General features: G+C 57.2%; 13 protein-coding genes, 4 long non-coding RNA genes, 1 other non-coding gene and 3 pseudogenes across 42 annotated transcripts; 12 read left to right on the forward strand and 9 right to left on the reverse strand.

Annotated features, from left to right (window-relative positions):
• Positions 1-11354: 11354 nt before the first annotated feature.
• LOC134738578 (uncharacterized) lies at positions 11355-13983 on the reverse strand. The gene is made up of 3 exons (XR_010124389.1): positions 13877-13983; positions 12510-12607; positions 11355-11610 (listed from the first exon to the last, which is right to left on the reverse strand). It is a non-coding gene; the product is annotated as an uncharacterized LOC134738578 (long non-coding RNA).
• A 592-nt stretch (positions 13984-14575) lies between these two features.
• Positions 14576-20580, forward strand: GREP1 (glycine rich extracellular protein 1). The gene is made up of 16 exons (XM_054454221.2): positions 14576-14632; positions 14717-14749; positions 15492-15527; positions 15669-15701; positions 16048-16080; positions 16799-16831; positions 17355-17387; positions 17477-17506; positions 17831-17962; positions 18898-18939; positions 19082-19114; positions 19288-19350; positions 19433-19462; positions 19550-19609; positions 19710-19823; positions 20555-20580. Exons 4-16 carry the CDS (start codon positions 15683-15685, stop codon positions 20578-20580), a joined length of 648 nt encoding a protein of 215 aa, XP_054310196.2. The 5' UTR covers positions 14576-14632; positions 14717-14749; positions 15492-15527; positions 15669-15682.
• Positions 20581-22155: 1575 nt separating this feature from the next.
• LOC134738599 (uncharacterized) lies at positions 22156-26200 on the forward strand. The gene is made up of 3 exons (XM_063655125.1): positions 22156-22198; positions 23120-23918; positions 25256-26200. The coding sequence occupies exons 1-2, from the start codon at positions 22156-22158 to the stop codon at positions 23896-23898; spliced, it is 822 nt and encodes a 273-aa protein (XP_063511195.1). The 3' UTR covers positions 23899-23918; positions 25256-26200.
• A 1972-nt stretch (positions 26201-28172) lies between these two features.
• On the forward strand, positions 28173-33464 carry CLDN9 (claudin 9). The gene has a single exon (XM_054454550.2). The coding sequence runs from the start codon at positions 32322-32324 to the stop codon at positions 32973-32975; it is 654 nt and encodes a 217-aa protein (XP_054310525.1). The 5' UTR covers positions 28173-32321; the 3' UTR covers positions 32976-33464.
• Positions 33465-33671: 207 nt separating this feature from the next.
• Positions 33672-37174, reverse strand: CLDN6 (claudin 6). Its single transcript, XM_054453603.2, has 2 exons — positions 37126-37174; positions 33672-35003 (listed from the first exon to the last, which is right to left on the reverse strand). Exon 2 carries the CDS (start codon positions 34980-34982, stop codon positions 34320-34322), a length of 663 nt encoding a protein of 220 aa, XP_054309578.1. The 5' UTR covers positions 34983-35003; positions 37126-37174; the 3' UTR covers positions 33672-34319.
• A 2100-nt stretch (positions 37175-39274) lies between these two features.
• On the forward strand, positions 39275-41334 carry TNFRSF12A (TNF receptor superfamily member 12A). The gene is made up of 4 exons (XM_054453611.2): positions 39275-39444; positions 40166-40270; positions 40506-40640; positions 40722-41334. The coding sequence occupies exons 1-4, from the start codon at positions 39351-39353 to the stop codon at positions 40775-40777; spliced, it is 390 nt and encodes a 129-aa protein (XP_054309586.1). The 5' UTR covers positions 39275-39350; the 3' UTR covers positions 40778-41334.
• Positions 41335-41575: 241 nt separating this feature from the next.
• HCFC1R1 (host cell factor C1 regulator 1) lies at positions 41576-42930 on the reverse strand. 4 transcript variants are annotated; one of them, XM_054453608.2, is made up of 4 exons: positions 42798-42930; positions 42425-42481; positions 42184-42312; positions 41576-41949 (listed from the first exon to the last, which is right to left on the reverse strand). In XM_054453608.2, exons 1-4 carry the CDS (start codon positions 42890-42892, stop codon positions 41814-41816), a joined length of 417 nt encoding a protein of 138 aa, XP_054309583.1. In that variant the 5' UTR covers positions 42893-42930; the 3' UTR covers positions 41576-41813. The 4 variants fall into 4 exon arrangements, with proteins under 4 accessions (XP_054309583.1, XP_063510638.1, XP_054309585.1 ...); XM_063654568.1 differs by lacking the exon at positions 42798-42930 and adding an exon at positions 42635-42718; XM_054453610.2 differs by lacking the exon at positions 42425-42481 and having other exon boundaries at positions 42798-42929.
• Positions 42931-42951: 21 nt separating this feature from the next.
• Positions 42952-46716, forward strand: THOC6 (THO complex subunit 6). The gene is made up of 13 exons (XM_054453607.2): positions 42952-43316; positions 44665-44780; positions 44882-44946; positions 45021-45124; positions 45209-45246; positions 45324-45372; positions 45475-45546; positions 45638-45740; positions 45826-45875; positions 45970-46032; positions 46129-46239; positions 46325-46459; positions 46536-46716. The coding sequence occupies exons 1-13, from the start codon at positions 43278-43280 to the stop codon at positions 46614-46616; spliced, it is 1026 nt and encodes a 341-aa protein (XP_054309582.1). The 5' UTR covers positions 42952-43277; the 3' UTR covers positions 46617-46716.
• An 88-nt stretch (positions 46717-46804) lies between these two features.
• BICDL2 (BICD family like cargo adaptor 2) lies at positions 46805-55901 on the reverse strand. Of its 2 annotated transcripts, none has more exons than XM_054453604.2 (10): positions 55814-55901; positions 54144-54455; positions 49914-50129; positions 49675-49791; positions 49427-49573; positions 48513-48707; positions 48248-48397; positions 47665-47795; positions 47314-47434; positions 46805-47239 (listed from the first exon to the last, which is right to left on the reverse strand). In XM_054453604.2, exons 2-10 carry the CDS (start codon positions 54423-54425, stop codon positions 47072-47074), a joined length of 1527 nt encoding a protein of 508 aa, XP_054309579.2. In that variant the 5' UTR covers positions 54426-54455; positions 55814-55901; the 3' UTR covers positions 46805-47071. The 2 variants fall into 2 exon arrangements, with proteins under 2 accessions (XP_054309579.2, XP_054309580.2); XM_054453605.2 differs by having other exon boundaries at positions 54144-54439; positions 55814-55897.
• LOC129015510 (putative uncharacterized protein FLJ46214) lies at positions 55055-55687 on the forward strand (annotated as a pseudogene).
• Positions 55902-56903: 1002 nt separating the features above from the next.
• Positions 56904-58002, reverse strand: LOC134738587 (uncharacterized). Its single transcript, XR_010124421.1, has 3 exons — positions 57898-58002; positions 57419-57555; positions 56904-57332 (listed from the first exon to the last, which is right to left on the reverse strand). It is a non-coding gene; the product is annotated as an uncharacterized LOC134738587 (long non-coding RNA).
• A 7109-nt stretch (positions 58003-65111) lies between these two features.
• On the forward strand, positions 65112-77111 carry MMP25 (matrix metallopeptidase 25). 2 transcript variants are annotated; one of them, XM_054453657.2, is made up of 10 exons: positions 65118-65839; positions 66238-66370; positions 68827-68962; positions 69072-69364; positions 75037-75213; positions 75313-75397; positions 75534-75616; positions 76185-76337; positions 76415-76672; positions 76840-77111. In XM_054453657.2, the coding sequence occupies exons 1-10, from the start codon at positions 65726-65728 to the stop codon at positions 77109-77111; spliced, it is 1704 nt and encodes a 567-aa protein (XP_054309632.2). In that variant the 5' UTR covers positions 65118-65725. The 2 variants fall into 2 exon arrangements, with proteins under 2 accessions (XP_063511069.1, XP_054309632.2); XM_063654999.1 differs by lacking the exon at positions 75037-75213 and having other exon boundaries at positions 65112-65839.
• LOC129015534 (uncharacterized) lies at positions 67616-77148 on the reverse strand. Of its 3 annotated transcripts, XR_010124419.1 has the most exons (6): positions 77009-77148; positions 76543-76705; positions 73504-73921; positions 72145-73009; positions 70427-72030; positions 67616-68109 (listed from the first exon to the last, which is right to left on the reverse strand). It is a non-coding gene; the product is annotated as an uncharacterized LOC129015534 (long non-coding RNA). The 3 variants fall into 3 exon arrangements; XR_010124418.1 differs by lacking the exon at positions 70427-72030 and having other exon boundaries at positions 72145-72307; XR_010124417.1 differs by lacking the exon at positions 70427-72030.
• A 2764-nt stretch (positions 77149-79912) lies between these two features.
• Positions 79913-79984, forward strand: TRNAA-AGC (transfer RNA alanine (anticodon AGC)). Its single transcript has one exon. It is a non-coding gene; the product is annotated as a tRNA-Ala (tRNA).
• A 2822-nt stretch (positions 79985-82806) lies between these two features.
• Positions 82807-86892, forward strand: LOC129015533 (interleukin-32-like). Of its 12 annotated transcripts, none has more exons than XM_063655003.1 (7): positions 82807-83198; positions 83291-83333; positions 84747-84785; positions 84924-84983; positions 85353-85379; positions 85549-85608; positions 86354-86892. In XM_063655003.1, the coding sequence occupies exons 2-7, from the start codon at positions 83319-83321 to the stop codon at positions 86645-86647; spliced, it is 495 nt and encodes a 164-aa protein (XP_063511073.1). In that variant the 5' UTR covers positions 82807-83198; positions 83291-83318; the 3' UTR covers positions 86648-86892. The 12 variants fall into 12 exon arrangements, with proteins under 12 accessions (XP_063511073.1, XP_063511071.1, XP_063511079.1 ...); XM_063655001.1 differs by having other exon boundaries at positions 82833-83026; XM_063655002.1 differs by having other exon boundaries at positions 82842-83026; positions 83288-83333.
• Positions 86893-86901: 9 nt separating this feature from the next.
• LOC134738586 (uncharacterized) lies at positions 86902-91785 on the reverse strand. Its single transcript, XR_010124420.1, has 3 exons — positions 91742-91785; positions 91570-91630; positions 86902-86996 (listed from the first exon to the last, which is right to left on the reverse strand). It is a non-coding gene; the product is annotated as an uncharacterized LOC134738586 (long non-coding RNA).
• Positions 91786-92687: 902 nt separating this feature from the next.
• Positions 92688-96499, forward strand: LOC129016052 (matrix metalloproteinase-25-like; annotated as a pseudogene).
• Positions 96500-100401: 3902 nt separating this feature from the next.
• On the forward strand, positions 100402-104903 carry IL32 (interleukin 32). Of its 6 annotated transcripts, XM_054453659.2 has the most exons (8): positions 100434-100704; positions 101085-101195; positions 101288-101330; positions 102745-102783; positions 102922-102981; positions 103352-103378; positions 103548-103607; positions 104355-104903. In XM_054453659.2, the coding sequence occupies exons 3-8, from the start codon at positions 101316-101318 to the stop codon at positions 104658-104660; spliced, it is 507 nt and encodes a 168-aa protein (XP_054309634.1). In that variant the 5' UTR covers positions 100434-100704; positions 101085-101195; positions 101288-101315; the 3' UTR covers positions 104661-104903. The 6 variants fall into 6 exon arrangements, with proteins under 6 accessions (XP_054309635.1, XP_054309638.1, XP_054309636.1 ...); XM_054453660.2 differs by lacking the exon at positions 101085-101195 and having other exon boundaries at positions 100402-101023; XM_054453661.2 differs by lacking the exon at positions 101085-101195 and having other exon boundaries at positions 100428-101023; positions 101285-101330.
• Positions 104904-108788: 3885 nt separating this feature from the next.
• Positions 108789-110595, reverse strand: LOC129016053 (guanine nucleotide exchange factor subunit RIC1). Its single transcript, XM_054454905.2, is given in 5 exon segments — positions 108789-108894; positions 108896-109035; positions 109037-109308; positions 109311-109550; positions 110589-110595. Coding segments are annotated over 5 exon segments (765 nt in total).
• A 1231-nt stretch (positions 110596-111826) lies between these two features.
• Positions 111827-112978, forward strand: LOC129016054 (interleukin-32-like; annotated as a pseudogene).
• A 7158-nt stretch (positions 112979-120136) lies between these two features.
• ZSCAN10 (zinc finger and SCAN domain containing 10) lies at positions 120137-130546 on the reverse strand. Of its 2 annotated transcripts, none has more exons than XM_063655337.1 (6): positions 130415-130546; positions 123776-124238; positions 123283-123550; positions 122998-123062; positions 122773-122830; positions 120137-121893 (listed from the first exon to the last, which is right to left on the reverse strand). In XM_063655337.1, the coding sequence occupies exons 2-6, from the start codon at positions 124169-124171 to the stop codon at positions 120338-120340; spliced, it is 2343 nt and encodes a 780-aa protein (XP_063511407.1). In that variant the 5' UTR covers positions 124172-124238; positions 130415-130546; the 3' UTR covers positions 120137-120337. The 2 variants fall into 2 exon arrangements, with proteins under 2 accessions (XP_063511407.1, XP_054310348.2); XM_054454373.2 differs by lacking the exon at positions 122773-122830 and adding an exon at positions 122462-122525 and having other exon boundaries at positions 120147-121893.
• Positions 130547-130684: the final 138 nt, after the last annotated feature.

Raw genomic sequence — 130684 nt, forward strand, 5'->3', positions numbered from 1 at the left:
CCTGACCTCGCCTGCCTGCAGCTTCCCTGCCAACAGGACTCAGCTACTTTTTTTTTTTTTTTTGAGACAGGGTCTTACTGTCACCAAGGCTGGAATGCAGTGGTGCAGTCGCCAGGTTCAGGCGGTTCTCCCACCTCAGCCTGCCGAGTATGTGAGATCACAGGCGCGCGGCACCGCACTCGGCTCATGTATTTTATTTTGAGACAGGGTCTCATTCTGTCGTCCAGGCTGGAGTGCAGTGGCGCGATCTCGGCTCACTGTAACCCGCCTCCCAGGCTCAGGCGTTCCTCCCACCTCAGCCTCCTGAGTAGCTGGGACCACAGGCGCGTGCCACCACACCCAACTAATTTTTGCATTTTTTTGTAGAGACGGTGTTTCACCATGTTGGCCAGGCTAGTCGCGAACTTCTGACCTCAAGCGATCCGCCCGCCTCGGCCTCCCAGAGGGCTGGGATTACAGGCGTGAGCCACCGCGACTGGCCGCAGGATCATAGTTCACTGCAGCCTCGAGCAGCCACTTCCGGGGCAGCTCCTCCATTCTCTTGAGTTTGAGACTTGCTCTCAGCTCAAATCCCTTCAGCGCCCTCCTGGCTGAACGACCTTGGGAATGCACTGAGCCTTTCTGAGCTTCGGATTAGTCTTCTCTCCTAAAAAAAAACAGCTGAGGACGCTGGGATGATCCCCTAAAGTGATTAGCAGGTGCCCTCGCCGAGCAAGCCGGGCTAGGGATTGTTCCTTCCCTCACCGAGGGGCTCTTTGTCTGTTTAACTGGGTGGGATGAGTACGCTTCCGGCCAACCCTCCCCCAAACGCTGTCCTCACCCACACCTCTCCTTCCGCCTTATTTTTGCTATTGCCCTGATCTCTGTCTGATGTTCTATCTTTTGTTTGTGAGTTTACTTGTTGACTACCTGCTCCTTCTAGCCCTGGCCTCCAGAACCACTCCCCCAAACCCTCCATCCCCCCTACAAGTCTCTGACAGGTCATGGACTGCAAAGCTTCCCACCCATTCAGTGCCTGCAACCTCTGTAAACATTCTGTGCATGGAGCAGCAGTGTGGGGAAGGATAGGCTGGGATCCTGGCTGGGGGCGGCAGTCCACCTGCCTGCACCTTTCCTTGTCCTTCGCATCTCTGGCAGCTGTGCCCCAGTGACTCAGGCAGGATCCTTGTTGATGACTCCAGACTGGCCCCCAGGAGGCCTGGGGCACACACAGGCCCCTCCCCAGCTGCCTAGGGCTACCTCTGCCAGCCCCATCTCCCCGACAGGTCCCCTTCCAACCGCCCATTTTTGAAAGTCTGATTCACAATGATAATTAAAAAAAAAGCATGGAAACACATGCTTCTGATGTAAATTTCACTGTATGAGGAAAGGCTGTAATATAAATATATGTAAATGGAAATAAGTAGAGGGAGCAGGTAAGTGCGTGGGCTGTGGTGTGAGGGAAACTAGGGCTGTGATCCTGCCTGCCCCAGTTTCTGCGTGTGTAAAATGGGGATAAAAATAATAGTTTTTTAGCCTAGGCAACATAGCAAGGCCCTGTCTCAAGAAAGAAAAAAGAAAGGAAAGGAAAGGAAGGGAAGAAAGGCAAAGAAAAAGAAAGGAAAGAAAAGGAAGGAAGGAAGGAAAGGGAGAGAAAAAAAGAAAAGAAGAAATAAAGCAGTGAGGCACAGTGGTACACACCTGGAGTCCCAGCTCCTCAGGAGGCTGGAGTAGGAGGATCACTTGATCCCTGGAGTTAAAGGCTGCAGTGAGGGCCGGGTGCAGTGGCTCATGCCTGTAACCCCAGCAGTTTGGGAGGCTGAGGCGGGTGGATCACTTGAGGTCAGGAGTTCGAGACCAGGCTGGCCAACATGGTGAAACCCCTTCTTTACTAAAAATACAAAAATTAGCTGGGTGTGGTGGCAGGCGCCTGTAATCCCAGCTACTCGGGAGGCTGAGGCAGGAGAATTGCTTGAACCTAGGAGGCAGAGGTTGCAGTGAGCCCAGATCGCACCACTGCACTCCAACCTGGGTGACAAGAGTGAGACTCCGTCTCAAAAAAAAAGGCTGCAGTGAGCCTGGGCAACAGAGTGAGACCCTGTAAAAAATATAAAGTGATAATAATAGTAGTTCCTCCTTCCTCGGGGAGTATGAGCACCAAATGAGAAAATGCCTGTGAAGTGCTTAGCACAGAGCCGAACACACAGTAGGGACTTACTCATTGTTTTAAGAATAACAGGCTGGGCGAGGTAGCTCATGCCTGTAATCCCAGCAATTTGGCAGGCTGAGGCGGGCAGGTCACTTGAGCTCAGAAGTTAGAGACCAGCCTGGGCAATATGGCAAAACCCCGTCTCTACAAAAAATTCAAAAATTAGCTGGGCATGGTGGTGTGTACCTGTGCTCCCAGCTAGTCAAGAGGGTGAGGTGGGAGGATCGCTTGAGCCCAGGAGGTGGATGTTGCAGTGAACCGAGATGGCGCCACTGCACTCCAGCCTGGGCGACAGAGCGAGACTCGGTCTCAATAATAATAATAATAATAAAAGAGTAAGACCCCCTCATCTGTACAGTCTGTTGCAGTTTTCAACGCTGCAGTCTGGGCCAAAAAGAGGCCCCAGGAGGAAAGAAGCCGGGACTCCTCTAACCACCTTGGGGTCACAGGGACCGAGGCACGGGCCCACAGGGTTCCGGACCAAAGCGCTTTGCCGACCTCCTTCCGGGAGGAATCCTCCCAGCCACCGCCCAGGCACGTAGTTCCCGCGAGTCCCACCCGCGCGACCAGGCGCGGGCCGCGCGCGCCCCCGTGTGTCCCGTCGCCGCCACAGCACCCGCGGCTCCGCCCAGACTCTCCCAGGAAGACTCACTCATCAGGTTTCGGCCACAAAAGGAAAGGCGAGGCCGGGCGCGGTGGCTCACGCCTGTAATCCTAGCACTTTGGGTGACCGAGTCGGGCGGATCACCTGAGGTCAGGAGTTTGAGACCAGCCTGGCCAACATGGTGAAACCCCGATTCTACTAAAAACACAAAAATTAGCCAGGCGTGGTGGCGGGCGCCTGTAATCCCAGTTACACAGGAGGCTGTTACACAGGAGGCTGTTACACAGAAGGCTGAGGCAGGAGAATCGCTTGAACCCGGGAGGCGGAGGTTGCAGTGAGCCGAGATCGCGCGACTGCACTCCAGCTTGGGCGACAAGAGCAAGACTCCGTCTCAAAAGAAAAAAAGCGAGGGAATGACGACCACAAGTGCAAACGTGGCTATCCTAATGGGAGGGAGGGGACTGTGATGGGTGCTTCTGCGGAACTGGCTATGTTCTATTTCTTGACCCAGGTGCTGGGTGCATAGGGGTTTGTCTCATAAGTACGATTGCTGCTCAGCACATTCACATCTCATGTGCGCTAATCTTTGCATGCTATGCTTCACACTTGAATAAGGTTTTTTATTTTATTTATTTATTTATTTTCAGACGGAGCCTTGCTCTGTTGCCAGGCCGGAGTACAGTGGCGCAATCTCGGCTCACTGCAACCTCCACCTCCCGGGTTAAGCGATTCTCCGGCCTCAGCCCCCCGAGTAGCTGGGATTACAGGCGCGCACCACCATGCCCAGCTGATTTTGGTATTTTTAGTAGAGGCAGAGTTTCACCATGTTGGCCAGGATGGTCTCAATCTCTTGACCTGGTGATCCGCCCGCCTGTCTCCCAAAGTGCTGGGATTACAGGCGTGAGCCACCGCGCCCGGCCTGTGTTTTGATTATTTTTGAGACAGGGTCTCACTCTGTCGCCCAGGCAATAGTATGATGACGATTCACTGCAGCCTCAACCTCCCAAGCTCAAGTGATTCTCCCACCTCAGCCTCCCAAGTAGCTGGAACCAGGGGGGTGCACCACCCAACCCTGGCTAATTTTTAATTTCTTGTAGAGAAGGGGGTCTCATTATGTTGCCCAGGCTGGTCTGGAGCTCCTGGGCTCAAACAATCCTCCTGCCTCAGCCTCCTGAAGTACTGGAATTATAGGCATGAGCACTGTGCCTGGCCACACTTGCATAAGGCTTTCATTTTTCTGACACTACACCAAAGGAATTGCATAAGGTTTGTTTTGTTTTGTTTTGTTTTAAGACGGAGTTTCACTCTTGTTACCCAGGCTGGAGTGCAGTGGTGCGATCTTGGCTCACCGCAACCTCCACCTCCCGGGTTCAAGCAATTCTCCTGTCTCAGCCTCCAGAGTAGCTGGGATTACAGGCATGTGCCACCACGCCCGGCTAATTTTGTATTTTTAGTAGAGACAGGGTTTCTCCATGTGGTCAGGCTGGTCTTGAACTACCGGCCTCAGGTGATCACCCCACCTTGGTCTCCCAAAGTGCTGGGATTACAGGCATGAGCCACTGCACCAGGCCTGCATAAGGTTTTAATAAACTGGCAGATGGGTGCGGAGAAGGAGTTTGTAGAGGCCAGCTTTGCTCGTGTGAGTTGCCTTGGGATGCCTAGGAAGGTATACTAGAGGCTCCGATGCTTGGGTTTGGGCTGAAGAGCTGCCAAGCAGAGTGGCCTGCAGGACGCTCAGCACGGCTGCGAGTGCAGAAGGTGTCTGCCCGGCTGGCGCCTGGCCACCGCTCCAGCTGTCCTCCCCAAATTCCTGCCCTCACGGGTGCCGCTGGTGTCAAGCAGCTGGCAGGGAGTCTCTTGCCATTTTAGGCAATGCACTTCCTGGGCCTGGGTCCTGCACTTCCAACACCCCTGTTCTCACCCTGCCCTTGGCCCTCAGCCCTAGCCCCTCACAGCTGCTCCTCTGTTCAGAGGCTGTGCTGCGTCCCCCTCAGGCCAGGGTGCCTAGGAGCAAAGGATAGCCCAGGTCAAGACTCCATCAGGGGCTCTCCCAGCCCACACGTAGTCTCTGTGCTGTCAGGCAGGCCCTGCCTGGATGGGTCTGGGGGTGAGCAGAGAGGACTGGCTGTGCTGGGAGTCGGAGTGGCGGCATTGCAGGGGCTGGGACACCCGACTGGGTCCAGCCTGGTCCTGAGTGGCTGTCAGGCTGGCCCGAGGCCCTGGGCTGGCTGGCATTTGCCAAGGCCATGCCAGCACCAGGCAGCCTGGCAGTGGTGGCAGGCACTGGTGTTCCCTCTGGCAGTGGCCAAGCAGGCGCCCATCCGTTACCTCCCACAGGGCGTCTCCTGGTTTCCCGCCTGCCTCCTGCTGGGCTATGCTTTCCCAGCGCCCTGCAGGGCAAGCCATGTGTCTGTGTAGGAGCTCTTAGCTGGCCCAGGTCTGAAGCAGACACCTCGTCCCATCTGGCATAACTGGGCTTACTGCCCACCTGTAAGCATGTAAGGTGCTTGAGAGCAGGGACAGCAGACGTGGGGACTGCCAGACTGCTGGGGTTCAGATCTCAGCCCCACTGCTCGGGAGTTGCACAATCTGAGCCAAGTCCCTTCCCCCTACCTCTGTTTCCCCATCTGCAAACGAGGATAAGCAGCAGTTCCTCCCAGTGGCCCCAACACAGAGTTGCTCTTATTGTCATTTGAGGGGAGAGTGAACACACTCAGGAAGGCCCCGAGCCACATGGAGTGGGTGTTTGCACCCTGTGTGAATCCAGCACCCAGCTGCTAGCCCCGGGGCTATTCGGCTGCCTTCCATGAATGTCCCCCCGTGTGGGGGACATGTGCCTGCTGCCATGGGCAGGGCAGGTGGCCTGGCAGGAAAGCCCCTCTCCGGGAGTCTGAATGGACCGTCCCAGTTACCTTGGGCACTCATAGGATGGATGAGGCCAGGGAGCATCCTTGAGCCCCTGTCAGCAGCCCACGAAGGTCCAGCCTCTGGGACCCCAACTCATGGCTGTCTGCCAGGCAGGACAGGAGGGGAGCGTTCAGGGCACTGTTCTGAGGCATTGGGCTGATGAGGCCTGCCGTGAGCAGACAGTCCTCGTGCAAAGGTGGGTCTGTGGTTGGGAGGTGGGCATCATAGTGTGCCTGTGGGTGTGAGCCCTGGGGGTGGCTTCATGTGTGGGGAGAGCAGCAGTGGGGCACAGCCTATGATGTGGGTGAGAGGGGAGGCAGAGAGGGAGGGGGCGCAGGGACCTCAGTGCTGGGCTGGCCTATGAGTCAGGGTACCTGGTGGTAATTAACCCTATAGTCTATTGGTGGCTGGACCTGGCCGCAGAGGTGTGGGCTCAGTAGCCTCTCTCAGAGAAGCCCCTGATGCCCCTTCCTCATTATAGCCCCTCTCCAGACCCCCAGCCTAGCTGGGCTGCCTGGCTTGGCAGGTTGGACTCCTTAGCCAGAGGTGCCAGGAGGGGCTGGCTGGGCCAGGGACAGGCCAGCAGACAGACAGGGTGTGGGGCCTTCTGGACCAGGGTGCAGGGGCTAGAGGTTGAGTCACTGCCGTCCCCAGCCAGCCTGGTGGGGTCTGCAGGCTCATTGGAGGGTGATGCCTGTTGTCCGGACCCCCATGCCCAGTGCCTCCCTGCCAGGCCCCCAGCACGGGGCCCCAGCTTCAAGTCCATCCACCCAGCCCCAGGCATGGAGAGCTGCTGGCAGCACCCCACGTCCTCTCCTCAGCCTCTCCTGCAGTCCTGCCCCCCAACCCTGTGTGGTGGCTCCGCTAGTATGTGACCCCAAGTTAGAGTCACTGCTGAGGCGGAGATGAGGAAGGGCTGGAAGGCCTCCAGGGACTCTCAGAGAGGCTGGGCACAGCTGGCCCTGCCCCTCATGGAAGAAGGAGGGAGGAAGAAGGGGTGGCTCTGAAGCTGGGGGCTCTGGCCCATTCTGGCAGGCCGAGCCTCCATGAGGACAAACGCCCCCTAGTGGGGTCTGTGTGGTCTCAAGACTAGACGGGACGACGCCTGGCTTTTGTTGGGAACACCACCCGCCTGTCAGACAGGGTCTGAGATGCTGTCACCTCCACCCCTGCTGTCTGCAACACTCCAAAGCCCTGGTTCCCGCCCTCTCCCCAGCTGTGTTTGGGCTGGGCCTAGGGTGCCTGCCTGCCCCTTGCTGGGGGGACATCTGAGCCCTCTGGGCCTGGCGCCAGGGCCTGAGTCGCTGACAGGGATAGAGAAGTCTAGGGGGCCTATCCTGCTGTCAAGCGCCCATGATGGATGAGGGGCCAGAGCTAGACTCCTGCCACAGGGGGAGGTGGGGGTGACCCCCCAGGGTCTGCAGGCACAGCCTCTGCCTCTCGCAGCTGGGGGGCCTGGGTGAGGGTCCCCACCCAGCCAGGGGTGTTTAAAGGCCCAAAGGGTATGGGCCCTCCCACTCTGCCTAGAGTCATAGGCGCCTGGGCCTTCCCTGCAGCCCTTTTCCTTCTCTGCCTGACTTCCGAGAGCCTGCAAGGCGGTGAGGGCAGCTTGGGGCTGGGGGTTGGAGAATGGGCATCTGTGATGGGAGCTGGGGGTCCAGGTGGAGCCCTGGCCAGATGCTGGGGTTCTGGAGACAAGGAGGGCTGGGGTGTGGAAAGCCTGGTCTGGGCAGAGAATTCAGACAGTGAGGGTTTTTGGGGGCTGGAGGATAGATGCCTGGGCCCTGCCCCATCTCAGCCTCTGGGGTCCCTAGCCTTGAGTCAGCACTGTCTTGCTCCCCCAGGGCTGCCCCTGCTGCCTCCTGGCCTGGGGAAAGGTAGGTGGCCCCTCTGGCACTGCGGTCAGGAAGAGTCTCCCATCTCTCCTGCCCTGGGGGTGTGGGAGCTCTCTGGGACTCCCGATGGAGGGCCCAGGAGAGCTCAGGGCCCTTGCTGTCTTCCGGGCAGGGAGTCTCATCAATTGTCCACTCAAGGGTGGGGAGCACAGACACCCTGCACTCTCAGAAGAGTCCGCCAGGGCAGAACATGCAGCCCTGAGGAGGGGCCTGGGCTGGCTGAGAAGGGTGGGCGGGTGTGACAGGAGGGGCGGACCTACCGGCAGGCCAAAGGGGCCCAGAGGGGGAGAGGAGGGAGGGGACAAGGAGAGCTGAGCCTGCTGAGGGGCAGGAGGCGGAGTGTCATGGAAGGGTCTTTACTTCAGGGACCTGGGGGGTCCTAAGGGTAGGAGGAGGGGCTGCCCCTGAGCCCTGATGCATCTGAGCTTCAGGAGAGAAAGATGCGGGGCAGAGGTGGTGAGAGGAAGAGGAGGAGATTTCCAGGAAGGGAGAGGAGCCCAGTACTGAGAATGGATGGGAGAGGAGAGGAAGAGGGTGGAGTGGGCTCTGCCCCACAACCCCCCCAGAGCCCTGGCTCAGACACCTTCCTCCAGGCCCAGGGGCCCTCTAGCCTCCACTGCCCTGGCCCTAGACTGCTCACCTGCTCTGCCCTCTACCCTCCTGTGACAGCAGGGAAACCGAGACCTGGAGAGGGAGGTGGCATCCAGATTTGGGCCCCTTTGCCCCCTTGTAAGTTCCCCTGCTTCTCCCTGAACCCCACAGGCTTAGGGAGCCCAAATGGCTACAGATCTGGTAAAGCTGGTGGCAGGGTGCTTGGGGAGGGTGGCACACTGGCTCCCAGCTGCTCCGGCACCCTGGGCTCAACATCTCACTTCTCCCACAGTCTATGGCCCCCACAGTGGCCTGGGAGCAGGTGAGGCCTGGCATAGGGAAGGGAGGTGTCCGAGGGCAAGGCACAGGGCAGCGGGGAGGCAGGGCAGGAGCAGAGAAAGCTGGGCGGGGAGCAGGTAAAGGGGGAAGCAGTCATCTCAGAAATATGTGGGGACAGAGCATAGCCCCAGAGTGTCCCCCAGGCACCTTGGCTGGGGAGAGGGGAAGGCAGGCAGGAAGAAACGGAGCGGGGAGGGAAGAAAGGAAAGAGAGCAGAAAGGAAGGAGAGAGGGAAGGAGGGAGGGAAGGAGGCTGAAAGCACCCATCTGTGCCCCACAGCCCTCCACCCTCATGGGAGGGGACTGAGGTCCCACAGGCCCACTGCTTGGATAGGCTGTGGGCCAGGTGTGGGGTTCTGTGGAGATCCTGGGGGAGGGGTGTCCCTCACCTCCCTGTCTCTCCAGGCTATGATGGGGGCGTGAAGCCACAGAAGCCAGGTGAGCCCTGCCCCCGCCCCAGCTCTTTGTCTCCCCCTCTTTCTCTCACACTCCTCACCTCACTTCATCTGTCTCTCCAGGATTCGTGGTCAGGCATGGGCTGGGAACCCAGCCAGGTGAGAGCTGTGGGGTCCCCTCCTTCCCTCCCTCCCAGGCCTCAGAGGGAAGGGGCAGGATTGGAGAGTGATTGTTGGGAGGAAGTGCAGGGAGCCTCTCAGGTTTGCTGGTGTCTGGCTTAGTCCAAGGAGGGGTTCAAGGGTCTTGTACCCCCACCTCAGCTGGGACCCCAAACCTCCTCAGCTCACCTCTCCCTCTCCCACGAGCCCTTCCACTCAGAATGGCTACAGAGCAGGTAAAGGTGGGAGTGGGGGAGCTGGAAGCCAGGATTCTAGGGGTATCCCTGGGATGGGGATTCCTGAGCCCCTCATCTGATCCCCCTCTCTTTCCCAGACACTGAAGGGGGCATGAAACCCCAAAACCTAGGTGAGGCTCGCCCAGCCCCTGCCTGCCTCCCTCTTCCTAACTCCCTCCTGCCTTCTCGCCCCAGGGTTCAGGATCTTCCCAGGTGCTGCAGCCCAGCCAGGTGAGGTTGGGGGAAGCGGGTAAGGAATGGGAGGGGCCTGGGGGTGCCTAATCTTTGCCTGATACTGTGGGGGAGGGAATGCAGCCAGATCAGCATTTCCAGGGTCTTCGCCAGGCTCCCCCAGGCCTCAGAGAGGGCAGAACAGGTGGGTGTCTCACGGGAGGTGGACAGGAGGGGACCGTGAGGAGTTCTGATGTCTGGCTTGGCAGGGCCTCACCCCTGCCTCAGCTCAGTGTGGCTGTGGAGCAGAGAGCCCAGGGTGGGGAGGTGGGGCCCCTTCATCTGCCCATCTCTCTTCCCAGGCTTTGGAGGGGCTGTGAAACCCCGGAAGCCAGAGGCAAGCCCGCCCCATACCTGTCCCAGTGTCCACTTCTCGCCCTCTGTCTCTGTCTCTGCTCGACGCCCCATTCCCCGCTTCTCATGTCCCTCTGGCTCTATCTCCCCAGGATATGGAAACGGGCTGGGAGCAGCGGCCTTCCCAGTGGCCGGAGCCCAGCCAGGTGAGGAAATGTCGGGTGGGGCAGGACCTGAGCTTCCAGGAGGGAGGGGGAAGGGGTAGAGCAGAGTCAGGGCAGCAGGAGCTGGGAGAGCTGGGCTCTGGAGGGAGGGCAGGGCTCAGCCACTCTGTCCCTTCCCAGGCCTGGGAGTGGGCCTGGAACCTCCAAAGCCAGGTGAGGCACAGCCCTGCCCCGCCTTGCCCACTTATATCCAGGCGCCTCTGTGTCCCTCAAGCCTGCCCACAGCACCTCTCATGGCCCTCACCAATGTCTCCCCAGGAGTGGGGAGCAGAAGTGGTTTGGGTGTTGGCACTCTTCCAGGGACAGGAACCCCACCAGGTGAGGGTGGCTGGGCAGGGGCCGCAGGGAGGTGCGGGCAGGAGGGTTTAGGGTCCCAACCCTCATTCTTAGGGGAGGAGCTCTTGGGGTCAATGTCAGCCTCTTTCTAGCTCTCCCCCGGCCTGGGGAAGAGGGAACCTCAGAAGCGGATGAAGGGAGGACCCTGCCCGCGTGCCACCCCCATGCCATGCTCACCATGTCCTGTTCCTCTCTGTCCCCCTCTCAGTCTGTGTTACCCTCCCCAGGCACTGGTCCCTCTGTGGCCTGCCAATGCCATTCCTGTGGGTGGGGACTCCTGTGGAGGCCTCTGAGCTGCTCCCTGGGCATGCGCCCTTAGTGAACTGTCAGGGCGTGGGGCACAGCGGCCCTGGGTGGTGTTTGGACCATGGACCCGCACTCCACATGGCCTAACTCCAGCCTCTGCCTCCCTCACCCCACAGGCCCAAAACCAGGTCAGGGAGGGTAGGGTGGAGCTGAGAGCCTGGGCTTGGGTCTGGGGGCTCCAGGGAGCTGCAGGCTCCTTTAACTGGTCTCTCTCTCTATTCCTGGCATGGGGCGGAGGGTGAAACCTCTGAAGACAGGTGTGCCTGCCCTTTCCTGTGTCCCTGTCCTCCACTCCCCACACACACACATCCAGCCCCACCTTTGCTTCCTCCTTCTACTCGGTCTCCCAAGATCTGGTGATGGGAATGGGATGGGAGCTGGGTCCTTCCCAGGAGCTGGAGCCCAGTCAGGTGAGGGCAGCTGGACCACACTGGGATTCTAGGAGACACAGGGAAGAACCAGGGGATGTCAGAGGTCCAGAAGGCAGAAAGTTTATTTCTGGGGCAGGACAGGGGATGGGTGGGGTCCGTGAGCCCCTGCTCTCCCCTCCCCCATCTTGACTGTTTCCCTGCATCTATGGCCTTGTCCCACCCTCACGCCCTCCCCAGACCCACCCCTCACACACTGCTTCTCCTCCCAGGACACAACAATGGAAACGGACCGGGAACCCAGCCAGGTCAGGGCCGAAGGGGCTGGGGTGGCTGGGGGAGAGGTCAGGGGCCCAGGGCCACACTCTGGGTCCCAACAGATGGGCTCTTGGGGGTTCATTCATTCACCCAATCTCCCCTGAGCACCCGTCCCAAGCCAGGCCTCTGCTGGCTACGGAGGACACCCAAGCTGGTCAGCGGTGGCCACGGTCTGGACTCCCAGGCCAAGAACCAAATCCAACTTCGACTGCAGTCAGGCCTGGGAGGGAATTCACACAAGACAGAAAGGGAGAGGGCAGGGGTCACGAGAGATAGAAAGGGAGAGGGCAGGGCTCCAGGCTGCAGCTCATTCCCACTGCACTACCATCCACACTCCTGTGTCTGCCCTCAAACAGGTCCTGCCGCTCAAAATGGCTTTGGACCAGGTAAAGAGGGTGGGGACGGAAGCGGGGAGCCTGGGGCTGAGATTCTGGGCACAGGCCCAGAGGAAAGGATCCCTCACCCTCTCATCTTCCCCCCAGGCTTTGGAGGGGGTGGAAAACCCCAGAAGCCAGGTGAGCCACACCCTGTCCCTGTCTCCCTGCCCATTTCCTATGCATCCGCCGCTGCTTCCCTAGAGTCCCTGATCTCCCCATTCTCTTTGGCTCTGTCTCCTGGGATTTGGGAATAGGAATGGGTGGGGAGTCGGGGCCTTCCTGGGAGCTGGAACCCAGGCAGGTGAGGCCCTGGAGTTCTGGGAGCATGGAGGTCTTGGGGGTTGGGGGTTACTGATGTGGGGGCCTGGTCCTGGTCCTGAGCAGAGAGGAAGGGATGGGTGGACTCACAGGAAGTCTTTCCCCTTCTCTTCCCAGGCCTGGGAGGGGAACTAAAGCCTCAGAGAGCAGGCGAGCCCCAACCTCTAGCCTCCCAACTTGGTCTCACACAACAAACCTCATTCAACAAACCAATCCAGGCCTGGAGCAGTGGCTAAGACCTGTAATCCCAACTGTTCGGGAGGCAGAGTTAGGTGGATAAATTGAGCCCAAGAGTTCAAGACCAGCCTGGGCAACATTCCCAAGCTGGTCTTGAACTCTTGGGCTCAAGCAATCCATCTACAAAAAAAAAAAAAAAAAAAAAAAAAAAAAAATACAAAACCTAGCCACTTGTGTTGGCACGTACCTGTAGTCCCAGCTACTCTGGAGGCTGAGAGGGGAGGATCACTTGAGCCCAGGAGGTCGAGGTAGTGGTGAGTGGAGATCTCGCCACTGTACTCCAGCCTGGGTGACAGAAGGAGATCCTGTTTAAAAAACAAACGGGCCGGGCACAGTGGCTCACGCCTGTAATCCCAGCACTTTGGGAGGCTGAGGCGGGTGGATCACAAGGTCAGGAGATCAAGACCATCCTGGCTAACACAGTGAAACGCCGTCTTTACTGAAAATACAAAAAAATTAGTCGGGCGTGGTAGTGGGCACCTGCAGTCCCAGCTACTCGGGAGGCTGAGGCAGGAGAATGGCGTGAATGCAGGAGGCAGAGCTTGCAGTGAGCCGAGATCGTGCCACTGCACTCCAGCCTGGGCGACAAAGCGAGACTCCGTCTCAAAAACAAACAAACAAACAACAAACAACCAAAGTAATCCGTGGACCACGCCTGTTCTGAGCCAACCAGGTGCTGGGGACAGGCCCTCCCCAACCAGGGCAACACTGGGGCACACAGTATGGGCTGAGGCTGCCCCAGAGCTGGGCTCTGGCCATTCTGGGTAGGAGGCAGTGGAGGCCAGGGAGGAGAGAGTGGCCCAACCCTCTGAGAAACTGAACCAAAAAGAGAGTTTTGAACAAAGAAGGTACAGGCTCCAGCAAGATCTCAGACCTGGCCGGGCGCGGTGGCTCATGCCTGTAATCCCAGCACTTCGGGAGGCCTAGGTGGGTGGATCACTTGAGGTCAGGAGTTCGAGACCAACCTGGCCAACATGGTGAAACTCCGTCTCTACTAAAAATACTAAAAATTAGCCAGGCGTGGTGGCAGGCACCTGTAATCCCAGCTACTCAGGAGCCTGAGGCAGGAGAATCGCTTGAACCCCGGAGGCGGAGGTTGCAGTGAGCCAAGATCACGCCATTGCTCTCCAGCCTGGGCAACAAGAGCGAGACTCCATCTCAAGAAAATAAAAAAAAGACCTCCGACCCAAGATGTGGCAGGAGCTGGAGCTTGACAGTTGGAGGCTGCTGAAGAAAGGAACCTGCCTTTCTGGCTGGTTGAAGTTGGGGGTAGGGACACCCCTGCCCGAGGTGGCTGGAGATGGCATCCAGGGCTCCGGAGGGCCTTAACCATTTCTCTCCTCCACAGGCCCCACCGCTCAAAATGACTATAGACCAGGTAGGGGCGGGGCTGGGGTTTGGGGAGGCCCAGAGCTGGGGCCCCAGGTTCCTCACCTGCTCCCTGTCTCTCCATCAGGCTATGGGGGGGCCATGAAACCCCAGAAGCCAGGTGAGCCCTGCCCCAGCCTGTCCCTCTGCCTCCCCAAACCCTGAGCTCCCTCCCCTCATTCATACCCCGCCTTGATCTATTCCCCCAGAATTCCAGTACAGGATTGGGCTGGGAGCCCAGCCAGGTGAAGGGGGTAGAGTCTGGGGTTCCGGGGTCTGCATCTGGGCGGCCTCTTCCTCCCAGGGGCGGGATTGGTGAACGATGGAGAGGGGTGACGGGGCGTCTCCAAGATCCTTGGCTTCTGGCTTGGCCCTGAAGGGGAACCATAGGCGCTGTGTCCCCAGCTTAGCTCAGCCCTCCCACCCCGACAAGCCCCCCACCTCAGAATGGCCCCGGAGCAGGTCCTGAGGGGATGAGAGGAGCTGGGGTCCAGATGCTGGGGTTCTGGGGTGGATCTGAGTTGGGGGCTCCTGGGTACCTCATCTGCTCCCCATTTTCCCAAAGGCTTTAGAGGGGACATGAAGGCACAGGGGCCAGGTGAGCCTGACTCTCCCCGGGCTTCTGTCTCCCCAACTTCAGAGCCCCCTTCCCCCTCTCATCCCCACCTCCATCCGTCCCCCAGGATTAGGGAATAAGAATGGGCTGGGTGCTCAGCCAGGTGAGAGAGATGGGGTCTGGGGGTCTACCCCTGGGGTGTTCTCTCCCTGCCTCCCTTCCCAGTCTCATGGGGGGCTGAGCTGGTGAATAACTGAAGGGCTGCTGGGAGGAAGCCTCCAGGATTCCCTCACCTCCACCTCAACCAAACCCCAAATCCCCACCCTACCCTCCTCTCCCCATAGTCTTGACAGCCCAGAACGGATTTGGATTTGGATTTGGAGCAGGTAGGAGCAGCGGTGGGGAGGGGCTGGGGGAGAACGTGGGTGGGGCCCCTCAGTCATTCACCAGCCCCCCTATATCTCCTCCAGGCCTTGGAGGGAATGTGAAGCCTCTGAAGCCAGGTGAGCCCCGCCCGGGTCTGCCTCTCTATGCACGAACCCCTGAAGCCATAAGCACTCTGCTCATGCTCCCTCCCTCTCCAGGATATGGGAAGAGGTTGAGAGCAGGGGCCTTCCCTGGTGCTGGAACCCAGCCAGGTGAGGACACCTGGGATAGGAGCCCAGGCTTTTTTTTTTTTTTTTTGAGATGGAGTCTCGGTCTGTCGCCCAGGCTGGAGTGCAGTGGCGCGATCTCGGTTCACTGCAACCTCCGCCTCCTGGGTTCAAACCATTCTCCTGCCTCCAAACCATTCTCCTGCCTCAGCCTCCGGAGTAGCTGGGATTACAGACACCCACTACCACACCTGGCTAATTTTTGTATTTTTAGTAGAGACAGGATTTCACCATGATGGTCAGGCTGGTCTCGAACTCCTGACCTCAGATGATCCACCCGCCTTGGCCTCCCAAAGTGCTAGGATGACAGGTGTGACCCACCGTGCCGGGCTGAGCCCAGGCTTCTTAGAGAGAAGGGGGAAGGCAGAGAGCAGGCCAGGGGGCCAGGAGGGCAGAGTGTGGGTCTGAATCCTGGGGAATTAAGTGCCACTGGCTGGCCGGGTGTGGCTCCGCCTCTGTGTCTTTCTGTAGGCCTGGGAGGGGGAGCCAGGTGGAGGAGGGCCCTGGCCCCCCGCCGTGTCTCTAGGGCTGCCTCCTCCTGACGCCCCCTCCGAATGCCGCTGTCTCACACCCACCCTGTCCCTCCCCCTAGAATATGGTCTTGGAAATGGACCGGGAGTCCAGCCAGGTGAGGGCAGCTGGGCCTGGCTCCCGAGGGGTTGGGAGGTGGGGTGGGAAGAGAGAAGCTGGGGCCACAGGGATGGAGAGCTGGGGTCTGGGGATCAGCAGCACTGGCTGGAGTTGATGTCAGCCTCTCTGCCTCTCCCAGGCCTAGGAGCAGGGATGAAGCCTCAGATGCCAGGTGAGGGGACTGCCTGTGTCTGTGGCCCCACCTCCCCTGATCCTGGTGTTCTAGCTGGGTCTGCGTGAGACTCCCAGGGGAGGGGTGACCCCTGCCTCGTGAGTGAGGGGAGGTCTGTAGGAGCACTGAGGACCGAGGGGAGAGGAGGTGGGGGAGAGACTGAGAGCCCCTTTACTGGCCCCTGCCTCCCTGTCCCCCAATGGGTCAGCCTTACCACGTTCCCTTTTTTGCCCCACAGGCCTGGGAGCTCCAAACGGCTATGGACCAGGTAGGGGCGGGGCTGGGGTTCCAGGAGGTCCAGAGCGGAGGCCTTGGGTCCCTCACTTGCTCCCTTTCTCTCCACCAGGCTATTTGGGGGTTGTGAAGGCCCAGAAGCCAGGTGAGCCCTGCCCGGCCTGTCCCTCTGCCTCCCCCAAACCCTGAGCTCCCTCCCTCATTCATACCCCACCTCAGCTCCGTCGGGATTCAGGAGGGGGCTGGGAGCCCAGCCAGTGAGGGGGTGTCAGGCTGCTGTCCCTGTCTCCCTCCCTGGCCTCCAGGGCAGGTGGGCACCAAAATGAGGGAGGAGAGGTGGCTCCAGGATCCCTGGTTTCTGACTTGACTCTGAAAGGGGATCCAAAGGCCCTTCGCCCTCTCCTTAGCTAGAATCCCAAACCCCCTGCTCACCCCTCCCTCCCCACAGGCCCCTCAGCCCAGAATGGCTACAGAGCAGGTACTGGGGGGCTGGAGTTGCTGGGAGTGCAGAAAGGAGGAAAGAGGTGGGGGCCTGGCTCTCCCCTGACCCTGTTCTGAGGGTTTTCTTGGGGGCTCCTGCAGCCTTAGACGGGGTAGAGTCTGGAGAGGAGGCGGCACAAGGTGGAGGGAGGTGCTGGGAGCTCCAGTTCCTAAATTGGGAGGAAAGGGGGGCCAGGCTCCAGCCCCCTTCTGTACCCCAACCTCTCCCTGTGCCGCCCCCACAGACCCTGCAGTTCCCACTGGTCATGGACCAGGTAAGGGAGGTTGGCATGGACACCGGGTGGGGGACAGTTGCCGGGTCTGGAAGAGGCCCCTCAGCGAGGAGTGGGCCATGGGTCCCTCACCTGCTCGCATCTCTCCAGGTGCTGGGGAGGGCATGAAACCTCAGAAGCCAGGTGAACCCTTCCCACTCCTCCTCACTCTCCCTACCTGCAGAAACTGCCTACCCCTCCACCCTTTTCCCCTCCCAAGCTGTACCCTGTCTCCCCAGGGTGCAAGAATGGGCTGGAGCTGGAGCCTTCCTGTGGGAAGGAGCCCAGCCAGGTGAGGGAGGTGGGTGGGACCTGGAGCAGACGGGAAGGAGGACAGGCTCCAAGGGACAGAGTTGGGTCTCAGTGGGGGAAAGGGTGGGGTGGGGTGGGCCTGTCCATTATTCTCCATGGGTCTCTGGGCTGGGAGGGAGCCAGAAACCTCCAAAGCTGAGTTCCTCTCTGTCCCTCTTCCTGCCTTCTCCAAGGTCCCCCACACCAACCCCGCCCTCATGCCCTGCTCTCCCTCCTAGGATACACACCAGGGACCTGGCTGGGGCTCCTGCCAGGTGAAAAGGCGGGGCTAGGGGGATCAGCAGGGGAGAGAGGGGTTCACTACACCCCTCGGGTGGGCTCATGTCTGAACTGGCCTCTTTCTGTCTCTTCCTAGGCCTGCGAGGGACCTTGAAGCCTCAGAAGTCAGGCGAGTGGGGGACCCCTGGCTCTGCCCCACACCTCCTTCTAGCCCCCGCCCCCAGTGTTGCCACACTCATCTCTGCTTTCCCTCTCCAGGATATGGCCATGAAAATGGGCCCTGGCCAGGTGAGGCCACTGGGACCAGGGGTGGGGGCCCAGGAGGAAGGGAGAGGGAGGCTGCTGGAAGACGGAGGGGCCTCCATCAGGAGCCCCATCCCTGCCAGATCCCTACGTCCCTCTATCCCCTGCCTGGATCCCCAGGCCCCCCCAGCAGAGTGTGGCCCAAGGGAGCTGGGCTTTTTCCAGCCTGGCTAATGTCCGCCTTAGGTGCTGGGTCTGCCCTAGAAGCCACTACAGGCCGGTGGCTTGGCCAGGCCAAGGCCTCCTGGGTGGCGTCGGCGAGGACTGGCCTGGAGCATAGCCCCACCCCTCCCTTCCTTCCCATCGTAGGTCCCTGCAATGCGAGGGTCGCTCCGATGCTCCTCCCCAGGCTTCCCACTCCCAGGGTCCCTTCGGACAAAGAGGGTGGCTGGGGCCTGAAATCCCAGCCCCCTTCCGCAGTGCAGAATGGCAAGTTACCAGGTCAGTGTGGAGTGGGGGTGCCTGGGGGGCACTGGGAAGCACTTGGCCCTACGAGGGTCAGGGCCTGGCTGCCATGTCCCACTCTGTCCTCGGATGCCAAGGCTCAGAGAGGGCAGTGACTTGTCACACAGTGATCTGCTGAGGAGAAGCCTGAACTCTGGCCCTGGGACCCCATGTGGTCCCCAGTATGGGAGTCCTTTCCATCCCTGCCCCATGGCATCTGCAGTCTCTCAAGCCCTGGGCTGGGCTCACTCCTGCCCCAACTTTCCTCCTAGCACCAATGCCTGCCATCCAGTGGGGACTGAAACCTCAGAAAGCAGGTGTGAGTCTGTCTGCCCCCAGGCCCTACATCCCAGAGGGACAAACTCTCAGCTAGGTCTATCCTCTCTGTCCCCACCCCAGATCAGGGTCACCCCTCCATCACCCTTTTTCCCTAGGCTGCCTCAGCTATTCAGGCACCCTAAGGCCAGGAAGTCCCTCCCCGAGTCTACCCTCTTCTACTCTCTTGCTCTTTTTTTTTTTTTTTTTTTTTTTTTTTGAGACAGTCTCGCTCTGTCACCCAGGCTGGAGTGCAGTGGTGCAATGTTGACTCACTGCAGAATAAGCCTCCCAAATAGTTGGCATTACAGGCCTGCACCACCATACCTAGCTAATCTTTGTATTTTTGTAGAGATGGGGTTTTGTCACATTGGACAGTCTGGTCTCGAACTCCTGGCTTCAAGTGATCAGCCCACCTCAGCCTCCCAAAGTGCTGGGATTACAGGCGTGAGCCACTGCGCCCAGTCTCTTGCTGCTCTCTAAGTTTCTTCTGGTTCCATTCCCTGTGGACAGGAAAAGTCTCTGCTTCCCCTTCAGAGTCCCTAAGGTCGATCTTTGGCCCCCAAGGAGTCAGGGGAGGCCTGGGTCCTCCACACTGACTTCCTTTCTCCTCACAGGGCACCAGCCTCCAAATGGCTATGGACCAGGAGCAGAACCAGGTGAGGAGGCCCTTCCTGGAGTTCCTCCCCTCCCTTCCCCTCCTCTTCCCTCCTCTTCCTTCTGCCATCCCAGGAAGAGGGGAGGCCAGGACTGTGGCTCTCGCTGACCCCCATCTCTGAGTCGCAGTTTTCTCTCCCCCAGGTTTTAATGGTGGCCTCGAGCCACAGCAAATTGGTGAGTCCTCCTGGGCCCCCCACCCATGTAGGGCAGAAGCTGGCCTCTCCCTCATGCCTGAGTCAGTCTGTCTGTCCGCATCCCCCTGTCTATGAGCTGGTCACCTGGCCATCCTGATGCCGTCCCTGTTCCACTAGCCTGTCCCTAGCTCCTCTCCAATCTCTGTCCTGCAGGTTTAGGTTATGGGAATGGTGTCCTGGGAGCCAGGGTCTTCCCCGAGGCCCACCCACAGCCAGGTGCCTGGGGAGCAGGGGTGGGGGTGGGAGAGTTGGGTTCAGGGCCCCAGCCCGGCCTCTGATACCCTCTTTCCTTCTCCAGGGTTCCATGGGGCCAATAGTTTTAGGAATGGTGAGTCAGACCCAGGGGACAAAGTGCAGTGGAGTGGGGGAGACAACAGCCCGGGGGCTAGGCGGGAATGACCAGAGTCTCTTGCAGGGGATGGGGTGGAAGCTCTGGTGTACCCCAAAGCAGCAGCTCCAGCCCCTGAAGGAAATGGTAAGAAATGAGCCTTCAGGGAGCAGAGCCAAGCCCAACAGGGGCCGGGGGTCCCAGCTCCTGTGGGCTAGGGTACCCCTGCCAGCTCTCCTCTCCACAGGGCAGGCCGGGGTGCTGTGGAACTCTCGCTGGCCCACCCTCCAGGCCTGGGGGGCCAGCTTGAAGCCTGGATATCAGGCTGGAGTTGAATATGCTGAGGCCAGGAGCCAGCCAGGTAACGGGATGCCTGGATGAGTGTGTTGGGGCCATTAGAGGTGGCTTCAGGGAACTGGGCCCTGGGCCCAGGTCTACCCACAGCCCCACAGAGATGGAAGGTATAGCCCTCTTGGCGGAGGGGATGGAGTGAGTGGGAATAGACCAGGAGGGCATAGGCAGGAAGGAGCAGGAAGGAACGGGGCTGGAGAAGAGGCCAGCAGAGCCCGGGACCCTGAGAGCCAGTCCAGACACTGGACCAAGAAGGGGAGGTGATGGAGCTGGGAACAAGGGCCATCACGGACTCAGTTCTCCACACTCTGTCCCTCTCCCCAGGGTCCTCTGAGAAGCTGAGGCAGAGCTGAGCCCTGGGCCCTCCGGGGAGGGGGGGTCTCCCAGAGCCTGGGTTGAAGCTGGGGTGGATGGAAGCTCTCTGGTAACCTGAGTGCCCCTGGTCTGTCTGTCTGTGCCATAGGGGGCCCCGACGTGGAGAGGAAGCAATGGCCAGCTTGGAATTGGCTACAGAGGTGAGAGGGAGGCGCAATGGCCGAGCCGCCTGCCCAAAGGCACCCCGTGGTCACCCCTCCAGCCGCACTGGGGGACACCCAGCCCTTGGGAAGGATAGCAGGTTCTGCCACCTGTAGGTGGCTGCTGAGTGACTGACCCTAGAAGCTCAGGTCCCTGGGAGGGGAGGAGGGGGCAAGGCCTCACCAGGGCCCCGCCCCTCCCTAGCCCAGCTCTACGTCTTCCCAGGCCGCTGCCCTCTGGGGAAATGCTGAGCACTGCAGTGCCTCTGCGAGTCCTGAGGGCCTCTGCCTCACACCCTCACCTGCCCAGCAAGGAAGACAGACCCTCCAGCCTGGCCTCTGGTGCGGCCTGGCCGGGGGTCTCCTCCATGCTAGAACCACAAACATGCTTCCCTGCTTGCCCCGGCGTGGCATGCAAGGGGTTTGCTGACCAAGGTGGGAATGTCATGGGCCTGCAGCCACCACCCAGCACCTCATTCATTCATTCGACAAACATCAATGAGGCCATGTGCCAGGGACCATGTTCCCAACAGGAGAAACCATGAGAAGAAAACAGACTCGATCAACGCCTGCCCTCAGGGAGGGCATCACTTGGTCACCGCCTAGTGGGGGAACCACATCTAAGTTAGGGGACTTGTGCATGGAAAATAACACTTCATTCTTTGTGTTTTCATTTATAACTGATTTATTAAAGTTGTTAGATAAAAATCTCATTTTCCTTAAGCCTTTATAGTGGCCTTCCAGATATTGTATTGACTAATAATTTGGATGTAAAACTTACTTTCACATTCTTTGATGAATGATCAATTAGTTTATAAATTTCACAGCTCGGCCAGGCATGGTGGGTCATGCCTGTAATCCCAGTATTTTGGGAGGCCAAGGCAGGCGGATTGCTTGAGCCTACAATTTCAAGACCAGCCTGGGCAATATAGTGAGACCCCCATCTCTATAAAAAATAACTAAGTAAATAAAAACAAATATGAATTTCACAGCTTGACTTTTCCCTAAATACTTTGCATGCCTTAAATGCCTGATTAACGAAATACCCTTAGACATCTCAAAAAACAATTAGAAACATAATCGACTTGACTCTCTTGATTCTCTCTTTTTTTTTTTTTTTTTGAGATGGAGTCTCGCTCCGTCGCCCAGGCTGGAGTGCAGTGGCGCAATCTCGGCTCACTGCAAGCTCCGCCTCCCGGGTTCATGCCATTCTCCTGCCTCAGCCTCCCAAGTAGCTGGGACTACAGGCGCCTGCCTAGCTAATTTTTTGTATTTTTAGTAGAGTCGGGGTTTCACCGTGTTAGCCAGGATGGTCTCGATCTCCTCCTGACCTCGTGATCCGCCCGCCTCGGCCTCCCAAAGTGCTGTGATTACAGGCGTGAGCCACCGCGCCCGGCGACTCCCATCTCCACAAATAAAAAAATTAGCCTGGCAGGGTGGCGCATGCCTGTAGTCTCAGTTACTTGGGAGGCTGAGGTGAGAGGATTACTTGAGCCAAGGAGGTCGAGGCTGCAGTGAGCCATGATGGCACTACTGCACTCCAGCCTGGGCGAAAGAGCAAGATCCTGTCTCAAAAAAAAAAAAAAAAAGTTTCTATATTCCGATTTTGAATAGATTGACCATTTTATCCTTTTTGTTCTGAGCTACCAGATTCTCACCCATCTGTCATTTACAATTGTTCTTAGGAACTTTAACACAAACGCTAAGTATATGATCACCAAACTTTGCTTTTGAATTGTGATATCGTTTTATCTTTCTTATAAAATAACTGAATGGAAATCTGTGCACCTTGACCCATACACACAGGATCCTCATACCTGAGTTGCAATGGGTAAACAGCAACGAGAGGACAATCTCACAATCCACATCGGTGGCGTCGGGGGGCGGGCGCGGTGGGTCATGCCGGGAATCCCAGCACTTTGGAAGACTGAGGCCGGCGGATCGCTTGAGCCCAGGAGTTCGAGACCAGCCTGGGCAACATGGTGAGGCTCCATCTCTATACAAAATATAATAATTAGGCCGGGCGCGGTGGCTCACGGCTGTAATCCCAGCACTTTGGGACGCCGAGGCGGGTGCATCATGAGGTCATGAGCTCGAGACCAGCCTGGCCAACATGGCGAAACCCCGTCTCTACTAAAAACACAAAAATTAGCTGGGCGTGGTGGCGGGCGCCCGCAATCCCATCTACTCAGGAGGCTGAGGCAGGAGACTCGTTTGAATCCAGGAGGCGGAGGTTGCAGCTGAGACTGCGCCAATGCACTCCAGCCTGGGGGATAAAACGAGACTCCGTCTAAAAAAATTTTTTTTTAATTTAAAAAGTATAATAATTAGCCGGGTGTGGTGGCGTGCACCTGTAGTCCCAGCTACTTGGGGAGGCTGAGGCGGGAGAACTGCTTTAGTCCGGCAGGTCGAGGCTTCACTGAGCCAAGACCGCGCCACTGCAATGTAGCCTGGGCGCCAGAGTGAGGCTCAGTCCCCAAAAAAGCCACCTAAAAAACAAAAAAAACACAAATTGGTGAGGCGGGGCGCCTCGGTGTCGCAGCGAATCCGCAGATCCTCAGGCCAGGTGGGGGCGCCCACCGCGCGTGTGCAGCGCCTGATATCCAGGCTAGCTGAGGGCGGGGAGCAGCTGCGGCACCTGGGACACAGCGATTGGCTGTGACCAGGAGAGGGCGGGAAGAAGAACTTGGCGGAGCGCGCTGATATCTCTGATTGGCTGCCAAGGGTAGCCCTTGACAGCTGCCGGGAGGGACCCGTAGGCGGCGAGCGCACTGGCCCCTGATTGGTTGAGTGCGGCGGCGGGCACCTGCGATTGGCTGGGCCAGTCGGAGCGCGGCGCGTGGCCACCTCCCGAGGTACGAGGTCACGGCGGGCGGCGCGCTCTGGGGCCCTGGGGTGGAGGCCGCAACTGGGGTGGCGGCCGCAGCCAAGCTGGCGGCGCGGCTGCCCCGCTCCAGCTCGAACCCGCGGCTCGCCCGCGCCCGCGCCCACTCGCGACTGGGCCGGGCCCGCTCGACGCTGCCGCCCACCCCGCTGCCCCCGCCGTCCCTGCCGCACCCGCCGTTGCCCGGCCTGCCGCCCGGCCTGAGCTCCGGGCCGCCGCCGCCGCCGCCGCCCTCCGTTCTCGCCCTGGCCGAGCTGCCGCCGCTGCCCGCGCTCCCGCTGCGGCCCGAGCCGCTGGCGCCCTGGGGCGCCGGCGCGCATCTGGCACTGCCCGAACTGCCGCCCGAAGCCTGCTCACCCGCGCCCCCCGCCGCCGCGCTCGCACTGCAGGACCTGCCGCGCCTGCCTGCGCCAGCGCCGCCGCCCGCGCACCTGCCGCTGCCTCCGCTGCCCGAGGCCGCCGTAGCCGCATGCCCCGGGCCCGTGGGCGCGTGCGGCCGCCCGCCCCTGGTCTCCGAGCCGCCCCCGCAGCCGCTGCCGCCGCTGCCCGCGCGACCCACTCCCTTCAGCCTACTGGCGCCCCCCGAGACCCGCGACCCATGGCCGCTGCCCGCCTTTTCCCCGCCCCCGCCGCCGCCGCCGCCGCCGCCGCCCCCGCCGCATTTCTTCCTGTCGCCGCCCTGCTGACCCGGCCCCTCCCGCGGCGGGTGAGTAGCCAGCCCCGGACAGGGCCAGTGCCCCTAGTCACCTTACCCGGGCATGGATTCAGAGGACGGGGGTTAGAGCCCAGTTTGGGGAAGAGAGAAGGGGAATCGGAAGCAGCCCAGGTTTGGTAGAGAAAGGAGCGAGTCTGAAAATAGACTCGTCTAAAGATTCGGGTCTTCCATTTTCCCCTGATGCCCTCCAGCAGGCCTCTTGCTAGGTTATTTGAGAATGTAACCTATCCCCTGGGCTGATAACCTGGCTAGTGATCAGGGCAGCGGGCGGGGCCCACAGCACATGTCCAAGGAAATGGGGATCAAGGGTATGAAAACAAAAGTTTAAAGTACTGGGCCGGACGCGGTGGCTCACGCCTATAATCCCAGCACTTTGGGAGGCTGAGGCTGGCGGATCACCTGAGGTCAGGAGTTTGAGACCAGCCTGACCAACATGGAGAAACCCCGTCTCTACTAAAAATACAAAATTAGCCGGGCGTGGTGGCACATGCCTGTAATCCCAGCTACTCGGGAGGCTGAGGCAGGAGAATCGCTTGAACCTGGGAGGCGGAGGTTGTGGTGAGCGGAGATCGTGCCATTGCACTCCAGCCTGGGCAATAAGAGCTAAACTCCGTCTAAAAAACAAACAAACAAAAAAAGTTTAAAGTGCTTTAACTGTATCCAAATGTTTCATTTCTCTTATAAATAAAGGGTCTGGATGCCATGGCTAAGGCCATCCTCAGTGTATGGCTCTTGAAAATTCTGATCCTGCCTCAAAAGTCTTTTTTTTTGAGACGGAGTTTCGTTTTTGTTGCCCAGGCTAGAGTGCAATGGCATAATCTTGGTTCACCGCAGCCTCCGCCTCCTGGGTTCAAACGATTCTCCTGCCTCAGCCTCCCGAGTAGTTGAGTTTACAGGCATGCGCCACCACGCCCAGCTAATTTTGTATTTTTAGTAGAGACGGGGTTTCTCCATGTTGGTCAGGCTGGTCTCAAACTCCAGACCTCAGGTGATCTGCCCGTCTCGGCCTCCCAAAGTGCTGGGATTACAAGCATAAGCCACTGCGCCTGGCCTTTCAAAAGTCTTCAGAAGTCAAATTTTCAACTGAAACAGATCCAGGGGTCGGGCTGGCTGTGTGCACCAGGGAAGCAGCGGTGTGGATCGATACTGGACCCAAGGGTCACATGCAAGGGCTGTGAAGTCATCCCCACGGGACAGGAGAGCGTTCCCCACCCCCACCCGCGCTGGGCCCTGAGAGGAAGCTCCTGTTCTCTCCAGCTTTACCTGCACCCCACCCGCCAGTTTCTGTGCAGGCTCTACAACTTAATAAAGTTCTCTTTGTTCCCTAGGTGGCCTGACCTCAGGTAATCAGGCGAAAATTCTATCTCAGTGGGCTTTTCTCCAGCAGCCCAGGACTGGTATCAGAAAGCCAACCTTGACCCTGGGGGACCTGGGAGAGCCTGGGACCCACCACCAAGAAGGGCAGTGTACTAGTTCTTTGTGACTGCAGTAACAATTTTATTTTTAAATTTTTTTTATTTTTAGTAGAGACGCGGTTTCACCGTGTTAGCCAGGATGATCTTGATCTCCTGACCTCGTGATCCTCCCGCCTCAGCCTCCCAAAGTGCTGGGATTACAGGGGTGAGCCACCGCGCCTGGCCTGAACCGCAGTAACAAATTTATACACACTGTGTGGCTTCAAACAACACAAATGTATTCTTTACAGTTCTGGAGGCCAAAAGTCAAAAATAAAGGTGTGGGCAGGACCTTGTTCCCTGCGCAGGTGCCAGGGGAGGATCCCTCCTGCCTCTTCCAGCTCCTGGTGGCTCCAGGCCCTCCGTGGCTTATGGCTGCATCACAGGAGTTCCTGCCTCCATCTTCACGTGGCCTTCTCCCCATGTCTGTCTCCAGTCTCCCTGTTTTTATGTTGTAAGAGGTTGGATTGTCGTTGAATGTAGGACCCGCCTGAAATCTAGGATAATCTCATTTTGATATCCTTAGTTTAATTACATGTGCAAAGGCCCTTTTATCAAGTGAGGTCACATTCACAGATTCCAGGGCTTAGAGGGTGGAGGTATCATTTTGTGTGCCCCCATCCGGACATGCAGTGTCCTCTCCCCTTTGGGGCTGACCTACCTTCCTAGCTGTCTTCCCAGAACGTAATGTGTCTTAAATCCGTCTTGCTGACCTGGAGCCCGGGGTGCCCTTGGGCAGGAGCTGATGGCACTAGTACCTTGATAAAGTTCTTACTGGCACCGGAAGAGAATAAAGTGACTCTCCTTCCCCTTCTCTGACTTATGGCCAGGTGCCCATTCCCACTGGCTTGCTGCTCCCCAGTTCCCTGCACTTTATATTGTTGAGGCCTCCTCTCTCAGCTAAGAAACAGGAAGTACACAAATGTGTGTTCTTAAAGACAGCATTAGCCGTGGGGCCCCCACCCTCAAAGGGTGGGAGCGATAACTGCTGCTGGTTGAAACTGACAATTACTACTGATAATAAAGTTAATCGTTACCCAGTCAGTGGAGTCTGCCCAGGTTTACAAGTGAAACCTCCGTTATGCTTTTGACAAAATATGCTTGCCTTGAGTCAATGCCTACCTCGATCCCCAAGGCGCCAGTCCAGGGATGTGCCAGGGTTGAAGCAGAGCTGTCTCCTCTCTGCTTTACAGCCAGGAGGCACCTGAGGTTTGGGCAGCTGTGACTTGCCCAGGGAGCCCTGGGGTGGGGCTCACACGAGGTTCTGGGAGTCCAGCCCGCTGCCCCCTGCAAGTGGGGAGCAAAGGGCACTTCCCTTGCCAGGGACATGGCAATGAGAGTGAGCCAGCAGGTGGAGGGGGCCTCTTCCGTAATCAGATCCAGATGCAGTTTTCTGCAGAGGTTTCCCTGTACTGGGAGCCTCAAAGAATTTGGGACAAGGAGGAATGGGATGATGCTTGGGAGGCCCAGAAGAAGGAGAGGCCCTGCCCCGCTGCCCTGTCGGGAAAGAAGTTCAGGAGGCTCTTTTAGTCCACCCAGGGGGCTAGCTCCAAAATCAGGGTCTGGGTTGGTGTCAGGTGTGTCCTGCTTCCCGCTGTGCACTTGGTCAGGTTCGCTCAGCTCCCTGAGCTTGTTCCTGTCTGTGAAGGTGGGCAGCAAGCCCATGAGGGTGACGGCTGCACCACCGAAATTTAGCTGCACTTTTTGGTTTGGGAGCTAGGGGACCGGCTTCTTTACCTGTAAGATCTGGGTCTTGGCTCCTCTGGGCACAGTGGGTGACTCTGCCCTTGGGGTTCTTAGTGTGCAGCCCCCACACCCACCCCCGCACTGTTCCTGGCACATGGTAGCTCCTGGTAACTTCCTTTCCTTTGTCGTCAGGCCACACTTCCCCCTCTAAGAGGCGCGGGTTAACCCACTTCGACCCTATCTAAGCTGATCTCTGGTTTCTTCTGCCCACCTGAGCCTCCCTGCCCCTCTTTCCTCCTAGACGGAACAAAAACGAGGTCCATTTTGTCACTCCAGGAAGGGACTGGTGGAGGGCCGGCTTCCTTTCCTCCCAGAGTAGTACGGTGGGGAAGGTTCCCCTCCCCCACCTCTTTTCCCAGACGTGGCGGATGGGGGAGGGGACTTTGCTGGACGTGTTAAAGTGCCATTGAGATGGTAACCACACCAAGGGGCCCCCACTTTTCCATATCAATGGCATTCCAGTCCCTGATTAGGCCCCAACCTTAACCCTTCCGTTCCCAAGATCCAACTGAATCCAGGTGCACGGGGGGCCTGGGAGAGGGTCTGGGACCTCCCAGCCTAGGTCTAGTGAGAGCTGAGGACAACAGGCTAATTGCTGCCCGTGTGTCCTGGGAATCCTCCCACCGTGGGCAGCTCCCCAGCCACCCTCTTCCAGCCTCTCCTAGGCTCCGAGATGTTTCCCCACTTTTACTCTCCCCAAGAGGCTTGGGGAGATACTTTGTTTTGGAGACTTGGGGTGGGAGGAGGCTGCAGCCACACAGGGCCACTGTGAAGGCAAGTCCAGTGGGTTGGTCACTGAGGTGGGTGTGTGCGCATCTGCTGAGCAGATGCCACCCACGCTGCTGGCTAGTCCCTGGAGTGTGGGCTTGCTTTCCTTCTTGCTCCGGTATGGAGATGTTGGGCCAAAGAGGAATTGGGGTCTTAAAAACCTGGGGTCGGCTGGACACGGTGGCTCACACCTCTAATCCCAGCAGTTTGGGAGGCCGAGGCAGGCAGATCACGAGGTCGGGAGTTCAAGACCAGCCTGGCCAATATGGTGAAACTCCGTCTCTAATAAAAACACAAAAATTAGCCAAGTGTGTTGGCGCATGCCTGTAGTTCCAGCTACTCGGGAGGCTGAGGCAGGAGAATCACTTGAATCCAGCAGGCAGAGGTTGCAGTGAGCCGAGATCACGTCACTGCACTCCAGCCTGGGCAACAGAGTGAGATTCCGTCTCAAAAAAACAAAACAAAACACAAACCTGGGGTGCGGTGGCGCTTGCCTGTAATCCCAGCACTTTGGGAGGCTGAGGCAGGCGGATCACCTGAGATCAGGAGTTCGAGACCAGCCAGACCAACATGGTGAAACCCCGTCTCTACTAAACACAAAAAAAGAAAAAAATTAGCCGGGTGTGGTGGCGCATGCCTGTAATCTCGGCTACTTGAAAGGCTGAGGCAGGAGAACAGCTTGAACCCAGGAGGCAGAGGTTGCTGTGAGCCCAGATTGTGCCATTGCACTCCAGCCCGGGCAACAAGCGCAAAACTCCGTCTCAAAAAACAAACAAAAAAAACCCCTGGGGTCCTTTTATGCCCTTTCTGGGCACGACGCTCACCGGATGTGTGCAGCCCGCCACTGGGCTACAACGTAGGGGTTTAGAGCTGACTGTGGAACCGGTGAGTCACCGAGGCAGGGCCCGACGGCAAGTGGACCAGCCGTCTGGGTTTCCCTGGAGGACCCAATATTAAAACTGGGAATGTCCCTCAAAAAAGTGGGATGAGCCGATCACCTTAGGCCCTAGGACGAGGAGGACTTGTTCCGGCCCAGGGAAGAGAATAGCCCCTGGGTTGGGGGGACTTCCAGAGAGCCAGGCTTGCTGCTGCCTCCTGACAGCTGCCCAAACCTGTGCGGCTGGATTCCTGGAGGCCCCTGGAAGGCTGTAAGGGAGCCCACTGACCGGCTTGCCTCCGTCTGCAATCTCTGCTCTCCCCACCCCCACCCTGTGAAATCTGAGCCCCAGGGGCTGGGTGAGCTGGACAAACCCGCCACAAGATTCCCTGAGTCCATCAATGGCCATTTTCCAGCCCCTGTATCACCCATCTTCCAGACTCTGTGGGGCCACCAGGTCAGCCCCCCTCGTACTGGAGGAGCCCCCCTCAGTGGAGAAGTCTAGAGGGTGGTGAAGAGGAGGCTTCTGTTTACCTTACAGACCAGCTGATTGGCACTGGCCTGTCTCTGTGTTTGCAGGGGAGGATCTTAAGCTGTTTTGGGTCAAGGCCCCTTTGCAAATCTGAAGCAAAGTATGTATCTCTCTTCCAAAAGTATCATTTTTTTTTTAAGAGACAGGGTCTCACCTAGGATGGAGTGCGGTGGCATAATCATAGCTCACTGCAGCCTCCAACTCCTGGGCTCAAGAGATCCTCCTACCTCAGCCTACCGAGTAGCTGGGACTACAGACAGGAACCACCTAACTCAACTAATTTTTGTATATATATATATATATATATTATTTTTAGAAATGGGGTCTCACTATGGTTGCCCAGGCTGGTCTCAAGCTCCTGGCCTTAAGCAGTCCTCCCACCTTGGCCTCTTACGCGCTGGGATTACAGGCGTGAGCCTCAGTGCCCGGACCCAAAAGATGCCAAAACCCTTTCGCTGAAGTGATGCTCATACCCCTAGGTTTGAACCCTGACCGCTCCTTGAGGTTAGAGCCCTTTATACACAATGTCCCACCGACTAGGTGAGGGGCACTGAGCAGGGGTGTGCCTGGCCACTGGCTCCCCAAAGGCAGTGCGGTGAAGTGGTGCAGCCACCAGATGTGTGTGGTGGTCACCTCCATCCCTGCCCACACTGACCAGTGGGCTCCAGCACACCCCAGCCCTCCCAGCACCAGGCAGGTGAGAGGCAGTCCCAGGTGAGGGCCCACTCTGAGGATCCTCTGTACCTCCCTGGAAAGTGTATGGAGAGAATCTTCCTCACATCCCTTTTCCTTTTTTTTTTTTTTGAGATGGAGTCTCCCACTGTCACCCAGGCTGGAGTGCAGTGGTGCGATCTCGGCTCACTGCAACCTCTACCTCCGGTTCAAGCGATTCTTCTGCCTCAGGCTCCCAAGTAGCTGGGATTACAGGTGCCTGCCACCACGCCTAGCTAATTTTTTTTTTTTTTTTTTGAGACGAGTCTCGCTCTGTCGCCAGGCTGTAGTGGAGTGGTACGATCTTGGCTCACTGCAACCTCTACCTCCCGGTTTCAAGTGATTCTGTTGCCTCAGCCTCCAGAGTGGCGAGTGGCTGGGACTACAGGCTTGTGCCACCATGCCCAGCTAATTTTTATATTTTTAGTAGAGACGGGGTTTCACCATGTTGGCCAGGATGGTCTCGATCTCTTAACCTTCTGATTTACCTACCTCAGCCTCCCAAAGTGCTGGGATATCTAATTTTTTGTATTTTTAGTAGAGACGGGGTTTCACCATGTTGGCCAGGCTGGTCTCGAATTCCTGACTTCGTGATTTGCCCACCTTGGCCTCCCAAAGTGTTGGGATTACAGGCGTGAGCCACTGCACCTGGCCGTCACACTCCTTTTTCAGACAACAATCCTCAGAGGTTCTTAGCACCCAGGCAGGGGCTTGAGGGAGTTCATGAACCCTCCCTCACAAATGAGGGGCACATGTTTGTGGGTGCATGTTCTGTGAGTCCCAGGGGGTTTCTCAAGTGGGTCTTTGACCAAAGGAGGTTAAGGACCTCGACCTTCCATGATCTGTCCCAGGTAGGGGTCAGGATTTGAGCTTTGGTCAGTGGGACTCCCAGGCTGTCCCCATGAGTGGAATCACAGGCTCTGAGGGGGGTTTTCTGGAGGTAAGGCTTTCCTGCAAACTGGAAGGCAGGTCTTGGGGACACTTGAGTCCCTGGACTTAACCCCCGTGCCCACCTCTGGGGTGTTTTGGCCCGGGAGGCCTGACTGGCTACTCACTCACCCACCCATGGAACATAACCGGGTCCTGGGCTGTGCCCCACCCTGGATTCCAGCCCCAGCCCCTCCTGCCTCCATCCCCCTTCCTGAGTGGCCCCCAACCTCCACAACAGGCCCCTCATCCTCTGGCCTCTGGAGATCTTAGGCAGCTCAGCTCAGCCTCGGTTTCAGCAGCAGGGGTGGCAAGAGTGCACCTGAGCTGAGGTTGAAGTGGGGGGTAGTTTTCTAGGCCGTTGCCAGGGTGATGCCACCTGAGCTGGGCGCCAGGCACCTGTCGTCTGGGGAACAGTGCGGGCGGGGCCCTTCCCCCGGGAGCTAGCGGGGCCACTGGGCTGAGACGGGGGATGGATCAGATTCCAGAGAGTCCCAGGCGGGCGGGAGTGTGCGATACTCAGGGAGCTGGGGCATGTTTGCATCACGAAACTGGGCCGGGGGAGAGCAGAGGCGGCTGGGGAGGGGCTGCGGGAGGAGGAGGCTCAGGAAGGCAAGCCGACACCCCCTGTGTGCGTTTCTGTCCTGAGCCTGTTACTTTTTTGACCCCCGATCCCTCTCTTCTTCCTCAGCTTGTCCTCCGTCTTCCCCTCCTTCACCCTTGGTTCCCACAAGCACAGATGCTATGGACGCTCTTCCTCCCCTGTCCCCACTCAGCCGCGGAGTCCCCCGCTGGCTCCCAGCCCCTCATCCATCCGCTGCCCACGAACCCCCAGCCCCGCACCCTCCCCGTGGCTCAGGTCTCCCCTATCCCGGCCTCCCTGCACTTCACTCTGCTCCTCCCCTACCTGGGCCTTAAAACCCCGCCTGCAGCCGAGAGCCCGCAGAGTCCCCAGGTGGCACTGTCAGAGTCGCTCAGTGGGAACCTGCACCAGCCGGCAGGAGACGCAGATGTCCTCAGCCTGGCAGTGCGTCCGGAGGGCCCGTGCGAGCTCAGCCCAGGTGTAACAGCGGGGTGGTAAGAGCAGCAGCACCCTCAGGGCATCCGATGGGCGGAGGCCCCTCGAGGTGACACCCACCACTCAGCCGAGTGGGACTAGGAGTCTGCTTTGTGCTCCACGAGGACCAGAAACACCTGCAAGAGGCACGGAGAGGAGGCGCCTTTCAAGAGGTTCACGGAACTGAGGACTGGCCTGGCTTGGGGACACCAACAAGCCTTCCCCCTCCTGCTGGACACAGAGACACCCACCCAGCACACCAGACACACCCTCTGAGTCACCTAGGCCGCCTGCGGCTGAGAAGACCTAACCGAGGGGCCTGATGGCTTCGACCGGCTTAGAACTGCTGGGCATGACCCTGGCTGTGCTGGGCTGGCTGGGGACCTTGGTGTCCTGCGCCCTGCCCCTGTGGAAGGTGACCGCCTTCATCGGCAACAGCATCGTGGTGGCCCAGGTGGTGTGGGAGGGCCTGTGGATGTCCTGCGTGGTGCAGAGCACCGGCCAGATGCAGTGCAAGGTGTACGACTCACTGCTGGCGCTGCCGCAGGACCTGCAGGCCGCACGTGCCCTCTGTATCATCGCCCTCCTGCTGGCCCTGCTTGGCCTCCTGGTGGCCATCACAGGTGCCCAATGTACCACGTGTGTGGAGGACGAAGGTGCCAAGGCCCGTATCGTGCTCACCGCGGGGGTCATCCTCCTCCTCGCTGGCATCCTGGTGCTCATCCCTGTGTGCTGGACGGCGCATGCCATCATCCAGGACTTCTACAACCCCCTGGTGGCTGAGGCCCTCAAGCGGGAGCTGGGGGCCTCCCTCTACCTGGGCTGGGCAGCGGCCGCACTGCTTATGCTGGGCGGGGGGCTCCTCTTCTGCACGTGCCCCCCGCCCCAGGTTGAGCGGCCCCGCGGACCTAGGCTGGGCTACTCCATCCCCTCCCGCTCGGGCACGTCTGGACTGGACAAGAGGGACTACGTGTGAGGTGGAGGCTTCCCCTGGGAGCCCGCTGCTCCCCACTGCTCCGCCCCTTCAACCTTGGCCTGGTGACCAGATGCCCTGCTCCATCACAACCTCCTTCCCCAGGAAAACCCACTTTCCAAAAGCCCAAGCTACACCTGGCTGCAGGGCTGGGTCAGCTGGCCTGGCTGAGCTCTTCTCAGCGGGGTCCCTTTTGATGTTCTCCCCCAAGTTGGGCAGCCCAGAGGTGTTGGGAACCCTGGCCTGCCTCCGTCTCCCCAGTAATTGTTTTCTTCCGTTGCCCAGGACACTGGCTGGCCTTCCTTCTCTTCTGAGCCTTCCCCTGCCCCAGGAATTCTGGCCTCACCAAAACAGCAGCAGCTCATTGGCTCCAAAACCAAGGAGCAGACCATGCCCTCCCAACCCTGGAGTTGTCAGGGAGGGCCTGCCCATCACCTCCCTCTCCCCAACATCCCCACCCTCCAGTTGGAAATAAAGAGCATTTGTAACTGGGCTCCCTCTAATCTGTGCGCCGCCGCTGGGGCTGGGCAGGGACAGCCAGACGGCCTCCCTTGGTGGCTGTCAGGCCAAGGTCTGGCTCCAGGTTCTGCCTGGTGGGTATGCTCACTCAAGCCACGGGCAGAGGGGATCCTGACTCACTTATGCCCACCTCTTCCCCTAGCCAGGGTGGGCACTCAGTGACCCCCTGCAACACCAAACGCACTAACAAAACATGCTTTATTTGGTAAAAATGTGAGTGTAAAGGGGGTGAGGCGGGGCGGGCAGGGCAGAAGGGTGCAGTGTTGGAGGTGGGGGCGGGGGTCTACATAGCTGGGACCTGGCTCTGGGGGGTGGACGTCCCATCAGGATGGAGGAGCCAGAGGTCAGAAGTTCCGGAGGTGGGCAGTCCTTTGTTAACAGATCACTTGCTTTTCCAGGGGTGAAGAGAGGAGCTCCAGAGGCCTGAGTAGGATGGGGGGGCAGCTGTCCAGTGACATCTAGGGAAGCCCAGCCCCCAGCAGCAGCAGGAACTCTTGGGGACAGTCTGTCTTGTTGCAAAGGCCAGCACAGCAAGCAGCCTCCACATTCGTTCCACAGCTCGACTGGCTTCTAAGATGGGCATGTCAAGATCCAGAATCTCAAACCATCCCCTCTTTGGCTCCATCATCCAAGGGTGAGAAACAGCAGAGCCTAAATGGGAGTCTGAGTCATCATCTTGGTTCAGTTTTCAAATGAATTTTAAATATCCTCAGTCAAAAGAAAAATAGCAGGAGGCAGAAACAAAAGGTACGAACACATCCCAAAGCTGTTGGGCACTGCCACTTCTGGATGGCTCTAGCGCCAGTGGAGCCCCCATTCCCCTCCATGTCAGACGTAATTCTTGGTGGGGTACTCAGAGGGCCCCCGAGAGATGGCAGGGGCAGATGTTGAGTAGCGGGCCATGTAATGGCTGGGGCCCCGGGACCCCCCCAAGGGGCAAGTGCAGCACAGCAGCCCCCCACCCAGCAACAAAAGGCCTGAGGCCGCCCAGCCCAAGTAGAGGGAGGCCCCCAGCTCCCGCTTTTGGGCCTCAGCCACCAGGGGGTTATAGAAGTCCCGGATGATGGCATGCGCCGTCCAGCACACAGGGATTAGCGTCAGGACCCCTGAGATGACAAAGACAATCCCAGAGGTGAGCACCAGGCGGGCCTTGGAATCCTTCTCCTCCACACAGGTGGTACACTTGGCCCCAGCAAGGTAGACCAGCAAGCCAAACAGGGCCACAAGGAGGGCGATGACACAGAGGGCACGTGCAGCCTGCAGGTCCTGCGGCAGCGCCAGCAGTGAGTCGTACACCTTGCACTGCATCTGGCCGGTGCTCTGCACCACGCAGGACATCCACAGGCCCTCCCACACCATCTGGGCCACCACGATGCTGTTGCCGATGAAAGCGGTCACCTTCCACATGGGCAGGGCGCAGGAGACCAGGCCATTTACCCAGCCCAGCAGTGTCAGGACGACTCCCAGGATCTGCATTCCGGCAGAGGCCATGGCAAGGTTGAAGGAGCTGCACTGTGTTAGGGACAGAAGCACAAGGTGAGGCCTGGCGGGCCCAGACCTCAGGCCACATGTGGACAGGACACTAGGGGCATGCACCCTGGAAAGTGGTTATCACATCCTGGAACTCAGTCAAGACATGCTCCCTGAGCCTCACGTCTCGTGGGCAAAATGAACACTTAATACTTTAGCATTTATTATTCTTTCTAGTTATGTGACAGGCACTGGCTCATGACAGTGAATGTGCAAGCAGCCCTGCCCTGGCTATTCTGAGTGCAAATGAAAGATAACAGGATGAAACCTGTGCAATGACAGTGCAAGGCCAGAGCCAGTGATCAGGCTGCAAGGCAGCAAAAAGCAGGATGAGAAGACGGTGCGATTTCCAAGCAGTTTCCGTGTAGAATGGTTCAGTTCTAGCCTTGAGTTTAAGGCTCAAAACTTGTCCATTTCTTTTTTTTGTTTGTTTGAGACGAGGAGTCTCGCTCTGTGGCCCAGGCTAGAGTGCAGTGGTGCCATCTCGGCTCACTGCAACCTCTGCCTCCCAGGTTCAAGAGATTCTCCTGCCTTAGCCTCCCAAGTAGCTGGGATTACAGGTGCACACCACCACGCCCGGCTAATTTTTTTTTTTTTCGAGATGGAGTCTCGCTCTGTCGCCCAGCCTGGAGTGCAGTGAGGGGATCTCGGCTCACTGCAAGCTCTGCCTCCCGGGTTCACACCATGCTCCTGCCTCAGCCTCCCGAGTAGCTGGGACTACAGGCGCTCACCACCACGACCGGCTAATTTTTTCGTATTTTTAGTAGAGATGGAGTTTCACTGTGTTAGCCAGGATGGTCTCAATCTCCTGACTTCGTGATCCTCCCGCCTCGGCCTCCCAAAGTGCTGGGATTACAGGCATGAGCCACCGCACCTGGCCTTAATTTTTGTATTTTTAGTAGAGACAAGGTTTCATCAAGTTGGCCAGGCTGGTCTCGAACTCCTGACCTCAGGTGATCTGCCCGCCTCGGCCTCCCAAAGTGCTGGGATTACAGGTGTGAGCCACTGTGCCCAACCAAAACTTGTTAATTTCAACACTAAGATTGGAGATCCTAAGCTTCCTCCCACCACCCAATGTCCCTCACAACTTTGGTTCCACACCCCAGGCTGGCAGACACCAGGACCAGGAGAGATGAAGAAAAGCATCATTAATCCCCCACCTAAAAGCAGTTCCTTCCCCAAAGCCACTGGATAACTCCCTGGTCCCACCCTTCTGACCTCCCCTAGGGGCTGGAGAGCATAGCCTCAAGGCTGAGGGCCTTTTCCTGTGAATTCTAGACCAAAATGCCGTGCTAGACTCCCCTCGACACCAGTTCTCCCACCACCACCTGGCCTGCACCTGTGTCCCCTCAGTGTTGGAGGTTGCGGAGGGGATCACTTCTGTCTAGGGCCGGGCTGTGGCCTCCCACTGCCCAGAGTTCTTTCATTGTACGGCTTGGACCTAAACTTATCCCGGCCGGCAATAGACGGAGGGCAGGCTCTACTCATTAGCCAGGGGCCCCAGGCCTGGGCGGAGCAGGCCACCTTGGGGAGACTGGCTGGGGCAGGGTGCCCCAGCGCCCCGGTCTGGCCCTTAGGCCTCTGGCTGAGTTAGGGGCCACGCTGGTCTAGGCACCCAGGCCTCTCCCCTCTGAGTGTGCCCCTGCCCCTTTCTTTTTCATGCACTGCATGAAAAAGACTGTTCGAGGGTGCCCCGGCCCACCCGACTCTGTCCGAGGGCGCCCCGGCCCACCCGACCACCCCAGCCTGGCAGCCGCGCGCCCAGGAGGGGTTCTATAGCTGCAGTGGCCGCAAGGTCTGCTCCCCCAGGTGAGGGGGAGGGGGGAGGGGCGCCCCGCCCCGAGAGGCAAGGCAGGTGGGGGAGGGGCGCCCGGGGTTTCGGAGTCTTTGTCCCTGGGGAGGGGGGAGGGGCGTTTAACCCTTGGGAGCCCCGAAGGAGCCTATCACCTCGGAGGCTTGGGCGCAGACCGCCCGACCCCCTCAGGGACTCGCCCATCCAGGTGGCCGCAGCCCGAGTTCGCACGCACCCCTACCCACGCCGCCACCACCCTGCACCCGGCCCCAAAAGGCGTCTCTCCAACACGCACACTTGCCCCGGACTCACCTGCGAAGGAGATAAGGGAAATTCCTAGGCCGAGTGTCGGGACAGGGGCGGGGGCGGGGGGTCTTAAAGAAGCGGTGACGTCACTGGACCACCGCCCCGGAGGAGGGGCAGAGACCCTGTCCCCGACGGCAGCGGGCGTGCGAATCCCAGGCTCGTCAGAGGGGGGCGCTGGAGGCTGGGGTCGCTGCGCCCGTCTCGGGCTGGAGGACGTTCAGACTAACCCTGGATGAGGGCGCCAGGCTTAGGGGAGAACAGAGCTTGAGACTCCGCATCACCACTTAAGCAGCGCGGTGATATGGGGAACTCACCTAACCTTCCCGAGCCTTCGTTTCCTACTCTGCAAAATGGAGATAACAAGTCTGCATTTTATTATGTAACTACGTCCTAAGGTACAAATTAAAGGGCATACTATTGGTATTATTTTAGAGAAATATTTTCACTGTGTCACCCAGACTGGAGTGCAGTGGTGCGATCGCGGCTCACTGCAGTCTCGACCTTCCGGGCTCAAGCGATCCTCCCGCCTCAGCCTCCTGAGTAGCTGGGACTACAGACGGCACACGCCACCGTGCCCAGCTAATATATGTTTTGTTTTGTATAGACAAGGTCTTGTTATATTGCCCAGGCGTCTCGAAATCCGGGACTCAAGCGATCCGCCCGCCTTGGCCTCGCACTGCGCTGGGATTACCGGCTTAAGCCACCGCGCCCGGCCAGATAATATTATTTTTATGTTGCTATGTTTTTTTGTTGTTGTTGTTTGTTTTTGAGATGGAGTCTCGCTCTGTCGCCAAGGCTGGAGTGCGGTAGCACGATCTTGGCTCACTGCAAGCTCCGCCTTCCGGGTTCACGCCATTCTCCTGCCTCAGCCTCCCGAGTAGCTGGGACTACTACAGGTGCCCACCACCACCCCCGACTAATTTTTTGTATTTTTAGTAGAGACAGGGTTTCACCGTGTTAGCCAGGATGGCCTCGATCTCCTGACCTCGTGATCTGCCCGCCTCGGCCTCCCAAAGTGTTGGGATTACAGGCGTGAGCCACGGCGCCCGGCCCGTTTTGTTTTTTTGAGATGGAGGCCCTCTCTGTCTCCCAGTCTGGAGTGCAATGGCGCTATCTCGACTGACTGCAACCTCCGTCTCCCAGGTTCCAGCAATTCTCCTGCCTCAGTCTCCCGAGTAGCTGAGATTACAGGCGCCCACCACCACACCCAGCTCACTTCTTTCTATTTTTTATTTTTAGTAAAGACGGGGTTTCACCATGTTGGCCAGGCTGGTCTCGAGCTCCTGACCTCAGGTTTAATTGTTATACCCCCCGGGCCCTTAAGAAAGCTGTAGTGGCCAGGCTAACCTGGGCAACATAGTAAGACGCTGATCTCTACAAAAAATACAAAAATTAGCCGGGCGTGGTGGCGCAGGGCCTATGGTCCCAGCTACTTGGGAGGCTGAGGTGGGAGGCTCACCTGAGCCTAGAGAGCCGTGATCGTACCACTGCACTCCAGGCTGAGCAAGAGTGAGACGCAATCTCAAGGGGGGGAAAAAAAGGAAGCTGCAGTGATCTCTGCATGGATTGGTCATGTGTCTGATTTCTTTTTACTGTGTATTTATTTATTTATTTATTTATTTGAGACGGACTCTCACACTGTCGCCCAGGCTGGAGTATAGTGGCACGATCTCGGCTCACTGCAACTTCCGCCTCCCGGGTTCAAGAGATTCTCCTGCCTCAGCCTCCTGAGTAGCTCGGATTACAGGCGCGTGCCACCACGCTCGGCTAATTTTTGTATTTTGAGTAGAGACGGCGTTTCACCACGTTGGTCAGGCTGCTCTCGAACTCCGACCTCGTAATCCGCCTGCCTCAGACTCCCAAACTGATGGGATTAAAGGCGTGAGCCACCGCGTCCGGCCGTTCGTGACTGATTTCTGTATGTGCTGCCGAAGCGAGCAATTGTGTCTAATTTTTGATTTCCCCACACCACGCGCGCTGGACTAGATCACCGGCTGGGCAAGGAAGGGGTCTGCGTCCCTGCGGGGTCCTGGCAGCTCCCGCGCCAGGACTTTGTTGAATGAATGACTGAACTGAGCGGGCGCCGCGGGGCGGGGCGTCCCGAAGCGGACCTCAAGGCGGGCAGAGGCGAGAGCTCCGCCCCGGAAGGCGGGGGCGGGGGCGGGGCGGCGGCCGTGGGTCCCTGCCGGCCGGCTGCGGGCGCAGACAGCGGCGGGCGCAGGACGTGCACTATGGCTCCGGGCTCGCTGCGCCGGTTGCTGCGGCTCCTCATGCTGGGGCTCTGGCTGGCGTTGCTGCGCTCCGTGGCCGGGGAGCAAGCGCCAGGTACGCGGGACTCAGGGATCGGGGAACCCCAAGCCGGGGCTCGGGAGCCGGATTGGGTGTCTGGAGAACAGCGCGGAACTGGGGGAACAGGCGGATGTGGGGATCTGGGGTCAGGTGGCCTTCAAACAACTCTCTCCCGGCTGTGGGAACTTCCATCACTCTCCAAGCTTCATTCACAATCCGGGCCTCAGTTTCTCCCACCGTCCAATTGGGGTTGGGGGGGTCTTCAGTTCCGAAAGTCCGAAGTACTTCGAATGGAGAGAGAAAGTGAGTGAGGGCGGGATGTTTAGTCTAGGAAGGGGCACGCCCCCAGCCTGGTCCGTACAGGGTCTAACTAGCCCCAGTGATCGACGAGTTGGGGAGGCCGTCGAGAGGCACTAGGGTCTGTGCCCTCTATACCATGTGGGGTGCCCCCTTCCATCCGGTGACTTCAGTGCCCAGCTATGCGGGGGGAGGGACCGGGGTCGGGCCCTGTGCCCAGGAGTGAGTCACCCGCCGGCGGCAGGGGGGTTGTGGGGACCTGACCCCCCCACCCCCAGCGTCCCGCGCTACGCCCTCCCTCCCGGAGCTGCCGTGTCCCGGTCGGGCCGTGCGGTCACCTGTGAGGAATGCGCGGGGAGGGCGCCAGTGACTCACGTTATTCGAGCCGGCCGACCCTGACCTCAGACCCCAGAATAGCCGAGTCCCGCCCCCAGCCTCTGACCCGAGGCCCCCTCCCCAGGCACCGCCCCCTGCTCCCGCGGCAGCTCCTGGAGCGCGGACCTGGACAAGTGCATGGACTGCGCGTCTTGCAGGGCGCGACCGCACAGCGACTTCTGCCTGGGCTGTGAGTGGGGGGCAGAGCCAGTGGCCAGCGGACCCCAGACTGGGAGAGAGGGTGGCTGGTGCGGAGAGCGGGGCCGAGAGCTTTGCATCTGGGAAATCAATCGGGAGGAGGTGGGAGTTGGGAGGGGGCTCGGGTCAGGGAGGAGGCCACGTTTCGGAGAAGGCTGAAGGCTCAGTCTCAGGGGGCGGGGCTGGCCTGGAGAGGGGCGAGGTCTGACTCCGAGTCCCGCCCCCAGGCGCTGCGGCACCTCCTGCCCCCTTCCGGCTGCTTTGGCCCATCCTTGGGGGCGCTCTGAGCCTGACCTTCGTGCTAGGGCTGCTTTCTGGCTTTCTGGTCTGGAGACGATGCCGCAGGAGAGAGAAGTTCACCAGTAAGTGTGCCCTGGCCTGCCCAGCCCTGTCAGCACTCGACCTTTTCTCTGCTGCTGACGACCCCACCTCTTATCTTGCAGCCCCCATAGAGGAGACCGGCGGAGAGGGCTGCCCAGCTGTGGCGCTGATCCAGTGACAATGTGCCCCCTGCCAGCCGGGGCTCACCCACTCATCATTCATTCATCCATTCTAGAGCCAGTCTCTGCCTCCCAGACGCGGCAGGAGCCAAGCTCCTCCAACCACAAGGGGGGTGGGGGGCGGTGAATCACCTCTGAGGCCTGGGCCCAGGGTTCAGGGGAACCTTCCAAGGTGTCTGGTTGCCCTGCCTCTGGCCCCAGAACAGAAAGGGAGCCTCACGCTGGCTCACACAAAACAGCTGACACTGACTAAGGAACTGCAGCATTTGCACAGGGGAGGGGGGTGCCCTCCTTCCTAGAGGCCCTGGGGGCCAGGCTGACTTGGGGGGCAGACTTGACACTAGGCCCCACTCACTCAGATGTCCTGAAATTCCACCACGGGGGTCACCCTAGGGGGTTAGGGACCTATTTTTAACACTAGGGGGCTGGCCCACTAGGAGGGCTGGCCCTAAGATACAGACCCCCCCAACTCCCCAAAGAGGAGAGGAGATATTTATTTTGGGGAGAGTTTGGAGGGGAGGGAGAATTTATTAATAAAAGAATCTTTAACTTTAAATGGTTTGGAGAGGCAGTGATCCCCGACTGACTCCCCTGAGCATGAGGGAGGGAGTGAGTCAGCCAGCCGCGGGGGCGGGGGTGAGGCTCTGACTCACACATTCTCAATGCCTGGAACTCAGCCGGCCAGGACCTGGCTGGCCCTAACAGTTTTCCAGGGAAGATCTTGAGGAGAAACCCCAGCATCCCACGCCTCTGCCCTCTCCACCATCCCCAAAAGCCCCAGGTTCCAGACTGAATCCTTCCTTTGCTCAGTGATCTTTATTCAGTTCTTCTTGGGGGTGGGATGCCTCCCTTCCCATGCTCCCACCTCTCCCATCCCAGAACTCCGTTGGGCTCAGTGTCCTCTGTTGAGGGAAGGTCTTGGTGCCCAGATGCCTGGTCTGCAGGAAAGGGAGGAACCTTGTCCCTTTGCGGGAGTCGCTGGTCTCTTCTGTTGTGGGGAAGAAGGAAGGTGGGAGGGGCACTGTCCACCAGCACTCAGAGCTCCATTATGTCCCCAGCTGGGGTTGCAGGGTAAGGGGGACTGGGGGTGTCCCCCAGCCTCAGCAGACGGAGGGCCTCAGGGATGAGGCTGCCAGGATAGCGCCAGAGAAGCAGCTCAGAGCAAGGGCTCCTAGAAGAGGAAATGACTGTCAGGGCATGGGGCTGAGGCTGGCCTAGCTGAGCACCTCCCACCAGGTCCAGGTCCCCAGGGGCTCCTGGGTTCTCAGCACTTTCCAAAGAGCCAAGATGGGAAACAACCCAGAGGTCAGCTAGAGCTAAAAATGGCACGATGAGGCAGGACCTGAGGTCAGCTGTGAGGACCGCCTGTGATTCTGCAGAAGGCCTGGCCAGTGGAGGAGCCTACCTGAGCGGGGGCAGGGCTGGGGAGAAGGTCATGGGGGGGCTGCAGTAGGGGTGGTCATTGTGCAGGCTGAGTTGAGAGAAGTGGGTGGCCATGTTCTCCTCAGACAAAAACTGCTTGCGCAGAGGCTCCCTGGGGAGAGATGGGAGAGAGGCAGGCTGGGATATTGAGACAGGAGGCAGCCTGTTGGGAACCAGAGGTGACAGAGATCTTGTTGGGAGTCCCTCCCTGCCCCCAAACTCACTGCTCCTCCTCCAGGCGCCGCTTGGTGCTCATGGGCACAGCTCCTCGGAGAGGGGAGCTGGGAAAAAAAGAGAGCCTGGTGCACCCCACCCTCTTGGCCCCTTCCCAAGGATCTGCCCGCCTGAGCCTGCAGCATCAGCCAGGAGCCCCAAGCCCATTCCTGTCTCAGCTGGTGCCGGTCCCCCCTCTCCTGGGCCATCCAGCAGCGTACCTCGGAAGTCTCGACCCTGAGCCGCAGCCCCAATCCCATCTCAGATCACGCCTAAGCCCGGCCGATTCGCCCCACCCCGTGTTCATCCTGCAGACCAGCCCTGAGCACCCACCCAAAGCTCCTGCGGCCCTTGGTCAGGCCCACCCTGGTCCCTTACACGCACCTGGCGTCCAGGCCCCGAGTCACCCCCAAGGCGGCCCGTGGGAGGCGCTGGGCCCCTCCCTGGGGGCCTCGCTCCAAGGGCTGCTGCAGGATCATTGGGTTTTGGGGTCCTGCGGGTGGGATCTGGGCGACAGGGGAGGAGTCTCTGAGGGCGTGGCCAAGCGAGGATGGGCGTGGCTTTAGGCGGGCACAGCGGCGAGGTTCTGCGCGGGTGCGGAAGACGGGCGGCGCGTGGCGGAAGGCAGGCTTGCTCCTCGGGGTGGGGGAAGGTATCCGGCTTAACGGGGCTGCGGTGGACGCCACTTCTTAATGTCGGGGGTCTTCGCGGCGCTCACCTCGGCTCCTGGGGTTCGGGACGGTACGCAGCAGACACCTTCGCGCCGAAGGCGGTAGGGCGCCACGGAAAGGAACCGCTGTAGGCACGTAAGGCCTCGTGAGGTTGCGTCGCGCGCGGAGCCCTCTGGGACTTGTAGTTCTGGAGATGGAGCGAGCTGTGCCGCTCGTGGTGCCTCTGGGTCAGGTGAGACGGACGTGGTGCGCGTTGCCTTCTGGGGTTTGTAGTCCACGCATGGCTGGGACGGGGCGGGCAGGGAATCCTGCCCTGATCCCTGTTTTGCCTGGGCTATTTGTGGAACTCAGACTCTGACCAGGGGGGCGGGATAGTAACCCAGAAGTGCTTCAGGGGCTTAACGCAAGTCAGAGAGTATGAATTATAAATCAGTACGTTTTTCTATGTTGGGGTGGTAGAGCCACTTTTTTTTTTTTTTTAATTTTCTAGTTCTTGCAAAGCCCTTTTTTTTTTTTTTTTTTGAGACAGAGTCTCACTCTGTCACCTAGGCTAGAGTGCAGTGGCGCGATCTCAGCTCACTGCAACCTCCGCCTCCCAGGTTCAAGCGATTCTCCTGCCTCAGCCCCCCGAGTAGCTGGGACTATAGGCGTGTGCCACCATGCCCAGCTAATTTTCGTGTTTTTAGTAGAGACAGGGTTTCACCATGTTGACCAGGCTGGTCTTGAACTCCTGACCTCAGGTAATCTGCCTGCCTTGGCTTCCGAAAGTGCTGGGATTACAGGTGTGAGCCACCACGCCCGGCCAAATTTTTTTTTTTTTTTTTTTTTTTTGAGATGGAATTTCACTCTTGTTGCCCAAGCTGGAGTGCAATGGCTCCATCTCGGTTCACCGCAACCTCCGCCTCCCAGATTCAAGCAATTCTCCTGCCTCAGCCTCCTGAGTATCTGAGATTACAGGCATGTGCCACCACTCCCAGCTGATTTTGTATTTTTAGTAGAGACAGGGTTTCTCCGTGTTGGTCAGGCTGGTCTTGAACTCCTGACCTCAGGTGGTCCACCTGCCTCGGCCTCCCAAAGTGCTGGGATTACAGGAGTGAGCCACTGCGCCTGGCCCCACATTTTTAAGTTTTTTGTTGAGACAGAGTCTCACTATGTTGCCCAGGCTGCTCTCAAACTCCTGGCCTCCCAGAGCGCTGGATGCCAGGCATGAGCCACCACACCCGGCTTAAGCACTGAGTGACAGCCCCATGCAAAGCTCTTGTCTATACACTAGCTCATCTAATTGTGATGGAATCTTCTGTGAGCTCCATTTGTCAGTTGAGGAAGCTGGTAGGAGAGGCCTGGGTGCTTGCTCAGAGGTCCCTGAGGCATCACCTCAACTCTCCCCTTCTTCAGTGTTTTCTTGGAGCCATCCATGGGGCTGCATGGGCAGGTGCTGGCTTGGGGCGGGGCCGCCTCAAAAGAAGGCTGAGAAGTCAGGACAGTGGGAGGCCTGGCAGGTGTTGGGGGAAGCAGGGAGGAATCTGTGGATGGGAGGTTTCATACGTCCCAGGCAGGCCTCATCCAGTCTTTCCCTGCAGACAGAGGTGTTCCAGGCCTTGCAGCGGCTCCATATGACCGTCTTCTCCCAGAGCGTCTCACCATGTGGGAAGTTTCTGGCGGCTGGCAACAATTATGGGCAGATTGCCATCTTCAGGTACCCTCTGCCGCTGTCCACCCATTAGCCCTGGCACTTGGCCCTCATGGGACAGATGCCCCTGTTTCTGACTCCTGGGTCCCCTCCGCTGTCCCCTGCAGCTTGTCTGCTGCTTTGAGCTCAGAAGCCAAAGAGGAAAGTAAGAAGCCGGTGGTGACTTTCCAAGGTGGGTATAGCTGTGGAGTCTGGCTTCAGGACTTTGGGTGGGATTGGCTCACTCAGTTCTGCATTTCTCTTTAGCCCATGATGGGCCTGTCTATAGCATGGTTTCCACCGATCGACATCTGCTTAGTGCTGGGGATGGGGAGGTGAAGGCCTGGCTTTGGGCGGAGATGCTCAAGAAGGTAAGGAGTCGAGCTTGGGAAAGGGCTTGGGTGCCTGGACCCAGAGAGAGCCTTTGAGGTCACCTGGTATTTTCCCTTTTGAAGGGCTGTAAGGAGCTGTGGCGTCGTCAGCCTCCATACAGGTGAGCCAGGGCCACGTGGATAGAGGGTGCATCAGGGTGAAGCCACTTCCTCACTGACCTTGCCTTTCCTTCCCCAGGACCAGCCTGGAAGTGCCCGAGATCAATGCTTTGCTGCTGGTCCCCAAGGTCTGAGCCCCATGTGACTGTTCTTGGTCCAAACTTTGATCCTTCACCCTCTGCCTATCCTGATTTGACATTGACTTCCTGCCTCACCCTGCTCCTCCACAGGAGAATTCCCTCATCCTGGCTGGGGGAGACTGTCAGTTGCACACTATGGACCTTGAAACTGGGACTTTCACGGTGAGCAGGGTCTTGGAGCCCTAGAGCAGGTCCAGGTCAGGGAGAGGCACTCTTCCTAGGTCTCATCCTGACATCGCCCCTCTACATGCAGAGGGTCCTCCGGGGCCACACAGACTACATCCATTGCCTGGCACTGCGGGAAAGGAGCCCAGAGGTGCTGTCAGGTGGCGAGGACGGAGCTGTTCGACTTTGGGGTAAGCAGGTGGCTGGTTGGAGGGCAAGATGGCAGTGAAGGAGGCTGAGGTGAGTGGGGCACCACTCACAGTTCTTTCCCCGCAGACCTGCGCACAGCCAAGGAGGTCCAGACGATCGAGGTCTATAAGCACGAGGTGAGGGTGTGACGGTGGCCATTGTCCTCTTCTCCCCCAACTCCTTGAATCCTCCAGGTCTTCACCTCTTTCCCTCCTCCCCTCCCCCTCCCAGGAGTGCTCGAGGCCCCACAATGGGCGCTGGATTGGATGTTTGGCAACTGATTCTGACTGGATGGTGAGCTGGGCAGACTGTGGGATGGGATGGCAGCTCCGGGCCCTGTCAGCTATGGGCCTGTAGTTCACAGCTGGGGACTCCCACCTTTCTGTCCAGGTCTGTGGAGGGGGCCCAGCCCTCACCCTCTGGCACCTCCGATCCTCCACACCCACCACTGTCTTCCCCATCCGGGCGCCACAGAAGCACGTCACCTTCTACCAGGACCTGGTGAGTCCCTGTGTCTCACTTCTGCCACCCCCACTGACTCTTCCCTTCAGTCCTGACCCCTGAGCACCTTCCCTGTCCTCTGCAGATTCTGTCAGCTGGGCAGGGCCGCTGTGTCAACCAGTGGCAGCTGAGCGGGGAGCTGAAGGCCCAGGTGCCCGGCTCCTCCCCAGGGCTGCTCAGCCTCAGCCTCAACCAGCAGCCGGCCGCACCGGAGTGCAAGGTGGGTCCGGCAGGGGCTGCGGGGCGGCTGGGAGGCAGGGGTGTGGGCAGGCCAGTCATGCCTCTCTTTCCTCCAGGTCCTGACAGCTGCAGGCAACAGCTGCCGGGTGGATGTCTTCACCAACCTGGGTTACCGAGCCTTCTCCCTGTCCTTCTGATCTCCGACGACACCCCCAGCCAGCGCAGGGTTTTAGAGTGTTTTTCATTTTCTTTTTCTTTTCTTTTTTTTTTTTTACAATAAAGTATCAGGCTTTTTTACCATGCTCTTTCTTTCCACGAATGGGGACCAAATTGGTGGAGTGATTTATATATTACTCTGTCCTATCTTGATACATAAATACCCAGCCCCATCCCTGCCCTAGGAAAGATAGACCTATATTGATTCAGAAAATAGCTCTGTTCACCTGCCCCTGCCACCCACCTGGGGCTCCTGCCCCACAAAGCTGACCCCTGCTCCGGATGAGCCCCTGCTCCCGATGAGCCCTTGCCCAGCATCCTGGGGCGGGGAGGGCATCAGCTCCTTTTGGAAGACAATCTGGGCCCTGTCGCTCCATTGGACAGAAGAGGAAAGTGAGCCCCTAAGTGGGCAAGGGCAGCCCTCTGGGCCCAGCCGTCAGGTCCTTCGGAAGAGGTTGCTGAGAAAGCCACCGGCGGGCCCGGGGCCCAGGCGCAGCGAGAAGCGGGGCACGGCACGGCGCGGGGTCGACGACGACGCGGCGGCGCTCAGCTCCTTCTGGCGCTGTGAGCGCAGCTGCTGCCCGATCACCACCTGCATGTCGTCCTGCGGGAGGCCGCGGTCGGCTCAGCGCCGGTCCCGCCCCCTGCCCAGCCCCGCACACGGGCCCCGCCCCTCACCTGCCAGGCCTCCAGCTCCTGCGTGAGCGCCACCTTCTGGCGGATGGCGCGCAGCAGCTCCCGGGACAGGGAGTCTCGCTCCAGCGAGACGCGGTTGAGCTCCAGGGACAGCTCCAGGGCCCTAGGCGGGGAGGGGCGGAAGACACGTTTGAGGGCGCTAGGGCCTCAGGGAGCCGGGGTGGCGGGGGACTTCTGGACCTGGGCTGGAGGAGGGCTGCCAACACCTAGATCAAGGAGGTCAGTGGGTCCCTGGGTGGGAATGGGGATCATATAACCCGTATCAGAAGAGGAATCAGGAGCCCAGGAGGGCCCAGAGGGCGCTGGGGCGGTGGTCAATGGCTTGAGGCTTACTTGTTCACGGCCTCGTCCCGGTCTGAGAGGGCACTGTGCAGGGCCTTCCCAGGGTCTTCCTGCGCCCGCAGCTCCTTCTGCCTCTGAAGCTCTTCCCGCAGGGACTGCAGCTCTGCCTGCTGCAGCGAGATCTGTGAGCAGAAGGGCCGTGCGGCAGATGGGCCAATGGGCCTTCCAGTCGCTGCTTCTCCCAGCAGCCCCGACTCTGGCTCTCCCCAGCCCTCTGCCTGCGACAGACACCCCAGGCAGCTGTGGCCCTGTGCTGGAGACTCCGAGATGAGCCCTCTGAGCCCCTCAGGCTGGTGCGGGGTGGGGTGGAGCAGGGTGGAGCAGGGCTAGTTGGTACAACCCTGCAGGAGGGATGCAGGGAGAAGCATTGGGAGTGGAACTAAGCGGAGAGGTGCTGTCCAGGAAGTCTTCCTGGAGGAGGTGGCATACAGGCTGGCTCCTGAAGTAAGTTTGTTGAGATGAAGGCCGATCCAGGTATAGGGAGCTTAGTGGGCAAAGGCTGGGAGGTGGACATGGGAGACAGAAACTGACAGCTGGAGGGGCCCTGCATCCAGCACCGTGCTGTCTCCCCCACCTCATCTTGCAGCTTGGCCACTTCCGCCTCCTTCTCCTCCAGTATCTCCGCTGGACTGAGGGATGCTCGCTTCTTGGGGGGCTCTAAGATCTCTTCCGGGGGTGAAGGCTGGGGGCTGGACGCCTCTCGGGTCTTTGGGGACCGGGTGGTCTGTGGGCCAAAGAAATGGGTTAGTGGTATGGAGTCTATTGGGGAAAGGAGGAAAGGTGGAGCCTGCAACCCTCTCGATGGCACAGGTAAGGGGGCTGGGGCCCCACGAGCTCACCGGGGCGTCTCCGCGTGCGTCCGCGCCCTGGCCCTGGTCGCCGTCGTCGAGGCTGTGGGCCAGTTCTGACTGCAACGAGGCACCCGACACGTCGGCGTCCTGGAGGCGTGACTCCTCCTCCAGCTCGGAGACGCGCCGCTGCAGCCTCCGCAGCGCACTCAGCGCCTCCCCAGCCTCTGACCGTGCGCGTTCCAGCTGTGGACGGTCCCGCAGACAGAAGCGCGGGCGGTCAGCGGGACGCACCCAACGCCGACATCCCGCGGCAGGTCCACACGGGGGCGCCGCGGAGGGCCCCGCACCCCAGCGGCCCAGGCTGTTCCCGTTCCTGGATCGCTGGCCGCCTTGGGCGGTGCACCTCCCTCAGCAGATACACAGTTTCCTCGCCTATACAGCAGGGCCGCACCTCGAAGAGCCCCATCCCCTCCCCTGCCCAGTCTATCTCCTCATTCAGTAATTGTTTGATGCAGCATTTATTGGTGCTACTGAGGCTGTTTGTCCCACAGTAGTAAGAAGGGACACTGGGATGCGAAGGCAGGCAAGCTGACCCCAAAGTGCAGACTCCTTTGATCTCTAACATCAGACCTTGCGTTCTCTTTTCATTTCTTTTTCTCCATCTCCATTGCCCAGCCATGGTCTAGGGGCTGTCATTCCTGGCCTGAGCTCTGGCATCAGCCCCCTCCCTGCTCTTTCAGCTTCCAGCTTCCTGCTCTTCCATCTTCTGATGCACTCTAAGAGCATGCCTCCCCTGCTCAACAGCCTTCCGTAGCTCCCACTTGCCCATGGGCTAATGCCCATGTTCTTGTGGGCCAGCCTCTGGGCCTCCCAGTGATCCAGCTCTGGCCTCATCTCCCAGAAAGCCCTGAAGCCATTGCTAAGGGTCCAGGCAGTTGTAGTCCCCCAGTCGTGCAGGTCACCTCCAGGCTGTGCTCCCGCCGCTCCCGCCTCAGCAGCAGCAACTCCTCATGGGTGGTCTGCAGTCTGCCCTGGCCCTTCTCCACCTCCTCACGCAGGCCTCGGATCTGGGCCTCCAGGTCCTGCCGGCGGCTCTGCAGCATCTGGTTCTGGGGAAAGGCCTGAGAGCTGGGGAGGGGGGCAGCCCCCTCCCCGCCCCCAGCCCGGCTTTTTTGGCTCAGATAATCCCCCAGCCCCAGCTGACACTCACTTCCCCCTGCAGACTCTCCAGCCGCGTCCTCAGCTCTGCCCCAGCCAGTGCCTGAGCCTGGCACTGTCCCCGAAGGGTGTCCAGTTCCCTCTGAAGTTCCTGTTCAGTCTGGGAGGCCTGGGGAGGTGGAAGGAGGGGCAGAGGAGCCTCAGCACAAAGCCCAATGCACCTACTCCCCACTGGGGACCCAGGCATCCTCCCCCACCTTGTCCAGGGCCTTGGGGTCAGGGCCATCCCACCTGAGCCAGCTGCTGGCTGAGCCGGAGGTTCTGCTCGCTGAGCTCGCTGAGGGCCCGTGCCCGTTCTCGCCCACTGTCCTGCTGCTCCGAGCGCTGCTCCCCAAGCTGGGCCCGCAGGGCCTCCACGTCCCCTTCCAGCTCCACGGCCCTGGCCTCCCACTCGGCTCCTCGGGCTGCCAGGCCTCGCCGGAGCTCGTGGTTCTCCTGCTGGAGCCGCTGTGGGGGCCAGGGCAGAGGGACAGAGGCAGAGAGGCACCGATGAGACTGGGCAGGCACAGAGAGATGGGGATGGAGGGACAGACACCTAGGGAGAAAGCCTAAGGGGGCCTTGTGTCCAAGACAGACACAAAGGCAAGGGAGAGTGAGGGAGGAAGAGTGAGAAAGACCCAGAGATTTAGAGGGAAGGTTCCGAGCAGACAGGACGCGTGGGCCCGGGGCAAGGGTGGGGGTGGGGATCTCTGATGACCACTCACCTGCAGCTGCTGCCTGGGCTTCTGGACCCGAGGTCGCAAGCGCCGTTTTTGGCGCCTGAGTCTGGCAGAGTTCAAGCCCCGGCCCATAGCAGCACACACCTGCTGTGTTCCAGGGGCTCTGGAGGCCTGGACTCTGCCCAGCCCCCTCCCCAGCTCCTCCTAGCCAGTTCCCTCTAATTAACCCTGGTCAGCCCCGCCCTGGCCCAAAAACCTGTCTGACCAGCAGGGGAACGCCCTGGCACACCCAGATGCCCAGCGTGGGGAGGCAGATGAGTCGGGGGTTAACCTCTGGCCCACTCTCTCTAGGCCCTCAAAGCGGGATGGGCCTGGATGAAGGTGACAATTGCCACAGCTGCTGCAGTGACTGGCAGGTACCCTGCATTAGGGCTCTATCTGCATTGCTTCATTTCATCCACTAGAGGGAGAATCGCTAACGTCCTGGGTTTACAGATGAAACTGAAGCTCAAGAGTTGCTAAGTGCCTTGCCTAAGGACACACAGTCATTTATTTTTGTTTTTATTATTTATTTATTTATTTTTTTTTTTGAGACAGATCTTTACTCTTTGGTCCAGGCTAGAGCGCAGTGGCACTATCTCGGCTCACGGCAATGTCCGCCTCCCAAGTTCAAGAGATTCTCCTGCCTCAGCCTCCCAAGTAGCTAAGATTACTGGTGTGCGCCACCCTGCCCGGCAAATTTTTTTGTTTTCTTAGTAGAGACAGGGTTTCACCATGTTGGCCAGGCTGGTCCTGAACTCCTGGCCTTAAGCGATCCACCCTCCTCAGCCTCCCAAAGTGCTGGGATTACAGGCATGAGACACCGTGCCCAGCCGACACACAATAACTTCACAAAGCAGGGATGCCAACTCAGGCAGCAGAACTCTTAACCGAATACTGTAAAGGCAACACAGCTTCAGGATTAAGCTGTCAGGTTCACGGTCATTTTGTCCTGGCTGATGCTCGGCTCTGCTGATATCTCTAAGTCTATTCACCCACACTACTATCAATCCTCCCACATTTCCTGAGCTCCACTTGTTCTGGGGTCTGCTGTCAGCGGCTCGTGAGACCACCAAGTTCACTGCTTCAAGCAGCTTACAGTCCAGAGGGCATGGACACATGCCGGAGCCAGGTAGTTTCAGGGAGACAGTAAGGGCTGTAAAGAGACCCGGGAAATGATAGAGAGTAAGGAGTGGGGTGGGGGTGGAGGGTCCTTCAAGGAGGATGTCATGTTTGAGTTGACTTCTGCAGGACAAGAAGAGCCACCAGAAAGAAGGCTAGGCATTAAGGAACAGCAAGTGCAAAGTTCCTGAGGGAACAAGCGTGAGTTCCTGGAGGAACTGAAAAGAGCCCTCGTTGTCGGGGAGAGGGTTGTTCGGCTGCCCTTCTTGGAGGAGGGGAGAAAGGGGTGGTGCTGCTGTGATGAGGTCGGGGAGGAACCCAGTTCTCCGGGACTTTTAGGCTGTGGGGAAGGGTTTTCGTTTCATTCTAAGTGTGAGGGGGAGATTCTGATTGAGGAGTGAAATGATCTGATTTGCAGTTTTTGAAAATCCTGGGCTGTCCCTTACAGAATGGGCTGCAGGGGTCAAAGGTGGAAACTGGGGGCTGGGCGCGGTGGCTCACACCTATAATCCCAGCACTTTGGGAGGCTGAGGCAAGTGGATCGCCTGAGGTCAGGAGTTCAAGACCAGCCTGGCCAATATGGTGAAACCCCATCTCTACTAAAAATACAAAAATTAGCTGGGCTTGGTGGTGCACACCTGTAATCCCAGCTACTCGGGAGGCTGAGGTGAGAGAATCACTTGAACCCAGGAAGCAGAGGTTGCAGTGAGCCAAGATCGCACCACTGCACTCCAGCCTGGGTGACAGAGCGAGACTCCATCTAAATAACAATAATAATAAAAGAGTGGAAGCTGGGGACTCAGGAGCAGGTGGCTGGAGTGTCTGGGGCAGAAGTGATGGAGGCTGTGATCTGTGATCCGCTTGGAGGCTGCATAGCCGACAAGTGGGTGGTTGGAGTTTAGAAGAATCAAAAGGGCTTGTGGATATTGGGGGGAGTTTGTACACTCAAGAAAGGTTGGCTGAGCGCATTGACTCACACCTGTAATCCCAACACTTTGGGAGGCTGAGGCAGGCAGTTTGGTTGAGCCCAGGAGTTTGAGACCAGCCTGGGCAACATGGTGAGACCCCATCTCTACAAAAAATGCAAAAATTAGCCAGGTATGGTGGTGCATGTGTGCCTGTAGTCCCAACTACTCAGGAGGCTGACATGGGAGGATTGCTTAAGCTTGTGAAGTTGAGGTTCCAGTGAGCTATGACTGCACCACTGCACTATAGCCTGGGTGACAGAGGGAGACCCTGTCTCAAAAAAAAAAAAAAAAAAAAAAAATAGAGAAAGAGTCCAAGGAGGTGCACAGGCTCTGGTCCTCAAGGTTGGGAAGGCAAGGATGGGGACAGCAGGTGATGGGGGCATGGAATCGAGTGCATGGAATCAAGTGCCACTTGTGTTGAGATGCCCACTAGGTGGCCTGGTGGAGAGGGTTAGCTACCCAGGTCAGTGGTTGGGGCCGATGCAGCAGATGAAGGAGGGTGTTCAGGAGACCAGATATGAGCCCCAGAGCAAGAATTTGGCCAAAAATAGAACCTGGGCAGAGGGAACTGTTCCTACCTCACTGGGCTGGGTAAGAATCAATGGAGAGTCATGGAAAGCACTCAGCCCAGTGCCAGGCAAGGAATGGACACCCATAACTGTTGCCTGGTGTTCCGCTATACTGCTGAGGAGCTGGACACAAGATCCAGGGAGGGCCAGCAGCTGACCCACAGTCACACAGCTGGACAAGGGTCTGAACCCAGTTTTTTTTTGTTTTCGTTTTTGTTTTTTGAGATGCAGTCTCGCTCTGTCACCCAGGCTGGAGTGCAGTGGCATGATCTTGGCTCATAGCAACCTCTGCCTCCCAGGTTCAAGTGATTCTCCTGCCTCAGTCTCCCAGTTAGCTGGGACTACAGGCACACCCCATCACGCCTGGCTAATTTTTTTTGTATTTTTAGTAGAGACGAGGTTTCACCATGTTGGCCAGGCTGGTCTTGAAGTTCCGACCTCAAGTGATCCAGCCACCTCAGCCTCCCAAAGTGCTGGGATTACAGGTGTGAGCCACCATGCCTGGCCTGAATCCAGGTCTTAATCCTCAGAGTTCATGCCTTTTTTTCTTTCCTTTCCTTTCCTTTTTTTCTTTTCTTTCTCTCTCCTTCCTTCTTTCTTTCCCCTTCCTTCCTTCCTTCCTTTTTTTTTTCAGGATCTCACTCTGTTGCCCAAGCTGTAGTGCAGTGGATCATAGGATCATAGCTTACTGCAGCCTCAAACTCTAAAATTCCTGGGCTCAAGTGATCCCCCTGCCTCGGCCTCCTGAGTAGCTGAGACTACAGGTGCCACCACCACATCCAGCTAATTTTCTTATTTTTCGTGGAGACAGAGTCTCACTATGTTGCCCAGGCTGTTCTTGAACACTGGGCTAGTGATCTTCCTGCCTTGGCCTCCCAAAGTGCTGGGATTACAGGTGTGAGGTAGTGTGCCCGGCACCCAGAGTTCATGTTCTTTGCCACTGGGCAACACTGCCAGGGGGACTGGGCCCAGCTCTGTCCTGTTCCAAAGTCCCCGCCTCGCCCGGCTGTCCTCCCCAGCTCCTCTCTCCTTCCCTTGCCTGACTCCCTTCCGTCGTCCTCTCCAGGCCCACCCGCCAACCCGCCCCGTCCAGTGCTAGCTCACTTCCTCACGCTCCAAGTGCTGGGCGCTCAGCATCTCCAGCTGCCGCCGCAGCTCTTCATTTCGCTCCAGAAGCATCTTGCCGAGCTCCGCGGCCAATAGCAGGTCTTTCTCCTTCTGCTGCAGCTGCAAGGCTAGGTCCTCGGGCTCCTCAGGCCCTGGGCCCCCTCCCAGGAATGAGTCCCGCCGCTCCAGCACAAAGGGGAAGAAGCCCTCGTCGCCGCTGGGAGAGGCGCCCCCTGAGAGCAGCCCCGACGGGAAGCTGGGCCCATCTGGAGAGCTCATGTCACCTGCAGCATCTGTGGGGACAGGTGGCTGCGGGACACTCTACTCTGTAGTCTGACAGGGGCTCACCCTCCACCAAACACCTGGCCCTCCAGGAATTATCCACCTGCTGCCAGCCTGCCCGGTCCTGCAGCCAGGGCTTCCTGGGCCACAAAGGGTTAATGACCTGTGTTTTGGCTACCCAGTTCCGTTAATATCCCTGGGGTAAACTGAGGCAGGAAGCAGAAGGAAATGACCTGCCCAGCCTTTGGCCTCTGCCAGACAATCTCTGTTCCCAGGAAAGCTCATTCCAGTGCTCCAGGGCCACAGGCCACCTCCGCTCCCTGTCCCCTCTCTTCCCAGAACCAGCAGTTTGGCTTGTAGCCCCTCACCATCTGAGACAGTTCCCAGAACCCAGGTTCTCAGGGACTCAGCAGTTGGAGTTGAGCCCAGCCCCTTCTCCTCCCAGGAATGCAGGACCCTAAGGCTTGGGAACTGAGGTATCTTCGCCCCCAGGAATCCAGCTCCTTCACCTGCCAGAAGCCCAGATCCCAGCCCCTGACTTCCCAGGTCTCTCGCCCTCACTCTCCTGTTACCTCCTGAGCAGGTGCTTTCACTCCACCCTCCAGACTCAGAGGTCCCCACCTCCAATGTCCCCCACCAAGGATTCCCACCCCAGTCCCCATTTTCCACGGACTCAGGCATTCATGCCCCCACCGCTCCGGACTCAGGAGCCCTGACCCTCAGCCCCCCAGTTTCCCAGAGCCCTGGCGTGGGGCCCAGGACAGGGCGAGGTAACAGGTTGTGCCGGCCGCAGCGCGGCTCGGAGTTTCTGTTTACTTCCAGGTCCGCCCCTGGGGACGGGATCCCTGGGCTCCCCTAGGGCTGCTCAGGGGCTGGGGTTCAGGGGCTCGGGTCAGAGGGCCCGACACAACAGCTTTACCAGCCCCAGCCCTCCAGGGGGTCACCACCCACTAGGCACACACACCCGTGCTCTCCCTCCTCCTCTCGCCCGGTGTCCATGTGCAGCCCTGCTCGCAGGACATGAGTGTCACGGTGGTCCCAGCCCAGCCGCCCCCAGGCCGCTCCCGGGGATCTCCCTGACTTGGCCCTCGCGGGCCCCGCTCCCCCGCCCCCCTCCACGCGAGAGACCCGGACCTGGAGACCGCTCCCCCTCCCCTTCCGCACCTAGCTGCCCAGGTGTTGGGGCCTCCAGCCCCCCGACCCCCAGCCCCAGGCGTCGGAAGCCCGGAGAAGCGTCTGGGCTCACCCCCGACGGCTGAGTTCCTGCCGGCGCCCCCGGTTCCCCTGCCCCCGCCCCGGCTCCCCCACCTTCTCCGCCGACGCGGCCGGACCAGTCCCTCCCCAGGCTCGAGGGGCCCGGCCCTCGGCGTCCCCCAGGCTCTCACCCGAAGCCGCCGGGCTCCCTCCGAGGTCCCCGCGGTCTCCGGTCCCCTCTTCCGGAGGCGGCTGCAGGTGTGCGGCCGACACAGGTGAAGGGGCGGGGCCGCGGGCGGGGCCGGGGCGCTCCCTGGCTGCCTGAATGGCCGGGCGGGGTCGAGGGAGAGTCGCTTCCACCTGGGTGGGGGGCACTGGCCCAACCTGCTGCGGTTGCAAATGGCCCGGCCAGTTAACTGAGCCATCTACTGTTTGCAGATTCTACATTGAGGTAGCCGCCGCTCCTTTCCCGTCACGACTGCCTTGCTCTGTGGGGTAGGAAATTATTAGCAATGACAACAACAGCGAATCTGACATCTTAAGCATTCTGCTAAGTAAAGTCTTTTTTATTTTTTAGAGATGGGATCTTGCTCTGTCACCCAGGCTGGAGTGTAGGGGCACCATCACTGCAGCCTCGTCCTCCCAGGCTCAAGCGATCCTCCCACCACAGCCTCCCCAGCAGCTGGGACTACAGGTACATGCCACCATGCCCGGCTAATTTTTGTACTTTTTGTAGGGATGGGGTTTCACCATGTTGCCCAGGCTGGTCTCAAACTTCTGGATTCAAGCAATCCTCCCGCTTCGGCCTCCCAAAGTGCTGGGATTACAGGCATGAGCCTCTGCTTCTGGCCAAGTAAACTCTTTTATAGGCATAACTTGTTGACCTTTTTTTTTTTTGAGATAGAATTTTACTCCTCTTGCCCAGGCTGGAGTACAGTGGTGCCATCTCAGCTCACAGCAGCCTCCGTTCCCGGGTTCAAGTGATTCTCCTGCCTCAGCCTGGAGAGTAGTGAGTATTATAGGCGTGCACCACTACATCCAGCTAATTTTGTATTTTTAGTAGAAATGGTGTTTCAATGTGTTGGCCAGGCTGGTCTCAAACTCCTGACCTCGTGATCTGCCCACCTCAGCCTCCCAAAGCGCTGGGATTACAGAGTGAGCCACCTCCCCGGCTCAACTTGTTGACTTTCATGATGACCTGATGAGGAGGAACTGCTGTCATCCCCATCTTACAGATGAGGAAGCTGAGGCTCGGGGGCGGAGGGGGGTCCTCCATCTTGTTTGGGGTCCCCTGGTCAGAACTTGAAGGTGAACAGCACAAGTGTGGCTTTAGGGTCATGCTCTTTGCTGATTCCCTTGCTGCAGACAAGGTCACTGTAGCCCAGGCAGTGAAAGTGACTTGCCCAGAGCCATGCCCGAGTCCGTGTGGCTCCACACCTGGGGTTCTCAGTTCCTGAGTTATGTAGAGCTGGGGACCATGCTCTTGTCTGGGACAGGGGCCTTGGTGTGGAGATGGGAAGGTCCGGGGCTGGGGACCCAGGGTGGCTTGGGCAGCAGTGATGCCCCATCCACGGCCTTGTGTCTTGTCACGATTTATCTCCAGACTCCAGGGCTCCCTGGACCTCATGACAGGGGCTCCTGGCCTGGAGAGCAGGACAGATGGAAGGCTGGGAGCAGCGACGTGCTGCTGAGCGTTTAACAACAGGCTCCCTGGTTAAAACAAAAGCCCTCGCTCGTTGCATTTGCCAATTTCCATGATGCAATACCCGCTCCTCGGCTGACTTCCAGCTACTCACCTGGCGTCACGGAGTGCAGAGGTAGAAGGGTCTGTGCACATCAGCTCTGGCTGGCCGGTGTCAGCTGGGTCCGTGCACCTCTGGCTGGGGGTCAGGACTCCTGAGTCTTGGGGGTCTAGGGGCTACTTACTTGGGTTCTAGAAAAATAGGAGGAGGGTGGGGGCTGGGACTCCTGGCTTGTGGGAAAAGGGGAACAAGGACTCCTTGGAGGGGGGACTTAGGAACTGGGAGTCCTGGGTCCTGGGGCTGGGACAGGGTTTTCTGCCAGCAGAGAGTAGGGGAGCCAGAGATTTGTCTTAGAGCCACATTGCCCAGCAAGCCTGACACTTTCTCCCACTGCACCTGTGGGAGCAGCCTGGTAGTCACTGGAGGACTGAAGACATCCCAGCCTCCCCTGGATGCTGCTATGTGATCCTCTGGAAATATAAGCTCAGTGTCCCCTCCAAATGCCACTCACCCTGGGCCCCACTCACACCCACACTTAGCACATCTTGAGCGCCTCCTGCCAGGCTGAGCTCATCCCAGGATGAAGTGATTACAGCCCTCGTCCCAGAAGGTTCACAGTCCACCTGGGCCATGGGAGGGAGCGTAGACCTATAAACCAGAAACGAACCAATAAAACAGTACAGTAAAGTGCTTGGCCCATGGGTGCTGGCATCACATGGCTTCGGTCCAGGATCCAGTTGGCCACATACCAGATGTGATGTGTGTGCCTGTGCCCTTCAGCTGATTAACCTCTGCAGCCCTCAGTTTCCCCATCTGTAAAATGGGGATGATAGTTCCTAGCTTATAGGGATGTGAGGATTTTTTTTGAGACAGAGTCTCGCTCTCTCCCCCAGGCTGGAGTGCAGTGGTGAGATCTCGCCTCACTGCAACCTCTGCCTCCCGGGTTCAAGCGATTCTCCTGCCTCAGCCTCCTAAGTAGCTGGGATTACAGGCGTGCGCCACCACACCCGGCTAATGTTTGTATTTTTAGTAGAGACAGGGTTTCACTGTGTTGGCCAGGATGGTCTTCAACTGACCTCAGGTGATCTGCCCGCCTCGGTCTCCCAGAGTGCTGGAATTACAGGCGTGAGCCACTGTGCCTGGCCAGGTGTGAGGATTAAATGACTGTGAAGCGCCAGCACTTAGTCCTTGCTGGTGATCTCCGCGTGGCCACCAGAGATGACTCACCTGCATGTCACACTCTATTTCATCCTCAGAGCAACCGTATGAGGTCACGCCATTCACAGGTGAGGAGCCCAGCTCAGAGAGGCTAAGTCATTTGTCTGTGGGTACACAGCAGAGCCTTGATCCCAGCTTGCCTAGATCTCAGCCTCAATCACTCTTGGGAAATTTGTGTTGTTTTTGTTTTTTTCGGAGATAGGGTCTCACTCTGTCATCCAGGTTGAAGTACAGTGGCATGATCATAGCTTACAGCAGCCTCGAACTCTTGGGCTCAAGCGATCATCCTGCCTCAGCAGCCTCGAACTCTTGGGCTCAAGCGATCATCCTGCCTCAGCCTCCTGAGTGACTGGACTACAGGCAGATGCCATCATACCCTGCTAACTTTTTTATTTTTTGTTTGTTTTTTTGAGACAGTCTTGCTCTGTCACCCAGGCTGGAGTGCAGTGGCACGATCTTGGCTCACTGCAAGCTCTGCCTCCCGGGTTCACACCATTCTCCTGCCTCAGCCTCCCGTGTAGCTGGGACTACAGACAGGGTTTCATTGTGTTAGCCAGGATGGTCTCGATCTCCCGACCTCATGGTCTGCCCGCCTCGGCCTCCCAAAGTGCTGGGATTACAGGCGTGAGCCACCACGCCCAGCCTAACTTTTTTATTTTTTGTAGAGATGTGGTCTTGTATGTTGCCTAGGTTGGTCTCGACTTCTGGCCTCAAGCAATCCTCCTGCCTTGGCCTCCCAAAGTGCTGGGATCTGAGACATGAGCCAGTGTGCCTGGCTTTGAATATTTGAATCTGGTCCTCAGTCTCCTCCGGACCTAGGAGTCCTGGCCTCCATCTCCCTGTTGGCCCTAAGAGTCCTGGCCACCCAGCGCGCAGGGGCCCTCAGCCCTCCCTCACCCCCAGGCTCCCTGCCAATCCCAGGAGAAAGATGAATAGGAGGGACAGAGTGACCTCAGGGAAGTCCCAGGGAGGCTGGGACATGTCTGGTTAAGAAGGGAGGGATTGGCCGGGCACGGTGGTTCATGCCTGTAATCCCAGCACTTTGGGAGGCTGAGGTGGGTGGATCACGAGGTCAGGAGCTCAAGACCAGCCTGGACAAGATGCTGAAACCCCATCTCTACTAAAAATACAAAAATTGGCCGGGCGCAGTAGTTCACGCCTGTAATCCCAGCACTTTGGGAGACCGAGTCAGGTGGATCACGAGGTCAGGTGATTGAGACCATCGTGGCTAACATGGTGAAACCCCATCTCTACTGAAAATACAAAAAATTAGCCACGTGTGGTGGTGGGTGCCTGTAGTCCCAGCTACTCAGGAGGCTGAGGCATGAGAATCGCTTGAACCCGGGAGATGGAGGTTGCAGTGAGCCAAGATCGCGCCATTGCACTCCAGCCTGGGAGACAGAGTGAGACTCCATCTCAAAACAAAAACAAAAAAAACAAAACAAAACAAAACAAAAGACAAAAATTAGCCGGGCATGGTGGCACGCGTCTGTAATCACAACTACTCAAGAAGCAGAGGCAGGAGAATCAGTTGAACCCGGGCAGCAGAGGTTGAAGTGAGCTGAGATCGCACCACTGCACTCCAGCCTGGGTGACAGAGCAAGACTCCATTTCAAAAAAAAAAAAGAAGGGAAGGATGATCACCCAGCCTCACCTGCTCTCCAGTCCAAACAAGCCAGCTTCCCTGGTGCTTAGTTTGGAATGCCCTCCCAGCCTTTCCATCCACCCACTGAGCCCTGGGGGGTTCTGAGTCTTGGCTGGGAGTTGAGGAGGGGTCTCGTCCCTGGGGAAGCCTTCTCAGATCTCACAATGCCTTAGGAGTCTATGCTGGGCATCCAGAGGCCAGCAGAACTCCACTCTCCTCTTGCCCTTCCCCAGAAGCAGCCTGGTAGAAATAACTTGCGTCCAGACCCAGGTGCCTCCAGGCTTTTATGACGTATGCTAAGTCCATGAATAGTAGGTAGTATTGTTTGGAGCATTTAAAACCTTTATATAAAATATTTCACACTGAATTCATTGTTCTGCAACTTGTTTTTTTGATGTATGCTTATGTTTCCAAGTGTTTTCTCCCACTTATTAAAAAACAAAATCAGGGCAGGCACGGTGGCTCACGCCTGTAATCCCAGCACTTTGGGAGGCTGAGGAGGTGGGCGGATCATGGGGTCAGGAGTTCAAGACCAGCCTGGCAAAGATGGTGAAATGCCCTCTCTACTAAAAATACAAAAAATTAGCTGAGCATGGTGGCAGATGCCTGTAATCCCAGCTACTCGGGAGGCTGAGTCAGGAGAATCGCTTGAACCTGGGAGACAGAGGTTGTAGTGTGCCGAGAATGTGCCACTGCACTCCAGCCTGGGTGACAGAACAAGACTCCGTCTCCGGAAAAAAAAAAAAAATCAGCTTTGGCTGAGCACAGTGGCTCACACCTGTAATCCTAACACTTTGGGAGGCTGAAGCGGGCAGATAACTTGAGGCCAGAAGTTTGAGACTAGCCTGGGCAACATGGCAAAACCCCGTTTCTACAAACAAATACAAAAATTAGCAGGCCATAGTGGCGTGTGCCTATAGTCCCAGCTACTCACAGGGCTAAGGCAGGAGGATCACTTGAGTCCAGGAAGTGGAGGCTGCAGTGAGCTGAGATTGTGTCACTGTACTCCAGCCTGGGTGACAAAGTAAGGCCCTATCGCAAAAAAAAAAAAAAAAAATTCAACTTTATTGAAGTAGGTATTAGCTTCCTAGGGCTGATGTATGTAACAAAACATCCACCAGCAGGGGAAACAGAGCAAGACCCCGTCTCTACAAACATAAAGAATAACTAGTGGCACACGCCTGCGGTCCCGGCTGCTTGGGAGGCTGAGGTGGGAGGATCCCTCGAGCCCAGGAGGTCAAGGCTGCAGTGAGCCATGATTGCATCACTGCACTCCGGCCTGGATGAGAGAGCGAGACCCTGTCTCAAACAAAAAAAGAGAACCAAAAAAACCACAAACTGGGCTTACACAACAGAAAATTATTGTATTACGGTTCTGGAGGCCAGAAGCCTGAAGTGAGGGTTGGTTCCTTCTGGAGGCTCTGAGGATGAATCTACTCCATGCCTCTCCCTGGGCCGTGGTGACTATAGATGCTCCTTGGTGTTCTGTGCCTTGTGGCCACATCGGTCCAGTCGCTGCGTCTGCTTTCACAAGACCTGCCCCTCTAGGTCTTCTCAGTCCGTGACTGAAATTTCCCTCTTTTATAAAGATGCCAGCCATTGAATTTAGGGCCCACCCTAAATCTAGGATGATCTCATCTTGAGATCTTTAGCTTCTGTCTGCAAAGACCCATTTTTCTTTTTTCTTTTCTTTCTTTGAGACAGAGTCTCGCTCTGTCACCCAGGCTGGAGGGCAGTGGCACGATCTCAGCTCACAGTAACCTCTGCCTCCCGGGTTCAAGCAATTCTCCTGCCTCAGCTTCCCGAGTAGCCGGGACCACAGGTGCGAGCCACCACGCCCAGCTAATTTTTTTATTTTTAGTAGAGACGGAGTTTCACCATGTTTGCGACTGGTCTCGATCTCCTGACCTCGTGATCTGCCCACCTCGGCCTCCCAAAGGAGGCCGCTGAGCCCAGCCAGCTTATGTATTTTTAAGACAGGGTCTCACTCTGTCACTTAGCTGGGATGCAGTGGTGCAGTAACAGCTCACTGCTGCCTCAATGTCCCGGGCACAGGTGATCCTCCCGCCTCAGCCTACCAAGTAGCTGGCACTATAGGTGTGCACCACCACTCCCAGCTAATTTGTGTATTTTTTGTAGAGACAGGGTCTCACTATATTGTCCAGGCTGGTCTCGAACGCCTGGGCTCAAGTGATGTGCCTGTGTTGGCCTCCCAAAGTGCTGGGATTACAGGCATGAACCACCGCGCCTGGCCTAAAGCGTAGGCTTTAATTTATACTAGGTAATAAAGTGCCTGACTCCCATTTTGATGTTTTACAGCTGACAGCTTTAAAGCCCCGTGCCTACCTCTTCTCCTTGTGCCTACATCTGGGCAAGCTGATCTGAAGGCCCTGGTGCCCTCTCCCTCACTCTATAGAGAAATTTAAATTAGGAAAGTCCTGGCTGGTTGGAAGGGACCCTCATCCCACTTTATCCCCTAACCACAATAAAAGCCCCTCCTTGAATTACTTGAACCCGAGAGGTGGAGGTTGCAGTGAGCCCAGATCGTGCCACTGCACCCCAGCCTGGGCGACAGAGTAAGACTCCATTAAAAACACATACACACACACACACACACAACAACAACAACAAAAAAACCCTCCTTGCTCTCTTAAACCACTTTCAGAGCTGCCTGGGAGCCCACTCTGCTCTCCCAGAAAGCCTCATCGTTGAGTAATCAAACTCTTCTTATTCTCTTGGTGTGTTTGTGGCCTTATTGGTCTCTAATATGAACCAAATTTGGGACATAGGGTAAATCATAAAACGTGCTTCTATCTGCAGATGGTGAATATCTTTTTATTTATTTATTTTATTTCTATATGAACAAACGCTGCATCTCCTGCAGAGCATCAATTTCTCTCTTTCTGTTTTTGGTAGAAATGCGGTCTCAGTATGTCACCCAGGCTGGGTCTCCCTCAAATTCCAGGCCTCAAAGGATCCTCCTGCATTGGCCTCCCAAAGTGCTGGGATTACAGGTGTGAGTCACCACACACCTGGCTGGAGCACGAATTTCATCTGGGTCACACTTGGCCCATACTTGGCATTGTCAGACTTTAAAATTTTGCCAATCTGATGACAATCATGGGATCTGTTATGGAATAAATTGTGCCCTGTCAACATTCCTATGTTGAACCGGGGATGGTGGCTCACGCCTGTAATCCTAGCACTTTGGGAGCCTGAGGCAGGAGAAATGGTTGAGCCTAGGAGTTCAAGAAAGCCCTGAGCAACACAGGGAGGCCCCGTCTCTACCTAAAAAGGAAAAAAGAAAAAACATGGGCATGGTGGCTTGGGCCAGTAGTCCCAGCTACTTGGGAGGCTGAGACAGGAGGATTGCTTGAGCCTAGGAGTTCCAGGCTGCAGTGAGCTATGATCATGCTACTGCACTCCAGCCTGGGAGACAGAGTGAGACCCTGGCTCAAAACAAACAAACAAACAAAAAAACCAAAAAACCAAAACCAACCAAACAAACAAAAAACAAACCAGAGAGAGAAGAAGAATTGTATGTTAAAGCCCTAACCCCCAATACCTCAGAATGTGATTGTAGTTGGAGATAGAGCTGATAAAAAAGTGATTAAGTTAAAATGAGGCTTTTAGGGTGGCCCCGATGATTGACTTCTTACAAGAGGTCAATGACCCGGCGCAGTGGCTCACACCTGTAATCCCAGCACTTTGGGAGGCCGAGGCGGGCAGATCACGAGGTCAGGAGATCGAGATCATCCTGGCTAACACGGTGAAACCCCGTCTCTATTAAAATACAGAAAAATTAGCCGGGCGTGGTGGTGGGCGCCTATAGTCCCAGCTACTCGGGAGGCTGAGGCAGGAGAATGGCGTGAACCCGGGAGGCGGAGTTTGCAGTGAGCCGAGATCGCGCCACTGCACTCCAGCCTGGGCGACAGAGCGAGACTTCGTCTCAAAAAAAAAAAAAAAAGAGGACGAGACATCTGGGGTGTGCAGGCGCAGGGGGACGACCATGTGGGGAAACAGCAAGAGGACGCCCATCTGCCTGCCCAGGAGGAGGCATCAGGAGAAACTAGCCCCTCAGGCACCTTGATCTTGGCCTTCCAGTTTCCAGAACTGTGAGAACGTAAACTTCTGGTTGAGCCTCCCAGTCCTTGGTGTTTTGTTCTGGCGGCCCCAGCGAGCGGGCGCGGGATCGCAGTGTTTGCCTTTGCATCTCCAGCTCCGCATCCTGCTCGCTGTTTATTTTGTGAGCAGCCCCGGCGGCTGCCCCTCAACTGCTCCCAGACTGAGCAGTTTAACTCACACTCGCCCACCCGCCCTCCCCAGGAAGCCTCCCGCCCGCTTCCTCCAGTTCCTTCCCCACCTGTCCGGCCTCCTAGCCCGGTGCTCTCGGCGCGGGAGGGGGCGGCTCGCAGACCCCCAGGTCTCGGCTTCCCGGATCTCCCCCGCCCACTCACTCCCCTGTCCCCGGCTCCCGGCACTGGCAGGCGCTGTGGCTTCCGCGCAGTAGTTGCTGCATTTAAATGTCCGGCACCTAGGGAGAGGGGCGCAGTCGCGGAGCAACCCCTGCTCCGGGCATCTGGAGGGGCCCAAACCCCCGCGTGCCCAGGCCGAGCCCCGCGCGCAGCCCACGTGGGCTGAGGGACTGAGTATTGGCCCTCGGGCAGCCGCAACCGCGCACAGCTGGAGCTGGCGGGGCGGAGGGCGGGCCGGGACCCCCAGGGGAAGGAGGCTTCCTTCCCAGCCTCCTGCTGCCCGGAAATCCCCCCGGCTCTCAGACAACCTGCCCCACGGGGTCCTGGGGGGAAGGAGAGGGGCGGGATACAGGGATGGGGAGGGCTGGCTGAGCCGGAGGCCCGGGCCGCCCTCCCCCAGGCCGCGCGGCTTCGAGAAAGCAGAAGCGAGCCCTGCCCCGGGGAGTCCCACAGGAGCGGGGATCTGGGAAGAGAAACTTCCGGACTAGGGAGCTGGAGCCGTGGACCCCCGGCCCCCGCCCGGGCGTCCTGCGTCGGAGGAGGGTCTCTGCGTCGGGCAGGGGCCACCTCTTGGCCCGCCCCTTGTGGCTGGACGTCCGAAGATTGGGCCATTTCCCTTGCCGCGCCCTTACCGCTTATCGGGGTGCGCCCGGCCCGGCCCGCCCCACCCAGCCCTCCCCTCGCGCCCGGAGAGGAGGGACCGCTGGCGCAGCGCCCCGGGACCCCGAGAGGCCGCCGCGGCACATCCAGACCTCCGCCGCTCCCGCGCCCTCTCAACCATCCTGGGATTCCCTGGCCCACCCGACCCAGCGGCGCGACCCTGGCCCTCCGGGACCCTCCGCTGACTCTACCGCGCACTTCCCGGGGCCCCCAGACACATCCCAGCCCTCCAGCGCATCCCTCCCTACTCGGTGCCGGGTGCCCCCGGCCCTCTCCAGGCCCGGATCTGTTCCCCCAGCTCCCCGGGGCGGCCCCAGCCAGGCCCTCTTCGAACCCCGCCGGCGGCTCGGGCTGGGGCGCACCATGCGGCTGCGGGTGCTGCGGCTGCGGCTCCGGCTTCTGGCGCTGCTGCTCCTGCTGCTGCCACCGCCCGCGCTCGCCCCGAAGCCCTCGGCGCAGGACGTGAGCCTGGGCGTGGTGAGCGCGGGGTCCGCAGGCTCCTGGGGTCTGCAGGGAGGTTGGGAGAGGGAAGCCGGGCCCGGACTCCTGGGTCCGGAGGAGGCAGGGGCCAGATTCCAATATCCAAAGAGTGACTGAGGATGGGGTCTTTGCTCCCGGCTTCCTGGGTCTGTCGGGAGGTTTGGGGCTGGGATTTGGAGCTCTGGAAAGTTGCTGAGGTGCGGAGCTGAAGTCCAGACAAGACTGGCAAACCCGGGACTGAAGCGGGGACCTCCGGAGGGGAGCAGGCAGGCATCCGGGGCTGGGGCCCTGGGCTCTGGGTGCCTGGGAGGGGCAGGGCTGCCAGGATGGTGGTGGGCAGAGAGAGCCCATACTTTTCACCCAGCCCGCTTCATCTGTCCCCTCCGATGCCTTAGGACTGGCTGACTCGCTATGGTTACCTGCCGCCACCCCACCCTGCCCAGGCCCAGCTGCAGAGCCCTGAGAAGTTGCGCGATGCCGTCAAGGTCATGCAGAGGTTCGCGGGACTGCCGGAGACCGGCCGCATGGGTAGGTGGCCCCCACCCCTCCCCAGCCCTGCCTCTGCACCCAGCCTGACCATCGCCCAACAGTCTTTAGACCTCAGCGTGCTCCTGGAACACGGAGCTGTGAAGATGCTGATCTCAGGCCCCAGCCCCAGAGGGCCTCAGGCATTCATCTTTCCATAAGCATTTATCAAGAAGCTGGTGGCTCATGCCTGTAATCCCAGGGCTTTGGGAGGCGGAGACTCAGGGACTGCTTGAGGCCAGGAGTTTGAGACCAGTTTGGCCAACAAAGTGAGACCCCCCACTCTCCAAGGATTTTTTTTTTTTTTTTTTGAGACGGAATTTCCCTCTTGTTGCCCAGGCTGGAGTGCAATGGTACCATCTCGGCTCACCGCAACCTCTGCCTCCCAGGTTCAAGGGATTCTCCTGCCTCAGCCTCCTGAGTAGCTGGGATTACAGGCACGCACCACCACGCCAGGCTAATTTTGTATTTTTAGTAGAGACGGGGTTTCTCCATGCTGGTCAGGCTGGTCTCGAACTCCTGGCCTCAGGTGACCTGCCCGCCTTGGCCTCCCAAAGTGCTGGGATTACAGGTGTGAGCCACCGTGCCCAGTCCTCTAAGGATTTTTTTAAACTTAGCTGAGTGTAGTGGCATAGGCCTGTGGTCCCAGCTACTCAGAACGTTGAGGTGGGAAAATTGCTTAAGCCCAGGAGTTCAAGGCCGCAGTGAGCTATATGATTGCACCATTGCACTCCAACCTGGGCAACAGATGGAGACCCAGTCTCTAACCAAATATACTTTGAGCATCTCTTAGATGCCACGCCCTTTCAGCTCCAATGGTACAGTGATAAATAAAGTAGGTACGGTTCCTGCTCTCATGGAGCTAACTTTCTCGAGGGAGAGAGAGACAGATCAAGAACATAAATAGGCAAGATAATTTCAGATAGCGGTGAGTGTTTGGAAAAAAATAAAATGCTATTGGCATCGAGGGGCTGGTCTGGTTAGGGCAGGTCCCTCTGAAAAGTGTCATATGAGCTGAGACCACAAAGAGGAGGAACCAGCCATGGGAAGATGTGGAAGAAGAGTGTCCCGGGCAAGTGCAAAGACCCCACGGCACGCACAAGCTTGTGTGCCTGGAGCGAAAGGAGCATTGAAGAGCTCTGGTGAGAGGCCTCAGCCAAGGGCCCTGAAAGGTGATTAGGGTTGATTCCAAGGGTGATTAGCAACCACCCAAGTGTTCTCAGAAGGGAAGCATCTCAGAACTTGGTATGACTTGCAATTTTTTTTTTTTTTTTTAGACAGAGTCTCACTCTGTCGCCCAGGCTGGAGTACAGTGGCGCAATCTCGGCTCATTGCAATCTCTGCCTCCCGGGTTCAAGCGATTCTCGTGCCTCAGCCTCCTGAGTAGCTGGGACTACAGGCATCCGCCACTATGCCCAGCTAATTTTTTTGTGTGTTTAGTAGAGACAGGGTTTTGCCATGTTGGCCAAGCAGGTCTCAAACTCTTAGCCTCAAGCGATCAGCCCACCTTGGCCTCCCACAGTGCTGGGATTACAGGCGTGAGCCACTGTGCCTGGCTTTGACTTGCAGTTTTAAGCTTCCTCTGGGTCCTGATGGAGAATGGAAGGCAGGAGCCCTGAGACCAGGCAGAATGCAGCTGCAGAGTCCACACGAGGGATGGTGGCAGGAGGATGGGTGGCATATGTGGCCAGAAGTAGCTGGATTCGGGATGTATATTCTGGAGGCAGGGCCGAGGAACTCTTCTGTGGGGTTAAGTGGGTAGGAAGAGGGAATTTGAAGGATCTGGCTCACTACAAGGAAAAGTAGGCCCTGTCTCTGTCCTGTGACTCATGAACAGCCTAGAACAGCGTGTGGCATCTATATGTCTTTCATCACTATTTGCCGCCTCAACAAATGAGGCGCAGTTTGACCTTAATTTGGAGATGAGGCTACTGGGGATGGAGCCTGGCTGGGAAAGGGGACCCCGGAGAGACCTAACCCGGGAGGGGGTGGCTTGCCACAGAAGGCCAGAGACCCAGCCGGCCTGGGCACTTTGGACTTAATCTGGGTTTGAGGAGAACTTGGCAGTGATGGTGTGAGGCCTGCACAGCTCCCAGGGGGTTCCAACCTCAAAGGGTCCTCGCTGCATACCCAGGGCTCCTTTCTCCAGAGTCCGCTCACCAGGTCCCAGGGAAGCTGGATGCAAAATCCTGGCCTGAGCCTCTGAGCACCACCTGCATGCAGCCAGTTTGTCCCAGGCCAGGTGACGCCACTCCAAAGGGCAGTAGGAATGGCTTGGTAGGAGCTGGCTTCCAGAGACAGACTGCCTGGGTTCAAATCTGGGCTGTGGGGCCTTCGAGGGCACATTTCTTAAGCCCTCTGAGACTCAGTTTTCCCATGTAGAAAGTTGACCGGTGCTATGATTAAGGCAGGCTCTTCTATTGTGGACCCACCCCCCCACCGCCAAATGTCTCCCGCAGACCCAGGGACAGTGGCCACCATGCGTAAGCCCCGCTGCTCCCTGCCTGACGTGCTGGGGGTGGCAGGGCTGGTCAGGCGGCGTCGCCGGTACGCTCTGAGCGGCAGCGTGTGGAAGAAGCAAACCCTGACATGGAGGTAGGTCCTGGGGCCCACTCGCACCCTGGGCCTGCCTGCTGGGCTCTGGCTTTGAATGGCTGCCTGCTCCCTCCACGTCCACGCTGACGCCTCACTCCCCTGTCCCCAGGGTACGTTCCTTCCCCCAGAGCTCCCAGCTGAGCCAGGAGACCGTGCGGGTCCTCATGAGCTATGCCCTGATGGCCTGGGGCATGGAGTCAGGCCTCACATTTCATGAGGTGGATTCGCCCCAGGGCCAGGAGCCCGACATCCTCATCGACTTTGCCCGCGCCTTCCACCAGGACAGCTACCCCTTCGACGGGTTGGGGGGCACCCTAGCCCATGCCTTCTTCCCTGGGGAGCACCCCATCTCTGGGGACACTCACTTTGACGATGAGGAGACCTGGACTTTTGGGTCAAAAGGTAAAATCTCCTCTCTTATGAGAGATCCTTCTGTTGTGTGTTTTGTTTTGTTTAAGAAACAAGGTCTCGCTCTGTTGCTCAGGCTAGAGTGCAGTAGTGCAATCATAGCTAACTGCAACCATGAACTTCTGGCTCAAGCAATCCTCCCACCTCAGATTCCAGAGTAGCTGGGATCACTGGTGCACACCACCATACCTGCCTATTTTTTTTCTTTTTTTACTTTTTGTAGAAACAAGGTCTCATTATCTTGCTCAGGCTGGAGTGCAGTGGCACGATCACGGCTCACTGCAGCCTTCACCTCCTGGGCTCAAGTGATCCTCCCTCCTCAGCCACCACGTAGCCAGGACCACAGATGTGCACCACCACATCTGGCTAGTTTTAAAACTTTTTGTAGAGATGGGGCTTCACTATGTTGCCAGGGCTGGTCTTGAACTCCTGGACTCAAGGTCTCTCAAGGCATTGCGATTATAAGCATGAGCCAGCACTCCTGGCCAATAATTAGGTTTAAATTATATTTATCGATGGAGGCTTTATCACCTGGGGGTTCTCCAGAGAAACAAAACCAATAGGATGTGTGTGTGTGTGCATGTGTGTGTGGGATGTGTGTGCATGTGTATGTGTGTGTGTGGGGTGTGTGTGTGCGTGTGTGTGTGTAAAGAGATTTATTTTAAGGAATTGGCTCACAGGATTGCAGGGGCTAGCAAGTCCAAAATTTGTATGGCAGGCTGGCAACTCAGGATTTCAGTGACAGTCTGGAGGCAGAATTCCTTCCTCTTCAGGAAACCTTAGCTTTAGCTCTCAAGGCCTTGAACTGATTGGCTCTGCCCCCACCCCACCCGCAGCCACACTATGGAGCATGAGCTACTTAAGGTCAACTGATGGTAGATGTTAATTGCATCTACAAAGCACCTTCACCATAGTATCTAGACTGGTGTTTCACCAACCAGCTGGGCACAACAGCCAGGCCAAATTGACACACACAATGAACCATCACAGAGGTCTAGCAGGTGCCTAGCTCCAAGCCAGAGCTGGGGGCTTACAGAGACGAAAACAAATCTTTACCTGGCAGCTGAGTCAGAAGAGTGACTGGCAATGACAACACCCACGGTGACACAGCTCCACAGAATCCCAGCAGAGGAAGTCCTCAAGCCTGCAGGGGCTCAGAGATGTTGGCCCAAAGCTCTTGGGCAAGGGGAGGCTTCCTAGAAGAGGTGACTTCATTCCCTCAATATATATATGAATATAGGCTGGGCGCGATTGCTTTCACCTGTAATCCCAGCACTTTGGGAGGCACAGGCGGGTGGATCACCTGAGGTCAGGAGTTTGAGACCAGCCTGACCAACATGTTGAAACCTCGTCTCTACTAAAAATACAAAAAATTAGCCGGGTATGGTGGTGCACACCTGTAATCCCAGCTACTGGAGAGGCTGAGGCAGGAGAATCGATTGAATCCTGGAGGCAGAGGTTGCAGTGAGCTGACATTGTGCCACTGCACTCCAGCCTGGGCAACAAGAGCAAAACTCCATCTCAAATATATATATATACATGATATATATCATGTATCTCATGATACATGAGATCCAACGGGAAAGCAGCGAGCCAGCTGAGTCAGGGATATGAGGAGACAGTGAGCAGGGAAATGACCCGGGACATCTGAGGCCAGAAGCCAAAACTATGGCATCAGTAGGGAGACTGCAGAAGGAGGCAGGTCTCGGATCACCAAAGACCTTGAAAGCATGTGGAAGACTTTGTTCAATGGGGGAAACATTAAGGGGTTTTGCTTTCTGGAACTATCATCAGCTTCAGCGGGGGGCAGGGGGTAGGGTAGAGGCAGGGAGGCAGGAAGTTCTCGCAGGGTCCAGGCAAGAGATGGTGGAGTGTGGTCCTGGGGAAGGGGGCAGTGGACGGATCTGAGGGAGGCTCAGTTAGGATGGGCAAGGATTGAGATCTGGCTGGATCCTGGTGACAGGGGACGTGAGGCTGGGGCCCTTGGAGGATGGCGTCCTGGTGCTGCTAATGCAGGTGGGAGAGTGGGAGGGGGAGGAGCAGGCTGGCAGAAGGCAGGCACGAGTGCAGGTCTGGGCGGGAGTCTGCGGCGCTCCTGGCTGGCCACACAGGTGGGGCAAGGGAAGCTGAGGATCCTGCCCTAGAGCTTGGTCTCCTCTGTCTGAGGTCAGGTTCCCCAGAGGTGGAGCTCCAGAGGGAAATTCTTGTGCAAGCAGTTTCTCAGGGACCATGTGCTGAGGGGGAAGCAGGAACAGCCTAGAAGCTCAGTGAGGATGTGGTCTCAGCTGGAGAGGAGCCTGATCGCATGGGAGCTCTGCAGCAGGGATGGCAATGCCGGGGAGGCAGTCCCGCCTGAGGCCAGGCCCAGCTCTTTGTAGCCCCATATTAACTACATTGTCTGCTGGGGAGCCTGAGTGAGGGGGGAAGGGGGCAGCCAGGGAGGGTGCCTAGACCCTGCGGAGGGCTTGGTGAGGCAGAGGCTGGGGAGGCTGTGTGCCTCAACATTCAGATATGGGCTTCGGCCAGGCGTGGTGGCACAAGCTTGTAGTCCCAGCTACTCAGGAGGCTAAAACAGGAGGATTGCTTGAGTCAGGGAGGTTGAGACTGCAATGAGCTGTGTTCACACCACTGTACTGCGGCTTGGGTGACAAAGTGAGACCCTGTCACACACACACAAAAAGAGAATGTGGGCTTCAAAGTTGAATTCAAGTAAGTCAGGGTTCTTCCACTTGTAATGAACAACTTCCTTAACCTCATTGTCTCAGGTTCCTTACCTGAGAAATGCGAGGAGAATGGCGCCTGCTGGTGGCGTGGGCTTGCCGATGAAATGAGCCATTCACCCATGCCTCTCAGCACAGGGCCTGCCCCGGGCCGCATGCTGTGCATTGTCAGCTGCTGTAGGACTGAGAGCCAGCAGTCTGCGGGGTTGGCGAGCTTCTGGGAGGAAAGGGTGGAATGTTGACAGTCAGGTACAGAGCTACAGAGAACCCCAGCATGAAGGGGTAGGTGGCGGGGAGAAGGACTCAACAGAGATGGAGAAAGACTGAGCCCAAAGGTTATCAACAACAAGAGTGAAGGAGGAAGTGGTCAGCCGTGGCTGGGGCAAAACAAGCCCAGTAAGTTACATTGGCCTGTGTTTGGTCCTCCAGGGACAAGGTGCACTTTTTAGTGCCTGTAGACCCAGCGTGTTGGGGAAGAATTTAGAACGCAGTGGGGATAGGTGTGAGAGGAGCGGGGGAAGTGAGGATTGAGTTGAGACCTGTGGCTGGAGAACTTGACCGGGAAGGGAGGGCAGAGAGCGGCATGGGGTGAGAGGAGGGAATGGATCCAACGAGCATCTTAGGATGAGGGAGTTGTGAGCGCTCAACACTGATACAAAGAAGGGATCGGCGATTGATAGACTGACAGATGCGTGCACAGAGGCAGGGATGGATGGACGGACAGATGCATGCCCAGAGGCAGAGATGGATGGGTGGGTAGATTGGACGGACAGATGATGGTAGGTTGTTCTTGTCCTGGAGGAGGTGATCCAGGCTAAGTCCTCACACTGGGCAGAGCAAGAGGCAGGAGGTGAGCATGGGGAGATGCAGCTGTGTGCCCCAGTGCACCGGAAGTTACAGATGACATCGATGTCCTTTCCTGATGAAACAGGAAACACATTTGTCATTTGAGAGTTAGTGGCTGGGGCTGACTGGAAGCTTGAGGGGCTGTGGGTCTGGCATGGGGCTGAGGGGAGCGTGCAGGAGCTGCCTGCCAAAGCCTGGGGCAAGGATGATAGGAGGTGCCGGGGCCCCTGTGGACTGCCCTCTGGGAATCTCGTGGGGCTGGGGCTGCACAGTTGTGGTTGTGTAACTTCCCCCAGATGCATGGCGTGACAAGGGTGCAGGAAGGGGTGCAGGGCCCGGAAGCCCAGTATGGCCAAGGAGAGACAAGGCAGGGAAGAAGGTGAGCGATGAATGATATCGCCCTGATTGAAACACCAAACTACCCCAGTTTCTCAGAAAAAGGACTCAGAGCAACAAGAGAACCTACAGTCGACAGGGAAATTCATCAGCGCACATGTGATTTGAGCAAGACCATTGAAGCCCCTGCTGAAAGGCAGGCTGGCAGAGCCAGGGTACCTGGCCACCTACCTTGAAGTCTCTGTGCCTCAGTTTCCTCCTCTGTAAAATGGACGTAGGAGACAGGTTTGGTGAGAAGTGAATGAAAACGTGTTTGCTACCCCTCTTAGGAATCACGTTTCATGCTTAGACGCTCAGCGAGTGGCTTTAGTGACGGAGAGAAATTTGCTTTTCAGTTCACCAGGTCGTTACCTATGAACCTGCCCTGAACAGTGCTGACCTTAGTTAGAGGTGGCCATGAAACTCATCCGCATGGGGTAATTGGGGCCTCCCTGTGGTGCTGCGGGGCTGTGTCTCTGTCTTAGTCACTTCAGGCCTCTCGGCAGCCAAAGCAGGAGCTGGCAGGCGGCTCACCGGTTGATGAGGAGCTGGGCTTCAGCCGGGGCTGGCATGTGAATCCTCTGGGTCCTGGCAGTTCTGAGCACCTGAGCTGAATCCGGAGGGAAGAGGCTGCTGTGGTGGGAAGAGGCTGGGAGCAAGACCGGGTGCTGGGGCCAGCAGGCTGTGGTCTGAGAGTGCCTGCTAGAGGAGATCTGTGTTCCCAAGGAGATGGAGGAAGACCTCGGGTGGGGGTGGTACAGGGAAGGAGAGGACAGGCAGAGGCTGTGGACAGGGAGATGGGGGAGGGGGGATGGAGGACTCAAGGGATGTAGTGGGTGTGGCTTGAGGAGGGATGGGGGCAGGAATGAGGAAAGGTCATGGGTCAAGGACGTGGACCTACATCCCCAGCAGATGGGGGTGGCAAGGGGGAGACGGGTGGTGGTCGCTGACCATAGACTGTAGCTGGGAGGAGGGTGTGCTCCCAAGGCTGGGGCTGCCTGCAGAGAATGGCAGAATGGCACGCACCTTGTAGGCTCCTGCCCTCACCCCACCGCCCCCTTAAGTTTCTTTTATTTTCTTTTTCTTTTTTTTTCTTTTTACTTTTTTTGAGACGGGGCCTTGTTCTGTCGTCCAGGCTGGAGTGCTGTGACATGGTCATGCGTCACTGCAGCCTCGACCTCCCGGGCTCCAGCAATTCTCCTGCCTCCCTGCCTCAGCCTGGGACCTGAGTAGCTGGGACCACAGGCGTGCGCCACCACTCCTGGCCAATTTCTACATTTTTTTTGTAGAGATGGGGATCTCCTTATGTTGTCCAGGCCAGTCTTGAACTCCTGGGCTCAAGCGATCCTCCCACCTGGGACTCCAAAAGTGCTGGGTTTACAGACGTGAGCCACCACATCCAGCTCCTCTCCCCTCAAACTTCTGTGCACAAAGTGCTCCCTTCCCAGAGGAGGGGCTCCATCTGTGTGTAAGGTGGCCTATTTCTCTTTGTGTTCTCTGGATCTTTTCAGCCCTGTGGTCCAGTGTCCATCATAGCCATGCTGACTGGGTGACTGGAGATAGGGATGATGGAAAGTTCGGGGGAGGGATGGGCAGAGGAGGCTGGGGCCACCTCTGGAGGGTGTCCTGCTGTTCCTGTTGGCCCCATCTGCACTCGCAGGGCCTTCCTGTGTGCCCTTTCACCATGCAGGGGCGGCCGCAGCTCCCACCCACTTTCTCCTGCAGACGGTGAGGGGACTGACCTGTTTGCCGTGGCTGTCCATGAGTTTGGCCACGCCCTGGGCCTGGGCCACTCCTCAGCCCCCAACTCCATTATGAGGCCCTTCTACCAGGGTCCGGTGGGCGACCCTGACAAGTACCGCCTGTCTCAGGATGACCGCGATGGCCTGCAGCAACTCTATGGTAGGGGGAGAGGGACCTGCCGCGAAACCATCATTGCCCCATTCAGTGTCCTCTGCAGCAGGCCAGGGGACCCACACCTTCCTGACTCTTTCCTTACAGGGAGGGCGCCCCAAACCCCATATGACAAGCCCACAAGGAAACCCCTGGCTCCTCCTCCCCAGCCCCCGGCCTCACCACCAGGCAGGTGAGTTCCCCACCAACTGGGTGACCTTGGGTGACCAGCTGCCCAGCTTCAGTGTCCTCTGAGATGGGGATGGTGGGGGTCCCTGCCTTGGAGGAAATGAATCCCCCTCTCTGCTCACCTCTCCTTTCCTCCCCAGCCCGTCCTTCCCCATCCCTGATCGATGTGAGGGCAATTTTGATGCCATCGCCAACATCCGAGGGGAAACTTTCTTCTTCAAAGGTGAGTCATTTCACGTGGCCTCACGTATGTTGGCTTCCTGCCCACTTCAGTGACCACTGGGGCTGTGGGCTTACCCTGGAAGTGGAACTTTTTTTTCTTCTTGTTGAGACAGGGTCTTGCTTTGTTGCCTGGCACCAAGTGCAGTGGTCTGATCATGACTCACTGCAGCCTCTAAATACGGGGCTCAAGCGATCCTCCCAACTCAGCCTCCCTCGTAGCTGTGACCACAGGCACATGCCACTACGCCTTGCTAGTAATTTATTTTTTATTTTGTAGAGATGGAGTCTCACAATATTGCCCAGGCTGGTCTCAATCTCCTGGCTCAAGTGATTCTCCGGTGTCAGCCTCCGAATGTGCTAGCATTACAGGTCGGAGCCACCAGGCAGGGCCCTGGCACTTTCAGTGCTAAAAAGGGAAAAGTCCCAGGCAGGCCAGGATGGGCTGGTCACCCTAGATCCATTGCGCTCTTGATTTCCAGATGGGACCCCTCCCCACCCAGCCACACACCCTGGGGGAGGAGACCTCCTGCTGTCTCATGTCTTCCTGCGAACCCCTTTGTCCCCTGCAGGCCCCTGGTTCTGGCGCCTCCAGCCCTCCGGACAGCTGGTGTCCCCGCGGCCCGCGCGGCTGCACCGCTTCTGGGAGGGGCTGCCCGCCCAGGTGACGGTGGTGCAGGCCGCCTATGCTCGGCACCGAGACGGCCGAATCCTCCTCTTCAGCGGTGAGTGGGGCGGGCGGCGGGGCGCTCTGGGGCCGGCGCAGGGAGCCCACCCTGACCTCCCGGCCTCCGCCCTGCAGGGCCCCAGTTCTGGGTGTTCCAGGACCGGCAGCTGGAGGGCGGGGCGCGGCCGCTCACAGAGCTGGGGCTGCCCCCGGGAGAGGAGGTGGACGCCGTGTTCTCATGGCCACAGAACGGGAAGACCTACCTGGTCCGCGGCCGGCAGTACTGGCGCTACGACGAGGCGGCGGCGCGCCCGGACCCCGGCTACCCTCGCGACCTGAGCCTCTGGGAAGGCGCGCCCCCCTCCCCCGACGATGTCACCGTCAGCAACGCAGGTGGGGAGCGCGGTGACCTGCGGGTTACTGGGCCTGGGGGTGGGGAGAGGGATGTGGGGAATGGGGACATGGAGGCCACCCTGCGGGGATGGGGGTCCTTGGGCATCAGGGAGGGGCGGGGCAGGGCGGGGCAGGGCGGGACTGGGACTCAAGCTCTGCTCCCCCAGGTGACACCTACTTCTTCAAGGGCGCCTACTACTGGCGCTTCCCCAAGAACAGCATCAAGACAGAGCCGGACGCCCCCCAGCCCATGGGGCCCAACTGGCTGGACTGCCCCGCCCCAAGCTCTGGTCCCCGCGCCCCCAGGTCCCCCAGTGCGACCCCCGTGTCCGAAACCTGCGATTGTCAGTGCGAGCTCAACCAGGCCGCAGGACGGCGGCCTGCTCCCCTCCCGCTGCTCCTCTTGCTCCTGCTGGTAGGGGGTGTAGCCTCCCGCTGATGGCGGGAGCCATCCAGACGGAACAGCGCCCTCCACGGCCGAGTCCCCCGCCGCTGGACCTGGTCGGGGGTTGTGAGGCGCTGCGGAGACCCCTTGTCTGTTCCCCACGGACGGGGGCTCGGGCGCGGACTAAGCAGGGTGGATCTACCGCGCAGGGGCGGTGGCGGCGGGGACCGGTCGCCTGGCGCTGGGCTCGGTCTCCGCGGGGTCTGAGACCCCGGCGCTGCCACCGGAACCCGCCGCCAGGGGCGCACGCGCGCTGGGACCATGTGTCGGTCGCCGCCCCCGTCGTCCCCTCGCGTCGGTCGCCAGGGGGCGATCGGACCCTGCCTCCCGAATCCGGGGAGGGGCTGGGAGGACAAGGGGCGGGCCTGCGGCCTCACCCGGAGGGACTGCAGCCCCGGCCGCGCGCTGCCCCTCCAGGACGGTCCTTTTCCAGGAAGAGCCAGCTTTTCTCGGAGAGCAGTCCTGGGACTCTTCGCAGCCCCGCCCCGCCTGGCCACTGCGCCTGGCGTTCCTGGGTCGTTAGAGGACAGGCCTGACTGCGAAGCTGTGCCTTGCCCCTCTCCCACCCGTCGTTTCTCACCCCGTTCTGCTCCCACAACTCCCCTCTACAGTCACTGCCACATTGGTGGGGACCTGGGACCCAGACCCGGAACCAGCCCAGATATCACCCCTGAGGACCCATGCGCCGCATCCTAGGTGGTGGAATCAGTGGCTGGAGGGACGACCCTTGCTCTCCAGACTGTTAACCTTTTCCGTTCCTCCCCCGCCATCCGCCTCCTCCTCCCCAGGCCACCCAGCTTGGGCGCCTCCATGGGCCCAGAACTGCCTTCCATTCAATGGGGAACCCTTCTATCCCCAAGAACCGCTTCCCTGCTTGCACCCTGGAGAGAACAGCTTGGCTCCCATCAACTCAACGCTGGTGGAAAGACAGGGACCGAACCCTGGCTCAGGCCTGGTCATTGCCTCCTCAGCACTCCCTCCTGGGAGGCCCTAGTTCTAGAGTGAGGGGTGGGTGGAACCTGGGGGCACCTCGTTCACCCTGTCCCCACTCCCCACAGTTTTAGGATCTAAATGATTGCCTCTGGAACTATTCTTCTAGACTATCCCACAACAGAATCACTGGGAAATTTAAGTTTGCAGATCCCACACCTCACCCTGAATCCTCACTCAGGGTGGGGTCAGGAATCTGCATTTTAACTAGTTGCGGGGATTGTGGGGGGCAGTAGCTGGCTGTCTTGTGGCATTTCCGTGGCTCTGCAGTGTTCCCCCACCCCAGGACCAATATCTTCAGGCCACACTGACGGCCTGACCCCCATGGGTAGAATCACTTAGGGGCCACTTCCTAAGTTGCTGTCCAGCCTCAGAGACCCCCTAGTGCTTCCTGGAGCTGAGGCTGTGGGCAGCCATCCCAGCGACCAGGGAAGGGATTTCCGCAATTTCTCATACAAACAGATCATCATGAGGACAGAGGGCAGGAGACTTTGGTCAGTTACCTGGGAATTCTGGGCTGCCGGGAAACGATTTGGGCCTCTGTCAGTTTCTTTTTCATGTATAAGGAGGGGTAAATTTGTATATTAGAAACTTATTCATCCCACTCAGGACAATAAAAATGAATGGACAAAAAGCCTTTACATTCTTCTGAGCATTGATGGACCTGGGGAGAAGTGTGGTGGCGGGAACTGGACCGACCTGAATCTCCCTGCTTTGCAGGAGAAGGAATCCAGGGTTGATGGGGAATCTAAGAAGGAAGAGTGGGCCCGGGCGTGGTGGCTCACGCCTTAATCCCAGCATTTTGGGAGGCCCAGGCAGGTGGATAATTTGAGGTCAGGAGTTCGAGACCAGCCTGGCCAACATGGTGAAATCCCATCTCCACTAAAAAAAGAAAAAAAATTTAGCCAGGCATGGTGGTGCACGTCTGTTATCCCAGCTACTAAGGGGGCTGGGACAGGATAATCACTTGAACCTGGGAGAGGGAGGTTGCAGTGAGCCAAGATCTCATGATTGCACTCCAGCCTGGGCAACAGAGCGAGACTCCGTCTCAAAAAATAAAAATAAAAATAATAAGAAGAAAGAAGAGTGGGAGGACGAAGCAGAGAGGAACTCAAAAGTTGGTTATGGGGCACCCGGAGGACGGATGGCCACTGTGGAATTGAGACTGCCGCATGGCTCCAAGTAGACTTCCAGAGCCTTTAAAATTTTATGACTGCTACACAAAAATGTCATGTCAAAGTGATTATTTTTATTTTTTAAGTGGTATCGTTTAAAAATGGCATGGTCTCATAATCAAAATTTAAAACTTTTGTGCTTCAAAGGACATCATCCAGAAAGTTGGAAAGAGGCTGGGCACAGTGGCTCACACCTATAATCCGAATAGTCTGGCAGGCTAAAGTGGGAAGACGGCTTGATCCCAGGATTTCAAGACCAGCCTGGGCAACATAGTGAGACCTTGCCTCTACAAAATAATCAAAAAATTAGCTGGGCACGGTGGCAACACGCGTCTGTAATCCCAGCTACTTGGAAGGCTAAGAGGAGAGAATCACCCGAAGCCGGGAAGTCTTGGCAACAATGAGCCGTGATCACGCCACTGCACTCCACCCTGGGCAACAGATGTGTCTCAAAAAAATAAAAATAAAAATAAAATTGGCTGGGCATGGTGGCTTATGCCTGTAATCCCAGCATTTCCGGAGGCTGATGCAGACGTTTGAGAGGCAGGTGTCACTTGAGGTCGAGAGTTTTAGACCAACTGGCCAACATGGTGAAACCCCGTCTCTACTAAAAATACAAAAATTAAGCACAGGGGTGTAGCTCAGTGGTAGAGCGCGTGCTTAGCATGCACGAGGCCCCGGGTTCAATCCCCGGCGCCTCCAGTTCTTTACGCCGGGCGCGGTGGCTCACGCCTGTAATCCCAGCACTTTGGGAGGCCGAGGCGGGCGGATCACGAGGTCAGGAGATCGAGACCATCCTGGCTAACACGGTGAAACCCCGTCTCTACTAAAAAAATACACAAAAAATTAGCTGGGCGAGGTGGTGGGAGCCTGTAGTCCCGGCTACTCGGGAGGCTGAGGTAGGAGAATGGCATGAACCCCGGGGGGCGGAGCCTGCAGTGAGCCAAGATCGCGCCACTGCACTCCAGCCTGGGCGACAGAGCGAGACTCTGTCTAAAAAAAAAAAAAAAAAAAAAAAAAATTAGCCAGACGTGGTGGTGCACGCCTGTAATCCCAGCTACTTGAGAGGCTGAGGCAGGAAAATCGCTTGAACCCGGGAGTCGGAGGTTGCAGTGAGCCGAGATCGTGCCATGGCACACCACCCTGGGAGACCAAGTGAGATTGTATCAAAAAAAAACAAAACACAAAAATTGTCACATGATACCATTTCAGCCCACTAAGATGGCTAGAATTAAAAAGACACAGAGCATAACAAATGTATCTGGGGATGTGGAGAAACAGGAACCCCCAGACACTGCTGCTGGGAATGTAAAATGACAGACACTTTGAAAAATAGTCTGGCTGATCCTCAAAAGGATAAAAACACATTTACCATGTAACCCAGCTATTCTTCTCCTTCATACATATCCAAGAGAAGTGAAAACATAAGTCTGCACAGAAACTTGTGCATGAATGTTCACAGCAGCGTTATTCAGAATAGCTAAAAAGTGGAAAGAACCCAAATGTCCTTCGAGGGGTGAATGGAGAAACCAAATGTGTTCTATCCACACACAAGAATATTATGCAGCCAGGAAAAGGAATGAAGGACTGGTCCATGTTACAACACAGATGAACCTCAAGAACAGCATGCTCAGTGAAGGAAGTTAGAGACAGAAGATCACCTAGTGTATAATTCTACTTATAAGAAATGTCTGGGAGAGATGCATCCATTGAGAGAGAAAGTAGATGAGGCCAGACGCAGTGGCTCATGCCTGTAATCCCAGCATTTTGGGAGACCGAGGCAGGCAGACAACTTGAGGTCAGGAGTTTGAGACTCCTTGGCCAACATGGTGAAACCCCGTCTCTACTAAAAATACAGAAATTAGGCCAGGTGTAGTGGTGCACGCCTGTAATCCCAGCACTTTGGGAGGCCAAGGTGGGCGAATCATCAGGTCAGAAGATTGAGACCATTCTGGCTAATGTGGAGAAACCCCATCTCTACCAAAAATACAAAAAATTAGCTGGGTGTGGTGGCACATGCCTGTAATCCCAGCTACTGAGGAGGCTGAAGCAGGAGAATCACTTGAATCCGGGAGGTGGAGGTTGCAGTGATCCGAGATCGTGCCACTGCACTTCAGCCAGGGCAACAGAGCGAGACTCCATCTCAAAAAAAAAGAAAGTAGATGAGTGGTTGTCCAGGGAAATAAGGACTGGTGGTGATGTCTCAGAGGGGCAGAATTTCTCTTAGAGTGGATGAAAATGTTCTAAAATGGGTTTTGGTGATAGCTCCACAGTTCTGTGCTTTGAATTGTACAGCTCAATGAGTGAATTGCATTGCCTGTGAATTGCGTCACCATAAAGCTATAAAAACAGGGTACAGTCTGGATGGATCCCAAGATGCCTTCAGATGGTGGCCTTTGAGAGAGTCATGAGGGGCTAGGGTTGGTGGGCTGGAGAGACAGTCTCTTGGAGCTGAAGCCTAGAGCATGACTTTTAGCTGGTGCAGGAGTGGCTTCCTTCTCTCTCCCATCTACAATTCAGAGATGGCTCAGGGAAAGATCTGGACATCCTGGCTGTGGAAAGGCGGTTGTGCAGAGTGGAATGGACTCCTAAGTGGCAGGCAGGTGACAAGCGGTGTCTAGTTCACCCAAGGGAAACTTTCACCAGGGAGCATGGTTTATGGGTTCTGTCTCTCCAGGACTCTTTGGAGAATGTAATGGGGTACACTGCATCCATGCTGAAGTCCTAAGCCCCAGGACCTCAGAATGCGCCCTAATTTGGAAATAGGGTCTTTACATAGCTAATTAAGGTACAGTGAGGTCATTGGGGTGGACCCTACTTCAATATGACTGGTGTCCTTATGAAAAGGGGAAAGGTGGACAGTCACACCCAGACAGAACGTGATGAAGATGACGATGGCCATCTACAATGGCAGGAGAAACCTGAACAGAATCCCAGCTCCTGGCCCTCAGAAGGACCCCACGCTGCCCACGTTGACCTTGCACCTCCAGCCCACAGACTGTGAGGGGAGAGATGTCTTGGACTTAGGGCCCCTTGTCGTAGTACTTCCTTAGGGCGACCACAGGAAACCGTCCCAAGGGCAAGAGCGTGGTTGCGCTCAGCTGGGGTTGGGGAGGGGGCCCATGAGGAGGAGGTGGGAGGCCCAGCCAGGTTGGAGGGTCAGAACGGGGTCAGAACCCGTGGAGCTAGAGAAGCCCATAGGGGAGCCTCAGGATTGCTGAGACCAGTGACCTTCGGCCCCCGGTGGCCTTGCCTTGGCCCACAAGGGTCAGAAAAGCCTGGTCAGCCAAGCTCAGACAGCCGGCAGGATGCCTTCCAACCTGCAGAGGGTCCTATCTTGTCCCACAGGCAGACCTACATCACCACTAGCCAACCCTCCAACGTGCACAGGCCCCTGCCCTCATGGCCCCCCTCTTAGGTCCGGCAGGTCCTGCCTCCTTCTGATGCAGAAGCTTCTCTGGCCTCTGGAGCCAGGGCACACCTCATGCAAGGACAGAGTCCAAATTCCTTTGTCCTTGGACTCCACTTGGCTGACGTCACCTTCCTGTGCTCAGGGAGTTTCCCCAGCCTGCTGTCCCAAGTCCGGGCTTTCCCTCCGCCCCTCCCCACTCTCAGGCTGGTGGGGTGGGGAAAGCAGCCCATTCCTGGGCTCAGAGACTCCCACCCCAGCTCAGAGGGAGCAGGGGCCCAGCCAGGGACGGACCCCCATTCCTCCCAGGGACCCCAGACCTCTGTCTCTCTCGGGTAAGTCTCCATCTCTGTCTGTCTGTCTGTCTCTGTCTCTGCCTGTTTTCCACGCGCTCAGCAAGGCCTCCTGCCCTGAGAGAGGCTCCGCCCACTACTCCCCCTTCCCCCATAAAACCAGCTGAGTCTCCGTGCCAGGAAGGCTGCGTGCACCGGAGCTGGGTCATCTCAGGTGGGGAGTTGGGGTCCCCGAAGGTGCGGACCCTCTGGGGAGGAGGGTGTTTCTCTGAGACACTTTTCCTCACACCTGTTCCTCGCCAGCAGGCCTTGGCTCCTTGAACTTTTGGCCGCCATGTGCTTCGCGAAGGTGAGTGAGAGGCTGCGCGTGCTTTTGTGGGCATGTCTGAAAACAGACCTTAAGGGCGCGGGTGCCTCAGTATTTCCCGAGGTGCCCGTGTGTCAGGGCTCAGTCAGGGGCGCCCAGTGGCAGGAGGATAGTGATGGGGCGAGAGAGTCACTGGAGGCGCGGGAGGTCACATGTGTCGGGGCGCTGGAGAATGGCAGGGGTGCAGATGAGAGGGAGCACCTGTCCCAGGAGCCCCTCACAGCCCAGAAAGCCCGGAGCAGGGGTGGGGCAGCGCTGTCCTGGAAACGACTCAGAGAATGCTCCTCTCAGAGGCCGGCTCAGCTGGGCGGGCCCAAGAGCAGGGCCTGTGTGGGTCCGGGTGTCTCTTCCTCCTTTCCTGGGTTCCCTCTGACCTCCCATCCTCTACCGCTGCCCCACCGCAAATGTGAGGCCCACCACACCCTCCAGGGAGCTCTGCAGCCTGTGACAATGGGGTTTCCATGATGTGGCCTGGCCCAGGTTCAGGACAGTGACCCGGAGGACGCATGGCTCCCACAGGCCGGCACGGTGCTGCTTTCACCCTGGTTCATGGGAAATCGGGCTGGCGGGATGGGACCATCGCTGCCTGAAAGTGTGCAGACAGCTGCCCTGCCCCGGAATATGTCCCCAGGCCCTGCGCACTCTGTGGGTGAGTCTCACCAGTCTGTGGTGGGGGAAACCAGGCATGTCACCCCTGAGACTAGGCCCTTCACATGGGGGCTCAGCGGGGGATTCTGTGGGGTGCCTCTGGCCTCTGTGGATGCAGCCACCTGTCTGCAGGCAGGAACGGCCCGGGCCCTGTGGGCCTCCATGTTGGCAGTCGGGAAGAGTGGCAGGTTGTAGGGTGGACCTACCTGGCACCCCTGAATATTAATCAGCTCATCAGAGAGGAACGGCCGCTGTTACCTTCTCAATCGTCATGTCCCTAAACATTTTTTCCTCGGTCAACCCTCACCTGGGACCATGGTGCTTGTGGGAAACCCAGCTGAGCCAGCCTGCTCCAGGACAGTGTCCATCCTCCCGTGTGTGTACATGGAGGGGTGTGTGTGTGTGCAGGGAGGACACCCCGGCCCACCCAGGCCCTGCTCTTGGGAGGAAGGGTCACCTAGGCCCATGCCAGCCCTGCTCTTGCGCCTGCCCAGCTGAGCCGGCTCCTGAGAGAAGCGCTCTCTGAGTCGTTTCCAGGACAGCCCTGGCCCAGTCTTTCCAGGCTGTGAGGGGCTCCTGGGACTGCTGCCTCCTCTTATCCTGCACCTCTGCTGTGTGTGTGTGTGTGTTTGTGTATGTGTGTGTGTGTGTGCAGAAAGAGGCGTGTGTGTGTGTGTGTATATAACTTATCCTGGGAGAAAGGTTAAGGTCACACATGGTGCCTGAGTGTCACCGTTATTTCCGCAGGTCCACTCTGCTGCAATTAAAGATCTGAGGGCCGGAATGGTAATGCCCCTCCCTACTTCTGCTCAGGGATTGGGGGCCTGGGTCTCAGCCTGTGACACTGAGGACACTATGGGACACCTGGGACCCTGGAGGGACAAGGATCAGGCCCTTTGGTGCCAACACTGCCTCTCTTCACAGCATCAAGCCGTAGACAGATATTGTGATAAAATGGAAAATGCAGAATCAGGACCTGGACAGGTGGGTGGATTTGCCCTTAGGCGCCAGTTCACATGTCCCCGCCCCCAGGCTCTCCACCCTGTGAGGGGCTCAGGGTGAGAAGGATGAAGAGGGACCCACAGGCTCCCTCATCCCTTACCCTGGGCAAATGCTTGCACCTGGGTGGCAGTGAGTGGGCGGGTGGGGGATCTGGACGCCCGGGGAGACTGAGGGAGGCGTTCAAGCCCCAGGGCTCCTTGAGGAAACAACAGGGTGCCAGACGTGGCCCAGGCTCCTGGCTGGACCCAGTTCGGGGTGTGTGGGAGCTGAGGACTGGCTGGGCTTGAGGACTGGCTGATGTGGAGTGCAGGGCAGGCTGGGGCCTGGAACCGCGTGCTTTGCTCCTAACAGGTGATGTCGGGCCTGGCAGAGCTGGAGGTGAGCCGTGGCCTCCCCCTCCACCAAGCTTAGTCTCTGGGTCTTAGGCTCCACAGGACACTGGGTCTGGGCTCCGGGTCCCCTTGGGAATCACCTGGACCAGTGGAGGCCACCGTGGGGAGGGGGCAGCCAGGAGCAGCATGAACCCCCTGTGCCCTCCTCTCCCCAGGACAACTTCAAAGAGAGCTACCTGGACACATTGGAGGCTCATTATCAGGAACACCACCCAGTGAGTATGACGCACCCATCTGGGCACCTTGCCTCCCTTCACCCCTGCTCTGTCTTTTCTTTCTTTCTTTTTGTTTTTTTGAGACAGAGTCTCGCTCTGTCGCCCAGGCTGGAGTGCAGTGGTATGATCTTGGCTCACTGCAACCTCCAAATCTCGGGTTTAAGCGATTCTCCTGCCTCAGCCTGACGAGTAGTTGGGACTACAGGCACCCGCCACCATGCCAAGCTGAATTTTTTTTTGTATTTTGAGTAGAGACCGGGTTTCACCATGTTTGCCAGGCTGGTCTTGAACTCCTGACCTTTTGATCCGTCTGCCTTGGCCTCCCAAAGTGCTGGGATTACAGGCGTGAGCCACCAGTCCCGGCCAACCCCTGCCCTGTCTTGATGTGGGTGTGGGCAGGGTGTGACCAGCCCCTGAGCTTGGGGTGCAGGGCTGGGAGTGACAGCCTAGCTGGGACCTGCCCACGGCCTCACTCCTCACACAGTGGCAGAGCCCTAAAGGCACGATGAGGGCCCTGGCCTGGTGACCAAGCAGACGCAGCCATCGTGTCACTGCCATGGAGGTGAATGCAGAGGAGTGGGACTCTGGGAAAAGTCCCTCTTGTCCATGGGGCTGTGGTCAGGAAACCAACACCTGTGGGTCTCCATCTCCCAGGGTCAGGAAAAGGCTGAGAGGCCTGGGTGTGGCCAGGGCCTGGGGCTGACACCCCCACCTACAGACCCTGAATGGTGCCCCCATTGCACAGAAGCTCATTCCTCTACTTGAAGAAGAAAGAGATGGATTACGGTGCCGAGGCAACAGGTCCCCTGTCCCGGATGTTGAGGATCCCGCAACCGAGGAGCCCGGGGAGATCTCTTGGGAGAAGGTCATGAGACAGTTCCAGGCCATGCTGCAGCGGCTGCAGACGTGGTTGCACAGGGTTCTGGCCTGGGTGAAGGAGGCGGCCGCCCTGGTGCTTGAAATGCAGGCCCTCTGGAAAGAGTTCGAGAGTTTCTGGTGCTGTCTGTCAAAGCTCTTCATGTCCTCTTTCGAGTCCTAAGGAGTCCCACAAGTGGGGGTTGGAGGAGCTGACACCCCAGAAGTGCTCTGAACCCCACTTTTCAAGATGAAGATACTGACACCACCTTTGCCCTCCCTGTTACCGCGCACGCACCCTGACCCCTCCCTCAGCTCTCCTGTGCCCCGCTCCCCTCCCACATACTCAGTCCCCCTGCCTGGAGTTCCTGCTGCAGCTCTGACCTGGGGCTGTCACCCTGGCATCTTAATAAAACTTGCTTATACTTACCTGGCAGGGGAGATACCATGATCACGGAGGTGGGTTTCACAGGACAAGGCTGATCCATTGCTGTATTAGTCCGTTTTCACACAGGTATAAAGAATGCCTGAGACTGGGTAACGTATAAAGAAAAGAAGTTTAACTGACTCACAGTTCCACACGGCTGGGGAAGCCTGAGGAAGCTTACAATCATGGGGGAATGTGGAAGAGAAGCAAGGCACGTCCTACATGGCAGCAGGAGAAGCAGGGTGGGGGGAACTACCAAACACTTTTGTGTGTGTGTTTGTGTGTTTTTTTTTTCTTTGAGACAGAGTTTTGCTCTTGTCTCCAGGTTGGAGTGCAATGGGGTGATCTTGGCTCACTGCAACCTCTGCCTCCCGAGTTCAAGCGATTCTCCTGCCTCAGCCTGCTGAGTAGCTGAGATTACAGGCATGCGCCACCATGCCAGGCTAATTTTGTATTTTTAGTACATTTGGGGCTTCACCATGTGGCCAGGCTGGTCTTGAACTCCTGACCTCAGGTGATCCGCCCACCTCGGCCTCCCAAAGTGCTGGGATTACAGGCATGAGCCACCGCGCCCGGCTGCCAAACACTTTTATACCACCAGAGCTTGTGAGAACTCAATCACTTACACCAGAAGCGCATGGGGGAACCGCCCCCATGATCCAATCACCTCCAACCGGGCCCCTCCCTCAACATGTAGGGATTACAGTTTGAGATGATTTGGGTGAGGACACAGAGAAAACCATCTCATTCTGCCCCTGGACCCTCCCAAACCTCATGTCCTTCTCACATTTCAAAACTCAATCATGCCTTCCCAACAGTCCCCCAAAGTCCAAACTCATTCCAGCATCAACCCAAAAGGCCAATCCAAAGTCTCACCTGAGACAAGGCAAGTCCCTTCTGCCTATAAGCTTGTAAATTCAAAAGCAAGTTAATTACTTCCAAGACACACTGGGGGTACAGGCATTGGGTAAATGTTCCCTTTCCAAATTGGAGAAATTGGCCAAAAAAGGGGGCTACGGGCCTCAGGCAAGACCCAAATCCACCAGGGCAGTTGTTAAATCTTAAAGCTCCCAAGCGATCTGTTTGGCTCCATGTCTCACATCCAGGGCTCGCTGATGCAAGGGGGGTTCCCAGGGCCTGGGGCAGCTCCGCCCCTGTGGCTCTGCAGGGTGCAGCCCCGGCAGCTGCTTTCATGGGCTGGTGTTGAGTGCCTGCGGCTTTTCCAGGCACACAGAGCAAGAGCTTGGTGGATCTACCATTCTGGGGTCTGGAGGAGAGTGGTCTTCTTCTCACAGCTCCACTGGGCAGTGCCCCAGTACAGAGTCTGTGTGGAGGCTCCAACCTCACATTTCCCCTCCGCATTGCCTCAGTAGCGGTTCTCCATGACAGCCCTGCCCCTGACGCCAACCTCTGCCTGGACATCCAGGCATTTCCATACATCCTCTGAAATCTAGGCGGAGGCCCACAAAGCCCAGCTCTTGTCTTCTGCAGACCTGCAGGCCCAACACCATGTGGAAGCTGCCAAGGCCTGGGACTTGCACCTTCCGAAGCAAGTCCTTGGCCTTCTTTAGCCACAGCTGGAGCTGGAGTGGCTGGGGCACAGGGCGCCATGTCCCAAGGCTGCACAGAGCAGCGCGGCCCTAGGCCAAGCTTGAATTAATCCCAGAAAATGGGTTTTCTTTTCTACTGTATGGTCAGGCTGCAAATTTTCCAGTCTTTTACGCCCTGCTTCCCTTTTAAGTATAAGTTCTAATTTCAAACCATCTCTTTCTGAGTGCATATAACCATATGCTTTCAAGAAAAGACAGGTGACTTGTTGAATGCTTTGGTGCTTAGAAATTCCTACTGCTGATGGAGTGCAGTGGCTCATGCCTGTAATCCCAGCACTTTGGGAGGCTGAGGCCGGAGGATCACGAAGTCAGGAGATCAAGACCATCCTGGCCAATATGGTGAAACCCTATCTGGACTAAAAATGCAAAAATTAGCTGGGCATGGTGGCGCATGACTGTAATCCCAGCTACTTGGGAGGCTGAGGCAAGAGAATCACTTGAACCAGGGAGTCCAAGGTTACAGTGGGCCAAGATTGCGCCACTGTACTCCAACCTGGTGAAGGACTGAGACTCCATCTCAAACAAACAAACAAACAAAGGGACTGGGTCTTGCTCTGTTGCTGAGGCTGCAGTGCAATGATGCAATCATAATTCACTGCTATGGATGGACGGACAGATGCGTGCACAGAGGCAGGGATGGATGGACAGATGCATGCACAAACACACTGAGCGCCTACTAGCACAAGACCAGAAATACAGGGTTCTGCTCTCCCCGGGTACACAGGGTTGAGATCCAATAGGAAAGCAGCGAGCCAGCTGAGTCAGGGGTACGAGGAGCCAGTGAGCAGGGAAATGACCCGGGACATCTGAGGCCAGAAGCCAAAACTGTGGCATCAGTAGGGAGACTGCAGAAGGTGGCAGGTCCCAGATCACCAAGGGCCTTGAAAGCACGTGGAAGACTTTGTTCAATGGGGGAAACATTAAGGGGTTTTGCTTTCTGGAACTATCATCAGCTTCAGCGGGGGGCAGGGGGTAGGGTAGAGGCAGGGAGGCAGGAAGTTCTCACAGGGTCCAGGCAAGAGATGGTGGAGTGTGGTCCTGGGGAAGGGGGCAGTGGACGGATCTGAGGGAGGCTCAGTTAGGATGGGCATGGATTGAGTTCTGGCTCGATCCTGGTGACAGGGGACGTGAGGCTGGGGCCCTTGTAGGATGGCGTCCTGGTGCTGCTAATGCAGGTGGGAGAGTGGGAGGGGGAGGAGCAGGCTGGCAGAAGGCAGGCACGAGTGCAGGTCTGGGCGGGAGTCTGCAGCGCTCCGGGCTGGCCACACAGGTGGGGCAAGGGAAGTTGAGGATCCTGCCCTAGAGCTTGGTCTCCTCTGTCTGAGGTCACATTCCCCAGAGGTGGAGCTCCAGAGGGAAATTCTTGTGCAAGCAGTTTCTCAGGGACCATGTGCTGAGGGGAATGGGAAGCAGGAACAGACTAGAAGCTCAATGAGGATGTGGTCTCAGCTGGAGAGGAGCCTGATCGCATGGGAGCTCTGCAGCAGGGATGGCAATGCCAGGGAGGCAGTCCCGCCTGAGGCCAGGCCCAGCTCTTTGTAGCCCCATATTAACCACATTGGCTGCCGGGGATCCTGAGTGTCAGGGGAAGGGGGCAGCCAGGGAGGGTGCCTAGACCCTGCGGAGGGCTTGGTGAGGCAGAGGCTGGGGAGGCTGTGTGCCTCAACATTCAGATATGGGCTTTGGCCGGGCGTGGTGGCACAAGCTTGTAGTCCCAGCTACTCAGGAGGCTAAGGCAGGAGGATTGCTTGAGTCAGGGAGGTTGAGACTGCAATGAGCTGTGTTCACACCACTGCACTGCGGCCTGGGTGACAAAGTGAGACCCTGTCACACACACACAAAAAGATAACGTGGGCTTCAAAGTTGAATTCAAGTAAGTCAGGGTTCTTCCACTTGTAATGAACAACTTCCTTAACCTCATTGTCTCAGGTTCCTCGCCTGAGAAATGCGAGGAGAATGGCGCCTGATGGTGGCATGGCCTTGCTGATGAAATGAGCCATTCCCCCGTGCCTCTCAGCACAGGGCCTGCCCTGGGCCGCATACTGTGCATTGTCAGCTGCTTTCAGAGCTGGGCTAGTGGCCGCCTTGAGAGCCAGCAGTCCGCGGGGGCTGGCGAGCTTCTGGGAGGAAAGGGTGGAACGTGACAGTCAGGTACAGAGCTACAGAGAACCCCAGCATGAAGGGGTAGGTGGCAGGGGAGAAGGACTCAACAGAGATGGAGAAAGACTGAGCCCAAAGGTGATCAAGAAGAAGAGTGAACAAGGAGGTGGTCAGCCGTGGCTGGGGCAAAGACAAGCCCAGTAAGTTACATGGACCTGTGTTTGTTCCTCCAGGGGCAAGGTGACCTTTTTAGTGCCTGTAGGCCCAGTGGGTTGGGAAACAATTTAGGCTGCAGTGGGCTTAGGTGTGAGAGGAGCGGAGGAAGTGAGGATTGAGTTGAGACCTGTGGCTGGAGAACTTGACCGGGAAGGGAGGGCAGAGAGCGGCGTGGAGTCGGGGGAGGGAATAGGTCCCATGAGCATCTTAGGATGAGGGAGTTGTGAGCGCTCAGCACAGGATGAGCCGATACAAAGAAACGGATGGGGGATGGATAGACTGACAGATGCATGCTCAGAGGCAGGGATGGATGGATGGACAGATGCATGCACAGAGGCAGGGATGGATAGATGGACAGATGCACTCACAGAGGCAGGGATGGATGGACAGATTCATACGCAGATGCAGAGATGAATGGACGGACAGATGCATGCACAGAGGAAGGGATGGATGGATGGATGGACAGATGCATGTACAGTGGCAGGGATGGATGGACCGATGCAGGCACAGAGGCAGGGATGGATGGACAGATGCATGCACAGAGGCAGGGACAGAGAGACAGATGCATGCACAGAGGTGAGGATGGATGGACAGATGCAGGCACAGAGGTGAGGATGGATGGACAGATGCAGGCACAGAGGCAGTGATGGATGGGTGGGCAGATTGGATAGATAGATGCCGGTAGGTCCTTCTTGTCCTGGAGGAGGTGATCCAGGCTGAGTCCTCACACCGGGAGGGGCAGGAGATGAGCACCTGGAGATGCAGCTCTGTGTCCCAGTGCACCGGACGTTACAGGTGACATTGATGTCCTGTCCTGATGAAACAGGAAACACAATTGTTATTTGAAAGTTGGGGGCTGAGGGCCGGGCGCGCTGGCTCACGCCTGTAATCTCAGCACTTTGGGAGGCTGAGGCGGGCGGATCACCTGAGATTAGGACTTCAAGACCAGCCTGGCCAACATGGTGAAACCCCATCTCTACTAAAAAGACAAAAATTAGCTGGGTGTGTTGGGGGGGTGCTTATAATCCCAGATACTCGGGAGGCTGAGGCAGAAGAATTGCTTGAACCTGGGAGGCAGAGGTTGCAGTAAGCCGAGATCATGCCATTGCACTCCAGAGTCTGGGCGTCAGAGGAAGACACCGTCTCAAAAAAAAAAAACAAAAAAAAACAGAAAGAAAGTTGGAGGCTGGGGCTGGGGGGCTGGGTGGAAGCTTGAGGGGCTGTGGGTCTGGCATGGGGCTGAGGGGAGGGTGCAAGAGCTGCCTGCCAGAGCCTGGGGCAAGGATGATAGGAGATGCCGGGGCCCCTGTGGACTGCCCTCTGGGAATCTCGTGGGGCTGGGGCTGCACAGCTGTGGTTGTGTAATTTCCCCCAGATGCATGGCATGACAAGTGTGCACGAAGGGGTGCAGGGCCTGGAAGCTCAGTGTGGTTAAAGAAATGCAAGGCAGGGAAGAAGGTGAGAGATGAAAGATATCGCCCTGATCAAAACACCAAACTTCCTCAGTTTCTCAGAAAAAGGACTCAGAGCAACAAGAGAACCTATAGTCAACAAGGACATTCATCAGCGCACATGTGATTTGAGCAAGACCATTGAAGCCCCTGCTGAAAGGCAGGCTGGCAGAGCCAGGGTACCTGGCCACCTACTTTGAAGTCTCTGTGCCTCAGTTTCCTCCTCTGTAAAATGGGCGTAGGAGACAGGTTTGGTGAGAAGTGAATGAAAACTTGTTTGCTACCCCTCTTAGGAATCACGTTTCATGCTTAGACGCTCAGCGAGTGGCTTTAGGGACCGAGAGAAATTTGCTTTTCAGTTTACCAGGTCGTTACCTATGAACCTGCCCTGAACAGTGCTGACCTTAGTTAGAGGTGGCCATGAAACTCATCCGCATGGGGTAATTGGGGCCTCCCTGTGGTGCTGCGGGGCTGTGTCTCTGTCTTAGTCACTTCAGGCCTCTCAGCAGCCAGAGCAGGAGCTGGCAGGTGGCTCACCGGTTGATGAGGAGCTGGGCTTCGGCCCGGGCTGGCATGTAAATCCTGTGGGTCCTGGCGGTCCTGAGCACCTGAGCTGAATCCGGAGGGAAGAGGCTGCTGTGGTGGGAAGAGGCTGGGAATGAGACCGGGCACTGGGGCCAGCAGGCTGTGGTCTGAGAGTGCCTGCTAGAGGAGATCTGTGTTCCCAAGGAGATGGAGTAAGACCTGGGGTGGGTATGGTACAGGGTAGGAGAGGACAGGCAGAGGCTCTGGACAGGGAGATGGGGGAGGGGAGACAGAGAACTCAAGGGATGTAGTGGGTGTGGCTTGAGGAGGGATGGGGGTAGGAATGAGGGAAGGTCTTGGGTCAAGGACGTGGACCTACATCCCCAGCAGATGGGGGTGGCAAGGGGGAGATGGGTGGGGGTCGCTGATCATAGACTGGAGCTGGGAGGAGGCCATGTTCCCAGGGCTGGGGCTGCCTGCAGAGAATGGCACGCACCTTGTAGGCTCCTGACCCTGCCCCCACACCCCCTCAAGTTCAAGTTTCTTTTCTTTTCTTTCCTTTTTTTTTTTTTTTTTTAAAAAGATGGCGTCTTGTTCTGTCGTCTAGGCTGGAGTGCAGTGACACAGTCATGGCTCACTGCAGCCTCAACCTCCCCAGCTCAAGCAAGCCTCCTGCTTCCCTGCCTCAGCTTGGAACCTGAGTAGCTGGGACCACAGGCGTGCGCCACCACTCCTGGCTAATTTTTTAATTTTTTTGTAGAGACGGGGTTCTCCTTATGTTGCCCAGGCTGGTCTTGAACTCCTGGGCTCAAGTGAACCTCCCACCTGGGCCTCCCAAAGTGCTGGGTTTACAGACGTGAGCCAACCCACCCAGCTCCTCCCCCTCAAACTTCTGTGCACAAAGTGCTCCTTACCCAGAGGAGGGTCCCCATCTGTGTGTAAGGTGGCCCCTTCCTCTGTGTGTTCTCTGGGTCTCTTCAGCCCTGTGGCCCAGTGTCCAGCACAGCCATGCTGACTAGGTGACTGGAGACACGGATGATGGAAGATTCAGGGGAGAGGCTGGGCAGAGGAGGCTGGGGCCACCTCTGGAGGGTGTCCTGCTGTTCCTTTTGGCCACAGCCCCACTCTCAGGTCCTTCCTGTGCCCCCCTTTCCTGGTGCAGAGGCAGCCTCAGCTTCAGCCCACTTTCCCCTGCAGAGGGTGAGGGGACCGACCTGTTTGCCGCGGCTGCCCGTGAGTTCGGCCACGTCCTGGGCCTGGGCCTGGGCCACTCCTCAGCCTCCAACTCCATTATGAGGACCTTCTACCAGGGCCCGGTGAGCGACCCTGACAAGTACTGCCTGTCTCAGGATGACCTCCATGGCCTGCAGCAGCTCTTTAGTGGGGGGAGGGGGGCCCACCCCAAAACCAATACGTGCCCTGCCCAGTGTCCTCTGCAGCACGGCCAGGAGACCTACACCTGCCTGATTCTTTCCCCACAGGGAAGGCGCCCCAAACCCCATAAGACAAGCCCACAAGGAAACCCCTGGCTCCTCTGCCCCAGACCCTGGCTCGCCCACACACAGGTGAGTCCCCCACCAACTGGGTGACCTTGGGTGACCAGCTGCCCAGTCTCAGTGTCCTCTGAGATGGGGATGGTGGGGGTCCCTGCCTTGGAGGAAACGAACCCCCCTCTCTGCTCACCTTTCCTTTCCTCCCCAGCCCGTCCTTCCCCATCCCTGATCGATGTGAGGGCAATTTTGACTCCATCGCCAGCATCCGAGGGGAAACTTTCTTCTTCAAAGGTGAGTCATTTCACGTGGCCACTGACCTCACGTATGTTGGCTTCCTGCCCACTTCAGTGACCACTGGGGCTGTGGGCTTACCCTGGAAGTGGAACTTTTTTCCTTCTTCTTTGAGACAGGGTCTTGCTTTGTTGCCTGGCACCAAGTGCAGTGGTCTGATCATGGCTCACTGCAGCCTCTAAATACGGGGCTCAAGCGATCCTCCCAACTCAGCCTCCCTCGTAGCTGTGACCACAGGCACATGCCACCACGCCTTGCTAGTAATTTATTTTTTATTTTGTAGAGATGGAGTCTCACAATATTGCCCAGGCTGGTCTCAATCTCCTGGCTCAAGTGATTCTCCGGTGTCAGCCTCCCAGTGTGCTAGCATTACAGGTCGGAGCCACCAGGCAGGGCCCTGGCACTTTCAGTGCTAAAAAGGGAAAAGTCCCAGGCAGGCCAGGATGGGCTGGTCACCCTAGATCCATTGCGCCCTTGATTTCCAGATGGGACCCCTCCTCACCCAGCACACACCCTGGGGGAGGAGACCTCCTGCTGTCTCATGCCTTCCTGCGAACCCCTTTGTCCCCTGCAGGCCCCTGGTTCTGGAGTCTCCAGCCCTCCGGACGGCTGGTGTCCCCGCGGCCCGCGCGGCTGCACCGCTTCTGGGAGGGGCTGCCCGCCCAGGTGACGGTGGTGCAGGCCGCCTATGCTCGGCACCGAGACGGCCGAATCCTCCTCTTCAGCGGTGAGTGGGGCCGGCGGCAGGGCGCTCTGGGGCCGGCGCAGGGAGCCCACCCTGACCTCCCGGCCTCCGCCCTGCAGGGCCCCAGTTCTGGGTGTTCCAGGACCGGCAGCTGGAGGGCGGGGCGCGGCCGCTCTTGGAGCTGGGGCTGCCTCCGGGGGAGGAGGTGGACGCCGTGTTCTCGTGGCCGCAGAACCAGACCTACGTGGTCCGCGGCCGGCAGTACTGGCGCTACGACGAGGCGGCGGCGCGCCCGGGCCCCGCTACCCTCGCGACCTGAGCCTCTGAGAAGGCGCGCCCCCCTCCCCTGACGGTCAGCAACCCAGGTGGGGAGCGCGGTGACCTGCGGGTTACTGGGCCTGGGGGTCGGGAGAGAGGTGTGGGGAATGGGGACATGGAGGCCACCCTGGGGAGATGGGGGTCCTTGGGCGTCGGGGCGGGGCGGGACCGGGACTCAAGCTCTGCTCCCACAGGTGACACCTTCTTCTTCAAGGGTGCCCACTACTGGCGCTTCCCCAGGAACAGCATCAAGACCAAGCCGGACCCGTGGGGCCCAACTGGCTGGACTGGCCCCGCAGCCCTGGACCCCCGCGCCCACGCCCCCCAAACCGACCCCCGAGTCCGAAACCTGCGACTGTCAGTGCGAACTAAACCAGTCTGTAGGACTGCGGCCCGCGCCCCTCCCGCTGCTCCTCCTGCTCCTGCTAGTGAGGGGTGTCGCCTCCCGCTGGCCCTGGTCGAGGGATGGGAGGCGCTGCGGAGGCCCCTTGTTTGTTCCCAGGGAGTGGGGCTCGGGCGCGGACTAAGCGCGGCAGATCTCCCACGGAGGGACGGCGGGGAACTGGTAGGCCCCTGGCGCTGGGCTCAGCCTCCACGGGGTCTCGCGCTGCCGGCGGCGCCTCCGGACCCCACAGCAGGGGCTCCCGCTCGCAGGGACCACGTGTCTGTCACCGCCCCTGTCGTTCCCTACCGTGGTCGCCAGGGGGCGATGGGACCCTGACTCGCGAGCCCGGGGAGGGGCGGGAGGACAGGGGCGGGCCCGCGGGCTCACCCGAAAGGAATGGCGGTCCCTGGCCGCGCGCTGCCCCCGCAGGATCGTCCTTTTCCAGGAAGAGCCAGCTTTTCTCGGAGAGCAGTCCCGGGACTCTCCGCAGCCCCGCCCCGCCTGGCCACTGCGCCTGGCGTTCCTGGGTCGTTAGAGGACGGGCCTGACTGCGAAGCTGTGCCCAGCCCCTCTCCCACCCGCAGTTTCTCACCCCGTTCTGCTCCCACAAGGCCCCCTACAGTTACTGCCACATTGGTGGGGACCTGGGTCCCAGACCCGGACCAAGCCCAGAGACAACCCCTGAGGACCCATGCGCCACGTCCTGGGTGGTGGCATCGGGGGCTGGAGGGATGACCCTTGCTCTCCAGACCCTGTTAACCTCGCTACCCTTCCTCTCCCCCGCCCCCTCCCCCAGGTCACCCAGCCTGGGCACCTCCCTGGGCCCAGAGCTGCCTCCCATCCAATTGGGCACCCTTCTATCCCCAAGAACCGCTTCCCTGCTTGCACCCTGGAGAGAACAGCTTGGCTCCCATCAACTCAACGCTGGTGGAAAGACAGGGACCGAACCCTGGCTCAGGCCTGGTCATTGCCTCCTCAGCACTCCCTCCTGGGAGGCCCTACCTCTAGAGTGAGGGGTGGGTGGAACCTGGGGGCACCTTGTTCACCCTGTCCCCACTCCCCACAGTTTTAGGATCTAAATGATTGCCTCTGGAACTATTCTTCTAGACTATCCCACATCAGAGTCACTGGGAAATTTAAGTTTGCAGATCCCACACACACCCTGAACCCTCACTCAGGGTGGGGTCAGAAATCTGCATTTTAACTAGTTGCGGGGATTGTGGGGGGCAGTAGCTGGCTGTCTCGTGGCATTTCCGTGGCTCTGCAGTGTTCCCCCACCCCAGGACCAATATCTTCAGGCCACACTGACGGCCAGACCCCCATGGGTAGAGTCACTTAGGGGCCACTTCCTAGGTTCCCGTCCAGCCTAAGTGACCCCATAGTGCTTCCTGGAGCCAAGGCTGTGGGCAGCTGTCCCAGCAACCAGGAGAGGGGTTGCCCCAATTGCTCATACACACAGATCAGCATGAGGACAGAAGGCAGGAGACTTTGGTCAGTTACTAGTGAATTTCTGGCTGCTAGGAAAGGACTTGGGCCTCTGTCAGTTTCTTCTCCATCTATGAGAAGGGGGAAACTTGTATTTTAGAAGCTTATTCATCCCACTCAGAGCAATAAAAATGAATGGACAGAAAGCCCTTCCATTCTTCTGAGCACTGATGGACCTGTGGAGAAGTGTGGTGGCGGGAACTGGACTGACTTGAATCTCCTTGCTTTGCAGAAGAAAGAATCCAGGGTTGATGGGGAATCTAAGAAGGAAGAGTAGGACAAGGCACAGTGGCTCACGCCTGTAATCCCAGCATTTTGGGAGGCCCAGGCAGGCGGATCATTTGAGGTCAGGAGTTCGAGACCAGCCTGACCAACATGGTGAGACCTCGTCTCCACTAAAAATAGAAAAAAAAATTAGCCGGGCGACGGGGTGCACGTCTGTTATCCCAGCTATTAAGGAGGCTGAGGCAGGAGAATCCCTAGAACCCGGGAGAGGGAGGTTGCAGTGAGCCAAGATTGCACCACTGCACTCCAGCCTGGGCAACAGTAAGACTCCGTCTCATGGGCCGGGCACAGTGGCTCACGCCTGTAATCCCAGCACTCTGGGAGGCTGAGGCTGGTGGATCACAATGTCAGGAGATTGAGACCATCCTGGCTACCACAGTGAAACCCCGTCTCTACTAAAAATACAAAAAAAATTAGCTGGATGTGGTGACAGGTGCCACACGGGAGGCTGAGGCAGAAGAATGGTGTGAACCTGGGAAGCGGAGCTTGCAGTGAGCCCACATCCCGCCACTGCACTCCAGGCTGGATGGCAGAGCAAGACTCCATCTCAAAAAAAAAAAAAAAAAAAAAAAAAGTCATGTGATACCATTTCGGCCCAGTGGGATGGCTAGAATTGAAAAGACACAGAGAATAACAAGTATTGCTGAGGTTGTGGAGACACGGGAACCCTCGCACACTGCTGCTGGGAATGTAAAATGACAGACATTTTGAAAAATAGTCTGGCTGTTCCTCAAAAGGATAAAAACACATTTACCATGTAACCCAGCTATTCTTCTGCTTCATACATATGAAGTGAAAACATACGTCGGCACAGAAACTTGTACGTGAATGTTCACAGCAGCATTATTCGGAATTAGCCAAAAAGTGGAAAGAACCCAAATGTCATTCGAGGGGTGAATGGAGAAACCAAATGTGGGCTACCCACACAGTAGAATATTATTCAGCCAGAAAAAGGAATGAAGGACTGATCCATGTTACAACACAGATGAGCCTCAAGAACAGCATGTTCAGTGAAAGAAGTTAGACAGAGAAGATCATCTAGTGTATAATTCTACTTATAGGAAATGTCTGGGAGAGATGCATCCATTGAGAGAGAAAATAGATGAGGCCAGACGCAGTGGCTCATGCCTGTAATCCCAGCACTTTGGGAGGCCAAGGCGGGCAGATCACTTGAGGTCAGGAGTTTGAGACTCCTTGACCAACATGGTGAAACCCCGTCTCCACTAAAAATACAAAAGTTAGCTGGGTGTGGTGGCACATGCCTGTAATCCTAGCTACTCGGGAGGTTGAGTTAGGAGAATTGCTTGAACCCAGGAGGCAGAGGTTGCAGTGAGCCGAGATCGCGCCACTGTCCTCCAGCCTAGACAACAGAGCGAGACTCTAAGAAAAAAAAAAGAGAAAGAAAAAGGAAGTAGATGAGTGGTTATGCAGGGAAACGAGGACTGGTGGTGATGTCTCAGAGGGGCAGAATTTCTCTTAGAGTGGATGAAAATGTTCTAAAATGGGTTGTGGTGATAGCTGCACAGTTCTGTGCTTTGAATTATACAGCTCAATGAGTGAATTGCATTGCCTGTGAATTGCGTCACCATAAAGCTATAAAAATAGGGTACAGTCTGGATGGATCCCAAGATGTCTTCAGATGGTGGCCTTTGAGAGTCATGAGGGGCTAGGGTTGGTGGGGTGTAGAGACAGTCTCTTGGAGCTGAAGCCTAGAGCATGACTTTTAGCTGGTGCAGGAGTGGCTTCCTTCTCTCTCCCACTCTACAATTCAGAGACGGCTCAGGGAAAGATCTGGACATCCTGGCTGTGGAAAGGCGGTTGCCCACAGTGGAATGGACTCCTAAGTGGCAGGCAGGTGACAACCATTGTCTAGTTCACCCAAGGGAAGCTTTCACCATGGGGCGTGTTTTATAGGTTCTGTCTCTCCGAGTCCCCTTTGAGAATATAATGGGATACACTGCATCCATGCAGAAGTCCTAAGCCCCAGGACCTCAGAATATGCCCTGATTTGGAAACAGGGTCTTTATGGAGGTAATTAAGGTACAATGAGGTCACTGGGGTGGATCCTACTTCTTTTTTTTTTTTCGAGAGGAATTTTCATTCTTGTCCCCCAGACTGGAGTGCAACGGCACCACCTCAGCTCACGCAACATTCGCCTCCCGGGTTCAAGTGATTCTCCTGCCTCAGCCTCCCGAGTAGCTGGGAATACAGGTGCCTGCCACCACGCAAAGCTAATTTTTATATTTTTTGTAGAGACAAGGTTTCACCATGTTGGCCAGGCTGGTCTAGAACTCCTGACCTTAGGTGATCTGCCCACCTCGGCCTCCCAGTGCTGGGATTACAGGCATGAGCCACTGCGCCCGGCCTAGGGTGGACCCTACTTCAATATGACTGGTGTCCTTATGAAAAGGTGAAAGGGGGACAGTCACACCCAGGCAGAACGTGATGAAGATGAAGATGGCCATCTACAAGGGCAGGAGAAACCTGAACAGAACCCCAGCTCCGAGCCCTCAGAAGGACCCCACGCTGCCCACATTGACCTTGGACCTCCAGCCTGCAGATCGTGAGGGAAGAGATGTCTTGGACTTAGGGCCCCTTGTCGTGGTACTTCCTTAGGGCGGCCACAGGAAACCATCACAAAGGCAAGGGCGTGGTTGCGCTCAGCTGGGGTGGGGGAGGGGGCCCATGAGGAGGAGGTGGGAGGCCCAGCCAGGTTGGAGGGTCAGAACCCATGGGGCTAGAGAAGCCCGTAGGGGAGCCTCAAGATTGCTGAGACCAGTGACCTTCGGCCCCAGATGGCCCTGCCTTGGCCCAGAAGGGTCAGAAGGACCTGGTCAGCCAAGCTCGGACAGCCAGCAGGATGCCTTCCACCCTGGAGAGGGTCCTATCTTGTCCCACAGGCAGAGCTACATCACCACTAGCCACCCCTCCAACGTGCACAGGCCCCTGCCCTCATGGCCCCCCTCTTAGGTCCGGCAGGTCCTGCCTCCTTCTGATGCAGAAGCTTCTCTGGCCTCTGGAGCCAGGGCACACCTCATGCAAGGACAGGGTCCAAATTCCTTTGTCCTTGGACTCCAATTGGCACTTTCCTGTGCTCAGGGAGTTTCCCCAGCCTGCTGTCCCAAGTCCGGGCTTTCCCTCCGCCCCTCCCCACTCTCAGGCTGGTGGGGTGGGGAAAGCAGCCCATTCCTGGGCTCAGAGACTCCCACCCCAGCTCAGAGGGAGCAGGGGCCCAGCCAGGGACGGACCCCCATTCCTCCCAGGGACCCCAGACCTCTGTCTCTCTCGGGTAAGTCTCCATCTCTGTCTGTCTGTCTGTCTCTGTCTCTGCCTGTTTTCCACGCGCTCAGCAAGGCGTCCTGCCCTGAGAGAGGCTCCGCCCACTACTCCCCCTTCCCCCATAAAACCAGCTGAGTCTCCGTGCCAGGAAGGCTGCGTGCACTGGAGCTGGGTCATCTCAGGTGGGGAGTTGGGGTCCCCGAAGGTGCGGACCCTCTGGGGAGGAGGGTGCTTCTCTGAGACACTTTTCCTCACACCTGTTCCTCGCCAGCAGGCCTTGGCTCCTTGAACTTTTGGCCGCCATGTGCTTCGCGAAGGTGAGTGAGAGGCTGCGCGTGCTTTTGTGGGCATGTCTGAAAACAGACCTTAAGGGCGCGGGTGCCTCAGTATTTCCCGAGGTGCCCGTGTGTCAGGGCTCAGTCAGGGGCGCCCAGTGGCAGGAGGATAGTGATGGGGCGAGAGAGTCACTGGAGGCGCGGGAGGTCACATGTGTCGGGGCGCTGGAGAATGGCAGGGGTGCGGATGAGAGGGAGCACCTGTCCCAGGAGCCCCTCACAGCCCAGAAAGCCCGGAGCAGGGGTGGGGCAGCGCTGTCCTGGAAACGACTCAGAGAATGCTCCTCTCAGAACCCGGCTCAGCTGGGCGGGCCCAAGAGCAGGGCCTGTGTGGGTCCGGGTGTCTCTTCCTCCTTTCCTGGGTTCCCTCTGACCTCCCATCCTCTACCACTGCCCCACCGCAAATGTGAGGCCCACCACACCCTCCAGGGAGCTCTGCAGCCTGTGACAATGGGGTTTCCATGATGTGGCCTGGCCCAGGTTCAGGACAGTGACCCGGAGGACGCATGGCTCCCACAGGCCGGCACGGTGCTGCTTTCACCCTGGTTCATGGGAAATCGGGCTGGCGGGATGGGACCATCGCTGCCTGAAAGTGTGCAGACAGCTGCCCTGCCCCGGAATATGTCCCCAGGCCCTGCGCACTCTGTGGGTGACTCTCACCAGTCTGTGGTGGGGGAAACCAGGCATGTCACCCCCGAGACTAGGCCCTTCACATGGGGGCTCAGCGGGGATTCTGTGGGGTGCCTCTGGCCTCTGTGGATGCAGCCACCTGTCTGCAGGCAGGAACGGCCCGGGCCCTGTGGGCCTCCATGTTGGCAGTCGGGAAGAGTGGCAGGTTGTAGGGTGGACCTACCTGGCACCCCTGAATATTAATCAGCTCATCAGAGAGGAACGGCCGCTGTTACCTTCTCAATCGTCATGTCCCTAAACATTTTTTCCTCGGTCAACTCTCACCTGGGACCATGGTGCTTGTGGGAAACCCAGCTGAGCCAGCCTGCTCCAGGACAGTGTCCATCCTCCCGTGTGTGTACATGGAGGGGTGTGTGTGTGTGCAGGGAGGACACCCCGGCCCACCCAGGCCCTGCTCTTGGGAGGAGGGGTCACCTAGGCCCATGGCAGCCCTGCTATTGGTCCTGCCCATCTGAGCTGGCTCCTGAGAGAAGCTCTCTCTGAGTCGTTTCCAGGACAGCTCTGGCCCAGTCTTTCCAGGCTGTGAGGGGCTCCTGGGACTGCTGTCTCCTCTCATCCCGCACCTCTGCCGTGTTTGTGTGTGTGTGTGTGTGTGTGCAGAAAGAGGCGTGTGTGTGTGTGTGTGTGTGTGTGTGTGTGTATAACTTATCCTGGGGGAAAGATTAAGGTCACACATGGTGCCTGAGTGTCACCGTTATTTCCGCAGGTCCACTCTGCTGCAATTAAAGATCTGAGGGCCCGAATGGTAATGCTCCTCCCTACTTCTGCTCAGGGATTGGGGGTCTGGGTCTCAGCCTGTGACACTGAGGGCACTATGGGACACCGGGGACCCTGGAGGGACAAGGATCAGGCCCTTTGGTGCCAACACTGCCTCTCTTCACAGCATCAAGCCGTAGACAGATATTGTGATGAAATGGAAAATGAAGAATCAGGATGTGGACAGGTGGGTGGATTTGCCCTCAGGCACCAGGTCACATGTCCCCACCCCCAGGCTCTCCACCCTGTGGGGGGCTCAGGGTAAGAAGGATGAAGAGGGACCCACAGGCTCCCTCATCCCTTACCCTGGGCAAATGCTTGCACCTGGGTGGCAGTGAGTGGGCGGGTGGGGGATCTGGACGCCCGGGGAGACTGAGGGAGGCGTTCAAGCCCCAGGGCTCCTTGAGGAAACAACAGGGGTGCCAGACGTGGCCCGGGCTCCTGGCTGGACCCAGTTCGGGGTGTGTGGGAGCTGAGGACTGGCTGGGCTTGAGGACTGGCTGATGTGGAGTGCAGGGCAGGCTGGGGCCTGGAACCGAGTGCTTTGCTCCTAACAGGTGATGTCGGGCCTGGCAGAGCTGGAGGTGAGCCGTGGCCTCCCCCTCCACCAAGCTTAGTCCCTGGGTCTTAGGCTCCACAGGACACTGGGTCTGGGCTCCGGGTCCCCTTGGGAATCACCTGGATCAGTGGAGGCCACCGTGGGGAGGGGGCAGCCAGGAGCAGCGTGAACCCCCTGTGCCCTCCTCTCCCCAGGACGACTGCAAAGAGAGCTACCTGGACACAATGGAGGCTCATTATCAGGAACACCACCCAGTGAGTATGACGCACCCATCTGGGCACCTTGCCTCCCTTCACCCCTGCCCTGTCTTTTCTTTCTTTCTGTTTGTTTTTTTGAGACAGAGTCTCGCTCTGTCGCCCAGGCTGGAGTGCAGTGGCATGATCTTGCATCCTCACTGCATCCTCCAAATCTTGGGTTTAAGCGATTCTCCTGCCTCAGCCTGACGAGTAGTTGGGACTACAGGCATCCACTACCATGCCAAGCTGATTTTTTTTTGTAGTATTAGTAGAGACGGGGTTTCACCATGTTTGCCAGGCTGGTCTTGAACTCCTGACCTTGTGATCCATCCGCCTTGGCCTCCCAAAGTGCTGGGATTACAGGCATGAGCCACCGGGCCTGGCCAACCCCTGCCCTGTCTTGATGTGGGTGTGGGCAGGGTGTGACCAGCCCCTGAGCTTGGGGTGCAGGGCTGGGAGTGACAGCCTAACTGGGACCTGCCCACGGCCTCCCTCCTCACGCAGTGGCAGAGCCCTAAAGGCACGATGAGGGCCCTGGCCTGGTGACCAAGCAGACGCAGCCATCGTGTCACTGCCATGGAGGTGAATGCAGAGGAGTGGGACTCTGGGAAAAGTCCCTCTTGTCCATGGGGCTGTGGTCGGGAAATCAACACCTGTGGGTCTCCGTCTCCCAGGGTCAGGAAAAGGCTGAGAGGCCTAGGTGTGGCCAGGGCCTGGGGCTGACACCCCCACCTACAGACCCTGAATGGTGCCCCCATTGCACAGGAGCTCACTCCTCTACTTGAAAAAGAAAGAGATGGATTACGGTGCCGAGGCAACAGGTCCCCTGTCCCGGATGTTGAGGATCCCGCAACCGAGGAGCCTGGGGAGAGCTTTTGTGACAAGGTCATGAGACGGTTCCAGGCCATGCTGCAGCGGCTGCAGACGTGGTGGCACGGGGTTCTGGCCTGGGTGAAGGAGAAGGTGGCGGCCCTGGTCCATGCAGTGCAGGCCCTCTGGAGAGAGTTCCAGAGATTCTGCTGCTCTCTGTCAAAGCTCTTCAGGTCCTCTTTCCCCTCTTTCCAGTCCTAAGGAGCCCCACGGGGGACAAGGAGGAGCTGACACCCCAGAAGTGCTCTGAACCCCACTCCTCAAAATGGAGATACTGACACCACCTTTGCCCTCACTGTTACTTCGCAGCCACCCTGACCCCTCACTCAGCTCTTCTGTGCCCCGCCCCCCTCCCACACACTCAGTCCCCCTGCCTGGAGTTCCTGCTGCAGTTCTGACCTGGGGCTGTCACCCTGGCATCTTAATAAAACTTGCTTATACTTACCTGGCAGGGGAGATGCCATGATCACGGAGGTGGGTTTCACAGGACAAGGCTGATCCGTTGCTGTATTAGTCCGTTTTCACGCAGCTATAAAGAATACCTGAGACTGGGTAATGTATAAAGAAAAGAAGTTTAATTGACTCACAGTTCCACATGGCTGGGGAGGCCTGAGGAAGCTTACAATCATGGGGGAAGGCGGAAGAGAAGCAAGGCACGTCCTGCATGGCGGGGGAACTGCCAAACACGTGTTTTGTTTAGTTTTTTTTATTTGAGATGGAGTTTTGCTCTTGTCGCCCAGGCTGGAGTGCAATGAGGTGATCTCGGCTCACTGCAACCTCTGCCTCCCGAGTTCAAGCGATTCTCCTGCCTCAGCCTGCTGAGTCGCTGGGTTTACAGGCATGCGCCACCATGCCAGGCTAATTTTGTATTTTTAGTACAGATGGGGCTTCACCATGTTGGCCAGGCTGGTCTTGAACTCCTGACCTCAGGTGATCTGCCCACCTCGGCCTCCCAAAGTGCTGGGATTACATGCGTGAGCCACCGCGCCCGGCTGCCAACACTTTTAAACCACCAGATCTTGTGAGAAGTCACTCACTTACACCAGAAGCGCATGGGGGAAACCGCCCCCATGATCCAGTCACCTCCAGCCGGGCCCCTCCCTCGACATGTGGGGATTACAGCTTGAGATGATATGGGTGAGGACACAGAGAAAACCATCTCATTCGGCTCCTGGATCCTCCCAAACCTCATGTCCTTCTCACATTTCAAAACTCAATCATGCCTTCCCAACAGTCCCCCAAAGTCTAAACTCATTCCAACATCAACCGAAAAGGCCAATCCAAAGTCTCACCTGAGACAAGGCAAGTCCCTTCTGCCTATAAGCCTGTAAATTCAAAAGCAAGTTAGTTACTTCCAAGACACACTGGGGGTACAGGCATTGGGTAAACGTTCCCTTTCCAAATTGGAGAAATTGGCCAAAAAAGGGGGCTACGGGCCTCAGGCAAGACCCAAATCCACCAGGGCAGTCGTTAAATCTTAAAGCTCCCAAGCGATCTGTTTGGCTCCATGTCTCACATCCAGGGCTCCCTGATGCAAGGGGGGTTCCCAGGGCCTGGGGCAGCTCTGCCCCTGTGGCTCTGCCGGGTGCAGCCCCGGCAGCTGCTTTCATGGGCTGGTGTTGAGTGCCTGCGGCTTTTCCAGGCACACAGAGCAAGCGCTTGGTGGATCTACCATTCTGGGGTCTGGAGGAGAGTGGTCTTCTTCTCACAGCTCCACTAGGCGGTGCCCCAGTAGAGAGTCTGTGTGGGGGCTCCAACCCCATATTTCCCCTCCGCATTGCCCCAGTAGCCATTTTCCATGACAGCCTCTGTGTGGTCATCCAGGCATTTCCATACATCCCCTGAAATCTAGGCGGAGGCCCCCAAAGCCCAGCTCTTATCTTCTGCAGACCTGCAGACCCAACACCATGTGGAAGCTGCCAAGGCTTGGGACTTGCACCTGATGAAGCAACGGCCTGAGCTGTACCTTGGCCTTCTTTAGCCACAGCTGGAGCTGGAGTGGCAGGGGCACAGGGCGCCATGTCCCAAGGCTGCACAGAGCAGTGGGGCCCTAGGCCTAGCTTGAATTAATCCCCAGAAAATGGGTTTCCTTTTCTACCCCATGGTCAGGCTGCAAATTTTCCATCTTTTATGCTCTGCCTCCCTTTTAAGTATAAGTTCTAATTTCAAAGCATCTCTTTGTGAGTGCATGTCACCATACGCTTTCAGGAAAACATAGGTCACTTGTTGAACACTTTGCTGCTTAGAAATTTCTACTGCTGGCTGGGTGTGGTGTCTCATGCCTGTAATCCCAGCACTTTGGAAGGCCGAGGCGGGCGGATCACGAAGTCAGGAGATCGAGACCATCCTGGCCATCATGGTGAAACCCCATCTGTACTAAAAATGCAAAAATTAGCTGGGCATGGTGGCTCATGCCTGTAAACCCAGCTACTAGGGAGGCGGAGGCAGGAGAATCACTTGAATCAGGAAGTCTGAGGTTGCAGTGAGCTGAGATTGCACCACTGTGCTCCAGCCTGGTGAAGGACCGAGACTCCATCTAAAAAAAAAAAAAAAAAAAAAAGGGACTGGGTCTTGCTCTGTTGCTGAGGCTGCAGTGCAATGATGCAATCATAATTCACTGCTACGGATGGACAGACAGATGCGTGCACAGAGGCAGGGATGGATGGACAGATGCATGCACAAACACGCTGAGCGCCTACTAGCACAAGACCAGAAATACAGGGTTCCCCTCTTCCTGGATACACAGGGTTGAGATCCAACAGGAAAGCAGCGAGCCAGCTGCATCAGGGGTACGAGGAGACAGTGAGCAGGGAAATGACCCAGGACATCTGAGGCCAGAAGCCAAAACTATGGCATCAGTAGGGAGACTGCAAAAGGCGACAGGTCCCGGATCACCAAGGGCCTTGAAAGCATGTGGAAGACTTTGTTCAATGGGGGAAACATTAAGGGGTTTTGCTTTCTGGAACTATCATCAGCTTCAGCGGGGGGCAGGGGGTAGGGTAGAGGCAGGGAGGCAGGAAGTTCTCGCAGGGTCCAGGCAAGAGATGGTGGAGTGTGGTCCTGGGGAAGGGGCAGTGGACGGATCTGAGGGAGGTTCAGTTAGGATGGGCAAGGATTGAGATCTGGCTGGATCCTGGTGACAGGGGAGGTGAGGCTGGGGCACTTGGAGGATGGCGTCCTGGTGCTGCTAATGCAGGTGGGAGAGTGGGAGGGGGAGGAGCAGGCTGGCAGAAGGCAGGCACGAGTGCAGGTCTGGGCGGGAGTCTGCAGCGCTCCGGGCTGGCCACACAGGTGGGGCAAGGGAAGCTGAGGATCCTGCCCTAGAGCTTGGTCTCCTCTGTGTGAGGTCAGGTTCCCCAGAGGTGGAGCTCCAGAGGGAAATTCTTGTGCAAGCAGTTTCTCAGGGACCATGTGCTGAGGGGAATGGGAAGCAGGAACAGACTAGAAGCTCAGTGAGGATGTGGTCTCAGCTGGAGAGGAGCCTGATCGCATGGGAGCTCTGCAGCAGGGATGGCAATGCCAGAGAGGCAGTCCTGCCTGAGGCCAGGCCCAGCTCTTTGTAGCCCCATATTAATTACATTGGCTGTGGGATGCTGGGGAGCCTGAGTGTCAGGGGAAGGGGGCAGCCAGGGAGGGTGCCTAGACCCTGCGGAGGGCTTGGTGAGGCAGAGGCTGGGGAGGCTGTGTGCCTCAACATTCAGATATGGGCTTCGGCCAGGCGTGGTGGCACAAGCTTGTAGTCCCAGCTACTCAGGAGGCTAAGGCAGGAGGATTGCTTGAGTCAGGGAGGTTGAGACTGCAATGAGCTGTGTTCACACCACTGCACTGCGGCCTGGGTGACAAAGTGAGACCCTGTCACACACACACAAAAAGAGAATGTGGGCTTCAAAGTTGAATTCAAGTAAGTCAGGGTTCTTCCACTTGTAATGAACAACTTCCTTAACCTCATTGTCTCAGGTTCCTCGCCTGAGAAATGCGAGGAGAATGGCGCCTGCTGGTGGCGTGGCGTGCCGATGAAATGAGCCATTCCCCCGTGCCTCTCAGCACAGGGCCTGCCCCGGGCCACATGCTGTGCATTGTCAGCTGCTTTCGGAGCTGGGCTAGTGGCCGCCTTGAGAGCCAGCAGTCCGCGGGGGTTGGCGAGCTTCTGGGAGGAAAGGGTGGAACGTGACAGTCAGGTACAGAGCTACAGAGAACCCCAGCATGAAGGGGTAGGTGGCAGGGGAGAAGGACTCAACAGAGATGGAGAAAGACTGAGCCCAAAGGTGATCAAGAAGAGTGAACAAGGAGGTGGTCAGCCGTGGCTGGGGCAAAGACAAGTCCAGTAAGCTACATGGGCCTGTGTTTGTTCCTCCAGGGGCAAGGTGACCTTTTTAGTGCCTGTAGGCCCAGTGGGTTGGGAAAGAATTTAGGCAGCAGTGGGCTTAGGTGTGAGGAGCGGAGGAAGTGAGGATTGAGTTGAGACCTGTGGCTGGAGAACTTGACTGGGAAGGGAGGGCAGAGAGCGGCGTGGAGTCGGGGGAGGGAATAGGTCCCATGAGCGTCTTAGGATGAGGGAGTTGTGAGCGCTCAACACTGGATGAGCTGATACAAAAGAAGGGATGGAGGATGGATAGACTGACAGATGCATGCACAGAGGCAGGGATGGATGGATGGACAGATGCATGCACAGTGTCAGGGATGGATGGATGGACAGATGCATGCACAGAGTCAGGGACAGATGCACAGATACAGGCACAGGGTCAGGGATGGCTGGAACAATGGAGGCACAGAGGCAGGGATGGATGTACAGATGCATACACAGAGGCAGGGATGGATGGACAGATGCAGGCACAGAGGTGAGGATGGATGGACAGATGCAGGCACAGAGGTGAGGATGGATGGACAGATGCAGGCACAGAGGTGAGGATGGATGGACAGACGCAGGCACAGAGGTGAGGATGGATGGACAGTTGCAGGCACAGAGGCAGGGACAAACAGATAGCTGCAAGCACAGAGGCGGGTATGAATGGATGGAAGGATGCATGCACAGAGGCAGTGATGGATGGGTGGGGAGATTGGATGGATAGATGTCGGTAGGTCGTTCTTGTCCTGGAGGTGATCCAGGCTAAGTCCTCACACCGGGAGGGGCAGGAGGTGAGCATGGGGAGATACAGCTCTGTGTCCCAGTGCACCGGAAGTTACAGATGACATCGATGTCCTGTCCTGATGAAACAGGAAACACAATTGTCATTTGAAAGTTGGGGCTGAGGGCCAGTCATGGTGGCTCATGCCTGTAATCCCAGCACTTTGGGAGGCTGAGGCGGGCGGATCACCTGAGGTCAGGAGTTCGAGACCAGCCTGGCCAACATGGTGAAACCCCGTCTCTACTAAAAAGACAAAAATTAGCTGGGTGTGTTGGGGGGGCGCCTGTAATCCCAGATACTCAGGAAGCTGAGGCAGGAGAATCCCTTGAACCTGGGAGGTAGAGGTTGCATTGAGCTGAGATCACGCCATTGCACTCCAGCCTGGGTGACAGAGGAAGACTCTGTCTCAAAAAAAAAAAAAAAAAAAAAGAAAAGAAAGTTGGGGGCTGGGGCTGGGTGGAAGCTTGAGGGCCTGTGGGCCTGGCTTGGGGCTGAGGGGAGCCTGCAGGAGCTGCCTGCCAAAGCCTGGGGCAAGGATGATAGGAGGTGCCGGGGCCCTTGTGGACTGCCCTCTGGGAATCTCGTGGGGCTGGGTCTGCACAGTTGTGGTTGTGTAACTTCCCCCAGATGCATGGCATAACAAGGGTGCAGGAAGGGGTGCAGGGCCCGGAAGCTCAGTGTGGTTAAAGAAATGCAAGGCAGGATAGAAAGTGAGAGATGAATGATATCGTCCTGATCAAAACACCAAACTTTTTCAGTTTCTCAGAAAAAAGACTCAGAACAACAAGAGAACTTACAATCAACAAGGACATTCATCAGTGCGGATATGATTTGAGCAAGACCATTGAAGCCACTGCTGAAAGGCAGGCTGGCAGAGCCAGGGTAACTGGCCACCTACTGTGAAGTGTCTGTGCCTCAGTTTCCTCCTCTGTACAATGGGCGTAGGAGACAGGTTTGGTGAGAAGTGAATGAAAACTTGTTTGCTACCCCTCTTAAGACTCACGTTTCATGCTTAGACGCTCAGCGAGTGGCTTTAGGGACCGAGAGAAATTTGCTTTTCAGTTCACCAGGTCGTTACCTATGAACCTGCCCTGAACAGTGCTGACCTTAGTTAGAGGTGGCCATGAAACTCATCCGCATGGGGTAATTGGGGCCTCCCTGTGGTGCTGCGGGGCTGTGTCTCTGTCTTGGTCTCTTCAGGCCTCTCAGCAGCTGGAGCAGGAGCTGGCAGACAGCTCACCGATGGATAAGGAGCTGAGCTTCGACCAGGGCTGACGTGGGAAGTGTCTTGGTCCTGCCGGTCCTGGCGCCTGAGCTGAATCCGGAGGGAAGAGGCTGCTGTGGTGGGAAGAGGCTGGGAGACAGGCCAGGAGCTGGGGCCAGCAGGCTGTGGTCTGAGAGTCCCTGCTAGAGGAGCTCTGTGTTCCCAAGGAGATGGAGGAAGACCTGGGGTGGGGGTGGTACAGGGTAGGGAGAGTAGGGGCGGAGGCTGTGGACAGGGAGATGGGGGAGGGGGGATGGAGGACTCAAGGGATGTAGTAGGTGTGGCTTGAGGAGGGATGGGGGCAGGAATGGGGGAAGGTCTTGGGTGAAGGACATGGACCTACATCCCCAGCAGATGGTGGAGATGGGTGGGGGTTGCTGACCATAGACTGGAGCTGGGAGAAGGGTATGCTGCCAGGTCTGGGGCTGCCAGCAGAGAATGGCACGCACCTTATAGGCTCCTGCCCCTGCCCCACCGCCCCCTCAAGTTCAAGTTTCTTTTTCTTTTCCTTCTTTTTTTGAGACGGGGCCTTGTTCTGTTGTCCAGGCTGGAGTTCAGTGACACGGTCATGCGTCTCTGCAGCCTCGACCTCCCCAGCTCAAGCAAGCCTCCTGCCTCCCTGCCTCAGCTTGGAACCTGAGTAGCTGGGACCACAGGCGTGCACCACCATTCCTGGCTATTTTTTTATTTTTTTGTAGAGAAAGGGGTTCTCCTTATGTTGCCCAGGCTGGTCTTAAGCTCCTGGGCTCAAGTGAACCTCCCACCTGGGCCTCCCAAAGTGCTAGGTTTACAGGAGTGAGCCACCACACCCAGCTCCTTCCCCTCAAACTTCTGTGCAGAAAGTGCTCCCTTCCCAGAGGAGGGTCCCCATCTGTGTGTAAGGTGGCCCCTTCCTCTGTGTGTTCTCTGGGTCTCTTCAGCCCTGTGGTCCAGTGTCCAGTACAGCCATGCTGACTGGGTGACTGGAGGCAGGGATCATGGAGGATTGGGGCGGGGGAGTGCTGGGCAGAGGCGGCTGGGGTCACCTCTGGAGGGTGTCCTGCTGTTCCTGTTGGCTGCAGCTGCACTTGCAGGGCCTTCCTGTGAGCCCCTTTCCTGGTGCAGGGGCACCCTCAGCTTGCCTAGACCAGCTCGGTCGGGGAGACCCTAACCCAGCAGCGCTAGAAGAATTAAAGACACACACACAGAAATACAGAGGTGTGAAGTGGGAAATCAGGGGTCTCACAGCCTTCAGAGCTGAGAGCCCCGAACAGAGGTTTACCCATGTATTTATTAACAGCAAGTCAGTCATTAGTATTGTTTCTATAGATATTCGATTAACTAAAAGTATCCCTTATGGGAAAGGAAGGGATGGGTGGAAATAAAGGAGTGGGTCTGGCTAGTTATCTGCAGCAGGAACATGCCCTTAAGGCACAGATCACTCAGGCTGTTGTTTGTGGTTTAAGAACGCCTTTAAGCAGTTTTCCGCCCTGGGTGGGCCAGGTGTTCCTTGCTCTCATTCTGGTAAACCCACAACCTTCCAGCGAGGGCGTCATGGCCATCATGAACATATCACAGTGCTGCAGAGATTTTGTTTATAGCCAGGAAACCAACACCTGTGGGCCTCCCTCTCCCAGGCTCAGGAAAAGGCTGAGAGGCCTGGGTGTGGCCAGGGCCTGGGGCTGACACCCCACCTACAGACGCCGAATGGTGCTCCCATTCCACAGGAGCTCACTCCTTTATTGAAAAAGAAAGAGATGGATTACAGTGCCGAGGCAACAGATCCCCTGTCCTGGATGTTGAGGATCCCGCAACCGAGGAGCCCGAGGAGAGCTTTTGTGACAAGGTGAGATGGTTCCAGGCCATGCTGCAGCGGCTGCAGACGTGGTGGCACTGGGTTCCGGCCTGGGTGAAGGAGAAGGTGGCGGCCCTGGTCCATGCAGTGCAGGCCCTCTGGAAAGAGTTCAAGAGTTTCTGCTGCTCTCTGTCAAAGCTCTTCAGGTCCTCTTTCCACTCTTTCCAGTCCTAAGGAGCCCCACGGGGGGATGGAGGAGCTGACACCCAGAAGTGCTCTGAACCCCACTCCTCAGAATGAAGATACTGACACCACCTTTGCCCTCCCCCTCACCGCACACCCACCCTGTCCCCTCCCTCAGCTCTCCTGTACCCCGCCCCCCTCCCGCACACTCAGTCTCCCTGCCTGGCGTTCCTGCTGCAGCTCTGACCTGGCGCTGTCACCGTGGCATCTTAATAAAACTTGCTTATACTTACCTGGCAGGGGAGATACCATGATCACGGAGGTGGGTTTCCCAGGGCAAGGCTGATCTGTTGCCGTATTAGTCCGTTTTCACACTTCTATAAAGAATGCCTGAAGGCTGGGCACGGTGGCTCACGCTTGTAACCCCAGCACTTTGGGAGGCCAAGGCGGGCGGATCACGAGGTCAGGAGATCGAGACCATCCTGGCTAACACGGTGAAGCCCTGTCTCTACTAAAAATACAAAAAATTAGCCGGGCGTGGTGGCAGGCGCCTGTAGTCCCAGCTACTCGGGAGGCTGAGGCAGGAGAATGGCGTGAACGCAGGAGGAGGAGCTTGCAGTGAGCTGAGATCGTGCCACTGCACTCCAGCCTGGGAGACAGCAAGACTCCACCTAAAAAAAAAAAAAAACAAAGAATGCCTGAGACTGGGTAATTTATAAACAAAAGAAGTTTAATTGACTCACAGTTCCACATGGCTGGGGAGGCCTGAGGAAACTTACAATCATGGGGGAAGGCGGAAGAGAAACAAGGCACGTCCTACATGGCAGCAGGAGAAGCAAGGTTGGGGGAACTGCCATACACATTTCTTTTTTTTTTTGAGATGCAGTTTTGCTTTTGTCGCCCAGGCTGGGGTGCAATGGGGTGATCTCAGCTCACTGCAACCTCTGCCTCCCAGGTTCAAGCGATTCTCCTGCCTCAGCCTGCTGAGTAGCTGAGATTACAGGAATGCACCACCATGCCAGGCTAATTTTGTATTTTTAGTACAGATGGGGTTTCACCATGTTGGCCAGGCTGGTCTTGAACTCCTGACCTCAGGTGATCTGCCCACCTCGGCCTCCCAAAGTGCTGGGATTACAGGCGTGAGCCACTGTGCCTGGCTGCCAAACGCTTTTAAATCACCAGATCTTGTGAGAACTCACTGACTTACACCAGAAGCGCATGGGGGAACCGCCCCCATGATCCAGTCACCTCCAACCGGGCCCCTCCCTCGACATGTAGGGATTACAGCTTGAGATGATTTGGATGAGGACACAGAGAAAACCACCTCATTCTGCCCCTGGACCCTCCCAAACCTCATGTCCTTCTCACATTTCAAAACTCAATCGTGCCTTCCCAACAGTCCCCCAAAGTCTAAACTCATTCCAGCATCAACCCAAAAGGCCAATCCAAAGTCTCACCTGAGACAAGGCAAGTCCCTTCTGCCTATAAGCCTGTAAATTCAAAAGCAAGTTAGTTACTTCCAAGACACATTGCGGGTACAGGCATTGGGTAGATGTTCCCTTTCCAAATTGGAGAAATTGGCCAAAAAAGGGGCTACGGGCCTCAGGCAAGACCCAAATCCACCAGGGCAGTCGTTAAATCTTAAAGCTCCCAAGCGATCTGTTTGGCTCCATGTCTCACATCCAGGGCTCCCTGATGCAAGGGGGGTTCTCAGGGCCTGGGGCAGCTCTGCCCCTGTGGCTCTGCAGGGTGCAGCCCCGGCAGCTGCTTTCATGGGCTGGTGTTGAGTGCCTGCGGCTTTTCCAGGCACACAGAGCAAGCGCTTGGTGGATCTACCATTCTGGGGTCTGGAGGAGAATGGTCTTCTTCTCACAGCTCCACTAGGCAGTGCCCCAGTAGAGAGTCTGTGTGGGGGCTCCAACCTCATATTTCCCCTCTGTATTGCCCCAGTAGCGGTTCTCCATGACAGCCCTGCCCCTGACACTGACCTCTGTGTGGCCGTACAGGCATTTCATAGGTCCCCTGAAATCTAGGCGGAGGCCCCCAAAGCCCAGCTCTTGCCTTCTGCAGACCTGCAGGCCCAACACCACATGGAAGCTGCCAAGGCTTGGGACTTGCACCTTCTGAAGCAATGGCCTGAGTTGTACCTTGGCCTTCTTTAGCCACAGGTGGAGCTGGAGTGGCTGGGGCACAGAGCGATGTCCCAAGGCTGCAAAGAGCAGCAGGGCCCTGGGCCTAGCTTAAATTTCTCCCCAGAAAAAATTTTTCTTTCTACTACATGGTCAGGGTGCAAATTTTCCAATCTTTTATGCTCTGCTTCCCTTTTAAATGTAAGTTCTAATTTCAAACCATTTCTTTGTGAGTGCATATAACCATACGCTTTTAGGAAAAGACAGGTCACCTGTTGAATGCTTTGCTGCTCAGAAATTTCTACTGCTGGCCTGGTGCAGTGGCTCACGCCTGTAATCCCAGTACTTTAGGAGGCTAAGGCGGTCAGATCACGAGGTCAGGAGATTGAGACCATCCTGGCCAACATGGTGAAACCCTGTCTCTACTAAAAATATAAAAATTAGCTGGGTATGGTGGCGTGTGCCTATAATCCCAGCTACTTAGGAGGCTGAGGCAAGAGAATCACTTGAACCAGGGAGTCAGAGGTTGCAGTTAGCCGAGATCAAGATCATGCCACTGCACTCCATCCTGGTGACACAGAGAAACACCCTCTCAAAAAAAAAAAAAAAGAAAAAGAAAAAAAAGAAATTTCTACTGCAGGACATGCTGTCATCTCTCTCAAGTTCAAAGTTCCACAGGGCAGGAGCAAAATTCCTTCAGTCTCTTTGCTAAAAGGGTCTCCTTTACTCCAATTCCTAGTAAGTTTCTTATCTGTATCTGACACCACCTCAGCCTGGACTTGATTATGCATATCACTATCAGCATTTTGGTGAAAGCCATTCAACAAGTCTCTGGGAAGTTCCAAACTTTCCTATATCTTCCTATCTTCTTCTGAGTCCTCCAAACTGTTCTAGCTTCTTCCTGTTACCCAGTTCCAAAGTTGCTTCCACATTTTCAGGTCATCTCTATAGCAGTGCCCCATGCCTGATACTAATTTTCTCTATTAGTCTGTTTTCACACTGCTGTAAAGAATACCCAAGACTGGGTAATTTATAAAGAAAAAAGGATTAATTGACTCACAGTTCCAAAAAACTGGGGAGGCCTCAGGAAACTTACAATCATGGTGGAAGGCGAAGGGAAAGCAAGGCACGTCTTACATGGCAGCAGGGGAGAGAGAGAGAAAGCAGGGAACTGCCAAACACTTTTAAAACATCAGATCTCAGGCTGGGTGTGGCGGCTCACACCTGTAATCCCAGCACTTTGGGAGGCCAAGGTAGAACAGGAATTAAAAGAAATTTAAAAATGTGTAAGCAAAAACTCAGGTGTATGTAAGAAAAAACCAATTCCCCCTGAGGAAGAAAAAGAGCTAAAGTCCTTTAAAAATTGACTGCCTGTTTTTCTGTGGCTAGTGAGCCTTATCTCTCCCTTTCCCAGGCATTGTGAAGACTCTGTTTCTCTAGCTGTGCAGCTGCAAGGTCACTAAATAGATAATCTTAAGTCATAAAATATGTTGTTCCTTAAAAAGTAAGAAATAATGTAATGCATGTCTTGATTGAATAACTACCTTTGTTTCTCGCTTCTGTAATATGCTTCCCCCAGCACAAATCTCCCCCCACCCCCACAAAATGCTTAAAAGGTAACCGTTCTCTTAGTTCAAGCCTCAGTCCTTTGGATGTGAATCCCACTGGGTTGGTGCACCTAAATAATTAAATAATTCCACCTTAACCCCTCGGTCTCTCTGATTCCTTAATTATCATGCTGCAGAGGTGGGTGGATCACCTGAGGTCAGGAGTTCGAGACCAGCTTGGCCAACATGGTGAAACCCCGTCTCTACTAAAAATACAAAAATTAACCGGGCATGGTGGCGTGCACATGTAATCCCTGCTGCTAGAGGGGCTGAGGCAGGAATCACTTGAACCCAGGAGGCGGAGGTTGTGGTGAGCAGAGATTGCGCGACTGCTCTCTAGCTTGGGCAACAAGAGCGAAACTCTGTCTCAAAAAAACAAAACAAAACAAAACGAACAAGAAAAACATCAGATCTCGTGAGAACTCACTCACTTTCACCAGAACAGCATGGTGGAAACCGCCCCCATGATCCAATCACCTTCTACCAGGTCCTTCCCTTGACAGGTGGGGATTACAATTCCAGATGAGATTTGAGTGGGACACAGAGCCAAACCGTCTCAATTGCACCCCGGATGTGCTGACCCCTGTGATTTCCCCAAGTGTGGGACACTCGGCTGCATAATTTGTGGTAGTGGGGGACTGCATTCATACTTTCCCCTGAAAACAATAAAATAAAATAAAAGTTGCTTAAATAGAATCAGGTGGCTGTCTCCAGGCTTCTCTGACAGGCGGGCACAGGGAGGCAAGGGGTCCAGTAGTGACAGCAGAGACTGTGGCTCTGATGGACCTACCCACGTTCCAGATGTGGAAGAGCAAGGCCAGGCCCCTGACTTTCTTATTGATAATGTGCATGGGTCTCCATGTCCTGATGGGTTGGTTGAGGACTAGAGGATTTCAGCCTGGTGTGTCCTTGATTACAGAGCTGAAAGCACAGAACCACTCCCTGATCGCCACCCCTGGGCCTCCGGCGTGAGGGGACTTTGGCCCTGCAACTTTCTTGTCATGACTCCCTCTTCCGTCCTCATCCCCCGGGCAGGGCTGGGGCCACAAAATCTCCTCGGTTTTCTCCCAAGATCAAGGGCCCCAGGGGCTGAGGCAGAGGGGACTCAGGAGTCCCCCACTAGGCCCTGGTTTCAGGGGAGAGGCAAGAAGGCAGAGGTCAAATCTCTGGGCCTGAGGCCTCAGCACCGTGCAGTTGCAGAGCCTGGGGCAGCCAGGAGGAACGGCTGGGAGGGCACTTCTCACCATTTCAGAGGCCACGTTCAACTGGCCCTGCAGAGCCTCCCGTCTTCCTCCACTTCCTGCCTCCGCTGACTCGCACAGACCACCCTCCCCCATTCAGGGGAGGCTTGGCAGCCAGCAGCAGCCGGTGAGATAAAGATGGGGCTGGGGGCCCTGTCCTGTTCTGTCCTGTCCTATCCTGGGGTTCCATGACTCCTGTCTTTGGGCTGAGCAGGAAAGAGGAAGGGGAAATGGGCCACGGCCTGGGGAGGAGCAAACACCCACAGGGGAGGCTCCCTGAACAGCTCTCCTAGGGCTGAGTCCGTGGTCTGGGAGGGACACTGGGGTGTGCTCGAGGGTGTGGGGGGCTTGGGGACCAGGAACATTGCTGGGGGTCAGTATGCCCCTCCCTGGTCTGCCCTTTTGGAGCATTGGATGCACTCTTGAGTTTTGGAGCAAGCACTCCTTGGTGCCAGCCTAGAGTCCAGCAGGGGAAACAGCTGGACAGCGACTCTGACAGTCGCCTTTGGTGGCCTGGTCACCCTGAGGGGCCCTGCTTGCTTCCAGCCCCTGTCCCAGCAGCTCCTGCAGGGCTGAGGGAGGTGACCAGTGGGAAGGAAGGGTGTTGCCAGGCTCTCTGGGCCCTGCTGCCCCCAGCCTTCCTGAGGAAGGAGGCAGCTGGATCCGGAGTTCTTTCTGCAGAGCCTCAAAGAGCCCCACAGGCTTTCCTCCTTTGCATCCTGCAGAAACCTCTGATGTCCCTTTATCGTGGAAGGACTGTCTCTGGCCTGAGACCCCAGCTCTGAGGGGCCGCCCATGGCCCGACCCTGGTCCCGCCTCTCCTTACCCTGGGCCACATGCTGGGATCTCCCCTCTGCCACTGCTCAAGTTTTTTGTTTTGTTTTGTTTTTCTGAGACAGAGTTTCACTCTTGTTGCCCAGGCTGGAGTGCAATGGCGCAATCTCCGCCTCCTGGGTTCAAGCAATTCTCCTGCCTCAGCTTCCCAAGTAGCTGGGATTACAGGCATATGTCACCACGCCTGGCTAATTTTGTATTTTTAGTAGAGATGGGGTTTCTCTATGTTGGCTAGGCTGGTCTCTAACTCCTGGCCTCAGGTGATCCGCCCACCTCGGCCTCCCAAAGTGCTGGGATTACAGATGTGAGCCACTGCGCCCGGCCGCTCAAGTTCTTTCTACCATTTCCCCAACCTCTCCAGTGACCCCGCATCCCCCTCGACTTATCCCTCATGTCCCCCTTGGCTTCCTCTTACCTAGAAATCCCTCCTGCTGTGCTGTGGTCCCCAGGGGCTCTGTCACCCCCAGCCTGGACAGCAGTCTCCGCCTCCTAGCTGGTGTCCCTGGCCTTGCCATTTCCATGCAGTAGCCAAAGCTGAAGTGATTTTATTACTAGAAAAGAAATCCCTCCCTGCCTGAGCCCTCTGCAGGTCTCCCATTGCACATGAGCCCAGGGCTGGCGTGTCAAGCCCCAGTCATTGGGAGCTTTTGTGTCCCCCTCTGGGACAGATGCTGTCCAGCTGCATCTGGGGCTCCTCCCTTCCCCAGGCCTGGCTTCCTGCTACTCCCTCTGCCTGGGCCGCCCCTCCCACATCCTTCCCAGGCCGCCTTCCCCTTATTCCCCTCAATAACCCAGCACCTTCCCTGGCACACAGTAGGCACTCAATACATCAGGAGGGCTTCCCGTGCTTCAAATGTGGCCTCTCCCAACTCCTCACCCTCCATCTCTCAGTTTACTGATTCCTCCTCCTTGAAATGTCCTTTCCTGGGGTCTTCCACGAGAGGAATTTCTCCTGCAACATCTGGTGACATAGTCTCGCTCTGTTGCCCAGGCTGGAGTGCAATGACATGATCTAGGCTCACTGCAACCTCTGCCTCCTGTGTTCAAGCAATTCTCCTGTCTCAGTCTCCCAGGATGCTGGGACTACAGGCAGACACCACCACGCCCGGCTAATTTTTGTATTTTTTGTAGAGACAGGGGTTTCACCATGTTGGTCAGGCTGGTCTTGAACACCTGACCTCAGGTGATCCACCCGCCTCGGCCTCTCAAAGTGCTGGGAGCATGGGCACCATGCCCAGACAACTTAAGGAGCCTTACGTGACTAGTGAGTACTTACTGCACAGCACAGATCAAGGGTAGACTCCAGAGGAGTCACTCCAGGGTCAGACTTCTTGGCTCTCCCCACAGCTGGCTGTGAAGGCTGACATCTCCCCCTTCTCCCCCACTCTGGGTGGCGACACTCTCCCCCCACCTGCTCCCAGGCAGCATGCTCCAGAAGGTGCAGCTGTGTCCCTGTGCCCCAGAGGGAAAGCTGACAGTTCGAATTTTGGTGGGCTTGTAAAGAAATAAAGAGGGGCCATTTTGGAGAAGGCCATTTTACTTCGGGCGTTTTAATTACATTGCTGAGGCCAGAAAGCAATGCCTCGGGCAAGGAAGGACAGCCGTGAAAGTGGAAGGAGAGGGAAGTGGGGTGTGGTGGGAAGGGACATTCCTGCAGACCTCCGCTGTGGAGGACCCCGGGTAGGTGGCGCAGGGCGCGGCTGGTGGAAGGCGGGCCAAGCTAGTACAGCGTCTCGCGGGCGTGGGTGCGCAGGTGGCGCAGCAGGTGGGAGTTGCGGCTGAAGCTGCGGCCACATTGCGTGCAGGAGTAGGGCCTGGCGCCCGTGTGCACCAGCAGGTGTCGCAGCAGATTGCAGCTGCGGCTGAAGCTCTTGCCGCACTCCACGCACTCCTGCGGGGGCTCGGCCTGCTCCTGCCCGGGCTCCGCATGGGTAGCCAGGTGCCGCCGCAGATGCGCGTTGCGCCGGAAGCTGCGACCACACGTCTGACAGCTGTAGGGCCGCTCGCCCGTGTGGCTGCGGCGATGGCGGGCCAGGTTGGAGCTATTGCGGAAACGGTGGCCGCAGGTGTCGCAGGCGTGGGGCTTCTCCCCTGTGTGGATGCGCTGATGGCGCGCCAGGTGGGCGCTCTGGCTGAAGCCCTCACCGCACTCGCTGCAGCGGCAGGGCTTCTCGCCCGTGTGGCTGCGCTGGTGGCGGGCCAGATCCTGGGTCTGGCCGAAACTCTTCCCGCACTGGGTGCAGTGGTGGGGCCGAGGGCCACCGTGGGTCAGCAGGTGGCGGGCAAGGCTGGCCCGGCGCACGAAGCGCTTCCCGCACTGCAGACATGCATAGGGCTTCTCGCCCGTGTGCACCCGTTGGTGGCTGACCAGCTGCGAGCTCTGTGTGAAGCTGCGGCCGCAAGCCTGGCAGGAGAAGGGCCGCTCGCCCGTGTGCACCCTCCGGTGGGCCACCAGATGCTCGCTGCGCCGGAAAGCCTTGCCGCAGTCGCTGCACACGAAGGGCCTCCGGTCGGAGTCCCGGCGGCGACTGCCGGAGCCTTCGGAGGACCGGTGGTCCTTGTCCCTGGCGTGGATCCGCAGGTGGCGCTTGAGGCTGGAGCGGCGCTGGAAGCTCTGGCCGCAGTGGGAGCACAGGACATCGGTCAGTGGCGGTGCTTCGGCCTTACTCTCAGGAGCGCAGGGCGGCTTCTGGTCCTGGGCGTGCGCCAGCAGGTGCTGCACAAGGCTGGCGCGGCGCTGGAAGCCGCGGCCGCACTCTGCGCACAGGAAGGCGGGCTCGGAGGAGTGGGTCAGTAGGTGCTTGCTCAGGTGCGAGCTCTGGCGGAAGCGGTGGCCGCACAGGTGGCAGGCGTGCGGCCGCTCGTCCGTGTGAGTGCGCATGTGCAGCTTGAGAATGGAGCTGCGGCCGAAGCTCTTCCCGCAGCAAAGGCACAGGAAGGAACGCCCGGACGGGTGCGAGCGCAGCTGGTGCGCCTTCAGGCGAGACAGCTGCGGGAAGCTCACCCCGCAGTCCGCGCAGATGAACTGCAACTCCGGATTGGGCTCGGGGACGCCCTCAGCCACTTTGACCTCCAAAATTTCACTGCTGCCAAGAAGGGACCTATCTTCACCAGGGCCGCTCGCCGCAGCGCCCTGTCCGAGCGTCTGGGCGCAAGGCTCTCCCGGCACCCCAGGACTATCTGCCTGGGACTCTGCTAAGATGGGAGTGGGCCAGGCAGCCCCTTTGGGCTCTTCTTGTTTAAATTCCTCCTTGTCTGGGGTTCTGCTTCCGAATCCTGGGAAACAAGAGAAAACAGAGACGGTCAGGCCTATTCCCAGGGCCCCTATCAATCACCAGAACCTGATTGGCCTGGAAGTGGAAAGAAACCCAGGATCCTGTAAAGCTGGTAGGTAAAAGGCCGGGCACAGTTGTTCACGCCTGTAATTTCAGCACTTTGGGAGGCCGAGGCGGGCGGATCACTTGAAGTCAGGAGTGAGTTCGAGACCACCCTGGCCAACATGGTGAAGCCCCGTCTCTACAAAAAAAACACAAAAATTAGCTGGGTGTAGTGGCGCGTGCCTGTGGTCCCAGCTACTCAGGAGGTTGAGGCAGGAGAATCGATTGAACCCGGGAGGCGGAGGTTGCAGTGAGCCGAGATGGTGCCACTGCACTCCAGCCTAGGCAACACAGTGAGACTCTGTCTCAAAACAAACAAACAAACAAAAAAACCTTGTAGGTGGGTAGAGAGGGTGGAGGTCAAACAAGGGTGCCCCTTTATTTGACCTCTCTACAAAAAGTTAGCTGGGCGTGGTGGCACACACCTATAGTCCCAGCTACTCGGGAGGCTGAGGTGGGAGGATTACCTGAGCCCAGGAGGTCCCGGCTGCAGTGAGCCATGATTGTGCCACAGTCTGGGCGAGTAACATCCTGTTTCAAAAAACAAAAAGGCCAAAAAGTCAGGTAGGGTCTGGAGCTTCAGGCAAAGAAAGAGGTGTTGGCCGGTTACGGTGGCTCATGCCTGTAATCCTAGTACTTTGGGAGGCTGAGGTGGGAGGATCACTTGAGCCCAGGAGTTGAGACTAGCCTGGGCAACATAGCGAGACTCCATCTCTTAAAAAAAGACAAAAAAAGAAAGAGGCATCAGTGGTCACTTCTCCAGGGAAGGGTTGCTTACCCAGGGGGTGTGTAGGCCACGCCTTATTGTCTGGCACATCCTCAAAGGTCAGGGACTCCTGTATCAAGAGCAGAAACCCTTGGTGAGTGAGGAACATGCCTCAGGAAACTGTGGCGAATGAAACGCTTCCCAGGACTGAATCAGGGAAGGTATGGATTTGCTAAAACTACAGTGGTAGAGAAGTTCCTGGGGCTTGAGGACACCCTGGGGTGCAGCCCAGCTCACCAGCACAGCCGCCAGCTCCTGATCTCGGGAACTCTCCTCTGGCCATGGTGAGGGGCCCTGGGGACCTGACGGCATTGGGGAAGAGGGGAGGAAGCACTGTTAGAAGGCAGCCCTGCCTGCCATGTGGGTGCAAGAACACGCACCGCATCATCTGGGCCCTGTGAAGACACCTTGGCGCTCTCCTGTCCTGGTCACCTGGGGAGGCCCCACTTCTCACCCCACCCCAGACATCCAGGCCCCTCCCCAACACCCAGTCTTGGGTCTCCTAGGGCACAAGCTCCTCACTGCTTTCTTGCAGGGCCTGGAGTGTCTTCTGGGGCCCCGGGCTCAGCGGCTGCTTTGAACTTGGGGGAAGTCTCCACTGTCCCAGCTCAGCAGGCTTGGCAGGCCTTGGCTGGGGTTGGGAAGGCTCATCCGATGGGCCCAGCACTGAAGGTTCTTCTGCAGGCAATTCCTTCTTGGGGCTGTGGTTGTTGACCCGGGAAGCACACCCCTTTTCCTCCAAGGTGACGTCTGCACGGGGACAACTCTTGCCAGCATTACAACTGAAATCCTGTTCAAAACACATTCAAGTTAAGTGACTCCCGGGGTGGCAACCTGTGTCCTGACTCTGAGGGGACATGGGACAGAAACGAGGTGAGAGTCAGCCAGGGGAGGAGTTAGGAGGTGAAGAAGGAATGGTCAGGTGGGGGAAAGTAGAGTTTCCAGAGATTCCTCACTGAGGGGATCAAGTCCCCATCATCCGCGTGCTGCTCAGCCCGCTGCGCCACCCTCTCACCAGCGGCCCCGCATGGCTGGGCTCCCGGTGGATGCCCTCCAGCAGCAGGACCACCTCCTCCCCGTCCCTGAGGGGCTGCCCCTGCAGGCGGCCCAGGAGGTGCGGAGGCAGCACACTCAGGAACTGCTCCAGCACCAGCAGCTCCAGGATCTGCTTCTTGGTGTGCAGAGCCGGCCGCAGCCAGTGGCCGCAGAGCTCCCGGAGCCGGCTCAGGGACGCCCGTGGCCCCATGTCCTCCTGATACTGGAAGCATCTGAACAGCTGGTGAGCCACCTCGGGCCTCAGCCTGGACTCTGGCCGCCTGGGGTCCTCTGGGCTGACAGTCTCCTCCTCCTCCAGCTTGACTTCCCCCAGCTGCTCCTGCTCCAGGCCAGCTGAGACTGATTCTTCAAGCATCCTTCACTGTGGGGATGCCTCCCAACCGCCGGCCCCGCTCTTGGGTCTCTCCCCTCTCTTCCCACACCTGCGAAGGTGAACACCTTGGGTTAGGATCTGCTGCAAGGAAGCTGGCCCCATACCTGGGTCATCCATGTTAAAAGGCTCCCAATACGCAGACCCAGAGGAATTGCTTTTCTCACTGGGTAATGGCTCACGAAGGCAGGACGGCCCCCGGTCTCAGGGTTACCAACAAAGCAAAGGCCAGAGAAAACTGACAGTTCTGTATTATCATCCCTCCTTAAAGCATTTAGAGATTTACATCACTTGGCCAGGCGCGGTGGCTCACGCCTGTAATCCCAGCACTTTGGGAGGCCGAGGCGGGTGGATCACGAGGTCAGGATATTGAGACCATCCTGGCTAACACGGTGAAACCCCATCTCTACTAAAAATACAAAACAATTAGCCGGGCTAATTTAATCCCAGCTGCTGGGGAGGCTGAGGCATGAGAATGGCGTGAACCTGGGAGGCAGAGCTTGCAGTGAGCTGAGATCACGCCACTGCACTCCAGCCTGGATGACAGAGCGAGACTCTGTCTCAAAAAAAAAAAAAAAAAGAAAAGAAATTTGCATCACTTTTCCCAAGTAATTAAAGTGACCATCCCTGAAAGAGAAACACCCTGCCCTTCCCTTCTTCCTGATGTAGCCACTGGGAGCACATGGCACCATCAAGATGGATCCTGGCCAAAAAAGTTTGTTTTTGAAAGCATTTTTTTTGCAATGGAGTCTTGCTATATCACCCAGACTGGAGTGCAGTGGCATGATCTCAGCTCTCTGCAGCCTCCACCTCCCAGGTTCAAGCGATTCTCATTCCTCAGCCTGGGTTTACAGTAGCTGGGATTATAGGCCTGTGGCACCACGCCCAGCTAATTTTTGCATTTTTAGTAGACACAAGAGTTTCACCATGTTGGCTGGGCTGGTCTTGAACTCCTGACCTCAAGTGATCAGCCCGCCTCAGTCTCCCAAAGTGCTGGGATTAAGGCGTGAACCACTGCACCAAGCCTGTTTTTTAAATTTTTAATTTAATTAAGTAATTTATTTATTTTTTTGAGACAGGGTCTCATTCTGTCACGCAGGCTGCAGTGCAGTGGCGCAATCACGGCTCACTGCAGCCTTGATCTGCTGGGCTCAAGTGATCCTCCTGCCTCAGCCTCCTGAGTAGCTGGGACTACAGGTGCATATCACCATGCTGGGTTAATTTTATTATTTTTTGTAGAGACGAGGTCTCATTATGTTGCCCAGGCTGGTCTCAAACTCCTGGGCTCAAGTGATCCACCTGCCTTAGCCTCTCAAAGTGCTGGGATTACAGGTGTGAGCCACTGTGCCTAGCCCAAAAATGGCTAATCTCAATCCAACCGGCCTTTATTTATTTATTTATTTGAGGTGGAGTTTCACTCTTGTTGCCCAGGATGGAGTGCAATGGCAAGATCTCGGCTCACTGCAACCTCCACCTCCCGGGTTCCAGTGATTCTCGTCCGTCAGCTTCTCGAGTAGCTGGGATTACAAGCACGCGCCACCACACCCCGCTAATTTTGTATTTTTAGTAGAGACGGGGTTTCACCATGTTGGCCAGGCTGGTCTCGAACTCCTGACCTCAGGTGATCCGCCCGCTTCGGTCTCCCAAAGTACTGGGATTACAGGCGTGAACCACCCCGCCCGACCTATTTGTAGCCTTTAGATCCAACTTCCGATGTTTAGGGCCTTGCAGGGAATACGGAACAAGTCAGACCATCTCTCAAAGAAATTGGCCTGAGTTACTCAGTGTCATAAAAAGTAAGTGCCTGTAGGAGGCGCTGGTGGACAGGAGCCCAAAGAGGCCTCACAACCAAGTGGGTGAACCTAGATTGGATCCTCATTCATTTTTCTTAAAGGCTTTAAAAGACATCCTGGGGCCAGTCGGAAAATTGTGAGTATGGTGGGGATACTAGATGATAATAGTATGACTACCCATTTCTGAGATGAAAGTCTAGTCTTGTAATATATAGGAAATGGCTGCGTTCTTAGAAGACGCTGAAGAGTTTGGAGAAGGGGCCTGATATATGAGATACGTATATGAATGTTCATTTCACTGCTCTTTCAAGTTCTCTGGATGTTTTCGAATTTTCAAAATGAAAGGTTAGCGGGGCTGGGCTCATGCCTGTTATCCCAGCACTTTGGGAGGCTGAGGCAGGAGGATCACTTGAGCCTCAGGAGTTCAAGACCAGCCCTGGGCAACATGGCAAGACCCCCGTCTCTAAAAAAATTAAAAATGTAGGGCAGGGTGCAGTGGCTCACACCTGTAATCCCAGCACTTTGGGAGGCTGACGCAGGCAGATCACAAGGTCAGGAGATCGAGACCATCCTGGTTAACATGGTGAGGCCCCGTCTCTACTAAAAATACAAAAAATTAGCCACGGGTGGTGGCGGGCACCTGTAGTCCCAGCTACTCGGGAGGTGAGGCAGGAGCATGGCATGAACCCCGGAGGTGGAGCTTGCAGTGAGCCGAGATCATGCCACTGCACTCCAGCCTGGGCGACAGCGAGACTCCGTCTCAAAAAAAATAAAATAAAATTAAATTAAATTAAAAATTTAGCCAGTTGCCGGGCACAGTGGCTCACGCCTGTAATCCTAGCACTTTGGGAGGCTGAGGGTGGATCACCAGGTCAGGAGATCGAGACCATCCTGGTTAACACGGTGAAACCCCGTCTCTACTAAAAATACAAAAAATCAGCTGGGTGCAGTGGTGGGTGCCTGTGGTCCCAGCTACTCAGGAGGCTGAGGCAGAAGAATGGCGTGAAACCGGGAGGTAGAGCTTGCAGTAAGCCAAGATCGCGCCACTGCACTCCAGCCTGGGCGACAGAGCCAGACTCCATCTCAAAAAAAAAAAAAAAAAAAAATTTAGCCAGTCATGGTTGTGTATACCTGTGGTCCTAGCTACTTGGGAGGCTGAGGTGGGAAGATTGCTTGATCCCAGGAGGTTGAGGCTGCAGTGCAGTGAAGTGTGACTGCAACATTGCACTCCAGCCTAGGCGACAGTGCCAGCCCGTCTCAAAAAATAAAAAATATAAAATAAGTCATCTATAGCCACCAGGGGGCACTGACAACCTCCCCCAACCTCCTCTCAATCTAGGGCTGTGGGGTTTCTCCTTCCTGGTCTGGTAGCCCAGCGCTACCCATGGGGAACCTCCGAAATTTCGGCCCCACCCACAGGGGACTCAGTTCAGCCCTGCTCAACTAATTGAGGCTGGATGATTTAAGCTTTTCTGAGCAGAGCAGGCCCATATTTTTGTTAGATCTCTGAGGCTCTTTTACATTTTATTTCAGGCAGGGGTCATTTTATAGACATGGAAATCCAGGCTCCTGCCCTCTGCTTTCTGCCCTTCCTGTTCTCTAGCCTCAGGGCTACAAGTGAACCTTTCCTAGAGCCTCCCACCCTCCACTCCCAGATGGCACCCCAGGTAGGGGGATGTGAAGAAAGTCTGAAGCACCACTCCACCCACCTGAATGGCACAGGGCACTGTCCAGCATGCAGTGGCTGGCACACAGTAGGCATCCATGAGCACGAGCTATTACTGTTCTCATTGCTGCTGATTACAACACCAAGCACCACAGCAAACAGTGATTCACAGTTCTGTTGGGCCCATCACTGACCCATTCTACAGCCGAGGACACTAAGGCTTAGCAAAAAGGTAACCCAGTGGCTGGGTGCAGTGGCTCAGGCCTGTAATCCCAGCACTGTGGGTGGCCGAGGTGGGTGGATCACCTGAGGTCAAGAGTTCGAGACCAGCCTGACCAATATGGTGAAACTAAAATGGTCTCTTGTCTCTACTAAAATTACAAACATTAGCCGGACGTGGTGGCATGCGCCTGTAGTCCCAGCTACTCAGGAGGCTGAGAGAGGAGAATTGCTTGAACCTGGGAGGCGGAGGTTGCAGTGAGCCGAGATCACACCACTGCACTCCAACCTGGGCGACAGAGTGAGACTCCGCCTCAAAAAAAAAAAAAAAAAAAAAAAATTATCCGGGCATGGTGGCGTGCATCTGTGGTCTCAGCTGCTTGGGAGACTGAGGCAGGAGAATCGCTTGAACCCGGAAGGCAGAGGTTGCAGTGAGCTGAGATTGCGTCACTACACTCCAGCCTGGGCGACAGAATGAGACTCTGTCTCCAAAAAAAAAAAGTAACTCAGCCTTGGGCAGCCTCTCCCTGGTAACGATGGCCTAGTTGAGAGCCTTGGACAGTTCGGTGTACCCCCTTAATATGAGCCTGAGGGTTCTCTGAACCTCCTCAGGTGGGGTGGTGTTGTGGTACAGAATGGGGGATTTTGAGCTAAGCCGCTGAGAAGGAGGGGGAGGTGATTCTAGAACATGACCCATCTCTCCCAACCTCCCCCCAACACACAGTATCTTCCAAGCCCCTCACCCCCACCCCGGCTCCCCTGCACCTCAGCCACCTGGGGAAGGACTCCGACAAAATGGAACGGGAAGTTCCCTGCCCCAGTCCCATCCCAGCCAGGTGTTGAGGGGCTTCCTAGCGTTAACCCTTAAGCTCCCAGTTTGGGAGCTGGATGGGGACAGGGTGGGGCCAGATAAGCGAAGACAAAGTGAGAAATCCAGATTTCAACCCCTGCATGTGTGAGAGTGTAACCACCCCCGAGCCGGAACTACGCTTTCCTGCCCTCTGGCATCCACTCCAGGCAGTCCCCATCCCCCCACCCCATCTCTCCCTACTAGGGCGATGTAGTGCCTCAATCACAGATGAGTGTATTTCTCTGCCTGGCCTGGGAGTAGGAGCTGTGTCTAGTTCAATGAGTGTTCATCCAGCGCTTGAAGTTGCTTCAATGTCTGTTAGCAGAAATTAGGAAATGGCAATGATTCTGGCCATCTCGAAGGAAAGCATGTAACAACGTCTAGGGCAGAAAAAGTCTGTGATAAATGATCAGAAAAATGGTGTTGTGAGTCCGGATGCGGTGCCTCATGCCTATAATCCCAGCATTTTGGATGGCCAAGGCAGAAGGATTGCTTGAACCCGGGAGGTCAAAGCTGCAGTGAGCCATGTTCGCGCCACTGCACACCAGCCTGGATAAAAGGCGAAGACCCGGTCTCAAAAAAAAAAAAGAAAAGAAAAGAAAAGAAAAAAAGGGTGGGGGAGGGGGGAGAAAACGGGATTGCGTTTCACTGGTTTTTAGTAGCATGCACAAAATAACAAGAAAACTAATCACTGCTCATCCATTGCCCTGCAGGAGCAGCGGGCAGGTACTGAGTGTCTGGTGATTAGGCTCATTTCATCCCGGTCCAGCCCATGCACTAAACAATCATTTCTCCCTTTGCCAAGTGCGAAGACCAAGCTTTGCACTTGGTGACGTGCTCAGGGTCACACCAGGTGGAGCTGAGATTTGCTTTAGGCTGAGAACGTAGGTCTAGAACACAGTGCCAAAGCTCTGAAACAGAAAAGGAACTGATATCCATCCTGCTCTGTGCCATTTTCCTAGCCTTAGCTGAAATATCACAGCATGAAACAGAAAAAAAATGAGGATTCCAAATTTCAGCCCTCAGGGCGAGCCACACGGGGAGGCCGGAATCTCCAGGTGAGATCTCTCCAAGAGGTTTCAAAGAGGTGGAATTCGAGACAAGTTGGCTTCAGAGAATCTCTCCCTCCCCCCAGATATCCAGGACAAAAGCTCTGTTAATATGCACCTCTGTTGGGGGTGGGCTGGGTAGGGAGGCAGGCAGAGGCTCTACAGCCACCATCCAACATTTGACCAGCTTAATTTGGAGCCCGGAGTGGAGGTGCTGCCACGAGACCCACCCAGGTTACGTGAGAGCCCAGAGTTGGGGAAGGGGGCAAAGGTGGAGTCCTCGGCCGAGAACACTCCCTTTCTCCCTGGACACAGTTGGCAGCTGCCTGATTTGTTGTTTGTTGGTGGGCTTCCCTCCGCGTGCTGGGCTGAGTGGACAAGGCCCATCAGTCCACCTGGGAGCACGTGAGGCCAGCCTTCTTCAGTGTCACAGGAAGTTCTGCGATCTCCCTCGTCCCCAACGCCCCCATCGCGACGGGTCCACCAAGCTGGCTGGCACGAGGCTCCTTAGCAGACCCTCTATATCCTCCCAAGACTCTTCCAGCCCCCACCCCAGCACCAAGGCCTGGAGCCTCCCCTGCTCTCTCCAAGCTGCTGTGAGCTCCTAGCACCCGTCCTGGCAGCCTGCACCCCGACTTCCCTCCAACTCACCACTCGGAGTCCCCACTACACAGGCAGAGATGCTGGGGGGTTCTCTGAGGACTCCAGGGCCAAAGCCAGCCTCCGCCAGCCTGGGGAAGGGCTCTGGGAAAATGGAACAGGAAGTTCGTTGCCCCAGTCCCATCCCATCCAGGTGATGAGGGGCTTCCTAGAGTTAACCCTTAAGCTCCCAGTTTGGGAGCGGGATGGGAAGAGGGCGGGGCCAGTGACATGAAGACAAAGTGAGAAAGCCAGATTTCAATCTCAGCATGTGTGAGAGTG

This window comes from Pongo pygmaeus, chromosome 18, assembly GCF_028885625.2.
Source record: "Pongo pygmaeus isolate AG05252 chromosome 18, NHGRI_mPonPyg2-v2.0_pri, whole genome shotgun sequence".
Taxonomy (NCBI): Eukaryota; Metazoa; Chordata; class Mammalia; order Primates; family Hominidae; genus Pongo; species Pongo pygmaeus.

What these genes read in the sequence shown, in the direction of transcription:
- BICDL2 (XM_054453604.2), bottom strand. Translation starts at nt 54,425, where the DNA reads ATGAGCTCTCCAGATGGGCCCAGCTTCCCGTCGGGGCTGCTCTCAGGG. An exon ending in GGCGGGAGCACAGCCTGGAG is followed by an intron (nt 48,708 to 49,426) that starts GTGACCTGCACG and finishes GACCGTCCACAG; the next exon opens with CTGGAACGCGCACGGTCAGA. An exon ending in AGGAGCTGGAGGCCTGGCAG is followed by an intron (nt 47,240 to 47,313) that starts GTGAGGGGCGGG and finishes GGCCTCCCGCAG; the next exon opens with GACGACATGCAGGTGGTGAT.
- LOC129015533 (XM_063655000.1), top strand. Translation starts at nt 84,855, where the DNA reads ATGGGACACCTGGGACCCTGGAGGGACAAGGATCAGGCCCTTTGGTGC. An exon ending in CAGAATCAGGACCTGGACAG is followed by an intron (nt 84,984 to 85,352) that starts GTGGGTGGATTT and finishes TGCTCCTAACAG; the next exon opens with GTGATGTCGGGCCTGGCAGA. An exon ending in ATTATCAGGAACACCACCCA is followed by an intron (nt 85,609 to 86,353) that starts GTGAGTATGACG and finishes CCCATTGCACAG; the next exon opens with AAGCTCATTCCTCTACTTGA.
- HCFC1R1 (XM_054453608.2), bottom strand. Translation starts at nt 42,892, where the DNA reads ATGATCCTGCAGCAGCCCTTGGAGCGAGGCCCCCAGGGAGGGGCCCAG. An exon ending in ACTCGGGGCCTGGACGCCAG is followed by an intron (nt 42,482 to 42,797) that starts GTGCGTGTAAGG and finishes TTTTTTTCCCAG; the next exon opens with CTCCCCTCTCCGAGGAGCTG. An exon ending in CCAGCCCTGCCCCCGCTCAG is followed by an intron (nt 41,950 to 42,183) that starts GTAGGCTCCTCC and finishes TTCCTCTTCTAG; the next exon opens with GAGCCCTTGCTCTGAGCTGC.
- CLDN9 (XM_054454550.2), top strand. Translation starts at nt 32,322, where the DNA reads ATGGCTTCGACCGGCTTAGAACTGCTGGGCATGACCCTGGCTGTGCTG.
- ZSCAN10 (XM_054454373.2), bottom strand. Translation starts at nt 124,171, where the DNA reads ATGCTTGAAGAATCAGTCTCAGCTGGCCTGGAGCAGGAGCAGCTGGGG. An exon ending in CCAGCCATGCGGGGCCGCTG is followed by an intron (nt 123,551 to 123,775) that starts GTGAGAGGGTGG and finishes TGTTTTGAACAG; the next exon opens with GATTTCAGTTGTAATGCTGG. An exon ending in AGGAGCTGGCGGCTGTGCTG is followed by an intron (nt 122,526 to 122,997) that starts GTGAGCTGGGCT and finishes TTTTTGAAACAG; the next exon opens with GATGTTACTCGCCCAGACTG.
- TNFRSF12A (XM_054453611.2), top strand. Translation starts at nt 39,351, where the DNA reads ATGGCTCCGGGCTCGCTGCGCCGGTTGCTGCGGCTCCTCATGCTGGGG. An exon ending in GGCCGGGGAGCAAGCGCCAG is followed by an intron (nt 39,445 to 40,165) that starts GTACGCGGGACT and finishes CCCCCTCCCCAG; the next exon opens with GCACCGCCCCCTGCTCCCGC. An exon ending in CAGGAGAGAGAAGTTCACCA is followed by an intron (nt 40,641 to 40,721) that starts GTAAGTGTGCCC and finishes CTTATCTTGCAG; the next exon opens with CCCCCATAGAGGAGACCGGC.
- IL32 (XM_054453660.2), top strand. An exon ending in CGGGCCTGGCAGAGCTGGAG is followed by an intron (nt 103,379 to 103,547) that starts GTGAGCCGTGGC and finishes TCCTCTCCCCAG; the next exon opens with GACGACTGCAAAGAGAGCTA. An exon ending in ATTATCAGGAACACCACCCA is followed by an intron (nt 103,608 to 104,354) that starts GTGAGTATGACG and finishes CCCATTGCACAG; the next exon opens with GAGCTCACTCCTCTACTTGA.
- MMP25 (XM_054453657.2), top strand. Translation starts at nt 65,726, where the DNA reads ATGCGGCTGCGGGTGCTGCGGCTGCGGCTCCGGCTTCTGGCGCTGCTG. An exon ending in CCGGCCTCACCACCAGGCAG is followed by an intron (nt 75,398 to 75,533) that starts GTGAGTTCCCCA and finishes TTTCCTCCCCAG; the next exon opens with CCCGTCCTTCCCCATCCCTG. An exon ending in TGTCACCGTCAGCAACGCAG is followed by an intron (nt 76,673 to 76,839) that starts GTGGGGAGCGCG and finishes CTGCTCCCCCAG; the next exon opens with GTGACACCTACTTCTTCAAG.
- GREP1 (XM_054454221.2), top strand. An exon ending in CATGAAACCTCAGAAGCCAG is followed by an intron (nt 16,832 to 17,354) that starts GTGAACCCTTCC and finishes GTCTCTTCCTAG; the next exon opens with GCCTGCGAGGGACCTTGAAG. An exon ending in TGGACCAGGAGCAGAACCAG is followed by an intron (nt 18,940 to 19,081) that starts GTGAGGAGGCCC and finishes TCTCTCCCCCAG; the next exon opens with GTTTTAATGGTGGCCTCGAG.
- LOC134738599 (XM_063655125.1), top strand. Translation starts at nt 22,156, where the DNA reads ATGGGTAAACAGCAACGAGAGGACAATCTCACAATCCACATCG. An exon ending in CAATCTCACAATCCACATCG is followed by an intron (nt 22,199 to 23,119) that starts GTGGCGTCGGGG and finishes TGATTGGTTGAG; the next exon opens with TGCGGCGGCGGGCACCTGCG.
- CLDN6 (XM_054453603.2), bottom strand. Translation starts at nt 34,982, where the DNA reads ATGGCCTCTGCCGGAATGCAGATCCTGGGAGTCGTCCTGACACTGCTG.
- THOC6 (XM_054453607.2), top strand. Translation starts at nt 43,278, where the DNA reads ATGGAGCGAGCTGTGCCGCTCGTGGTGCCTCTGGGTCAG. An exon ending in CGTCGTCAGCCTCCATACAG is followed by an intron (nt 45,247 to 45,323) that starts GTGAGCCAGGGC and finishes TTCCTTCCCCAG; the next exon opens with GACCAGCCTGGAAGTGCCCG. An exon ending in TCGAGGTCTATAAGCACGAG is followed by an intron (nt 45,876 to 45,969) that starts GTGAGGGTGTGA and finishes TCCCCCTCCCAG; the next exon opens with GAGTGCTCGAGGCCCCACAA.